General features: G+C 38.0%; 3 protein-coding genes across 15 annotated transcripts in view; 2 read left to right on the top strand and 1 right to left on the bottom strand.

The window, feature by feature from the left end:
* The window catches only part of NFX1 (nuclear transcription factor, X-box binding 1), a 62,103-nt gene extending 22,294 nt beyond the window's left edge, over nt 1-39,809 (top strand). For 2 of the 8 annotated variants that reach the window (XM_082044757.1, XM_082044758.1), the window contains exons 6-24: nt 296-367; nt 2,007-2,146; nt 3,132-3,231; nt 3,344-3,561; nt 4,636-4,733; nt 6,024-6,054; nt 7,159-7,241; nt 7,760-7,868; nt 15,038-15,157; nt 15,820-15,899; nt 16,236-16,466; nt 16,754-16,827; nt 19,391-19,492; nt 22,472-22,513; nt 22,899-22,997; nt 28,441-28,507; nt 32,788-32,933; nt 36,479-36,580; nt 38,079-39,809. In XM_082044757.1, the coding sequence (XP_081900883.1) occupies nt 296-367; nt 2,007-2,146; nt 3,132-3,231; nt 3,344-3,561; nt 4,636-4,733; nt 6,024-6,054; nt 7,159-7,241; nt 7,760-7,868; nt 15,038-15,157; nt 15,820-15,899; nt 16,236-16,466; nt 16,754-16,827; nt 19,391-19,492; nt 22,472-22,513; nt 22,899-22,997; nt 28,441-28,507; nt 32,788-32,933; nt 36,479-36,580; nt 38,079-38,154 (1,990 nt within the window). In that variant the 3' untranslated portion in view covers nt 38,155-39,809. Of the gene's footprint in view, nt 1-295; nt 368-2,006; nt 2,147-3,131; nt 3,232-3,343; nt 3,562-4,635; nt 4,734-6,023; nt 6,055-7,158; nt 7,242-7,759; nt 7,869-15,037; nt 15,158-15,819; nt 15,900-16,235; nt 16,467-16,753; nt 16,828-19,390; nt 19,493-22,471; nt 22,514-22,898; nt 22,998-27,871; nt 27,929-28,424; nt 28,508-32,787; nt 32,934-34,505; nt 35,584-36,478; nt 36,581-38,078 lie in introns of those variants that run through there. The other 6 variants (XR_014183254.1, XR_014183253.1, XM_082044760.1 and 3 more) reach the window with 6 other exon arrangements.
* A 20,561-nt stretch (nt 39,810-60,370) lies between these two features.
* SLC12A7 (solute carrier family 12 member 7) lies at nt 60,371-130,535 on the top strand. Of its 5 annotated transcripts, XM_082046838.1 has the most exons (25): nt 60,371-60,572; nt 77,441-77,535; nt 80,004-80,126; nt 83,217-83,363; nt 84,082-84,136; nt 86,203-86,333; nt 90,098-90,339; nt 92,744-92,955; nt 97,306-97,473; nt 98,843-98,941; nt 99,694-99,751; nt 100,980-101,154; nt 104,470-104,588; nt 105,726-105,824; nt 107,975-108,094; nt 110,160-110,264; nt 112,858-113,026; nt 115,756-115,951; nt 116,270-116,439; nt 116,588-116,719; nt 118,270-118,377; nt 121,879-121,995; nt 123,980-124,161; nt 128,970-129,103; nt 129,566-130,535. In XM_082046838.1, exons 1-25 carry the CDS (start codon nt 60,458-60,460, stop codon nt 129,655-129,657), a joined length of 3,363 nt encoding a protein of 1,120 aa, XP_081902964.1. In that variant the 5' UTR covers nt 60,371-60,457; the 3' UTR covers nt 129,658-130,535. The 5 variants fall into 5 exon arrangements, with proteins under 5 accessions (XP_081902964.1, XP_081902961.1, XP_081902960.1 ...); XM_082046835.1 differs by lacking the exon at nt 121,879-121,995 and having other exon boundaries at nt 86,239-86,333; XM_082046834.1 differs by lacking the exon at nt 121,879-121,995.
* Nucleotides 130,536-135,057: 4,522 nt separating this feature from the next.
* Nucleotides 135,058-138,697, bottom strand: LRRC14B (leucine rich repeat containing 14B). 2 transcript variants are annotated; one of them, XM_082046840.1, is made up of 3 exons: nt 138,341-138,697; nt 137,773-138,163; nt 135,058-136,241 (listed from the first exon to the last, which is right to left on the bottom strand). In XM_082046840.1, the coding sequence occupies exons 1-3, from the start codon at nt 138,675-138,677 to the stop codon at nt 135,596-135,598; spliced, it is 1,374 nt and encodes a 457-aa protein (XP_081902966.1). In that variant the 5' UTR covers nt 138,678-138,697; the 3' UTR covers nt 135,058-135,595. The 2 variants fall into 2 exon arrangements, with proteins under 2 accessions (XP_081902966.1, XP_081902965.1); XM_082046839.1 differs by having other exon boundaries at nt 137,773-138,697.
* Nucleotides 138,698-144,179: the final 5,482 nt, after the last annotated feature.

Here is a 144,179-nt window from a genome sequence, read left to right as displayed (position 1 = left end):
AAACATGAAATGTGTTAGTGTGTGTTGACTGTTAGTTTTAGTGTGTTAGTGTGATTTGACTGACAGCAGCAGGAATACTGAAGTTTTCCTTCAGTATCAATGACAGTTGAAACTGATGCAACTGTAATAACACAATATTGTTTTTCTTATGTTAATAATGCTTTTATGTCCTGCAGGAGCACAGGTGTTTTGATAATGCACTGTGGATTAGATCATGGTGGATTGTTTTTCTGGGAGTGTAGTAAAACTAAAATTAACTTTACAATTTTGTTTGCTTTTTTGACTTACTTTTAAGCCTGTGCCATCCAGGACCTTGCCCTTCATGCCCAGCCTTTGTGACAAAAACATGTGAATGTGGACAAACAAGGTGAGAATGCTTCTATTATACAAACAAAATAGTTTATTAAAAGTTTATATAATATTTTTTTCTTATAGTTTATTAAAAGTTTGAAGAACAAAGTTTATTCTGATCTATAACTTTTATTTGTGCACTAAAATAATGTGGAAAATTTTGTATTTTATAGAAATGCAATTACTTTAAATCTTTTAAGAAAAATAAAAATAATTTTAAAAGAGTTGTCTGTGTTAAAATCAATTTATGGTACATGTAGCTGAGTTGCCCATGTAGTCTGTGAGTTGATTTGATTTTGAAATCCTATTCTAGTATTTATTTTATCTTGTAGAAGACACAGAGAAGAAAGTAGAAAAAGGTTCACACCTTTTCTATATGAATGGAATGTAATCTGGAGTTACTCCATTCCAGAAATAATAATTTCAGAAATACCATGTCAATTTCTGGGAAGCTGTACCACTAGCAAGAGAGAAGTCTGTAGTATATTCTGGACTCAAAGGCTATCTTTTCCCTGCACGTTTCATGCATATAATGTCATTGCCTACAGCAAGACAGCACTGCCTGTACTGTCTGTGATCGCTCATATTCAGTTGGTCCAAGTCTTTAGAGTCACTGCTCTAGCTACCGAGAACTGATTCTGTGTAACAAAATGTTTGCCTGTGCCTTGTTCCAGAACCAAAACAAACAAAAACTGATTTCGTTGTTAGCATTCTTGTTCTAGAAAAAAAGGTTTTCAGACTTTTAAAATTATCTCTGAAAGTCTGAAAGCAATATTAAGTGATCTTAATTTTTCAAAAGAAGGTACAGATACTTCCATGGCAGTATATGTAGTTGAAAGCACTTTGTCTTCAGTAGAAAGATGGATTGTTTGTAGATCACTGAATTTTATTTTACATAGTAAGATCAACTCATTTTTTAAATTCTAGCTATTGCTTGCATTTAAAAGTTTAATAGATGCAACCAACTTTGATTTAATATTTTTTACTAGGTGCCAGCTACCTTCACAAGATTGTTGATTTTTGTAGGATTGCATTTAATACTTACTTCTGAATTGCAGTTTTTCATATGTACTGTATTAGCATCCCAGATGTATGGTATGGCACTTCTGACTTTAAGATGTTTTAAAGCTGCTCTTCCAAATGTACATTTTACAGCCATAATATGAGGCCAGCCAGAATGTAAAAAGGGGAGAAATTATTGTTTTGTCCCTTTTTTAACAATTTAATTAAAAAAAAAATCAACTATCTTTGTAGACTGCTGGCTCACTCTTAAGGCCCGCTTCCCTATTTTCACTGTAATCAGTGGACTTAGGATCATTTAAGTCTTCAGAAAGATGTCTGTAAGAGAGATATCTGCTCTTCTGGCATAATGCATAACCATATGTCAGGTTCAAGTTATAGTGTCACCTCTGTTTTTTTCCCATCTTGTTGACATAAAATTCTGTAGACTCACTACTGTGATAAATGTTCTACTTTAATGGGATGGGAGAGGGGAAGCAGGGGCAAAAATGGTGTTATTTCCTAAAAACACTCTCATTAATAAGTTATGCTCCCTTTTGAAGGCTTTGGATTTTAATGAAAAAGTATTTTCTTTTTTAATTAATGCTCTATAGATATTAAGGTAGCTGACAGACTATGGTGCCATTTCTCTGCAGTCATTCAGTTCGCTGTGGCCAGTCAACAAAAATTCATTGTTCTAATGTATGTGGAAATACTTTGAACTGTGGTAAGCACAGCTGTACTCAAGTGTGCCATGCAGGAAAATGTTCACCTTGCCAATTAACAGTACAGCAAGGTAAGTATTGTAATGCCTTACATATATCCACTGTATACTATGAAAACAAGAGGGTGAATAAAAGCTAGTACCAAGAGGCAAGTGCTTTATTTTTACTTAGCCAAACCAAAATCTATTGCTAGAATATTTAAAAAATTGAAAATGTGTCAGCATCACTATGTATTTAAATAAGAATATAAACATGACTAGAAAGAATCCTGCCAACATGATTAGGCTGCTGGAGCTGCTGGACTTTGTTAACTTGAGAAGGCTGAGTGGTGACCTTTCAGTAGCTAATAGGACCTAATCAAGAAGACAGAAACAGGCTGTGCATGGGGGGGAGGATGAGAGAGAATCATCCAAAGTTGAAATGTTATAACTAGTTATAAGGAAAAACTCTTCTTGGAAACTTGAAGGTTTCAAGACCTAAATGAATAAACACTGAGTAATGTGGCCCCTGAAGGCCCTTCTGACCTGAATTGACCTATGATCCTACTTAATGTTTTACTGTAATTCTGAGACGTGATTAAACACTACATGGAAGAACAATAGAGGTATAGGAAAGCACATTTCAACAAGCTACTCATGGCTTCTGTTAAAATTTTCTAAACTTGGTCTTGAATGGAAATTAGGTTGTCCGGGTATGTTTGCTAGTATACAAATACATTTTTGTTGAATGGTTTATGTAGAAAATTGCAAGTTAATTTTCTTGACTTTTAAGGTAATAATTAACTTATGTATACTACTTTAAGTGAACTTTTTGTGCAGATAGTACTTCCCCTTTAGTCGTTGTCTCCTTATCAAAACAAATAAAACAAGAATCCCTGCTTCTGTAGGACTGAGAAACCTTTGCCCAAATAAATCTAAAGAAGAATAACTTCATTATCCTTCTAAAAACTGACTCTAACAATTTTTCACACTTTACCTGTTTATATTTGCTGTACTGCTGGAGGTGTTTTGTCACTGACAAAACTGTTGTTTTCTGTGGAATATTGTTTTCTTTCAGTGTGTTACTGTGGAAGCAACTTTAAAGAAGTATTGTGTGGGACAATGGAAGAATTCTCTGATGGATTTGGGAATTTCTCATGCCAGAATATATGTGGCAAGTAAGGTCACCATAATTTAGGCTTTTGAAAAGAAAAAGGTAATTTTATTCACAGTGATCATGATACTCTTAAATAATCTTCTACCCACACACACACACTTTTCTTTTTTCAGAAAATTAAACTGTGGGAGGCACAACTGTACACAAGTATGCCATCCTCAGCCTTGCCAGCTCTGTCCACGACTTCCACAAGTAGTACATCGCTGTCCCTGTGGTCAGACTCCTCTCAGCAAGTTACTGGAACTAGGATGTGTTGAACGTAAAGTATGCACAGACCCTATCCCGTCATGTGGAAAAACATGTGGCAAGCCTCTCTCCTGTGGTAGCTACGGTAATTAGAACTTTCTGCATCAGAGTATTCAAATTGTTTATTTATTTTTTAAATGGTTCTTAAATGTTTCATTTCAATAAATATTTGATTAGTGGTTTTGGGTTTTAACCAAACTAAGTGTAAAAGCCACTGCAGATCCTGCAGTCTGGCTGTTTGTTCATAATGATACCTTAAAATCAGGAAATATATGTATCCTGAAAGCACTAACACTAGCTCACCTTTTAAATTTTGTTTACATGCACCTTTCCTATATTGGTAGAGGAACAGAGCTGTAGGAATTTCCAGAGAGTAGTATGTATAGGTGTATTTTAAAAGGCTATCTAGATCTTTGACTTTTTTGTGGAGACTGGTAGAGATAAATGACTTTGTTCACCTGTCTTTAGTAAATACTTATTTCCTGCTACTGTAACAAGGTCATAAAGTAGAAAGTAGCATTGAAAAGTTGGAGAAAGTTACCTGTAGAAGCAATTTGACACTTCAGTGAGTGTATTAGGTAACTCAAGCATATTTAGCTGTGAGATTTTTGTGAAGCTCCACAGGCTACGTATTTAATAGTGATTTTTTTAAATTTTAGAGAGAGACCAATGCTGTCAATATGAGGGCTTCTTATTAATGACTTATCCATTGTGTCAGTCCAAAGACAACAAGTAGAAAGGGAATGAATAATTTAGCTTTTAGTTGAATTTAAGTTAACCTAGTAAGTGAAATATGAAGGTGTGCATGGTAAGTCATTCTTTAGTCTGAAAAGGAAGAAAAAAAATTACTTAAAATTTCTAGAACTTGGGTAAGACAGTCTCACACAAGATTTTTTTTTCATATGTTAATGTAAAAAATGTATGCATTTTCAATGTTAATTGTAGACCCAAAACTCTAATCTATAGATTCAGGATTAAAAAGTTGAAAATAATGGCAAAATTTAAGGCACATTTAACTCAAAATAGTTAGTTTGTTGGGAAACCCAGCAGCACATAAGCTTAATATCTCTGACTGCTGATGATCCTAAGAAATATGAAGTTCCAGGTCATGGATTTTATTTTTCATTAATTATTAATCTTTGTATTTTCATTTTGCTAGAGTTTGTTCATACATGTGAAAGCCTTTGCCATGAAGGAGACTGTAGACCATGTTCTCACACATCAAATATTTATTGTAGGTGTGGCTTCAAAAAAAAGGTGAGTGTATAAAGCTTGACCATGGAAACAGGTAATTTTTGTTGTTTTTTAAAGCTGTGGAGAAAAAGGAGCTGAAGTAGTTGATGGAAGGAAAGCGAAGAAGTATAAAAGGTGCTGTGCTTCTTAGTTGCAAGACCCTCCATTGCATACTAACTGATAGATGCAAACTAGATTATGCTGTGAAGTGGTAATATAGGCTATTTATTGAAGTCAATTTTTTGAAGTATTTTTGCAGTTTACACAGAATTCTGTTTAAGCTGGCTGTTGTATTTTGTAGAAGTTTTTAGAGAGAAAATGGAATTTACTGGTCCCTGTTCTTTGTACATTTATGTAGTGACCCAGCAGATTCTCAGCAAATCTCGTAGTATGTTTTTAAACTATACTCCTTTCTGTAATCATACCTTTGAAATCTTTAGCTGTTATCACATTAGCCTTAATGACTTTTCTGACCTCTTTTATATATATATAATCTATAAGTAGAGGTGGCTTCTGAATATGTAAGTCTCTAAGTACATAGAAATGACTGAGACTGTGCTTGAGGTTGGAAGAGTTTTTCCCTGAAACTTTGTTGAAGGTAGTTATGGGATAGAAGCCTTCAGATTATCTTTCATTTTGAGGCCTGAAACAAAATAATGAGGTTTGGGTTTCAGTTTATGCTGCTTTTTAGACACCAGAAAGCTGCTTCTTGAAAAACTACAAGTGAACTACAGTGATTATTTAAATCAGTCATGAAAAATGTGATGTTCAGAAATGACAATGTTGATTGACTACGTTTAAGCCTTCAGTCATCTAACTTTACAATGTTCTTTTCATTCATCACATTTTATTTTAATGTTAAGGTCTTCAATCTAGGTAAAACGTCTCTGATCATGAGGTTTGACTTCACTCTTCTTATTTTTTTTAATCCAGTCAGAATCACATTTTTTGGATGGTTGGTCGAAGCACAGATTTATGCACTCTGTCAGTATTCTCTGAGAGAGCTCTTTCAGTTTCCTCCATGCAAGTTTATGATTTCTTACAACAAATCTTCTTCTGTCGCTTCACAGCATTATCTGCTGAATCAAATGGGGAATACAAAACTACATTTTTTTAATTAGTATTGAATCTCTAAGGAAAAGATTTGAGATTTTTATTTCCAGCTTTTGTTTAACTTTTGTTTGCAGAAGTGTTACACACATGAAAACTGAGAGTGCTGCTTAGTTCTGTGTCATGTCACTAGGTGTTTTCTAGATAAGTACGTTTCAATTGTTTCATCCCTTTTAACCTAATGGCTCCCTGCTTGTTTCCTAGGAAGTCCCATGCGCTCTCCTCAGAAATAAAGGTACAATGTTATGTTATGTAGATAATGTATTTAATTTTTGAAACAATTTCACAACTCATTAATTTTGGGTTTGATGAACTTGGCAAACATCTGATCATTACTGCTTCTTTTATCCACACTTCTGTGCCAAGTTAGTAATTTTTGAGATGCTGCTTTGTTTGGTAAGAGGTTTAAAATAAACCTCTTTCATTTCTATCCTTCCTATACATAAGGAAAGACTTCGTCAGCATTTGATCTGGAGAATTCCAGACAAGCTATTTCAATTTTAACAGTTTCTTATGCCACCTGCTGTATTCAGTAGGTTGTCCTCTCAGCATCCTGCTTATCTTTGGGTCAGCTTGCACAGCTCAGATATAAAGTAATGCTTTTGCTGTTGTTCTTGTCCAAGTTCCTGGACAAGTTTTGATTCTGTTTTGCAATTGTATGCTGCTTCTCTTTGCATCTGAGCTTGACAGAGACTTCCCATTTGACACTTCTTGGTATTCTGGATGTAGCATCTCAAAATTTACCTCAGTTAACTGTTTAGTTGATGACCCCCTGTCATACTGAGGTACTTATTCTCAAGATGCAAAGGTAGTAATATGTATATTTCCTAATTTGAGCTTTTATCTGTGAAGACTTTGCTCTTCAGAAGTGATTGCTTTTGTTACTTGTGTATGGTGATAAGGATGTTCTTTGTTAGCACTAGTTTCATGAGCATATCGGCAGTAGCTGTTTTTAGCTGACTTTTACCACCTTATCAATTTAAGCAGTCTTTAATTGGATGTTTGTGGTACTCATGGTACCAGGATATCCTGTTTCCTGTGTTCTGTTCTGCAGAGTTTATGATATAAAGACTAATGTGACATAAACCAGTTTCATGTATTCTGTTCTCCAAAATCCTTTTGAACAAGGGTAAGCTTAAAGGAAGCCAAGTGTTCTCATGGGGAATTAATGTAGAGGAGCAAGTAATGTAAAAGTTTACTTGCTGACTTACTCTGTATTAGTCTCTTCTAGACCATGCTCTGTAACAGCCTTAGCATAATATCGTGATCGCAGCTTTTGTTCTCAGCATAAGCAAAGACATAAAAGTTATGACTGTTTTCCTTTGTTTTTTTTTAATAGCTGCTATTACATTTATGTGTGACAAGAGATGCAACAAGAAAAGATCATGTGGACGACACAAGTGTAATGAAGTTTGCTGTGTGGTGAGTTTATGTGTGGTTTTATAAAATTGTTCATTGTGATGTGTGTTTGGCTTTGGTTGTGATGCCAAAAGACTTTTTTTTGCTTTTATATCTTTCAATTTTTTGTGCATCTTCATTCTCTGTTTGTAGTATTGGTCACGCTCAAAACATTTGTGTATGTGATTTTGTTTTGCAGCTTTTGTGTTAAGGGTATCACTGTAAATGCAAAGACACGTTCCAGCCTAAATGCAATTAAATCAGCGTAAAGGTGTTTTTTGTCAATGATTCCAGGGAGAATGAGGAGGGGAAGGATATTACTTAAGAAGCATAAGCTATAATGTAACTATGCCTGCAAGAGAGATCTTAACAGAATCTGCTTTAAAAATTGTGTATCCATACAGTGATGGAAAAACTGTATAGATCAGGCCTGAGCTATTTTTTGCACTCTACAGTTTTGTCAGTTAGTAGACTATGACCTAAAAAAGAAAAATAAAGAGGTTTATATTTTAATTATCCTTTTCTTCTTCGCCTTTCCCTAGGACACAGAACATAAGTGTTCTTTGGTTTGTGGTCGTAAACTCAACTGTGGGCTTCATAGATGTGAAGAACCTTGTCATCGGGGCAGTTGTCAAACATGCTGGCAAACAAGTGAGTTATGTGCAAGAATACATTATTTCTTATACATTATACAAATTTATTCACTTAACTGGTCAGATTTGGACAGAGAATGTGACCCAAATTGACCAGAACCTGAAGAATACACAGTTGATTTCCGTTTTATGTTTTTTCATGAAAGTTAAAGTTATTTCATTTTAGATGACTTTACTAAGTGTTAGATTTTAATAGTTAAAACTGAATTATAGTGAAATATATTCAGTATGTAGTTTGATCCTGCAATCACTTAAAAAATTTGAGGAAACATGCAAGGAAAAAAAAGCAATTTAGAAAGATAATTTCTAAGTTAAGGGAATTCTTGTTTAACAGTGTAATCTCTATCAAAGATATTGGTGTGTGTAGCAGAATTTGTTTAGCTGTGAGCTGATAACAGGCTGGCCACAGGAACAACCACAAACTACGGATGAAATGCAAAAAGTAAATTTATTGTCATTATTTTCCTAAGAGGGGATCTCCAAAAAAACACCAAACCACCAGGGTAGAGGTACGCAAGGGGGAACGTAGGCGCTGCAGAGCTCGGTCCTTGCTTGAAGGTCAACGAGCCTGCTGGTTTCGCCTGTATCTAGGGGATTCATGCAAGCGCAGTTTACCCCACTGCTTTTTGCTTGCAGTAGAGTAGGAATTTCAAGGATATTTGATAGGGTGCCTCTAAGTGTTTCATGAGCCTATGTTATCTAAACACAGAAGTTCTACTTTGTCAAGCACCCAAGGTTAAACAACAATTAGTGTGACATATGTGTGTTTCTGTACCCCAGATGCAGTAACTTGAGCATATTTCCAATTATTTTCCTCATCAATCTTGTGTTATATTCCCACAGCTTCTTAGAATTCAGACTTTCCCAACTTGGTACACTAGTTATTTTTCTCTGGACAGAGACATCTGAAGAAACAAGAGATGCCAGTTGTCTGTGTCTTAGGCTTTCTGGTCATATTCTGGATGGTGAAAATATAGTATCAAATTGCTAGAAATAGATTGACAGCAAGCAGTTATTCGTTTTCTTAGGATTGCTGAATGACTTGAAGATTTAAACTGGTGCAATAGTTTTAGAAAGATATGTACTTTATTAAAAGCTGTGCCAATTTGCTATACTAGTTTTCTACAACTGCTTTTTACTGCTTAATATAGGGCACCATATATTGATTATTTTGCACCATTACAATAGGTAGGGAATACTACATTTTCTGATTTTTGCCTGAAGCAGACAGAAGAATGCTTGTGTGTTTCCTTCTGCTAGCAGAGCCTTTAGTTGATCTGAAACGTCTTCAAATGTGATAGCAGTTTAATTTTTTTTCTCAGTCTTATATTTTAATATAGGTTTCCCCTTTCTTTATATACATGTAGCTTATCACAGCAATTATAAGCTATTTATTAAATGCAGTATTTGAAGGTTGAACAGAAAAAGCCCTTAATGGATGATTCAGCTTGTATCCATCCTTCCACTCAGTGTATACTTAGTTTGAAAGTTTTCTTTAAACCCATCATTGTTAAGTCTTGCAGCTGTGAATTTTAGGTTTATTTTTGCATCTGCTGTAATCTACAATAAAACTGTGAGAGAAGAGTGTTTCTAGAATGGAATATAGATACTCACCTGTAGTTCCTCTTTGGCTTTCATCAAATACTGTCTTTCATCTAGTAGTTCTGCAGTCACTACTGGAGAAAAGTGAGTCTTCTCTCTCAGAAACTGGGTACTGCTTTGGAACTGCTCATTGGAATGTGGGAAAGAGGACAGTGAGACGCTGAAAGTGTGAACCAGACCTCATTACTTTGGTGAAAAGGAGACAGACAGGTGGTGTACATTGTAAGGATACTGTTTACCGCTGGAAGTGTCTTAGCTGCAGTAGTACATGTGTCCCATGGACATAGTCAAAGAACTTAATTTTTATGGAGACCAACTTATCGTGGAAACATCCTGGAAAAGAGAAGGTACTAGAGACTCTAAAGCTCACTGGTTGAAATAGTGTTGTAGTCTGTCTTAGTAGCCTATGAATAATAGGCTATAATATAGCCTATGAATAATAGCCTATAATAATAGTGCATCTTGACTGTACTTCTCTTTAAAAAAATGTTTTTGTGTCCTAACATTTCTCTTGACAAAGCGAAATAGTAATCTAAACATCTCAGAGGTTCTATTAGTAAACTCTGGTCTAGTTCAGTCTGAATGCAGGGATTTTTCTGAGCAGTTGTTTTTCTTCAGTGGATTTCATGGGTTTGATGTTCAAGATCATTGAACTTCTCCACATTGCTGCAATATTTTTGAGGATTGTATTTCACTCTTAGTCCTGAGATTCAGATGCCTGTCTTAGCCTTGAGAAACCTAATTGCTTCCCCTGTAAATTGTTACAATGTTGGATGTGATGCAATTGAGAGGTCAAGCTTCACTGCTGAAATTTTACAGTGATGCCGTTTTCTGAGTGCAGGAAAAGCGGCTGCCTACTCAAGGAACCAGATACTTATGATCATTTGGCTTAAACCTTTGTGTCTCTGAAGTCTCCCATCCTGAATATGTCTAGAAGTAAATCAGCTAAGCAGGATCTTCAAAGATTTCTTACTTGCTTTCCCTGGCTGCTGCTAGTTGAGATTTCAGAGACATACATTGTGTGATTCTGACCCTGTAGGTGACAGGGAGTGCTTCCCAGCACTAAGAAGTCCATTCTTGGCTCTGATGCACCTGTCTAGACACCACTTTGCAGTTGAGCTGCATCAGCCATGTTATCATGTGCCATGGCATGGTCAGCAGCAAACCATTTGCCACTCATTAGATTGGATTTCTTGCCTCTGCCTCCATCTCTACTGCTGGTTTTGTTGAAAATGTTGCGCACTGGCATCAAGATGCAATACTAGAGTGCATCTGCTCCCCTGTGGTTTTGTGTGCTTCCCATGTATTTTACCTTCCAGTGTCATTTCTTCAGTATGGAGAGGTGACGTCCCTTTCTGTGCCAGAGTCTCTTTATACACACCTTATACACACCTTCAAGGCAGCAATACATCTATTGGGGAAAACAAATGTCAGCAATAGAGAGGTGCCCTTTTTCTTTTTTTTTTTTTTAAATATTTGTCAGATGTATTTCTGTTATTTGGACCAGACCTCTCTGCACTCCCTTCCTGTTATCCCGATTAGTGCTAGTTAAGGTGCCTTCATTATAGTTGATTCTTCACCTATCACTTCTTACCAATAGAGAGCAGCTAGTGTAGCTGGGTAATGCATAGGTCTGCCAGAGAGCTTGGTCTTCGGTCTCCCTGGGCCAAGGAAGATTTGTGGCTTTGAAGCTTGGAGCATTATGGGTTGTTTCAAGATCTGTAGTAAGGGACAACAAGCCCTACTCATTCCCATGCTTGCTTTCCACATAATATCCATGAATGTTCTAAAACTTCTCAGCTTTCTCTTCTACTTTTTTCTACTTCTTCCTTAATGTTTTGTTCTCCCAAAATTTATTTTTGCTGGAATTTATTGTAATTGAGTCTCCTTAGACAAAAATTATGATCCTAACTGCTGCACTCCAAGATACATGAACAAATGACTAGCATTTGGCCTGAGATTTAACTGACTGTACAGACCACAAAAAACAACGAGACAATGAGAAATTTCTGAACATAACAAAATACACAGTGAAAAGCTGACAAAAGTTTCAGATACTGCCATGAGGAGTGGATGGATTTCACAGATGTTAAGCGTGAGAGATGACTGAGCTTCACAGGTAATTGGAGGAGGGAGGTATTGGGAACCTTTTTGGGAGTAAAATATTGCAAGGCCAACAGAACTTAGGTAGTTGTGTGATACTGAGATGACCTAGCTAATGATACCAGAAATAGCAGATTTGGATCCAGATTTAGCAAAACTGGTACCAATGGGTAGTAATTTATTTTGGCAGGTTATTTGGGAGAAATGAAGGTTAATGCATGGGAAAATGGAGAGAAAGGGAGATTAAAAGGCACTATTTGTACAAATGAAGCTGCTGGTCAGTGCACTTCTCTGACAGAGCCCTGTGCACCTGATAACAACTGTCTATCCTGTCCTAGTTAAGAGTAAGATTTAATGTATTTCACTGTAATCTTATTCTCTGTTCTGTGTGTGAGAGGTCTAAGTGCCAGCAACTGGAGACTTGGCTGCAGATCATGGGACCACACAGTCTCTATGCTAGCAACTGGAGAGACCAGACCAACTTATACTGTGTGCCAGCAGCTGGAGGATGGGATCACAAGTTATAGGGACCCCTTGGTCTGGGTGCCAGCACCTGGAGAGACCAGAGTGTGCATGTGATTCCCTTGTTAATTTCAGTCCTGTGTGTGCCTGTGTTTGTCTGGGTAATTTGCTAATTAACTTGCTTCAAAGCTGGCTAGTAGGAGGAGATCTGCCTCTGGAAATACCCACGGTTTCAGCCACTGAGGTAAGGGGTCTGTCCACATATGGATATTAGACAGAGCCTACGCTAATATTTGCGATCAATTAATGTGATGCACGTGTGAATCTAGAGTGCATGCGTATGTCTGTCTTCACTAGTGAACTTCAATCCTGATGATCTGAAGAAGAGGACGTGGCTATTGATGTTACTGTTCATGTGAATCTTGGTGTTGTTCAGTTTGGTCTGTGTGTTGGGTCATTTTATTGTCATGTATATATTGTGTGTCTTGTCTTTCTGGAATATGTGTTCAGTCTTGCTACTGGCTGGACCTGCGTATTGATCCAGCAGAGATCATATCCATGGAAGTGGGACAGTAGGAACCTTTGGGGTTTATAGACTAGGAAGGAGGAATCCTGTGATTTCCAAAATCAGAGAACTTGCTGAATTCAGCAGCTCCCTTAACAAACTCCTCTTCAGGTTGGAATTACTGTTTTGTATTTTTATTGTCCTATTATTCTCTTACATCTCCGATCATTCTCATTCTCCCTCATCTACTTTCTTTTTATTAGTTTATAGACCAATCGTATTCTGTTTTTGTCCTGGGATCTCCTTCTGTATGCCTTCTGATGTTAATATTTTCTCTTAGTGTCCTGATTTTCTAAGGATTTATCTGTTTGAATGGTAGTTTGCATTCCAATCAGTCCCTCTCGCGCTTTCTTTATAGTCTGAAAACCAGCAGTGAACCTTACTAATTCTTGTGCAGTGTTAAGTTTTAGTTGGGATGGTGTGTGTAAGTATTTATTTTCCTTTATTTATCACTGGGATTTGGAATCTTATAGTAAGAGTGTGCTGGTTTGACTGAAAATGAGTTAATTTTCTTTGTGCAGTTAGAAACCTTTCTTTTTCATAGCTAGCACAGTCATTATTTGAACTTAGTTTGAGAACAAGAAGATAACAGCCCAGCACAGAGTCAATGTTTTTAATTGCTCTGGTCTGAGAGCCAAGGACATTCTGAACACTCTGCCCACAGGTGTGAGGCATCGAGGAAGGGGGGCATGGATGGGCAGAGCTTGACTGACATCCAGACTGATTAATAAGAGTATTCCATCCCATTAGCATCATGCTTCATATTTAAGGAGAGTTGGGACCTTCTGGTCTCTCTCTCAGACATTCTCGCTCTTCCTCTGGCTTTCAGGTGCTTTCTCTTGTGAACATGTTTTTTTTGTTGTTGTTGTTTTTTTTTTTGTTGTGTGTTGTGTGTGGTGTGTGTGTGGTGTGTGTGTGGTGTGGTGTGTGTGTGGTGTGGTGTGTGTGTGGTGTGGTGTGTGTGTGGTGTGGTGTGTGTGTGGTGTGGTGTGTGTGTGGTGTGGTGTGTGTGTGGTGTGGTGTGTGTGTGGTGTGGTGTGTGTGTGGTGTGGTGTGTGTGTGGTGTGTGTGTGGTGTGGTGTGTGTGTGGTGTGGTGTGTGTGTGGTGTGGTGTGTGTGTGGTGTGTGTGTGGTGTGTGTGTGGTGTGTGTGTGGTGTGTGTGTGGTGTGTGTGTGGTGTGTGTGTGGTGTGTGTGTGGTGTGTGTGTGGTGTGGTGTGTGTGTGGTGTGTGTGTGGTGTGGTGTGTGTGTGGTGTGGTGGTGTGGTGGTGTGGTGGTGTGGTGGTGTGGTGGTGTGGTGGTGTGGTGTGTTGTTTTTGTTTTGTTGTTTTTGTTTTGTTTTTTGTTTTGTTGTTGTTTTTGTTTGTTTGGTTTTTTTTGTTTGTTTTGGTTTTTTTTTCCTTCACTGTTTTTTTGCCAGAGCCGGGAGAGTTTTGGTTCGGGAAGTTTAGTTTGGCCTTTTGCCATTTTGCAGAGGCCTCTGAGCCTTTCCACCTTTTTCCTCTTTTTTCTCTCTGGATCGGGTTTGGGACCAGGTGCTGCTTCCTGGGACTGGCTGCTCAGTGTCAATGGAGTTCATGGCAAATTGCCCTGACTATCTTTTATTTCTATTTTATATATATTTAGTATTAGTGTATTAGTTTAGTATTTTGTTATTTTATTAAACTGTGCTTATCTCAGTTCAAGTTTCTCCCTTCCCTTTTGATTCTCTCCCCTGTAGCGGGGGGAGGGGGTGAGTGAGTGGCTCGTGGTTGTATTGCTAGCTCAGGTTAAACCACAACAAAGATTTTAAAAGCTGTTTCCCAAATGTGGAAGGGGGAAAAAAAATACAGAGGAGGAGAAGAAAATGTATACTTCTTGAGACAGAGAATGTCTAAAACATACAAAGTTGGCTTTTAAGTATTTGGACGGGTTCACAAGTTGCTTATTAGGACCCATGTAAAACTAAATGACCTAAGGAAGTATACAGAAGAAATTACAGAAGGAAGTCTACAGACTGGCAACCCCTTGGTAATTTTCTCTGGAATCTTCCCAGTACCATGTACAGGGCTTGGCAAAAGGACAAAATGTAACCACTGATCTGAAAAAGTGATGGCAGGGGATCATTTGCTTTCTGGAAGGAAACTCAAGAGATATCTCCCCTTTTTTTGAAGTCAAGGATAGAACAGCAACAGCTTTCAACTTGATGCTTGCATTTCTCTTGCTCCAGTTCAAAATGTTGCTGTCGAACCATTCTGTAAAAGCAAGTGTAATTCCTAATGAAGTGATTATAGTTCCATTTTCTTGTAGGAGCCACAAAAGCTAATAAATTTACTATAGTGGTGCTTAACATCAAAAAATGAAGCTGGAGTAGGACATTTGCATGTTAGATTTCTCAGAGTGGAGAAGTGCAGATACATGTAGCCATTGGGATATATTTGACTTGTTTTTTTCAGGTTTTGAGGAGTTAACTTGTTATTGTGGTGAATCCGTGATTTACCCCCCTGTCCCCTGTGGCACTCAGCCACCAGAGTGTAAAAAAACATGCACCAGGCCACATGACTGTGATCATCCAGGTAAGTCAGGCAATTCAGTTTTGCTTGTGTTTGGTGTTGGTTTTTGTTGGTTTTTGTTTTTTTTAATGAAAATGTGGAAAAGTGTGCACAGGTCTGTTTGCAAAAGTATTTGCTTTTTTATTAGATGCATTTTAGTTGTGAATATTTCCAAAAGTCTATGCTTTAAAGCCAACCAACTAAAAACTTGAGATGAATACTAGTAGTGGTAGTTCTGACTGTTCAAAGCATTGTATTTTTTTCTGATCATTATTATTTATCACAACACATTAAATATTATATTCCAAAGATTAAGTGCTGTATTGAAACAGTGGGATAATCTAGTGAACAGTTAGTTTTTGCATTCCTGGAAATTGGCTGATCACAAAAAATGTAGCACAGGTCAAACAGATATGATTTCTGACAAATTCTGTCTGATAGAATAACCATTCTCAGAAGTTAAAAAGTTCTCTGCTATTTAGAAAATATGGAAGAATGTTCATCTAAAAATATGCCATCATAATTTTAATAGAGCAATTATCCTTGCATGAAGTGTTGTACTTCCCATAAAGTGTGTAGTTCTGAAATTCAAACTCATCTTTAATAGTCTTTACTGTCTCCTTTCATGCACTTGACTGAAGTATGCTAATAAAACTGTGCTGGCTTTTATATTTCCGTGACTGCAGTGTACCATTCATGTCACAGTGAGGAGAAATGTCCACCCTGTACCTATCTCACGCAGAAATGGTGTATGGGCAAGCATGAAGTAAGTCTGGACACGTAGTGTTTTTGAATACTACATAATGTTCTAGGACCATAGGTTTAGATTTTTCTGGTCTCTTTGGAATGGAATATGTTACTGGAGTTTGAGTTTAAATGTGATTAAATTAGAAAAGTGTATCTTTTTTGCCATACACATTCAGACCAATTGCTGTATTGGACTATGATATAAAGAAAAACTCAGTCTTTGTCCCAAGATATTTTAGTATTACTGTTCTTGCGTGGACAGTACCAAATGGAGGTGTTGACAGTACAAGTACTTTGAGATATGTGTTTATAATTTTTCATTTTCAGTTGCCATCTTTTTACTCCTCTCTTCCAGCTGCGAAGTAATATTCCTTGTCATCTCACTGACATTTCCTGTGGACTTCGCTGCAATCAAATGTTAAAATGTGGAATGCACAAATGTAAAAGAATATGTCATAAAGGAGAATGTCTTATAGATGAAGAGTGTAAACAACCGTGTACTATTCCAAGGCTATATTGTAATCATCCCTGTATGGCTCCATGTCATCCTTCTTCACCCTGTCCGACAACATCGTGCTCTGCAAAGGTTGGATACGCAAAGAAAATTCACTGCAAGTTCACAGGCAAATTCTATGGTTCAATTGTCAGCCAGTAACAGCTGTAACAAAAAATGACATGTTAGTATATTGATAGCATGACATTTTTTCCATAAGCATATAATATGGAATTAAAAAAAAATATTCATTGCTTTTAATTAGCCATTATTCCACTAAAATGGGACTTTCAGAAGAAATAAATTTACCTCCCTCACACCCCTCCATGGCCACAAAAAGGCAAAGTTTAAAAAAGCTGCTCTCTTGTGTGATACAACAGGTGGATCTTCAGTGTGAGTGTGGAAGAAGAAAGGAGAGTATGATTTGCTCGGAAGCATCTAATACCTATCAAAGGTTTGTACTGTAATAATTCTTTTAATTCCTTATAGGACTTTCTTCTTTCCAGTTAGATTAAATTTCAAGCTTGACTAAATATATTTAATTCATAAGCTTTTTTGCATTTCTTTTGCACTTTATTGTATGGTTTCTTCTTTTGTATTCCCCTCAGCTTTAATACCACCTATGCTGTACTAGAACACATTCCTCTTTTCACCATTGTTAGTCTAACTGTGATGGTGTGTCGAAGCTTGAATCTCCCATCTCTGTAATTCTGCTCCACACAGAGCAATTAGATACAGATTTCTTTGGGCAGGTCCAGATTTAGGTTCCTGATTGTAGATGATTACATATAGCAGTCCACGTGTGAGTTGCTGTCTAAGTTTCCATTAATGTGTGATGGAATCTATTTATAGTCAATACAGATGATGGAAGATAAGAGTGATTTCAAGTCATTCTAAATTAGCTAAACTTAGGCAGGGGAGCTTTGTCATATAAATCTTGAGTCCTACCCAACTCCATTTATTACAATAGATTTGTCTCCAGGTCCTGTTTTGAAACTTCTTTCTCTCTTATGAGAGAGGGCAAGGAGGGGACAAGCAAAAGAAGAAAAGTAGGTCTTTGGAACTTCTGCAATGAAGATAGCAAAACTGTAAATAATAATTAAGAAACATCTTAGTCTGAGGCTGTGATTGACAGGGAGTAAAAAAATTAATCTAGAGAGTTGGTATGCAACCAGAGTTCTGCTCTGCATCTCAGCTGATAGGGGAGCAGTCACAAATTTTATGTGGAACTGCTGTTTGAGAGCCCAGTACTAGGTCAGCTTAAGATATGCTGCTTTGTTCCTGCTGAACACTGCCCGGATTCAAATTGTGACAGAACATGGCTTAGCATCTATGTAATAGATGCTTAATACTAATACATAATAAAAAAGATGAGAAAAATGTGCTAATTGGAAACAGTTAAGAACTGTTGTAGTCAACACTAAGTTGCATGCAAGTTAGACTTAAAGTAGTGGTGATCATTTTGTCTTTTTTAGGAAAAAGAGGGGTTTTTGTTGAGATCTGTGTCACTATTAATACAATCCAGAAGACTGACTCAACTTTGAAATAACAGTTTAAATTGACACATGCCTTTTATTAACTATAAGCTGGGAAGGTAACATAATTACAAGTCCAGAGGTTTGAAGGCCGTTATTTCTCCACCGTTTCTGTAACTCAGGCACTGCAAAAATATTCATAGGAGGAAACGGTTCTTTGAAATCAGTGAGTGTCTTTGCATTCATAAGCTGAACACATGTATTTATTTATCTAATCAGAGCCCAAGTCAAGAGGGAGGGAAAGAAACAATCAGTTTAAAGCAAGTGTTTGTTCAAATATGTTCATATATGCTTACAGATTACTCTTGGCTGATGTGATATTAACAAAATCAGGATTTAATGCTAGCTAAGTTTGTATGATAACTCCAGCTGTTCAGGATGCTGAAAGATTAAATATTCTGATTTTGTGGGAGTTAGGTTTGGCTTTTTTCCAACCACCTACACACTTGTAAAGAAAAAACAAAAAAAACCCCAAACAACCAAAAAAACCCCACCAACCCAAACCACTCCTTCACCATCTCCACCCCAAAAAAAAGAAAAAAAAAAAAAATTATGCCCAATGGAACAGGAAAGGGAGTGTGCTGCTATATGTGTACAAATGATACTAATGATAATGTAATATAATCTAATGGCCCATTACCTTAGACTTTGTCACCACCTAATAAATATGAAGTTGATGGTGCCTCTCAGTGCTTTTTGTCTTCAGGTAATATAATCATCCTCCTTCCTGACAGATATTAGTACTCTGAATATGCTGCAAAACATACAGAGACAAATATATCTTTTTATCTGAATTTGACAGAAAAGATGATTCAGAGGATAGAAGTTCCATTTTTAGGATTTTGTTTGAGAATAGTGTGGGATTTTTCCCTAGAAACTTGCTGAATATTTTAGTTGTAGAAATTTTAGCATAAAAATCATACTGGGGAGGCTTGTTGTTGAAGGGAATGATGAAGAATCTTTATAATCAAGAAAATTTGTAACAGTAGGCTTTTTGCTCTTCATTTACGGATTGTATAATCCATGTTTTCTAAGCAAATTTTTTAAGTACTTTATAAATTCACTCTACACGTTTCAGTTGCACACAGTTAAGGAAGAATCATGTAAAAATTAAAAAAGGCAATTAAAGCTATATGGTAAGCTATGGTTTGAATATTAGCAGGTGAGAAGAAAGTATTCACGTTGCCTCGCTTACACGTGCTTGGAATTGATGCTCTGAAACATTCCTTGAAGAAGCACATCCATTTGTTAGCCTTGCTCCTAGCTGCTTGAGGGAAATGAGAGAGTAATTTCTTAATTTACACAGCTAGATTAGACTCCTAAAACTAGGTGATATGGTGCTAGAGTCCCATTCTGTAATCTGATGAGGCAATGGTCAGTCTGTCTTACTTCTTCCACCTGGATATTTAAATCTCAGCTTTATACACCTTTTCAAAGGTTTATGTGTTGCCTCAAATTAAATATAACGCTCTTCTTTTTCAGAATAGCTGCTATATCTATAGCCACTAAGCTAACAGATCTACAGCTTGGGGATTCAGTGGAAATCAGCAGGCTTATTACAAAAAAGGAAATGAAGCAGGCCAGGTAAGGAGATACCTGTATAAACATATTTGAAACCCTTGTGTGTACCTGAATCACAGGTGACATGGAAAATGCATACTATTATGAGAAAAATCCCAGCTAAAATACAAAGGCTCTACTGTAACAGTACTGCTAAAAGATTATTTTGCAATTCCTTAGTGGTTTACATTTTCGCTTTTATGTAGAATGAGTTAACCATTGTTGGCTGGTTTGTTGTTATAATTATATATGGAACAATATAATTGTGGGTTTAGTGCTTGTTGCTACCCAGCAAACTCCTTAGAGTTCCTCTGGATTTTTTTCAGATTTCTAGACAGTGTAACATTTTGCTATTATCTTCTCTCTCAGCATCTAGCATTCCTCCCTGGATGATTAATAGGGCATATTTTCGTCTTACTGTTGATAATATTTTTCTGTTACCCTTTTTAGATTTCTTACATTTGTATGTCAATTTGATTGGCACTTCTGTGTTCTCATACTGGCTGGCACTGCAGATCTATTTTAAAGTCACAGAAACACTTGTGATTTAAGTTTGGTGATTTTTCTGTTCCTCCTGTTGTTTCTCGAGACTGCAGTAGCTTGTCTTTTTACTTTTGGTATCATTTTTTTAAGGAATTCTCAAGTTTCTCCAACATCCTTCTGTTAGAAACTCGACCTCCTGAAGTCTTTGCCTTTGAAGGTCCTAATTTCTGTTTAGTTTATTTTCTGTTACTGTCTCTCCTCTTAATTGTGACTTTTATTATTTCAGGGTAAGTCTGTTACGTGTCTTAAAATCTACTATTCCTTTATATTGTGTAAAGGTAAAATAGTGAAATTTCCCATACAGATGCTTCACGACTTCCTATATCAAAAGCTAATACCAGGGTACTTCAAGACCTTCACGAAGTCATTCTGTTGTGTTTATTTGTTTAATGTCTATGAAATAGGAGCACATTATTACTGAGTCCTTTTGGATAATTTTCTACAATTAAATAATTTTAACTCTGAATGTATGGGCAAGATGAACTAAGAGCAGAAATGATGTATGGGAGCACCTGCTCATGCCCGTCTCCAGCTTCATTCTGTTTGGGCTGGTGTCATACTTCAGAAGAAAGTGGGGTGAAAAAACAAGGTGGAAGAGGGAGAGTCATGCTGATTCCTGCAAGCAACTTTAAAGAGTGTGGTGGTAGTGCTGTGTGAGCATAGTATAAGGCAGACACAAATAGGAAACAGTCATTGAGCCTTTTTCAGCCTACTCTGTTTATTTCAATTAATTGAATACTCAAAAATGTACAATATAAGCATTATTTTTTGTCTCAAGAATTACTGTGAAATAATCTCTGCTTTACCCAGATTGAGCCTCAACTCTTTTCCTATTTGTGTCACAGTACCAACCAGATACGAATATACTCAACAATGAAGTCAGTTTCAGCTGCTCCAAAAATGAGTCACTGTTTGAAGAAAGCAATCGTTTGGCAGTGCTAGAACTCGGGAGGGAGGATGGGAGCGTGGAGTGGTAAAAGAAAGAGGGATGACTTTTTTAGCTACTGAAGCTGCACGTCTGTCTAAGAGCTGCATACTTTTCAGGAGAGCAAATAAGTCACCAGTGCCTCTGTTGGTGTCCCAGCCTTTGCAATGTGTAATATAAATTGTGTTGTAGTCACTGTCATGCAGCTTTGTCTGTGGGCAGACTTCTACTGCCCTTTCCTTGAATAGCTGAAATTACCGGAGATTACTTTTCTTTGTGCAAATCTTTCCTACTATGATATCTGAACTATGGCAGGTAGCCTTTATTCAAGAACAGCCAGAGGAAGTATTCTCCCTTTCCTCATCTTTTCATCTACCAGATACTGGAGCAGGGGGGAAAACAGATGATGGCACATTAAATCTTTATTCTTAAATTTCTAGTTTATTGACAAACTCCAGTATTTTTAAAGTAACTTAGATATCTGCTTCATTCATTTACAATAGCAGAATATTTTATGCAAACTGTGCAGAGATTTTGTTTCTTTGTTTCTCTCTTTAGTCCGGTCTGTAGACATTTTATACTTTATACTTTAGTTTAGTTTGGTTTGGGACTTCTTTTGTGACAAATTTGGTTGGTCCTAGAGTAGCTTCTGTAAATTGGTCACGTTCTTCTTCTAGAAGATGAAAAAATTATTCTTCAAGCAAATTACTTTAAACAGTAACAGGTTGATCTTACAGTGCAAGTATGATAGCTTTCTTCTGCCTCCTTTGAGAAAACTACTAGGAGTTCTGGAATGTATAGCTATGTGTCTCCAAACATAATACAAATCACTGAATCAAACAGTTTCCCCTGTAGAAATTATTCATTTGAAATCAAGGAACTATAATAAACAGAGTCAGCTTGCTTATTCATTCTAAAGGGCAGAAGTTTCTAACTGTCACTGTGAAATTCTGGAGAACTCTTGATATTTCTCTGACATTTTAATCCTTTAAAATTATAAAATACCTTTCAAGAATGAGACAGAAAACTGAAATTCGTAACTCTACTAACACTAGAAGTTATGGGCTTGGTTGAAATACTGATTTTTATGGTGCATCACAGTCCTCCATACACATAGCTAACTTCCCTGTTTTCCTGGCTGATGACTTTTTTTATGATACATAGGAGTAAATGACCTTGTCACATCTTCCTCTGCTAGTTTCCCATCCTTCCTAGTGTCCCCTCAAAGCTGATATCAACCACATTTTTTTTCTCAAATCATCTAATTTACCAATATAATCCAATTCAGAAGCTGTTTTGCTCAGCTTCTATATGGTTTTGGTAACTGCTGTTTCTGTTCAAGACCTGGTGAAGGGCTTGTGTGTTCAAAGATCTTGTTTGGTTGGTTTTAGCTGTATTATCTGATCTAATACAATAAACTCTTCTCATACACCCTTGTTACTACTTTAGGCTGTGATAATGATGTGACACCAACAAAGTTTGAAAAGTATGAGTAGCAGCAGTGATTCTAATTGTATTTTTCTTTCATAATTCAGGTTACAATGTGATGAAGAATGCTTAGCTCTTCAGAGGAACAGGTGGGCAATGAACTTGTTTGCTATATTTCAGAGCAAGTCCAGGTTCAGAAAGTTAATGCTGTGTGGAAAAATATCCTTTCCTTCATGACCTTGAGAACTGATTCATGTGGAGATGGTTCTAGTAATGATGCTATAGGGATCTATATTGAGTGATCTGAGATATTACTAGAATATTCTAGTGAAAAGTCCTAAATTAGTAGTTTCAAATATACAGACTGTATGTTTTGTGAGCTATTAATCTGTATTAATGACCCATATCTTTACTCTTCAATGACAACATGTTTGGGAGGCTGGGGGAATTTGTGTATTTGTTTTTGTTTGGCTGTGGTTTTGTTATGTTTGTGGTTTGTTTTTTTTTTTTTTTCCCTCCTATCCTCAAATCTAGGCGTCTTGCTGAGGCTCTTGAAATAGATCATAATTCTGATCCTTTTAACATCCGTTCTTCTGGACCAAAGTACAGTGACCTTTTAAAAGAAGATGCAAGGTATGTGTTCAAATGATGACAGGTGCCATAGGTGAAGAGTGTTGAGAGCAAGATGGGAAATGCAGAGTAATTCTATTTACTCTTTTGAAAATGTTTATTCTTCTCTCCAGCCTAGGCAATAGGTGATAATCGATGCAAAGGAGGTGATGTCCACCTCTCAAGACCTCTAAAACGAGAACCTGAAGATCAATAAGTGCCTGATGGCTTGCTTTGTTCTGTAACAGGACCAGATTTAGAACAGGAGCTCCATTTTCCACCATTCTTCTCACTACCAATCAGTACCTGTACTTCTTACATCTCTGCTGCTTTCATACACAACCAGTCCCCATCTCAGTGCTCCTTGTAAGCTTTTCAAGACAAAGACAAAAGGGATAGCTAAGTAATGAAATATGGTCTCATAGCCTGACGTTATTTCCCTCCACCACTCTTATTTTTTTGCCTTACTTACTTTTAAAAATAAAGAAATGGGGTTAATAAAATTATTGATGCAGAGCTAAGCCTATGCCAGTGCGGACTGCAAAGCGAGTTGCTAGACTGAAACATCTGAAGTTGAAAGTCAATAGAAAGTCAAGGTAATATCCAAAGCATCACAGGAATAAACACTTTGAAACCTGGGAGGGATCAGACTTGTTTTTAGAAAAGTGCTTAAATGATAAGTGTCATCTGAGAAGTTTTTACTCTCGTGTGTGTGTTTTTAGGCATGATGTTAGTTTTTACAGCTTTAAGTTTTTAGAACAGCTGAATCTGGTTTGCTCTTGCTTCACTATCCTGATGATACATTCCATATTTTTGTGAGGATGTTTTCTACTTAAAAATCCTTGATTTAATGTGCTGATGTGTTGAGACAAATGAAAATTTTACATAAATAGCCATGCAGAATTTAAATCACCTCTTGCTTTGCTTCCAACTGCAAAGCCTACTGCATGATAAAGAGCTGAATATTTGCATTGTGGAGGTACTGGTTTATTAGTATTTGAACTTAGAAGTGGTATTTTATAAGGACTATTCTCTTAAGTGTGTATAGAATATGTTTTGTTCTACATCTTTCAGAAAACAAAGCACACATTTTCCCTTTCTTTCTGTGTTGAATATCTTGTGTTGTGTGTGCACTCACCTCTTTGGTTTTTTTTGGAGTACAATCTCACCTTCCTATCAGCCATTTTTTATCTATGGTGCATGGTTCATCTTTCATGAACTGAACTGACCAGAATCATGCACTGTATTCCAGATGGTCTTACAGATACCTTGAAAAGTAGCCTTAATCCTTCCACATTTCTCTGAAAATATCTCAGTCATTCTGTGATTTTATTTGCATTTCCTTTGTAGCCACTTCATAATGGTAACTCATGGTAAACTAGTACACTCAGGCTATTCTTACTGATTCACAGGTTGAAGCAAAAGTTTTAGTTAGTCCTGAAGTCAATGACTTTGCACGTTGAATTATTGGATTTTATTTATCTAGTCTTCAAGATAAATTAGTTTCTCCCTATATTAACATCTCTCTCTTTACATGAGCAGCAATCTGCAATTTGTAAAGCTGTGGCTTTATGAACTTCCTTGGCTACTCTTGATGATCTTTCTTCTTGGCAGTCTTGGAAAAGATCTAGGTTTTCCCTCACAATGGCATGATCTACAAAGTGGATCTGTTACAGTGTTTTTTTCAGGTAGCTCAGCATTCTGTATAAGTTTTGACAGATGCATTTATTCTTGCTTGAGCAGATCCCTTCAGTAACGCAAGAGTTCAAGGCTTGTGGTTTTCTGCAGAGCTTAATTTATACATCTATGTATGGGATGTCAGAACTATGAGAAATATGACAGCCACCTTCCTGTGCATTGAGGGTCACTGCCTGAAGAAGAAGGTAGCTGCCAAAACCATTAGTAGAATGCTGTGTTATTATCTTGTTTAGGCAATCCATTGATCTGTGAAGCTAGGGCTGAAAAAAACCCCAGCATATACAGAAATGAGAAAACTTGGGAAAGCTCCTGATTTTGAGCTGTAATCTTTAATTACAAAACCCTAAATCTCCAGGGTGCAGTACAACTCTAGGTAACAGGAATAAGATGAGCAAGTGGAAGCATTCCAGGATAATATGTCTCCTTTGTAGGAGGGTGACAGGAGAAAGGAGGACCAGAAATAGCATTGTAATGCGGCTCCATGCTGATCTTGCTGATACATTTGTCAGAATCTGACAAGAAGTTAGAAGTCTCTGCATGAGATGATGTTAAGGCTGCTCTTTGATGAATTAAGACTACTGGAGAAGGACATCTGGAATATCTGGCCACATGGAGCTACACAGAAGAGAATTTCCTTATTTTGTCACTGGCTGTGCAAGACCCCACAGCAGTTGTATGGACCAGGGAAATGTTGGATCAAATGGTTAAGTCTAGAGACACGGAGAGGGAGATGGGTCCTTCATAGGCATCTTCTTAGCAAGTCTTCCCAAGGATTAACACTCTACATGCTGTTGTAGGCAATGAAGGCAGAGCCAAGCACTCCTGTGTGTGATGTGGCAACAGGAGCAGTGTACAGGGCTAGAGGCAGGACACCTTTGTAGCTTTCTTAAACAACAAATATACAAGCGAATCCCAGCTCAGGACAACCACAAATGAAATTCCTCAAACAGGATATGAGCAAGCTAATGAAATGCCAAAACAAGCAGCCTAAAACTGTGAGACCAGAACTAAGAGACAACTACAGGTGAGAAATAAGCAGTAGCCAGTTCTTACTGTCCTTGCTCACCCAGGTATCTGATCAGGATCATACACAGAAAACTACTGAACCTGCAGAGGTTTATTTTTTTCCATCTTGTGAAATGGTTTACAATAGGCTTCATTTTCTTCCTTAACAGATGGCTTCCATTACTGTTGGCCTTTTGAGACCTTTGCTAATAGTCAAGCTTGCCAGTGTTTCTTGGCAACTGCAGGCTTCTTTTTGCCGTTCAGTGAAGCGTGGGTTAATTCCTCTGTATAGCTAGGAATAAAGAGTATATTTCCTTGCATGTTGACCTGACACTCCCTTCCTCTTATGTCATGGCAGTCTAATGAGGCTTACTCCCAAATTTGGAAAGGAAAGACTTCACCCTGTTAAAAAGAGACTATTTTTTCTTTTCTGTTTCATTTGGTGATCTCAAAGGGAAGTTTGATGCTGTAAAGAAAATCCTGTTTGTGCTTTGTCAGCCTTAGTGGCAGAGGAGTAAACAGCCTGAAGGAATATTCTTCACTCTGAACATGTAGATACAGAAGATGCATCTTCCCATTGGATTGCCTCAGTTGTTTATTGACACAGCCAGAACAGTCTAGGACAATCCAGATATTTGTTGATGACACCTCTTTCAAAGGAAAATTTCAGATTAAGGAATACTAAAGTCTGTAATTTCCTTAAACATTCGTCAATCCAAGTTATGCTCTCTTAGAATCTTTTAGAATCTTTTTGATGATTCCAAAGGAACAGCAATTGTTTTGTCTCTCCCACCATGTACATTGGCCTGCCCTTTGTTCCTGTCTGAATGGTCTGTAGTTCTTCTATATGAAAGATTCGGGAGGTACAAAGTACACATGAAACACTTGCCTCACTTTTGAATGCATGTATCAGTAGCCATAACTCTGCCATTGTGTAGTATGTTACAAGCAACAGGGAGTAAGGTCCTGCCTCTACTCCATAGAGAGTTATTGGAACTAGGGATATTAGGTGTTGCCCATGAAATTAGTTTCTGTACAGTTCATCTACTCCAATCCATCTCACCTTTTCCTATAGGGAAATAATATTATCTTAATATTTTTTTTTTTCTGCTGCCACCAATCAATCCCTGGCCCTGTCTCCAGCATAGTATGCTTTCTGTTTTATCTTCCTATTTGAGTATTTCAGTCTTGACTATCTTGGGTTTTCCTGAAGCTGAGAGCCTAAGTATTTCTGAAAGAACTCCCACCTGGTTGATTTCACTTTTGACTTCCAGTTGATAACTCTGTTTTTATAGGCTCTTGAAGAGTTGATGTTTTTGAACATATCCTCCAGTCAGTGAGCTGGTTCCTCAGTAGGTTTTTAAATATTACACATCAGGTGCTTGTGGACTGTCTCATGGGATTGTTGGTTCAATTTTTTTCTTGCCTCCTGTGATCACTTCACCTTGAAATTTGAGTGTTCATGACTGGCACTCTGTGTAGCATTTGCTTTCTGACTCCATGGAGTTAAGATCATCCTGAAGGTATCAGTGGTTTTGGTTGTTTTTTGGTGGTGGTGATGGTGTTTTTTGGGTTTTGCTTTGTTTTAACCTGAGACTATTGCTGTCGTATTCTTTCCAAAGCCTCATGCTGTACGGGCTGACTCTGTATTTCATAGCCTAGGTGTCTGGAGGCTCCGTTCTTTTTAACTGTACAAGTCCAGGTCCTTTTTGCAATTCTCCCAATGTAATGCTTTTTGCCACTGAAGATCCAGGAGTTCTGACAACTACATGCCATGCCCATCCACTATTGCAAAACCTGGGCGGTTTTCCAGTGATGAGCTGAGTCCATCGTACCAGTGATCAAGTGATGTTGGGAGCTGAGCTACTCAATATTCCCATTTTGCATGCTTTCTTGAATCCACTGGGTCTTTTCAAGGTACACACACTTCAGCATCCAGAACTTTGGTAGGGTATCTACTAAAGATGGTACTGCCTGTTTTGGTAGGCATTTCTTGATGGATGAAATTCTGACATCATTCATAAGGTGGTGTTGTGATATTTTTGGTATTTTGTGGTATTTTTGAAGAAACAAGGTTATTTACTACTAAACAGGTTTGAGATATGAAATCTCCAGGTAGCCTTTTTTCCTCTTGGGGATGATGTCCTAACAAACAACGACCTTACTTTTGGAGTTAGTTTATCTGCTTATTTTAGAACAGAACACAAAGCTCACCCTTATGTGAAACACTTGACCTACTGTGATAAAGCAAGGTAAAAAATTTAAAAATCCTTAGTATCTCATATCAGGAACACTTCGCTTGCAAGTAGCCTTATGCTGCTTCTTTGGCTTTTATTGCTAGAAAAGTTGACGTCTGAAGTCAGTGTACTTTTGCTCTGTCTTGGAAAAGACCTCCACTCTGTTTACCTAATCCTCATTTTTGTGTCTAATCATACATTCTAATTAAGTGAATTGCCTTAATTACAAGTAATTTAAAAACACTGAAATGGCAACTTACGGTGGAGTTGTATCATAGAATTTTATGCTGGGTTCCAAGGATTGAAGGGAAAATAATGCATTATTTTTGTAATAGTGATGACATACTTACACTTTAAAAATGTAAATAGTGTCATATATAAATCAAAATGTGCTCTCACTCCTGCTTCTGCTTCAGTCAATTGAGTTCTTTCATTTTGTTCTTGTTGAAAATAATGTTACAAAACATGAAGATACTATATCTTTGTACACTCTCTTGCCTCATTTACCTAGAATGCTGTTCTTGCAGGAAGGATTTAAAATTTGTCAGTGACATTGAGAAGGAAATGAGAATGCTTGTGGAAGCCGTGAATAAGGTCAGTATTCAGATATTCTGTATGACTTAATTATGAGAAACAGTTAACTTTATTAATACTAATAGTTATTAGGTGACACTACATTTGTTTGAGCTCCAATAGGGTGGACATTTTAATTATAATTAGAAAAAAAATTCAGGAGACAGAGTAGTTCATGATCACTTCAGTGACAGACAGGCTTTATTTAAAGATTCAATCAGTGCTAGGCATCATTGCATCAATGCTTTGCATCAGTGGATTTATTGTTAATTTTTGTATCTCCATTAATAAAGTCAAGGATGGGTGTTTAAAGATTCAGACTTTGAGGAGAAAAGCTTAGGTTCTTCTGATCCCTATAGTGGAACTTTCTTACTGATTTGTGGATACCTTCCTGCATTTGCCAGGATGCAAGGTAGTCCTCCTCTAAGGAGACTGGGATTCAGCTGCAGCTGTTTGGCAGACTCCAGTATATCTAGCCAGGTTTATATCCCAGACACAATCATAGGTTTTTCAGTGAAAGCAGAATTCTGCCTTGAGGCCTGCCAGGTTAGCACAGTCCTGGCTTTCTGCTGCACCATGCCTGACCCAGTATGTGTGAATCACACAAAATCACAGAACATTAGGGATTGGAGGGGACCTCAAAAGATTATCTAGTCCAATCCCCATGCTGGAGCAGGAACATATAGATGAGGTTACATGGGAATGTGCCCAGCCAGGTTTTGAATGTCTCCAGAGAAGGAGACTCCACAACTTCCCTGGGCAGCCTGTTCCAGTGTTCTGTTACCCTCACTGTGAAGAAGTTTCTTCTCATATTTAAGTGGAACCTCCTATGTTCCAGTTTGCACCCATTGCCCCTGTCTTATCATTGGTTGTCACTGAGAAGAGCCTGGCTCCATCCTCCTGACACTCACACTTTTACATATTTATAAAAATTAATGAGGTCATTAATGAGGTATGGTTCAAAGGACAGTATAAACCATACTATACTCAGTTGCCCTTAGCTCAAGAAAGCTTCGGTAGAAAGCATTAATTTCCTTCCCTTTGCCCTCTGAGGACAGTTAGTTAACTTTATTCCTTCTTTTTATGTATGAAGTTTCTTAATCTTTGTGTTTGTCTGCCTGTCTAATGTTCTTGCCTGTTGTTTTCCACATTAGAATGAAATTCTGGAAGTGGGCCATCTATGTCTAATAATGTTCAGGCCTGTATATACATGATAACCGTGCATACCAATGTATATGCCTATACTAATATAAAACCAAGTTATGTGATGTATGGTAAAAACTGGGCAGCCACAGGTCTTGAATTTGCAATATACAATGAATTAGTGACATGAAATTAGTGACAAAACAAGAGAACCAGAGAGCTCAAGAGCATTTCCAATGCTTTAGCTGTCAGCAGTAATGTACTATTTGTTAAATCATGACCCTACATTGCAGAAGAGAATGAAAACATGAAAAACAGGAATGGCCATCTTTTCCCTGTCTGACCTAAAAGGAGAATTACTAAGTTATTAAGCTTTTATCATGATCAGGATGAGTTAGACCCAGTATCTCAAAGATCAGTTCTGTACCATGCTGCCCCTCAGGCTGTGTTGGCAATTGCTATTTCATAAGGTACAAGAAGTCCCCAGAAGTAAAATTATATTTCAAAGGGGAACATATTTCTTTCTGAGCACCAAAGGCAAGTGATAAACCTTGAAGCTTGGTATCCATATATTGTAATGCAAATGCAGATAAATCATTCTTTATTCATGAAGTCTTCAGTAGGCAAGCCCTGTGGTTACCTGAGGAGTTCTGTGACAGTCTGAATGTTCTGTCCCTAAAAATTATCTATTTACTTACATATCAACTTTCACAAGGCTGTTAAATTCCTTCTTGAAATGTTTAGAATCCTGATTTTCTGTTTTCTGTTTAGATGCCCATTCTAGATCGACATTATTCACATTGCTTACAAACTTCCTATGCTTCTGCACATGAGCCCATTTGGTAACAGTAGATTGACTTGTGCCTTTCAACACGATGCTATAGTTGTTTCACAGAATCATGGAATCTTTGAAGTTGGAAGGGTCCTCCAGAGGTCATCTTGTCTAAACCCCCTGCCAGTTGCCCAGGACTATTTCTAGATGGCTTTTGAGTATCTCCAATGATGAAAAGGCCTCCCTGGGCAACCTGTGCCAGTGCTCAGTCATTCTCACAGTAAAAAAAATGTTTCCTGATGGTCAGTATGAACCTCCTGTGTTTCAATTTGTGACTGTGACCTTTTGTACTGACACTAGGCACCATGGAAAAGAGCCAGTCTGTATCTTATTTACACCCTCCCTTCAGATATTTGATGAAGTATCATTGATGAAATCCCCCTGAGTGTTCTCCAGACTAAACAGTCCCAACTCTCTCAGCATTTCACAATGGCGAGACACTCCAATCCCTTAATCATATTTGTGGCCCTCCCTGGACTCTCTCCAGTATGTCCATGTCTCTCCTGTACTGGGGAGCCCAGCACTGGACACAGGACTCTAGGTGTAGTCTTACCAGTGCTGAGCAGAGAGGAAGGAGCACATCCCTCAGCCTGCTGAAATTACTTTGCCTAACACAGCCCAGGATACCAGGTAGCTTTTTTTTGCCACATGGGCATGTTGCTGGCACGTGTTCAACTTGATGTCTACCAGGACCTCCAGGTCCTTTTCTGCCCAGGTGCTTTCCAGCTGGGTGGCCCCCAACATATACTGTTGTGTTGGGTTGTTCCTCACCAGGTGTGGGACTTTGCACTTATTGCTGAACTTGGTGAGGCTCCTGACAGTGCATTTCTCCAGTCTGTCAAGCTCATGTTGGATGATGGCACAACCTTCTGCCCTGTCAGTCACTCCTCCCAACTTTGTGTCACTGGCAAACTTGCTGAGGGTAAGTTCTGCCCTATCATTTAAATCACTAATAAAGAACATCATGAAGATGTTAAAGAGGACTGGACTGAGTACGCAGCCCTCCTCCTCTCCCCCCAGGGTACGTACACTGCTGGTTACTGGCTTCCAACTAGACTTTCTGCTGCTCATCACCATCCTTTAGGACCCAACCATTCGGTCAGTGGTCAGTCCACCTCACTGTCTGGTCATCCAGCCCCTACAGCAACAGCTTAAGTGGCTGTGAGGCTCTTATGGGAGACAAGGAGGCCTTACTGAAGGGCGGGTAGACAGTAGCCACTGCCCTGCCCTCATCTGTGATGAAGTGATGTGCCTGGTAGAAGTTTATCACATCAGTGAAGCCTTGGTGAAGCCATGCCGACTACTGAGGAGTTTCTTCTCCTTCATGTACCTGGAAAAATCTCCCCAAGGAAGTGGTAGATTCTCCAATATTACACACTTTTTAAGATTCAGCTGGATATGGTGCTGGGCCATCTTGTCTAGACTGTGCATTTTGCCTAAGTAAGGCTGGACCATGTGATCCTTGTGGTCCCTTCCAACCTGGTATTCTGTGGTTCTCTAGAAATCCCTGACTCAAACTTGTTCCACTGCTGGTAGTTTGTCTTCCCCTTGAACCCTCTCTATAGATCCAAAGACCTAGAAGACTTTGTTGGTGACAACCAAGGCAAAAGCTGAAGCAATGTCTTGAGTCCCTGAAGCAGAGTGAAGCACTGTGTGTCACATCCTCATCTGCATTTGCTGTTAAAAACTTGCCCATCCCATTAGGACAGGGCTCATAGGACCCTCCTTTTTTGTTTGTTCTTGTACTGTTTACATAGCAATCAGTGCGTAATCAAGCATTATCAGTCTTCGTTAATTGAAATCAAAACTACAATTTTGTTTTTTATTTAATAAAAGTCTATTGATGCCATTACATGGCAGATCTTGCAGATAAATAGCTTCTTTGGGAGAGGGAGGTGATAAATAAATATGAAATCTTTGTAGCTATCTGTAACAAGTGTATTGCAAAGCCAGTCTGAGAAATAAAATCAGATCAGATTCAAAATTGGCAGATCATTCTGAAAACTAAAAATTCAGAAAAAATAATTTTATGCTGCTTCTTGGGGCTGTAAGTAGAATGGATACATTCAGAGCTTGTATTTCAAACTTGTGTGTGTATGCATATTCTGAGGTGATAGGAACAACAAAGAACATGTAATTTAATTTTTTGGGAAATAAATGGACATTTTTAGATAAGTTTTCTGTCAATACTGAGGTATTTGTGGTACTGATTTTGTCATAGTGGCAAAATTTTAGAGGTAGAAGCACTTCCTTTTTTAATTTCCTCTGCCTCCCCTTAAAGGAAAGCTTCACCATTTTTTTCTTTAACCTTTTCTCTTGAATTCAGGGCAAGCATACAAAGAAGAGCCATTGTTACCCACCAATGAACAGAGATCACCGCAGAATCATCCATGAATTAGCTCAGGTTTATGGCATTGAAAGTGTGAGCTATGACAATGAACCAAAGCGTAATGTTGTTATCACTGCAGTGAAGTATGTAATGCATTATTTTTTTTTCAAATCTATTAACTATAGTTTAAATAATTGGATGTTTTTATCACTTGATCAAGTTTTTTTACAGTGCAATTTGCAACACGCAGTAACTTCCAGAAGAATTTTTTTAAAGCAGTTTTTAAATTGATTGTTTCGTAGGTTCCTATTTCCACTGGTCAAGTAAATCTTCAGAGAAGAAAACACAATTAGAAACAAAAAAAGCTAAGAAAATATTTTTGCAAGGCTGTTTTCCACTCATCTTGGCAATAACCTTTTGTCTTATTGCCATCAGCTAGATTTGATAGATGGATCGAAGATAATAAATATCATGAAGTTTTACAAAAATTAATTACTGAGTTGAGAAGCTATACTTAAATTTACACCTTCTTTGAAAATATCTGGTATTGGAACTTATTTCTCCTCTCTCTGTCTGAACCTGCCACAGAGTATACTCCCTCTTTAGTTAATGGACAAAGTGGGAGCTGGAATTACTGCAAATTTAAGGCATTTTTAAGCAAAACTGGTAATATTTGGAGAAGACCCGCAGAAGGCAATTATTAGAGAAGGACGTGAAGGGAATATAGCTGTTGGAAAAGCCAGGTGATTGCACTGGAGACATAGTATGGGAAGGCTTCCCAGATCAGGTATTAAGGCTTCCTTGCTTCTGCTGCACACTGAGCAGCATATTTAATTTAGCACTGTCAAATTGTGATTCTTTGACAACCGGTTGTTTTCAACTGTAGATATTGACTGTAGTTATAAAACAAACAGTAACCTTCTGTGCTACTAGAGTGCCATGATCTGCTCCTGAGCCTGTTCATGGGTTGGTAGCTTAGTGACAATCTTGATTTCTTCCAAGAGAGATGCAACACCACTTTGGTACCCCTTTCTGTTTCCATGAAACAGTTTAAGATACTCATTTCATTTCTAGTAAAGGAAGGTGAGAAAAGATATTATATTGGAAAAGGCTTATTTTAGAAAAAGAAGTAGATGTGGTTGGGGTTTGGAATGAGAAATTAGATGACTATGCTTTAAAGACAAGTATGTATCTTGCGTCTTGAGAATGGGAGGTCTTCCCCTGTGGTTTTAGAAGAGATTGCACACTTTGTCCTTCCCTTGCGTTGGTCAGGCAACAGTGTACTGTGCAGAACACACATGCTGCTATTGGATCTCTGCCACTCTTACAGACACTGAATGGTCTACTAAGAATCATAGAATCATTTTGGTTGGAAGAGATCCTCAGGATCATAGAGTCCGACCATAACCTAACTCTAACACTAAACCACGTCCCTAAGAACCTCATCTATATGCCTTTTAAACATCTCCAGAGATACGTAGCAGTGTTTCTTATTTCAGTGGATTAATCCAAAGCTGCTTTTTATTGGTTTTGTATTTGCCCCTTCTTAAAGGCATAGAAAGCACTGAAGCCACAGACAAGTGATAGCTCAGTTTCAAGGATGATATTTTTTATTATTTCACAGTAGTTTCTTCAAGTCCAGGGGCTAGAAGTCACCAGAAAGTCCAAATGGTTTGATTAATTTTGTTTCATCCTGTTCTCGGTATTCCCTACAGATTTCTATTATGGGCTCCTCCGAGTATGGATAATTCAAAATGATGCTAGGCAAAGAGACCACTCTTCCTTTTTGAAATATCTAGAAGCAAACAAACACCACAAATCTGCTTTGTCCTCAGTCCCTGCCTCCATAATCATTACACCACCTCAGTAAGAGCTGATCATATTAGCTTCATTAGAATCACTGACGTACAGCATTGCCAGTGTCTAACCACATAAAGTGTATTCCCAGTATTGACTGTCAAGGCTGATCTGAATTACAGTTCTGGTATCGTTTGAAGTGTAAGTCTCTGAGTGAATCTTTGCAAGTGCCCTTCTCTGTGCTTCCCTGTTGGTCATCTCTGCAGTCACCGTCTTTCGAGCAGTTGCAATACCAGATTTCTTCTGAAACAGGTTCAAAGGTAATGTCCAGACTGGTATGGTGAAAAGGGGAAGGCTTTCCTCTCCAAGTCAACACATGCACTTGACTGTACCTGTCAGTGTTTTGAGTCTTTTAATCATTTTAATTTCTTCCTCCTATGAATAAATGTGGTGCTTATAACCTGTTAATGGGTGTCTGCTAGTTGTTATGTAGTGACCAGTATTTAAGCAGCTCGTACGGGCTTGAGACATCCTGGAGCTGTTTTTGTGAACAGTCATCCCTGTAAGACCCATCCTTTTCCTCCTCCTTCCAGGAGCATGAATAGGGTATGTCTCTCCTCACAAACAAGAGTGCTTTTCAAGAAGGTTTCAGAGTCTCTGCACATTATTCTCGCTGAGAAAACCACATCCTGCCATAGTCTCATCAAGGTGTTCTCTATTATTCTTCACATAGGATTTTGTTTTCTTTTAATGAGGTCAGTCTAGAGACAGTTGAGGAGTGATTATCTAGTTGAAGGCTACACAAGACCAGTAGGAACGAAGACCTGAAGAAATTAAAACCCCTGTAGTTACATGGAACACCCTTATCAGATCATGGCAGCTGCATCACAGAAGGCAAAAACTGTACAGTCCAGTGGCAGAGTTGCTCTGAGGAAACAGACTTATTCTTTGGCTTCTATAAGTTTTTCTGGACACATTCCAGTACTTGATCTGCAGGTACAAGGTCATTTTACTTAACAAGTTAACTGTCTCTGCAGCCTTTCTGGTATCTGGAATAACTTTCACTTCCAATTTGACAGAAGTTCTGATGACATCCCGAAGGTACTCTATTGCATTAAGCACTTAAAAAAAAAAAGATGAATAAAATAAACAAGGAGGAAACATTATTTAGTGGTTGACACAGAATCATAGAATTGTTTAGGTTGGAAAAGACCCTTAAGACCATTGAGTCCAACTGTTAACCTAACACTGTGAAGTCCACTACTAAACCATGTTCCTAAGCACCATGTCTACACATCTTTTAAACACTTCCAGGGATAGTGACTCAGTTGCTTCCCTGGGCAGCCTCTTCCAGTGCTTTGACAACTCTTTCGGTGAAGACAATTTTTCCAATATCCAATATAAACCATTCAGATAGAAATACAAAAGCAATCCAATTTAGTGTACCAGAAGTAGTTGGGTCTTAAAACGTCAGTAGCTTGGGTTTAGAGGAAAGTGCAAGATGGGTAAGAAATTGACTTTGACAAGGTTTAAGAATTTTAATTTATTCAGCTTATTTGCCCCAGAGGCAAGTATTGCATTTTTGGTATTTTAACAGTTGGTCATGTTGTACACTTCATAGTAGAAATGAGCTGTGCACTTCACATGCAGAAAGGAAGGAGTCTGGGCACCAACATTCAAATCTTGTAAGCTGCTTCTGCATCTTTTATAGACAGCAATCAAGAGACATTTAGAATACTGTATATATTGTTCTTTGTAATGAAAATGGGCTCTTCACACTATTGGTCTCAGTGGTTGGAAAACTGAATATTTTAATAGGTGATTTAAGTATGCAAATATGACACCAGAATTTCCTCTTGAAGGGCAAATAACCTTTCTTTTATTTCTCTAGAGGGAAATCCATTTGTCCAAGCAACACCTTAGCTTCTGTGCTAGATAAAGAGTTGCAGAGCAGGCCTCCACCTCCTATTCCTCATTACAAACAAACAGATAGGTAAGGAATTTGTTTATAAAACAGTATTCTCAATTTTGTGCTCTGTTACCCGGGTGTTCATGAGCTTCAACTTTATATTATCTGTTGCATTGTTTTCACAACCCACACACAGGTTTGGAGCTAGCAGCCTGCACTATTTTTTTTTTTTTTTTTCCACAGAAGTAAACCTGAAATGAAGTGCTAAGAAAATGTAGGATTTGCTATGTGGTATAGGAGTAGTAATGTAACAAATAGCGTGGAGGGGTTTTTTTTCATTTTTTTAATAAAGATTAGGTAGTTGGGAAGAGAACTGTTTTGGAGACTTTGGGATTTTTTTACCTTTAACTGTTCTGTGTAAAAGAGTAATGTCCAAATCATTTTATGCCAGTAAGACAGGTAGTAAATGTATTTTTCTTGTGTAGATACGACTACACAGTTACCTGAAGGTGAACTACCATTTTTCTCAGTGAAAACTACTGCAGATGGGATATATAAGGCTTCTCGGTGAATAGTCTCATAGAACAGCCTTTACTTTGTATGACCTGCCAACTTCAGTTACCTGTTGTCATCTCATAGTTATGAATTATGAATCTCATAGTTATGAATTAAAATAATGGATGGCTTATTCTTTGTTCAAGTTTACTTTTCAGAACTTTTCCACCCAAGTTATTTCCAAATTAGCATTTGAAATTGTGTTCTGTGAAGTATCATTTGCAGAAAGGGAGAGCTTAATTTTGCAGTAGCTTTGGATGTTTAAGGTGCTGCTGGAATACAAAGTAGGCTGTTCTGAGAAGATGTAAATTGTTTCAGAACTAAGCATCTAGAGCAAAACATGACTAAAATGACTGCTCATGATGTAACTGAATGTGAATTTTAAAAAGGTTGTTAGTCCTTATTGCCACTCACTTCTGTGGGATTCCTGTCTTCAGTGACCCTAATAAAAGGTGGTTATGTGGCAACACTAAATTTAAAAAGGGTTTTAGCCATTTATTTGTAATTTCTAGAAGTGCTCAATTCTACAAAATCTTCTGCAAAGTCTAATACTGTCTTATAAAAAAAAAATATTTGCAGTGTTTGAATTTGATATTACCATATTTTTTTTGTTACTCTTGCTTTTAAAAGCGAGCAGATTAGATCAACTCACTTTAGCAGTATTTATTTCACTCTTTCTTTTAAAAAGGCATGCTGAGCATTTAGTCTTCAGCAAAGTATTGTTTTTGTAATAAATGTTACCAGTAAATGGTATTTTCTGGTAAAACCACAAAACAAATTGTTTCAATTCAGCCACATATTGGTGTACATTAATTTAATAAAGTATATGTTTTTTCCAAAAATCAATTAACAAAGGCTTTCAGGAGCGTTAAGGTACTTCCATTAAAACATAAATTAGAAATGCATGCCATTTACCAATGCAGTGTTCATGTGTACACTGAGACATTATGGGAGTTGGTGATTTAAGTTTACTTTGTATCTTGTTTTTCATGCAAGTAAGTGACATCTGATATTCTTATCATTTCAGAGGTAGTGGAAACAGTGGTTTATCCAAGCCATTAAAAGAAGAGCCGGTAATTGACTACTTTGACGTCCAGGATTGAAATAATTGATATAGAATTATGGTATAAAAGCTTAGAGGTGAAGATACTAAGTTATTGTGTGAGGAGGCTTTTTGGTTATCTGTCAAATGATCAGTTGTTGGGCATATTCATGATTTAACATCTAATGTTAGATGGATTGCGATAATTTAAAAAGTTATGCATTTCTACAGTTTGTGTAACTGCATAATACAGTAGCATAGCTTTTTAAACCTGGGTTTGGTGCAATTTTTTTAATAATGTGCTGTCAGAATGATGTAGATTTCCATTGATGCCTTTAAAGTGAGAGAACTGGTAATCAAATATATTTTTGGCGGTAGTAAGAACAATGATAAATCTCAAAGATTTATTTTGAAATATCTCACCAAACTTATAATGGATCAGAAATAATCTGTATCAAAACACTGATGGAAATATTCTTGATGTGTTTTTGTATTTTATTAATTAACTTTTGTGTTAATGTGCTAAATTTGGGGATTTGAGTTACTCTTCTACATGGAAGGAAATATAAAATTTAGTCTAAGCATGAATATTTACACTAAATGCCCATTAAGAGCACAGACTTCCTTTAGTATCTGAAGAACCAGGATTTGGGGAAGGTGGGGAATTAAGACTTACTTTACCTTATCTCAAATATGATGTGGGCAGCGGGGGAAGACAAAAAAAAAAAAAAAGGGAGACCAAAAAAAAAAAAAAAAAAAACCACCCCACAAAAAAACCCAACACCCCACCAAAAAAAACCCCAAACAAACAAAAACCACCCCCCCCAAACACACCACCATAAAATTATTAATACTTTGTTATTCAAGACCTTGAACAAACTTAGACTTTATATATAGTTTTGGTGTTCTATTTGGTTTCATTTGCATTTAGGTACACTAGCTTGATGGTTTTTTTTTTTTTGCATGGTTTTGGTGGGGGTTTATAATCTTTTTCTGTACTATGCAAGCTTAAGGTGAATGTATGAAGTTTGTTTTAAGTATGTTATGAATTTGGAACAACATTTGTAAAACTTATAAGAACATCTGTCTAAACTGTTTGATATTGGAACATCTTTGTTTTATGTGAAGTGCCATAAACAAAATGGGATGATGTTTTTAAACAGTGAAGGACACCAAAGTGGTATCATAGATGGTGAATTGTTTCCAGATGACTTAAGGTAGGTGAGTAGGGAGAGGAGATCAGAAGAGGTGGCACAGCTCTGAATATGGCTAATGTCTGTTCACTTGAGGAGGATGTTTTTTGAATGAATAACTTCAGTAAATCTGATGCACTTTCGTTTCTTGTTCCTTGTGGCTGGCTACGTGTAGTACTAGAGGCAAGTCCCCTGTACAGCATAAGAGGCTGCTGCTAAAGGAGACTTAGGATAATGAAGAAACTGATCTAGCAGAAGACTTGTCATCTGTTGTCGATTTGTTTTTCAGTCAGCTTACTATGGTGTAGTGTAATATTTGTTCCCAAGAAAATGGAAGTCAGTTATCCATGCTTAGGTTCACCGAGAGTTAAATGCGATCCTGAGCCTTAACTGTGAAGCATTCTGTGGCTACATTACATCTTGAACAGCTTGTGAAATATGAAAGAATGAGCAGCAAGCTCACAGAGACTGTATCTGTCCCCCCCAAATGTTTGAAAATAAAAATGCATGCTGTTATTGCCTATTTTTGTAGGAGCTTATTATTTCACATAAAATATTAAGCAGTCTTACATGTTTCTAAACATTTGAAATGCATATGCTTCAGCTAAAACAGTTACCAGAAGGATTCTCAACCCTCAGGAGTGTTCAGGCTTTTAATTTGCATGTAGTGGTTTAAGTTGGTTTTACCTTTTTTGTCTAACATTTTGTGAACAGAAATGAAAAATAAATTTACATGGCTTGTATTGCCCTAATTTCTTAAGCAGATTAATGTTTGATTCTACAAGGTGTACTGCTTTGCTAAGTTCAGCTGAAAAATAAGTTGCTGAGCATCTTTCTAGAAATGTATTTCTTCAATCCCTTCATTGTGAGGAGTGTATCGGTTCCAGTGCTTGCAGACAAGTGCCAGCTCAGTTGTGGCCAGACAAAATCTAATTCTGGTTTTGAAACTCAGAGCTATTTTAATATAGAATTATAGAATGCTAGGGATTGGAAGGGACCTCAAAAGATCAGCTAGTCCAATCCCCCTGCCGGAGCAGGAACACAGGAACTAGCTGTAACATAACAATGTTAACTTTGGTGAGATGCACTTCAGCAGTCAAGTACCAGTTTGCCACTGCTTTTTATAAGAAAACTGAGGTAATCTTCAGCTTCTCAAGATGAGACTAAATTTATTACTGAATCTGTTCATACTGAGAAGTCATAACTCTCATCAGTAAATCTCTTAACTACATGAATGTTAAAATATTCTTCTAGAACTGTGTGTTACATATCTCTAAATTATGGCTTTTGGAGCATATCTGTAGTTATGAAGCAAGTCACATGTACAGAAACATTTATTTTGAAATGCATTTTTACTAGGTTGGTTAAGAACATGATACCATACATTTACCCGGGAAAGTTATACCAAAAATATTGATATCTTTCCTCCCAGAACACAGTTTCATAGCCTTAAGAAGGAACTCAGCAAAATTTAACAGTGGTGCTCTCTGTTCTGGTTTGCTTTTGCTGCAATTTATCTGTAACTTTCATATGGAATAGCACTAAAGGCTGTAGTTTTGATATCTGTGATAACTCATCTTCATATTGCACATGTGGCTCACGGAAATATTTTTCAAATAGCTATTTTGTAAATCTGAGCTGGCCTTTATCATTTATCTAACAGAAAAATGAGTGGATAAAAGAAATCTTTGCATCAGTGAAGTCAGTGGCAAAAATCCTATTGGCATCACTGGAACCAAGACTTAAGCTTTGATATGCTACTCATTTTCTACATCCCTAATAATACTATTGTTTCTTGTAAATTTATTTGAAAAAAGGACTGTGCAATAAGCATCTTTTGAAATTAATTGTGACATCTGTTGAAATTCATGCAACTTCATGAAGTGCTTTTAAAATTGTGTATAAAATAGGCAGTACTTTGGCATTTGGGCTGTGCTATTACCTGTCTATATTGTTTAACATGTTTAAAGTGCTCTGAATATTCAGTGCTTTGGTTTAACCTAAAATTGTGTAAGATGCCTGAGTAGACTTCAATACCAGTGTTTCTGTGGCAGTTCTGTACAGTATCTGCCGCATAATGAATTGAGCAAAGTAAAATTGTTTTAAAACACTTAAATTATTTGTTGAAAGTCTTCTGTTTTTTCAAGTTACTGGTATAAAACTACTTTCTTTAGAAACATGAAACAAATCGAAATTGGAACTTCAGTGCTTTGGAACTGTTTGCAAGCTTTGTCTTGGCATTCCAAAGTCAAAAGATATCACAGAGAAACAATAAAGATTTAAATAGAAGGCTGGGGAGTCCTTTTTGTTGAATTTTGAAATATGGGGTATGATTTCCTGGATTTTAAGTGATTTTTAAATGAATGCTCTATGGAGAATGAAGCAAGTAAAGAGGGACTCCCCAGGACATTGAGATTAAGGATTATCTACTACCTTACCAGGATTCGGACGTACAGGACAGATGACTATCTGAATAGAAATATACATTATCTGAAAAACCCTTTACTATGTCTGCTTAAATGCTACTTGGCAATAAAATGTATTATTTTGACCCATTGTCCCTTCATTGTTGTTTGCCCACTGTTCAGTTGCAACAGTGACTGTAAAGAGGAGTGGTATGGAGCCACGGGGCTTGAGGAACTGAGGACTAATGTCACTTAAAAGTCCTGTTGGCATTAGATTTAACAAATACAGGATTACAGATCGGGGGGATGGGTGAAACTTTGCCAAGACAGTTTGGTAGATGGCAGGGAGACTCAAAAAGCAAACAGTCTGAAAATCGGAAGTTGGAAACGATTTAAACTGCTTCCTCCTGAAACTTTTGTAATACCAAGTGATGCATCTCCAATGGCAAAAGCCACAGAAATGAAGAACAGCAGCAAAAAGTTACCTAACTGACCTAAAATTTCAGGTGGAGTGCAGGATGACTCAAAGAAATTCAAGAAATGATCTGAGATTGAAGAGTTCTTCAAAGACAGCTGAAAACCTTTTGTCATACTACCTCAACTGCCAGTAAGTTTGGACTTTTTTTTTCAGGATATTTTGGAGGATGAAGATGGCATGTTGCAGATGCATAAATATTGCAAAACACATCTTAATTGGAAATCTCCACCTGAAAAAAAAATCTTGCAATTCAAGACTGTCATTGACTAGAAGGTGACCAAACATGTCATCATTACCAGTGTGTACAAATGGCAGCAGAAAAGACAAATCAATTTTGCTTTCTGTTCACTTACCTCATCCATGTTTGGAAATAGTAATTTGAGTTATGACGTGGTCAAAACAGTCCCCTACTAGGTTTAAAAAAAAAAAAATATATATATAAAAATATATATATATTATATATATATAAATATATATAAAATGCTTAGATACTGCTGTTCAAATAATGTTGTTTTCTGAGTGTTTTAGACTTCATAGATGCTGAATTACCAGCAGAAGCCTGTTCTCATCCTTTATTAAGATCCTGGATTCTGAAGATGGTTCATGAGCAAATTTTTTTCTATATACTTGTTATTTAACCATGGACCATTGTGGCAGAGACATTAGAAAAGGTATCTTTAGAAACGCTGTGTTTTGTATGCTCCTGAGCTCTAGACCAGATTTCTTAGTCTTTGCTATGTCAGGATTTCTGGAGGAAGTACTGTAGCTGCTTGAGCAGAGGGAAGGAGACAATGTTGCTGCTATCCTGGGAGAAGCCAGGTCCTACAAGGATCCTGTGGATCCTTTGCTGTTAACAGGACCATGTTGCAGGTAACAGCATGTGGATCCTTTTAGCTTCCAGCCAAGGGATAGGCGAGTGTGCCTTTATGTACACTGGGTGTACACTTTGTGTACAATGGGTGAAATCTGCTGCTGAATATGCAGAATATTCTAGAGTAGGGCTGTGGTACAGTCTAGACTTAGGTCTTGTTCTGCCACCCCATCAGCTACTGTTTTTTTAAGTCAAGGTGTCCAATTTTGCACTTCTATGGAAAATACAGGTCTCCTTCACAATAGAAAATGTGTTTTGCCACTGACAGACTCTTTTTCAGAGCACAGACCAAGACATAGCATCTTCCTAGTGTTTCAGGCAATCCTCTGTAAATTAGTTTAGACTCCCTCATTGTATGGCCTGCTGTTGCCTGCTCTGGAGCTCTTCCCAGTGAGAGGAAGGAGTGGAAAAACATGACTGTTGTGTGGATATCTGCTTTGCTTGCCCCTCCCAACTTTATTTTCTGTGAAATCATGTCCAGGAACTGCCACCTAGTAAATGATTTAGCTTTCTACTGGATCTAATGTGTGCTTATTCCAGTGTCCAGTCTTTTTGCTACATCCATATTTATTCTCTTTAAGTATAGGGAATTTATCCCAGTCAAAGTACTAGAGGGCTTCATTTGTAAGTAGCTGTAAGAAACTAAACTAAAAATCATGATCACTGTAAAGAAAAACTCCTCTTAATATAACACTATATAGTAGGTAGGAACGAAAAGGCTGTCTGTTTCAAAATTGTGTACGTAGTGTAAGCTTACATGTTTTACTAGAGAGCATTTTTTATAAATCTGAGTTCTAGGAAATAAAAGACTGTGGTGAAAACAGTAGTGAGATCTGTTGGACAGTTACCTATCAAACAATACAGTTAGGAAGGTACATTCTGTCCATTCAAGGCACCTAGAGAGCTTAACTTTTTTTCTAACAGGCAATTTAAGGGATTTCAGAATTTACTGCTAAGTTAGATTCATCTTAAGGGATATTAATCAATGCTGTTTCAGGAAGCATTAATTAAAATCTTCAGTCAGTGCAGTAACTCCTGGGGTAAGTACTGATTTAGGTTGGTGTTTAAATTCCGTATGTTGGCATCAAATAAATAGATGTCAAAGTTCCTAATTAAGTATATGTTTGTGTGACTGTTTAGGAAAGCCAGTTCACCTTCAAAGGCTTATGCAATTCTAATTATATTATATTGAAGTTGGCAGTGATTAAACAGGTATTGCATTGATGTCACTGAAATAGCAATGAAATAACTCATTAATGAATTTTTATTTAAGGTGTATTTCTGGTAACTGTATTAGGCATTTAAGGAGTGCTACATCTTACCTGCTAGCTGGTGTCTAAGTACTTACTAAGTAATGTAAGTAATGTTTTACAAAGAAATAGCTGATAAAGTTCCATATGAAATCAATGAAATTTTTTAACCCATGGCTCTCCCATTTTTTCCAGTCCTGACTATGAGAAATTATTTTAGTCTTCAGCCTAAATCTACACAAAGCCATGCACATGGAACAGAAAAACTTCAGTGCAACTGTAGAGGCTGGAGCCCATTGTCTAGACAACAGCTTTGTGTAAAAAGACCTTTGGGGCAGAGGGTCCTGGTGGGCAGCAAGTTGAATGTGTGTTAGTGCACCCTTGTGGCTGAGGCAGTCAGCTGCCTACTGTGCTGTGTCGGTGAGCATGAAGAGAGGAGACAGAAATGAGACAGATCACTGCTCTCAGCATTTGAGGGATGGCTTCTGTAGTACTGGGTCCAGCTGTGGCCTCCCCAGTATGAGAACGGCCTGACTGGACTGAATCAAACTGAGGACTACCAAGCTGGTCAGGAGGCAGGAGTATGTGACCTGCATGGAGAGGCTCAGGTTTTTTTCAGGCTCAAAGAGAGAATAAGAGATCTTATTGCTGTTCACAACTACCTAATGGGAGGGTATAGAGAAGACAGCACCGGAGTGTGCTGTAGAAGGAAGAGAGGAAATAGACATAAATTGAAACATGAGAAACTATGACTTGAAAAATAAAAAATAACTTCTACCATGAGGGTGGTGAAATGCAGGATGAGTTTGCACAGAAATGTTATAGAATCTTTCATGAAGACTTTAAAAACTTAACTAGATGAAGTCCTGAGCAGCCTTCTCTAACTGGACGCGTTTGGAGCAGGCAACTGGACATCAACTCCCTGAGGTCCCTTCCAACCAATATGATCCTACAATTCATGGTCAATTTAAACAAGCTATGCTCTTAATTCAGTTTTGTCCGTGAGCTTTAACAGTTCTTTTTCTACATAGCTGGACTCAGGTAATGACTGGGGCTTTTCATTCCAGAGTTCCTAGAAGATTGTAATAGAGCTGGCAATCTTCTGTCGTAAGGGTGCCAAACACATGGAGAGTGCTAGAAGGGTATGGGGAAGATTTATTTTTTTATTCTTGAAGACATAAAGGTAGCAAAGAAGGTAGCGTATGTAGATGCTAGCACTGTAGATGAAAGACACTGGAAACTGGGCTGGAGCCGTATGCCTTGTGCTGTTGAGCTTGGCTTCCCAAGGACAGGTCTAGGGGCATAAGACAGCCAGGAAGCAGCAGGTTTGGCTAAGATATGGGAGGAAGAAAGGAGAGGGACTAACGTGTGGTGGGGAACAAAGGCTCACCCTAGCAGCCCAGGTGTGGATTCCCCTAGCATGCCTCAGGGTCATGAGGTACTCAGAGAAGGTAGAGGCATGGAATGCAGAAAATGTTGCTCAGGCATTTTCTGCTAAAAGGGCAGAAAATTGGGCTCTGGAATAAGACATGGGTGGAAACAGTCTCACAGTGATGGCAAAAGATAGCAAAGCAGGACAAAATGAGGAAAGGGACATGTACACTCAACAGTATTTCTGAGCATATTGCAACCAGCTATACTCTTCAAAAAGAAATAGAGCTGGCCCAGGCATTTGGTAAGTGTAAGCAGATCATTCCAGTGGCACACTGAGGGACGAAGTTGCTTGAAAATAAGAATAGGAGATTTAGCAAATATGAGCTAATGACTGTAGACTGTGATCAAAGGAGAAACAGGCGGGTTATACCTGGAATTCATGGTTGCATCAAAGCTCACAGGTGAAGAAGTTTTGCATGGTAGGCAATGGGGGGGGTAGGTGTGAGATTTAGAAGGTCTGTTTCTCCAGGCTCTTTACATGATGTTTGTTACACTTTCACAAAGCAATGCTGGTGAAACCTCCCTCCCCTGCCAAATGTGGGGTGGACCTTCAACCCGAATTTGGCCTGCTTCAAAGGGTGAGCAAAGTCACAGAGGAGTGGATGGGAATACCAATACACTGAAGATCTGGGAGATCTGAGAAGTTCACTTTGCAGTGGGCAGTAAGTTCCCTGACAGATTAGCCCAAGAGATAGTGCACAACATGTTTGTTGGGTTAAGTATCAGAAGGCTTCTAGGTCTAAGGCAGAGTGCCAGGTAATAGCATGGAGTTAAAACCAACTGAGGAAAAAAAAGTCACTTGGTTCTATGACGATTTGCTGCTAATAGGGAAAGATAAATCGTCCTTGAGACCAATAAGTTAAATGCACCAGTGAATTCTGGTTGATCACCACTTGTCCTCTAACTAACTGTAGGTATAAATTATGTTGTCTTCTCTTCTGTTCTTGCAGAGCAACCAGAGATGATAGATTGGATTCTTTGTTATGGTCTGTGAAATACTGTTTGTTTGGCTAAGCATCTTCAGTGATTGTTCCTGTGGTTGTAGAACCTGGCTTACAAAATATATAAACATTTTGACTACTACTGATAAACCCCATGTGATTTTAATCTATTGAGATTCAAGTTACAAGATTGGGCACAGTACTTGCTCAACAGCTTGTGCAGTCTTCAATGCAGATGAGTCTGATGCTAGAATGAACAAATTCAAAAGAATTGCTTGTGTCACACATTGTCGTAAGGTTGCTTGCATTTTGCAGAACAGTGCAAAACCTAAATGCTGCCCCAGGAACTGCCATAGTCATCCTGGTAGCTTGGGTACATGGGTCTCTTGGTCAGACTCACAGGATTAGCCTCTTTGCATGGGGCAGGGCTTGCTTGGGGATTTCCTGGTGGCCTGCTAAGACTGGGCATAACCCTCCTGCATGTTCTAACTTGTTCCCCTGTGCGTTTAGGGGTAGGGGGACAACCCTCTTACATTGCTATCATTACTGCTAATATTACATCAACTGAACCATATAAAATCTGTGGACAGTCTATAATACAGTGGTTTTGCAAGAGGGTCACATCACAATCAGTAAGGAAAAATGGGAAAGGTGTACACAGGCCAGTATTTTAGGAAGGAAGAAGACAGCAGTGTACTAACTTGCTCCAGCAGCTAGAATGAGGTCAGACATGAGCCACAGATGTGGATAAAGCCCAGCCAGAGAAGGCAAAACAGAGATAAGATTTTTTCAGTTATGGACAAGAATACATTTGGTGAAGCTGTTATGTTCCAATGAAATTAGCCCGGTATCACCTTGTAGAGGAGTGGGGTTTTGGTTTTGGCTGTGAGAAAGTTAAGTAGAAACAGCAAAGACAGCACAGGGCTGGCCTGGCAGACTACACAGAAAGAGAGAGGGGTATGTCTGAGTTGTTACGGAATAATGGCATGCAGTGGACCGATCTAGGAACAGATATAAATAGAGAATATTCTAGCAGAGAGAAGAAGCAGCAGGTCACACAGGTGGATGTGGGCAGCGAACCCCCTGGCTGCAGTCATACTCTACAGACCACCTCTACTGTTCGGTTTTGATCAAGTTTCAGCCCTGTGAAGAAGTCCTATAAAGAAACAAGTTCAGAGCTTGAGCTGTGACTCAGGGTCAAATGACACTGAGGAGAGCTGAAAAAGCGTTTTTAGCCTTGCAAAAAAGCAGTGGAGTCTGCATATGGCAGGAATACCAGAGGACTGGCATAGGCATAACCCTGCACTGAACTCTGGAGGGATGTTACAGTCACAGCTGCAACTCTTCTTCCTCTCTTCCCTGCCCTCAGATCAAGGCTGCATCTATTCCCTGACTTTTCCAGGTTTCCCATTCTCTGAGCTAGGCAGAAGTCACCCACTTCTGTCCATTCATGCCCAAACAAATCGTATGCAGTTATGACAATTTATTCTACCCAGTCTCTTCCTACATAATTTTTCTCATGGGCAGTTTATTTCACATATGTTCAATTTTTCTCGTTTGGTTGTGCAGACAGGTCTTCTTCACAAAGTCTATGTTCAAAGGGGCATCTTGCAGGAGTTTCTCAGTTAACTGAGCAACTTCTGACTCCTTTTTCTGATATGACTTGCGCTGCCTATTTCCTTGACTTTGACAGGATGAACAATCAGCTCTGGCTAAGGAGGTATATGGTATCCTTGTTCTAATCCTATAAGAATTATCATGAGATTAATAGATCAGGGTGTATATATATATATACACACACATATACATGTATATATACACACTTTATACAGTATACAAATACTTTATATACATATATATCAGGTAATAAATCCTACAGTAACAGTCATTTTATATATCTAAGCCCGTAATATTGAAAGGAAAAATGTATTTTTACAGGCAACAGAATATCTAGAGTGAGAGTGACATAAGACATTTATTCTCTCCAGATAAATGTTTTGTATGTAGCAGAGTGATGAGCTGAAATAGTGGCAAGTGCTCTTTACAAGAACACTGTACATCTCTACAGAATTTTAAGATTTTAACATTAAAGTTTTAACTATATTATCTATACCTTTAAATTTTGACACCATTTGTCATAGATGTGATTCCCCCCACCACATTCCTGGTATAACCAGCTAAAAGTAAGTATATTCTGCAAGTGTGACTTGTTCTCTTTAGGATGCTGTCTTAAGCGATTGCCAGCCAAAGTATTCTTTTGTCAGTACGGACTGTACCTCCACCAGGAAGACCTGACTGTGATAATTCTCTGGACATATACAGGGTGTTTAAAAAAGATGGACCTAATATCAAAGCAGCACATTTCATGATGGCAACATGTTATAATTACACAATTCATTTGTGTCACCTGAGTGCCAGCTGCATTTTCAGAAGTGCCCTTTACGTGCACTGTTGCACTTGTGGCATTACTGGGAATGACAATCTGTGTGGGCAGTTGTAGAGCTTCCCCCACTCTCACTTTATCAGTAATTGTGTAATATAGTGATTGCAAACTGGGTCCATCTTTCTGAAACACCCTGTATATTAGAATAGAAGAAAAAATTTAAAGTCCCTTTCGCTATGCTCCATTTACATAAAATGAATCTTGTTTCAGATATTTTAAAATAACTGGTAAAGAAACTATTCCTCCCAAAAAACAAACAAACCCTAAAAGATCTCTAGGTAGAAGGAAGCATAAATCAAAATAACAGCTGCTTGTTATGTGCAAAAATTGGGATGGCTGTACAGACTTTTAAATCCATGAAGTCTAAGGTTACAGAGGAAGTTACTGGATTTTGTGCAAACTGATGGACTTCAGAAGCCTTTAATTTCCTCCAGGACTGAGTCAATAGTTCTTTATCTGGTTCTGGCATCCAATCAGTGTTTTCCTACTAGATTAATTGCTCTTTAGTGCTCTGTATTATCTGTCTGCAAAACTAGTCTAATACACTTATCTAGTCACCTTATGCCCTTATTAATAGAAAATGGTCTAAGCCATGTTCTTCATTTCCTGGAACAAACACATTTGTGATTCTCCTCTGCACTCAAATACTACTTTGTCTTCTGCCACATACCATTATCACCACATCCAAACCTTATTTTTAAGCCTAACCACACCTTCATGTAACTCTTCCTCTAAATTACTGTTTCTCTCCCGAGAAATTTCACTTGTTACTCATTCTACCCATTGGAACACCTCTACTTTTTAATGACATTTTTTCACAATCCTGGCAAACAAATGTTTGCTTTACTGTGCAACAGGAAGCAGATCACATTTCTGCTGATCAAATTTTTGGATGAAAACAGTGTTGATAATACAGGTATGTTTTAGTTACTGCTGAGCAGTGCTTAACACAGCATCAAGGCCTTTTCTGCTGCTTAGACTGCCCCACCAGTGATTAGGCCAAGGGTGCAGAAAGAGCTGGGAGACGACACAGCTGGGACAGCTGACCCCGACTGAACAAAGGGATATTCCACACTATATGATGTCACACACAGCAATAAAATCTGGCCATAGAAGGAGGAAGGGGGAGGATGTTTGGAGTTACGGAGTTTGCCTTCCCAAGTAACTGTTAGCATGATGGAGCCTGGCTTTACTGTAGATGGCTGAAAATCTGCCTTCTGATGGGAGGAGTGAATGAATCCCAGAACAAACCCCTTTGCCTTGACAAGAGAATGACAGTTTTCATCCATTTTCTGAAAATAGAAGGACAGAGTTGTGTAAGAGGTGGCAGCTTGATCATAAGACCTGCCTTTACTGGAAAAAAAAAGATGTTGGACTGGATGAAGAAAGATACTCAGGGATGGGAGAGAAAAAGCAAGGCTGTCCAGGTAGTGACTGTACGGTCCCAGTCTTAACAGATGTAAAATATATGGGTGTTCACTAATAGCTTTAAAATTGTTACATAGAGTTACTTAATACAATAAAGATAATTTTGTTAGGTGCTGTGGATTCAAAAAAACATTCAGTTGATACAAGTAATTTGTAACCTGTTCTTTCCTAATTCTGGCCAAATATGCCATAGGTGTTTAATTTTGTTAGGCATTAGCAGACTCTTTCATTTCAAATGAAAGAAGTACACAAATACTGAATACTTAATTTTCTGTGCTGACTGTTGGTTGAGCTGCCTTTTACCGCTAGTAGGCTATTTTTTTTTAACTGCTTAAATCCTTTGCTAGCATTGTCCACTTCACACACTGGCCTTAACTGGATTCTGTTTCTAGGAGCAAGTTGGTGGGCAGCATAAATTACTTTCTCGTGATTTTGTTAATTAAATTACAGTCAATTTCAGTTAAATCAGCTTTGGTCAATTTATGTCCAAGTCCATATTCCTTACAACTCTGAAGTGATATTTTAAACAAAAAATGCATTAATTTTATTCTTTCTTCACCCTCTTCTCTATATTCCATCTACTAACATTAATTGATTTATTCTGTTGGAACATTTAATAAGGTGCCCCAAAGTGTCACTGCTGAAATCAATGATAGTATACCTTGGCAGCTCAGACGTATCCATACAGTAGTATCATCTGTCTTTTCTATGCATTGGGGTCAGTTCTGAAAAGCTCTTCTGGGAATCCAAATTCACTAAAACTTGAAGACTCAAACCTATAAGCTACAGAACACTACACATTTTTCCTTTCAAAGTCAATTATTTTTAATAGATCACCACCTAGTAAAGACACAGAAATAATTTCTTTTATTAGTTTCATTGTAGCACACTCTTAGGAATAGTGGAGAGGGTGGTTTCAACTTAGCTACATTAAAAAAAAAAAAGATAAAAACATAAAAACATGCACATTTTAGCTACCAGTTGAGAACTAATGACCTGGAACTCTTCTGGCTGTTTGCGCTGAGGCACCAGACTCTCTATATCCTTGACTTAATTTGACTTCAGAAAACCACTGCCACATGAGCTGCCTAGCTAGAGAAAACAATGCCCTTCTGTTTATGCTGTAAAAGTTCAAAACTTAAAAAAGGTGAAAAACTTGAAAGTTCAAAATTAAGCATCATTCCCTTTGCTGAGGCCATCTTCTTGGCTGCAAACCAGGTGACATTTCACGAAGAGTTACAAGGCTTTGCTCAGCCCCCAGCACTTTCACACAGTTTCCTGACCTTTCATGTAGAAAACAGTTCAAGGCGTAATGTCCTAAATGAAGGTGAAGCTCAAATCAGGACTTGCTTTTGCATTACAGCATAGGCATTTATTCCTGCAAGGCAAAACTGGCTGATGTTGGGAGCTTATCTCTAAAGAAAATCTGTGAGAACAGGTTGTTGTAGAGACACACAGCTTTTCTAAAACCATCTCCTAGTCAGTTAGCTTGCAGCACGTAGTCTCTAGATAAGCGTGATCAAAGTCCATGTAGCAGGCACAATCTAGCTTGTTTTCCTGGATTCTACCACAGCTGTGTTTGTCACTGAATTAGTTAGATTATGAAAAAAAAAATCTTCTAAAGCCTGACTCTCTTTCCCATGCTCTTTGGTCACCAACAGATGCTATTGCAGCCCCAGTTGCCTCACTGCTTCAAATGTGGGTGAAAAATTCCATTTGGTTCTTGGTTGGAAAGATACTGTTTAATCATGTTTTACTTCCTCAGCCTATGCTGATAACCACTGCCCAACTGTATGTATACTATATATATATATATATATATATACTATATATACTATATATATATATACTATATATACTATATATATATATACTATATGATAGTATACAACAATACAGGGACATATGATAAATAAAAAAAAAATTCCACAGAGACTATGTATTCTCAACTATTGTGAAAACTGTGACTTTTAAAAAACAGAAAATCTAATATAGATATGAGGTTTTGCATTTATTTAGTTGAACACAATTATAGTTGAACACAATTATACAAAGGGAAAAAAATTATGTTAAATAGTACTTCAGCATCACAAGCCTTATTATAATTTTAGTCAATGATCAAATTTGAACCTGTCATTGTAGCCATTGCAACAGGTTATAGAAAGGCCTCATTGAGATTAGCAGTTTTCTATCAGTTTGCAAGCTCATTAAGTTGGCTAGCTTTCCCCATACATAAAAGAAATTTGCTCTCTTTATTGAGAATTAATTGGACAGTTTGCTACTACAGTTCATACACTTTCTGTTTACATCTTTATCTTACAGTCCTCCAATAACTGAAAGACAGCACCTGAGAAAAAACACTGGAAAACTCTGCCTCTAATTGGAATACAAAAACATGAACCTAGCACAATCACCTTATAAGCAAACAGGGAGATATATTTACAGTTATAGAATTATAGAATCATTTTGGCTGGAAGAGACCCTCAGGGTCATCGAGTCCATCCATAACCTAACCTAACCTAGCTCTAGCACTAAACCACGTCCCTAAGAACCTCATCTAAATGCCTTTTAAACACCTCCAGGGATGGCGACTCCACCACTTCCCTGGGCAGCCTGTTCCATGCCTGACAATCCTCTACATGAAGAATTCTTTCCTAATATCCAATCTAAACCTCCCGTGGCACAACTTGAGGCCATTTCCTCTTGCCCTATCACTTGCTACTTGGGAGAAGCAGCATGCTACAACCTCCTTTCAGGTAGTTGTAGACAGCATGTCTACAATAAGTTCTGTCCTCAGCCTCCTTTCCTCCAGGTTAAAAAGCCCCAATTCCCTCAGCTGGTCCTCATCAGACTTGTGCTCCAGGCCCCTAATCAGCTTTGTCACACTCCTTTGAACTCTCTCTAGTATTTCAATGTCCTTCTTATGATGAGGGGCCCAAACTGAACACAGTATTCAAAGTGTGGCCTCACCAGCAATGAGTACAGGGGCACAATCACTTCTCTAGTCCTGCTGGCCACACTATTCCTGATACAAGCCATGATGCTGTTGGCCTTTTTGGCCACCTGGCTCATATTCAGCCAGCTGTCAATAAACACCCCCAGGGCCTTTTCTGCCAGGCAGCTTTCCAGCCACTCTTCCCCAGGCCTGTAGCACTGCCTGGGGTTGTTGTGATCCAAGTGCAGGACCCAGCACTTGGCCTTGTTAAACCTCATACAACTGGTCTTAGCTCAATGATCCAGCCAGTCTAGATCCCTCTGTATGGCCATCTGACCCTCTAGCAGGTCAACACTCCCACCCAATTTGGTGGCATCTGCAAGTTTACTAAGGATGCACTCAATCCCTTCATACAGATCATTAATAAAGAGAATAAGCAGAACTGAGCCCTGGGGAACACCACTCATGACTGGCCGCCAACTGGATTTGACTCCTTTCACCACAACTCTTTGGGCCCAGCCACCCAGTCAGTTCTTTATCCATAGCAGAGTACACTCATCCAGGCCATGAGCTGCCAGTTTCTCCAGGAGAATGCTGTGGGATACAGTGTCAAAGGCTTTACTGAAGTCTAAGTACCCAATATCCACCTGCCTTTCATAAACCCATATTGACTGGGCCTGATTGCATGGTTCTCTTGTAAGTGCCATGTGTGTGTATTTTCAACTTAATTTTATCACAGATGTTAGCAGAGAAGCATAGGAAAATCAAAAGGAAGAAAGATAAACTATAACCAACATCTGGGGGGGTAATTTCAGTATTTTAAAGCAATTTATTTATTTTTTTAATGCTCTAGTCATTATCACCTGCAGAATATGTAAAATGGATAATATACTGTATCACTCCTAACCACACCTGTGAAGTCTCTATGTAGGTGAAATATTTTCAGCTGATAGTGATGAACAAGTTAGAAGATACAGTAATGTTCAAATAAGATGAATCCTTGATATTATTTAAAAGGCAAAAAAAAGGTCAATTGGCATAATATATGGAGGGAGAGGGAGGAGTGCCATCAGCTGATTCTGACAAATGCTTCAGTCTTTTAAAGAGCCAATTTGTCCTGGTTTTGTTAAAAACAAGACCGGTTCTCTTTTAGTGATTTTTCTTTCAGCTAAGTTCTTCTAGGTGGCTGTACTTCTCTGAGTTTTAGCCTGCATATTTTTCCGAGAATGCTGTACTTGGTGCTGATAAGAGACCAACGGAATGTTGAAGAAGCTCGTGTTTAGATTTATTACTATGGTAGCTAAGAAAGACTGATAAGTTTCCCCACATTCCGTTGAGAGAGGGGCGTGTTTGAGGAGGGGTGGATGGAACAGGTGACTAGAACTGACCAACGGAAGTATTCCATCCCATAATCGTCATACCCCCTATATAAGAGGGTGATCACGAGGGTCAAGCTCTCTTCGACCATGGCCAGCATCTAGAGAGGACCCTGTCTGTCTGCCTGTGATCTACATGCCCCAGGCCCTGCACCCCTGCAACGAGGTTCCAGTTTGCTGTGAAGTCCCACCCATGACTTCCAGGGGCCTGAGCTGCAACTGCCGGAGCCACCAGCTCTGCACACCCAGCTCCTGCTGCTGGAGTGACACCAACTCCACATCGAGCACTTGAGATTGGTTTTGTGTATTTTGTATATATTCTCTATTTATTAGTAGTATTAGTAAAACCCTTTAAAACTCTCCAACTTGAAGTCTCTCTTCCTTTCCCATTACCTTTCTTATCATCTTTCCGATCAAAAGTAAGGGGTGATGGGAGGTAAAGGGGATAACAGAGAGCGTCTGCCATGGTTTATTGCCACCTTGCCTTAAACCTTGACACAATTACAAATAATCATGAACTACATTAAGATTATGTTCCTTGGCATTTAATAAAACACATAAGGAATTCAGGTGCCTTTGTCCAGGATGGAAATAGAGAAGACATACTTGTCTGCTAACACTATATGTGCCTTGATTGATTCAATCAAGATCCGATGTTCAATTTGCAAAATTTCATTAATGCTGGTATTTGAGTACCTTCACAGATGAAGAATCAGCCTGTTTCCATAGATTCACTGCAATCCAGACAGAGCAGAGAAACAGCTAATTTTGCTCATGTCCTCTGAGGGGCCTCATCCAGCAGACATATTGAAGAACATAACATATAACAGTCAAAAGTTAATGAACAACAGAAGAAGTGTCCACTTTTAGCATAATAACCTGTTATTTAGAGTACTCCTCCGGGTGGATTATAAACATTTCTTGCCTGAGGGGATTCAACTATGCTATTTCTGTATCGCAAAATAATATCTTTAATGAGTATGCAAGAAGCTACTCCTTACCCTTTCTACTGAAACTATAGCACTGTCCAGCAGAGAACTCACTCTGGGGAGTGCATATATGAAACCAGACAGTGCTGCTGCTCAGTGATGAGGGGTCCTCACTGGGTAGAAGGGACTCCCAGCATTGAGTTAAGCATAGTTTCCCTTCAGAAGAAAAGCAACATAATTGGCTTTTTTCTGCCAAATAGTCCATGTCAGCAGAATAATAAACCACAATTAAAGCAAAGTAGTATTAAAGCAAAAGTAGTACTAACTGCTGTTGTGTTATCTTAATATTTTTTTCTGACATACATTTGATAACGTAAAGAACTCTTTACATTTTTATAACATGCTTCTATGTTCTCCTCACTTCTTGGGTGTTATGAAACTCGTTTCACAATTCATTTAAACTGTGGCATTGATTAACCTGCAGTGCTAATGTTGTAAGTCAGTATCACTGTGTCTGCCTGCGGATGACATTGAGAGGCACAGGCTATTCATGAGGCATAACTGCTTTAAATATTTCCATGATGAGTGAAGTTTCCCCTCCCCAGTGCATTGGTTTAGCAATGGCACAGAGGAACAGGTGCATGTGAAAAGTATGCTAGTGTACTAAGCAAACATGTTGGTGTTCCTACCTTCATCCTGCAGAGAGGTTTGCACTGCAGTTGTTTTTAGTCAATAACAGTAGTTTATTTAATCACTTCTGTAACTATAAAACTAGCTCCAGCTTGCACTGTGGGGGACTATGGTGGGTCCGTGGATTCCCTGACAGAGGGCATGGGAACAGAAATTAGCCTTGAAGATATGAAGGCCTACCCGTGAGAAAGATGGGAGTAAAGGAGTATCCAGAGATGTTAAGGATGTATCCGTGAGAGAGAAGGGAGTAGAAGAGTAACATTGATGATAGCAAAAATAGCCAATGAGATGTTACTGCTGTAACTTGTAACCAATAGTGAAGAGACATGAATTGGTAAAACTGTATAAAAATGCACTTGTGGCAATAAATGGCATCTACTACTTTCATCCTGGAAGAACTTGGTCTATGTCGTTTGTCCGTCTCAACCACAACATTGCACATACTATGCAGCCAGAAAAATCTACTATGCATACTCTACCAGTGCATCTCTGCAGTTGTGGCATCTTTTTCACACCACAGTCTCTGAGCTCAAGGTATACATGAAACGCTACGTCAAGTGGACAAGGAACACTGTGTTTGTTCTGTGACATATTGTTAAAGAAAGCACAGAAGTAATGGGAAAGTTAATTCTGCAAGTGATAATAAGCGATGGAACAAGGATGAACAGGAATTAGAGCTTGTAGAGCTCTAAGACAGCAGTGCCACAGCAGTATGTACCACAACAGAGACTTGGCTGATCTTTTTCAGAGGTGGAGATGGCTCTCAGTATGTAAACTAGCTTCATTATACTTTCACATCTCTTGATGTGTTCTGTTGTATTTGTTGTGTGTTTTTTGTTTATTTGGGATTTTTTGGAGGGGGGAGCTTGGGGATGGAGCAATTAGTAGAATATTCACCCTCAAATCCTTTCTTGCTAAAGGTCCATCTGGATATACCTGGTTGAATTGGTGGTGTAATTGCTGCATTTCTATCTTGCCAAACAGAAAGATGATGACGGTCTAGAGCTCTGTGTTTTCAGTGAACGTCACAGACTGAAAGCTTTCCTTTTTTTTTTTTTTAACAAAACAGTCATGTAATAGTATGATTCCAGCATTGCACTTTTTTTGACACAGATCTATAGAATGTCCTCATCTTATTCTACTTCTGTTCTTTTTCTTTCTTATTCCTAGAAAGGTACCACCAGAGTAGCCTGTCATTAAACCTGGCATGTATCACAACACTTCTTATCTCATGTTATTTGAAGTGAGTTACTTTTCCCAGTCCCAGGTCCTCGTCATGCAAAAACTTTTAAGAGGCTCACAAATGGCAGCTCTCTGATTACAGTGTGTCCTTGTAATGGGTGACAATGCAGAACCCTGTATGAACTTACCATCCTTGCTCCTTGGAACTGCACCTCATTTTCATCAAATGGCTCTCCATGGTTATGACAGAGGAAACAGAAGTGAGTTGGAAGAGGAAGCGCTGCCTCTGTTCATTCAGAAGTTGTTTGGGCCAAACCTTCTCTTTCTTTTGCTCTTAGCTATTTTAGACAAAAAGAAAATGTATCAGGTTGAACTGAATGCTGCAATTCTAATTTCTCCCCACTAAACCTTTGTGCATGCAGTATGACACTGTATGTCAGTTTTCATCTTTATCTTACATGAGTTTCTTTCAATAGATTTCTCAAGACACCAGATGGATGGTACTTAAAAAATGATCAGCTAATTACAATTTTCTTATCAATGCTCATATATGATATCATGCCTCATACACTGCATGCTGTTCAGTCCTTGAAAAAGGAATTGCTATTTTTTGTATATGTCATAAAATTACATTTACTATTCTAATTTATCATTGTATCTAGTTCCTTAGTACCATTAATTTTGATAATAGTCTGTACCATAACAAAAGGAGCTTTAACATTAAAAGTGCACCAAAATATCCTTGCTTCTGCAGTTAACATAATTAACATATAGGAAATCCGCTATCACTAGCAAAGACATGATCCCAGTTGCTTTTTTGAGCCGGGAAAAGAGCACAGTGAGGATGAAGAGACACATCCCCAACACAGAAACTCCTTTTTCATTCAGTTACTGTTCTCTTTACTGCAGTTACACCATGGTTTGAATGGAGGTGGAACTGGAAGCCTATACCGGGTATCAAAATGTTACCAAGCCTCTCTCTCTCTGCTTTCCTTGCTGCCCTACCACCTCCACATCTGTCACTTTTGATGGCCGGAACCACTTTCCCCACCCCCTTCTTTGAAGTCCTCTAAGCTGTGGGACAGACTGTACTGTTAGGTAGACATCTTCCATCCCACTGAGGTATGTGACCCACAAACCCATCAGTTCCCTTCCAAAAGCGACAACATGAATATAGACCAACATGAACAGTGTCTTTCTGGTCCAGCACTTTGCTGGGAAGATAGCAGAATAGCAGGAGACAAGAAAAAGACCCTCAGCTTCCAAGTCTGTTTTATCTACTTTTGGAGCAGAAATGCCTCCTCTGGTAAGGAAGTTTAAGGTAACCAAGAGCTATAGCTCACCACTAGTGCTACATCATTAATATTAAATTTGATACACTGCTCATCTACTGATTCATAGAATCTGCTTCACTTCAGGTCAGAGCTTACATGCTGACTCCAACCTGAATCATGGGGCCCTCAGCTGTCCCCTGAAACTCATGGCAGATTTCTGGGAACTAGCTTCATCTCCTGGTAGTCCCAAGGCAAACAGTGGCCTTTCTTCTCCACTTGTCCAAAATGTGACCCGCAAAGCTCCTGCTTGGGCCTTCTGGATACTGCCATACTTTTTACAGACATGGAGGATCAGAGCCCTACAGTCTTACTCTGGTTTCCTTTGGAAGATAGTTTCTGTCTGCTGAGGTCTGAAGAGCAGCAGCCAGGTGGTCCCAGTGCTGTAAGGATAAATGCAAGGCAAAGTTTAAAAAAGAGAGGAAGAATTTTCTGTGCCCAAACCCCATAGTTGAAGAAGCCCAGTGAAGTAATCCAACGTATCTCCCACACATTCAGACACATGTGCACACCCTCTGGGGCTTTTTCCCCAATGGCACTATGTCAACTCACAGGAGACACTTCATAGAATCTTAAATGTCCTGAGTTGGAAGGGACCCATAAGGATTGAGTCCAGCTCCTGTCCCTGCATATGACAACCCCAAACTTCACACCATGGTCTGAGGGTGTTGTCCAGTCTCTTCTTGAACACTGTGAGGCTTGGGGCTGTGACACCTCTCTGGGGAGCTGGTTCCAGTGCTCCACCACCTGAAGAACCTTTTCCTAATGTCCAACCTAAACCTCCCCCTGGCACATCTTCCTGCCATTCCCTCTCACTGATCGCCAGAGAGAAGAGTTCGATGCCTGCCCCTCCTCCTGCTGTGAGGAAGCTGTAGCCACGAAGAGGTTACCCCTGAGTCTCCTCCAGGCTGAACAAACCAAATGACTTTAGCCGCTCTTCACACGGCTTCCCCTCCAAACCCTTCACCAACTTTGTAGCCCTCTTCTGGACACTCTCCAGTAGCTTTACATCCTTTTTATCCTGTGGTGCCCAGAACTGCAGACAGTGCTCCAGGTGAGGCTGCACCAGAGCAGAGCAGGCCAATCACCTCCCTCGCCTGGCTGGCTGGACCGACTTACCCCGCCAACGCCTCAGCGCTCCGCGGGAGAACAAAACCTCCCACCCACCTGCCTCAGTTCTCAGCTGAGAAGTTGCGTGTCTGTAAATCAGAGCTAGTCAGAGCACCCACCCCTTTCCTCTTCCTCCTCGCCCCAGGGGTGGCCGCTGCCCGCGCCCTCACGCCCCCGCCTCCCTCTCCGGAGCCGCGGCCGCAGCGCCGTCAGTCAGGCGGCGAAGGGGCGGGAGGGGGCGGGGGCTCGATCCCGGCCCCCGCCCCTCGCTGAGTGAGGAAATGGTTCTCACGTGAGGGAGGCGGCAGCGCTGCTTTATCCTGCTCGCTGGGGGAAAGGTGCGGGTACGTCCTGGGGTCGGCTGCGCTATGCCGACCAGCTTCACGGTGGTGCCGGTGGAGGCGCAGGGCGAGGAGCGGGGACCGGCGGAGCGGGATGGGCAGTGGCAGAAGGTGGAAGACGACGAGAGGGACCGAGGCCCCGGTGAGAGTGGGGAGTTGCCGGAGGGTAGCGCTTGAGGACACCGCCGGCGCTTTGTGTGCGGGGGAGCGGGGCTGCCGCCTGGGGCAGACCGGCTTGCGGCCGGGGGACCCCTGTGGCCTGTGGAGGAGCCGCATCGCGTCTCGACAGTGGGCAGTGCTGGGTCTACCTGTCCAGGTGGAGAAGAGCACCTCGGGAGAGGACGAAAGTGCGGCGCCTGGGGCGTCTGAGAGCTTGTTTCTCTTTGTTTCTATAAGCCACCGCCGCCAGCCGAGAGGAGGAAGTGCTGCCGGCCGCCTCCGGCCGCGGGAGCGGAGGAGCCTGGAGGCGGGCGCGGCGCGGTCAGTACCTCCCGCTGGCGTGTAGAGCGGGAGTAGCCGGTGCCACTAGCGGTTCAACAGGCGGGCTTGGAAGCTCTGGCTGAACGCTAAGTCCTGCTGGAGCTCACTAGAGGGAGAGGTAGCACGGGAGATTGAGGCTGTGGAGAAGAGCGCAGTGTTTCCGGGCTTGCTCCAGGTGTTTGTCCAGCCGTGTGCTTTTGCACCAGCGACCGTTTCTTGGGGTGAAGTAGGTGTTCGCTACCTGACGGTGCAGTGTCAGGACCTTGCCTCTTGCTAGGCCTCGCCCCTGAAGCTGCTTGGGGGAGCAGAATCAAGCCTGAGGTGGAGCTCGGACTTCGCGAGCGAGGGTCTGGTCTGGGCGGCCTCTTGTGCAGCAGTATGCCTGTTTGTCTGCAGGTGGTGGTGGGGAAATGAGTGCTTTTCTCACCCGGGTGATAGGGCACTGCTAGGGAAGCAATAACTCTTCGTTTGTCGCAGGAGCCCTTAGCACTTCCTCTTTCTGAAGCTTGTTGCGGCGGCAATACGAAATATGGTGCTCGAATCGCGGCTAGCACTGTGATTGCTGGTTGCATCTTCCACATTATTTTGGACGTTAGGTTACAGTCAGCACTCATTCTTAACGGTTTGTTGTGCATGGTCTATTTATTTATTGTTAGATGATCACAGGTGGAAAGATAGGTTTTTGTAAAAGGCAGCTTCTGCTTTTTGTCGTATAGATCACAGATAAGTAAGGCTAATACTGTGGGATGTGAATGTAGAGATATGAAAACAGATATTTGGCAAACTTAATATGTGTACATTATTTTCATTTCTTTTTGCACAAGTTTGTGTTTGTGTGGGTTTTTTTGGGTTTTTTTTTTTTTTTTTAGGAAGATCATCCAGTAAAACACCCAACTGATAAAGCTGGGTTGTTAACTACCCTCAAGCCCCTAGTGACCTGTGAAAGATACACCAAAGGAAATGCAACGACATGTAGTATATATTAAAGCAATGAGCAAGTGTTCTAATAACTACCACAATTTTCTAATTAAAAAAAAAAAAACAAAATAGCATAAACCGTGGCCACAGTTAGTTTCCTGTACTGATGGATGACAGCAGTACAACATTAATTTGTTTGTGCACTTTTTGTTTTCCTTATGGTAGAAGAGCTATTTATAGTTAGTGTTCACTCAGATGGTATGCCAATGTACTGAACATGCATAGTTAGACAGAATTTGTTAGACCATACGTATATATGAAGCACCTGCAAGGCTTAGAATGTTTGGACATCTTGGGAGGGTGAGGGGAAGAGTGGAACTGTCACTCTTGTAGTGGCTTATTTCTAACCTTTAGGGTTGTGATTAAAAAAGAATAATTCTTCATGCAATTAAGTCGAATTTGTGTGGACTAGCAGTACTTGGAATATGTGTTTAAAAAAAACTTGAGCAGATGAATTTATGTATGATTTCTCACATTAATGTGCCTGTAAAAGAGGGAGAGGAAAATACTGAAAAGTGAGGGTGTTGACTTGTAAACGAATTATAGTCAGAGTTCTGACTTCATTAAGGGGTCAAATGCTATACTTGGATACAGAGGTTTGAGACATGAACAGCATACTTTATGTTGCCTCAGGTATTATATTGATGTTTGTGGTATGTTAACCTGTCATGTATAAAGTTTAGTTAATGCTGTGTAATCAAATAATTCTCCTTGACTCATTCGTCTGAAAACTTTAAAGAATTCTAAACTATTAGTACAGCTAAAAGCTGTTGTAGTTAAGCCTATCTAAAAGCCTACTCTGCAGAGGAGGAGTGCTTTCCTTTTTGTCAGCTACAGCCTTGAGAAAAAGCCTAGGGAGTAAAACATTTCCTTCTCTGCCCTCCTCTTTGCCCCTGGGTCCCCTTCCTTTTTCCTGTGCTTGACCTTGGTGCTCATGAGACACTTCACTGGGCTGGTTCAGTGTGCTAAACTGGCAGAAAACTAAACTCCCGCAGAGGGAAAAACATGCCTCCTATGTTTTGGAGCTGAGTGAGGGCTGCAAAAGTCTGATAATGGCTAGAATTGTGTCAAGGTGGGAAGGGGGGTAACGATGAGCAGTGATAGGGGAAAAAAAATAAAATGTGGGAATGGGAACTTTGCCTTCAGCTCACCCTTAGCCTATATAGCTCAGCATATAATATTGTTCCACTAGTTCAGGAATCTAGAATTTTATCAGTTTTGATTGAATTTTCTGGTTTAAAAACAAAGTAGTTGTTCTGGGATTTCCTTGACTGCACTAGTATCTTGTTTAAATCCCCCCTCTTCCCCCCAAATAAAACCCCCACAAAACCAAAAAAACAACCACCACCAACAACAAAAACCCACAAAAAAACCCCAAAACAACAAAACCCACCCCCACCAAACCCACAACACTGTTTTTTGGAGGGAAGCAGGCTGTATGCTCTTCAGCTATTAGATAATGTGTAAGGTAGTTCTGGTATCTTATTAGCAAGGCACTTACCAATTCTGTGCATTTATCTCCTTCCACACATTCTTATCTGATACTTGTCTATGTGATAATGAAGTAAGATGGGATGTTCTTACTCTGTACTCTTCACTCCATAATTGTATGAAAGTCTATAGCATTGCATTTTCTGGTTATGTGATACCCTCACCTGTGTGAAGGAGAAAAGACTTGGGTGAGTGGCTATTTGAGTGGCTGGATTATAGCACTGGCCAAAGTGGTACTTGGGAAGAGTAGGGGGACAGAGTGGAAATTAGTGCTTGGACTGAACAATGTAGTTGAGGGTTGGAGGCTGCTGACTCAAATATTCACCAAGTAGCAGAAGGCATATGTGCCTGTGCAGAAGCATATGTCTTTGAATGTGTTCATAATACACTGCAAGGGAAGGGTGGTCAGGAAATAGTAACAGGTAGAAGACAAGAAGGAAACAGGAATCTATTATAGGCAGTTATGGGTGTAGTTTTAAACCAGAATTTCTCACTTGATTTGTGTTGGGTTTTTTATCTGTTTTCTTTACACATGTCAGTAGTGACTGTCTATTAGATAGAGCTGTCAAAACTTTGTAAAATTGATAAAATCTCTTTTTCATTAGCAGCTCTGCATGTCAGGTGTTTCAAAGCATGGCTCATATTTTTCCCCTCCCATGGTATTTATTTACTTGACCACATGGGCGTCTTATTTAGAAACCATTATGAAAACTCTTACAAAATCCTCTTAAATTGAAGGCCCTCAAGTACAAGGAATATCAATGGCAAACCTGGTCATCTACTGAGAAGTCATCATATGACTAATGAAGCATAAATTCTGTGAATTTCTGTGAAATGCTGATTCCTGAAAATCCAGGGATTAGTTGAAGCAGGTATACATACGTGCAGTGGAGGGAAGACAGGCTAATCTTGCTGAGATGTCTAGTATATTTTCCATCAGCTTGTGCTCAAACACAGAACCATTCTGTAGTTCAGAACTTGCTTTACAGGAAAATACAGTATTACGTGTTCCTCTTCATCCCATTGTAGTATGTCCAGTTTTCTGTACCCTGAAATAATGCAAACTGATGTCTTCACTCCTTTCTTTAGCCTCCACAGGTTAGTTATCCCTCTCTGCCCCATTCATGTGCTTAGGCAGTAGTGTGCACAGTGTTTCCAGTACTGGCTAAAGGCTCAGCTCTAGGAATATGCATGGGAGCATGGGTTGGCGAATACGATACTGTTTTCCACATGTTCTTCCAGGCTCCAGCAACTTGTGGGTCAGAAAAAGATGAAACTTCTATGAAACTGGATTGGTTTCGATTAAGTTCTAAATTTGCTTGTATTCCAAATATACTCTGTGAATTTCTCTTCCGCTGTCTTGTGCAGTCAGGAATTAATGTATATTTTTGGCACTTGGAAACTAGCAGTAAGATCTGCTGCTCAAAGGCAAATTACCTCTTGTTTGTTTTTCTGATCCAGTCATCAGATTAAAGGTATCAAATCACACTAATACTTGTCAGGTCCCTCTCTAGATCACTCAAGATTTTTGTAGACCTTGTCCCATCTTAACCCTATCACATTTTTTCCAAACTGAAGACTCTAATTTATTCTTCTTTACATGGAACTGTTCCATACTTATTGTTCTTTCTTTCTCTAAACTTTTTCCACTTCTGTTCATTTTGAAGTGTTGTGCATGATAATCAAGTTGTGAACAAATGGTGTTGTGGTTTTTTTTCATACCTTTGTCTCACATGGACTTTTCCCTTTTCCTTTCTGATGTTCAGGTTGTGGTTTGAAAAGTGATTATTGAACTGGTGTTTTCATGAAACAATCATAACGCGAGTGTCTAATTCATGAGAAGTAACAATCAGTTGGAGTCCAACTGGTTTAGGATTGTTTTCCTTCATATATGTGTATATCTACTCTTTAAATTTCTGCATCCAGTTTTGCATGTTGTTTTAACATTCATTTAGTCTTGGAGATCTGCAGCTCTTTGCAATTGACCTGTACCTTTAGTATTCTAAATCACTTGAAATAGTTTAGAACTGTAACATCTCTCCTCATCTCATGTTTATTTTTCTTGCTGTTTTTAATTATGTGTGGAGCATCATGTGTCCCAGCAGAACTTCAATTGCTATTTCCATCTCCGAGAGTAGGCCATATATGTCTTTTCTTACAAAACTATTTACCTATGGCTTATGCAATATCTTGTCTTTTATTCTGTGGTTGCTTCATTTCCTGAAGTATGTTCAGAGAAGGACTTATTCAAAAGTCTTTTGGAGATCTTGGCAGACTGTATAAATTGGGTTCCCGCTGTTGATTCTTTCAAAGAACTCTTGTAGGCATGTGAGAATCTCGCTTTGCAAAAACCATGTTGGTTGTCCTACCCAGCCACCCCAATGTCTTATTGTATAATACAATGTTGGAATGCAAAATACTATTCCTGTTGCAGGTAGATGCATATCTGATATGTGATCACAGGTGTGGGAGTTACACATAGATATTTTCTTTGCTCTGAGGGGCCTTGACTGTCTGGGTTGATCCCTGATGCATGTCTAGCTCTGCCGAGGTGCTCCAATTGATCCTTTCACTCTTTGATACAGCTACATGTATCATTGTGAATAGAAGTGTTTCTGCTGGGTATTGATAGCCCCAAGGGAAATGGGGGCAAATAAAGGAGGCAGAGTTAAGGATGATAAACTAACTTCACTGTGGAGTAAGTGGTCACTTAGCATTTTTTAACTGTTTAAACATTTCTTTTGGAGTGTTGTAGTTTTAGTGAAGGAGAGGATTTTAATGCTTGATATGGACAGGGAATTATTATTTTGACCATGTCTTCATGCGAATGAAATGCTAACATTCTTTTACTGTGTTCTTGCTGGAGAGCTAAAGGTAAATAATTCTAGTCATAAAGCAACTTTGAAGTAGAATATTCCAGCAGAAAGTAACATCAGATACAGTGGTATCAGTTAGCATAATTTTAACTTCTCTGGTCCTGTGATGAAAATATTATTACTGAGTTTTTTTCTTTCTTCTCTGATTGCTGATTCCTCTTTTGGTGAGACTACTTTTGAAGCGATCAGAATATGGTGAGTAAGTTTTCTGATGGAACTGGGTTTAAAATTCTTTTTCCTAAAAGAACTTTGCTTGTAATGTTTTTTATGGTGCGTGTTTAAGATGACTTATGTTAAAAACTCATAGGTAGGCATTGTAAGGGCTGCCTTTCATAAGGGATATAGTTTGTTACTGCATAGCAGATCTTATTATTCTCCAATGGGGGGGGGGGGGAAGTATTTTGATTAGCTCCATTGCTACTGCCTGTGAACTGTTTTAGGGAGCCAAATCAGCAAGAAAACAGCTATGAGAGAAAAACAGCTGCTTTTAAAAAGTTGTTTTAAGAGTCTTTATTTCCTTGAATCAGTTTATTGCAGAAAAGCAGTATTGTTCTACCCCCACCTCAACACAGAAAACCACCCATTTTGGAAGCACTGCCCTGATTAATTTTTCCTGCATCTTTGAACTATGTTGTTGCTTTACTTAAAAATAGATACTGAAGTATGGGAAATGAAACAATTGGTGCTATTTTTATTTGCTCTCCAGACTAGTGAACTATAGAATGTTATAACAGGGCACTTATTCTCTGAATCTGAGTAAAAATATTGATGCTTGAGGGTTTTCCCCCCTTAACAAAATTTGTTTTAAATTATTTATCCTAGAAATTTAAATGGATTCTCCTACATTTTTTTTCTATGTAATCCTTTCGTGGCCTATGTGGTATTTTTTTCTGGAATCAGATAGTGTTTTCCTACTTGATTCAATGTACCAGTCAAACAAGGAGCATTTCTGCTACACAGTATAATTTGTAGAACTGCAATTATTTGTGTGCTATGGCTTTGTGAACTGTCCGGACAGTAGCTAGCAGAATTTTAATTCTGCTAATAGTGTAACTTACCCTGTCAGGCTTCTATTTACCTTCCTTTACCGCAAGATAATAAGAGTACTTTAGGTTTGCAATGTGTTTTGCATGTGACACAGTGGTGACAACAAAGACAAATTCAGTGACGTCATCACTCTTGGCAGTGGCTGTGAGCATTTTTTCCTTCCATGCTGAAAGAAAAATACATGAAGTGTATTGGGTTTATGTGGCAAGGTTTCGATAGCAAGAAGGCTGCAGGAGTGGCTTCTGTGAGAAGATGCCAGAAGCTGCCCCCATGTCAGACAGAGCCAATTCTAGCCAGCTCCATGATGGACCTGCCACTGACCAAAGCCCATTGGTGATCTTAGTAAGAAAGGGTAAAAAACCACTGCACAACAGGAGTGAAGAGAGCAGAGAGGGAATATGTGGGAGAGACAACTATTCAGACACCAAGGTCAGTGAAGAAGGAGGGGGAGGATGTGCTCCAGGCACTGGAGCAGAGATTCCACTGCAGCTTGTGGTGAAGACTATAGGATGCAAGTTGTCACCCTGCAGCTCATGGAGATAATCACGCTGCAACTTTTGGAGGGCCTCATGCCAGAGCAGGTGGATGTGCCCTGAAGGAAGCTGTGACCTGTGGAGAGCACACGCTGGAGCAGGCTCCTGGCAAGAACTGTTGCATGTGGAGAGGAGGCCATGCTGGAGCAGGTTGCTGTTCCTGAAGGGCTATACCCCATGGAAAGGACCCATACTGGAGCAGTACTTGAAGAACTGCAGCCCGTAGGAAGTACCCTATATTGGATAAGGTCATGAAGGACTGTTTCCCCTGAGTGGAACCCTGCACTGAAGAGGAGGGAGGAGTGGCACATAATCACAACCCCCCATTTTCTGACCCCCTGGGCTGCTCAGGGTGAAGATGTAGAGAAGCTGGGAATGAAGTCAAGCCTGGGAAGAAAGGGAGGGATGGAGGGAAGGTTCTTAGATCTCTCATTATCCTACTCTATAATTGACATTAAGTTATTTTCCATAAGTCAAGTCTGTTTTGCCCATGATGGTAACTGCTGAGTGATCTTCCAGTCCTTTTCTCAGCTCACAAGCTTCTTAATCTTATTTTCTCCTCTTGTCCTGTTCAGGACGAGTGAGAGTTTGGTGGGCACCTGGTGGCTAGCCAAAGTCAATGCACCACATGAAGTCAATGAAAACTGCAGTCTCTCTGATTTCATATGCAAATTTTAAAGTATTTGCAAAATTGGATGCACTTTGCTCTTAAATCACAGCAATATGAAAGCATGCCTTAATATCTGTGTCAATTGACAATATTTATTATCTGCATCCTGATTTCAATAGCTGACATTCTTAATTAAGTACCTTAATTAGCTATGTCCTTTAGCTAACTTATGGCAACCAGAAATAAGCAGCATTCCACCTATTTAAGAAATAATTCTGGGAGCCTTTGGGAAGTGAGAGGTTGAGTGATAACCGCTTTGCAAAAAAAAATTTTTTTTTTAAATCCTGTGTATCTTCTGGAAAAAAAATAATCTGTTTCTGGAAGAAATTAAACTTGTTCTGTTTCTTTCCTTCTGACAAGGGGCACACAAGTTTGAAACTTTTTAAAATGAAAAGCATCTTCCTAGAAGCTTACTTTTTGAAGAGAATAAAATCTTTCAGCAGATTTCCTCAGTCTTGAAGAATGGGAAGCTTATGTGTTTATCTTCTAGCTTCAGAAACCAAAGTTTAGAACATCCTTGAAAGTATGTCAGAACTTTGCTTTGTTACCAGTAGAGCTGTCCTAACAGAAACTTAACAGGACATTAAAGATGAGCAACCTAATAGATTGCTGTGATTCATTAGTGACCAGTCCTATCTCTGTCCCCCTTTACTGACTTTCTTGCTTTGTGGAATGTGTGCTGAGGACTTGTACAAACTGATTTATTTTGCCTGTGAAGAATGAGAAGCAGTCCATGGGGAAAAACAGTTAAAAGAATCAAAAGGGGGAAGTACAGGAGGCAGGCTATTTCTGCAGCATCAGTGAGTTAAGTGGCTCTTTTAGGGGCCTAGCAAGCAGCAAAGCTGGTTCTAGGAAGCAGGAACTTTGGGAAATGGGCATGTAAGGAGCCTTCAGCCCTTTCAGCATTTCCACAGTTGACTGTGCTTGTGGCACAGGTGTTATGATCGCAGGGAAAAGTAGATTTCAGATGTGATTCAAAGACTGAACCACAGGAGCCTAGTCTCTTCTAAGCAATAACATCCATTTCGTAGAGTTGAAACAGTTTATATTAAGTTGTTTAAGGCTGGTATAGAAGGTGTGAGAGAGGTTAATGCATAAACTAAAAAGTGTTATATCTAATTTGAAAGAGAAGCAACAAATTATGTAGCCAGTCTTAAAGAGGACCCCTTTATAATTTCAAAATATCTGTTTTGAAAAAGAGTGTAAAGTTACTAGAATTTAAACTTTTTATTTGCTACATCCTAGGTACAATTACTGCAAGCTCTTTTTTTACGTGAAGTCAATCTTTAGCGACTATGCTTATGGTTAACTTGATTAAGATCTAATACGTGCTTGATGCACAAAATTGGCTTTCTTAATAGTAGATCTTTGGAGTAGGTTAATACTACTTGTTACTAATGTATACTGATCTGCTTAATGGAAGTATTTTAAAGTGAATTGATTTGATGGAAAGAAAACTTTGCATGCATTTGTTATTAGGCAGACATGGGATGTTTTAGTAATTTAATCCTCACCATTTCACTATGCATGCTGTTTGTTGCTGACGGAAATCCTCCAGCTTAATTCTCTTTAGGAAGTTCTGTGACTGTTGAGTAGTTTGGCTGTGTCATGTGCATCCTTCACACTGCATGAAGCCTTAATGACTTATTTCAAGACTAATCCGATACTGGCAAGAAACAGGATTTGAGGTCTTACACAAAGCAGTGAGGAAGCAACTGTCAGTTTCCTGTTGCAATTCTTGATAGGTGAAGAATCAACGAAGGGGAATAACTTGATATTGCTTAACCATGAGTGAACAAGATTATGAAGAAAGTGGGACAACTCCAAGTGAGTCTCTTTAAAAGACAATACCGTGGTTCTAATGAGTCTTTTACTGAAATAGCAGATTCTGTACTTCCAGGAATATTTTAAAGAATTATAAAGAGCTTTTGCAGTGTATTTTCATTTGAAGTAGCCTTTGCTTGATTGTAATAGTAGCCTAAGTAAAGGAACTCTAAAGTTTAGTAATGTTGATGAGGTAATTGATGGATATAGCATTAGAATTCTCAATTATGTTAAGGACTTTATAAGGAACTTAAGTACACTGCATTCTGCTTTTCAAGATTACTTCCATAAATTGTGCTGAAGAAATTGGTGATATAGTAAATATACTTAGATATTTCTTTACTAAAAAAAAAAAACCCTCAGTGACCTGCAACTTTGAAGTAGATTACACTGAGTTCTTAAACCCATCTGATGCAAAAATTCAGAGGCAAGATGTTTTCAAACAAGGTTATTGATGCCTTTTCATGATTTGAATTAAAGCAAGGTAGTTACTTTTGAAAATGTGAGTTTATGTTGGAGATCCAAACAATACTTCTATATATTTTTGGATTAGGACTGGTAAGAAATTAAATTAAGATTATCTGAGTTTTCTTTAGTTGCCTGACAATTGAAAATTTGGACATCTAGGAAGTAAATATGCATGATAGAGACAACAGTTACAGTTTTTTGCCACAGGCAGCTTTACTGGACGTGGCACTTGTATACATCAGTTTTAGTGACTCTTAAACTTTCTGTATTTTTACCTTTTGTTTATATTAACAGTAAATGCTTGTTTACCCTTGTCTAAACAGGTTCTTCATATTCTCTGTGTGCAGTGGTTTGTTCTTATATGTGACCAAATAATAACTTAATGAAAATGTTAATGTAGTTTTTATTAAAAACTGTTGTTTTTCACCTGCATCCGGCTAACAGGAAGCTGCTTCAAGGTATATGGACTATGATTAAGAATTGCCCTTTGGAAACTATGAAAGGTTAGGACTTCTTTATGAAGTATTATTCTTCAACTGCATTCTACTTTAGACTTGTTAAAACAACACCTGTATTCTTTTGCCATATAAAAAGAATCTGGTTTTATTTTTCTGATAGATATTAAGCCCTTACAGCATGATAGAAGGCACAGATGCTTGCTTTTTTGGACAAAATGTGTTTGAATACAAAGGCAAATAGAACACTTCTTGAATGTGAACAATAATAACAGATGTAGTGTGGGACAGTGAGGAAGCAGTGAATCTTGAAAGGATTTAGGGGTCAGACTGGAATAGAATATCATGAGGTTGGTTTAATGCCGTGGTAAAGAAGGCTAGCCTGATCTTTGGAGTAGAGAGGTGATGTATAATCTTCTGTAAATAGCATGATTGAGACTGGTGTTTGAAGGCTGTATTTGATTTTTAAAGCTTGAAATTTTTTAAGTTATCTAAACTTAAACTGGAGAGAATGTTGCCACAAAATAAAGGTTAGGAAAATGTTTTATGAACTTAACTGTTTCAGTTTTTTGGAAGGATACTTGAGATTTGATAAGTATAGTTACTTTCACAGATAGAAAATGCTAAGTGTGAGTGGTGAAATTTAGAAGGTGTACTAAAATGTTACAGCTAGAAGTCTGAAAGAGCCCGATTTAAATAGAAATAAGGAACAATTTCTTTGATATTTTCCCAGTAATTAACAAACCCCCTTAATCTTTATAAAGATAAATTGGTAGGCTTTTTTCTTATTTCAGTTCTGAAAACATCAAGAGAAATACTGGTCAAATCTCAGTATGTTTTTTCAGTTATAGAGTGCAACACAGAAACAATTCTGCAACATGTGGAACAACAATATTAGACCATCTAATCTGATTTCGTTTTATCCTTAATCTCTTGAATAGGCATCCTAGTACAAATTTAGGATCACTTAAACAATCATTTCCTCCTCTACACCAAGCCCTGCTCTGCCAGTTTCTCTAAGACAAGATGCCTGTAACATTTTTTTTTTTTTTCCCCCCTCATACTCTACCTGTTTTGATTTGAGATGGGGAAGGGGTGGGAAAAGAGGAAAATGAACCACTCTAGTTTTATGATTTAGTAATGTTGGCATCAATGCTAAGAGAGTGGTTTTGCTTACAGTGATTGCTCATTCCTGCACTGGTGGATTCTCTAGTGAAAGCACAAGCATTTGTGTAGGGAACACACAAACTCATCTGGATTAAAAGTAGCAGCAAGAATAAAAACAAAAGCAAAACTATCTTCCAACTCAGCATTAAGCATATATTACTGTTGCATTTAGAATGAATAGTTCTGTTTGTGTGAGGAACAGTGTGATACAGGGACACAAATGGATGAGTGTTAAGTGTGAGAGGGAAATGAGAGGCCACCCTGTTGGTGGCAAAGATGGCTTCTGCCTGTTTAAGCTACACTGTTGTGTTCTTTCTTACACTGTATAAAATAGACCAGTTTGTATCACCTTAGAAACTTTTAACCAGTAGTATACCTTAAAGTATTCTACCTGTCAATCTTTGGGAAAATCACTGCTCTGAAACTTTTGAGGAGTACAAATTTGAACAAAGCACTGTCTTTTGGTTCTATGACCAACACTTTGAATTGTGATATGCAGGCATTTCTGATGTAAGTTTTGTTTGGTGTGTGGAAATGTTAATGAGAAGTCATCTGATGTCAGTGGCAGCTCTAAACTCAAGGCTACCACAACTCTAGGATGGTTTGTGATAACTTGTATTGGTTACACTGTGTTGGCAACTGGGAGGCTGGGGTGTCTGGGTGTGGATGTTGTGATCATCTGCCTGCATGAATGCTCTGAATATTACCTCCCAAACTTGAGATGTTTCTCCTACCTTGTCTGCATGCAGCTGTATAGCTCATGTAGAAAAGAAAATGTAGTTTGTTGCAGGTAACTTCCATGTAGATATAGCTATACCCATCACAGTGTTTGACTATCTGTAGAAATCAAGAGTTGGAATTTTTGCGTGTCCCATCAACACAGAAAATAGCAGGTAGGCTTCTAGGAAAGGTACATTAGTTATGACCTTAGTTTGTGTACTGGTCCCTCAATAAGTACAGAGTTGAGCTATAGTATATGAACATTCCACAGCGGATTAAAACCAGTAATAATATTTTTTTAAATTATATATTTGGATGGGGAAACAGATTTATTTCTAGAGTTTAGGCTTTTATCACATTATGTTAAGTTGAAAGGAATGTCACATCAGGGTTTTTTGGTTTTGTGTGTGTGTCATAAGACAGAGGAAACATACTTTAATCAAGCCCATAGAAGAAGTTTTTGTGGATTTATTTTGCCTTTCTTATGGATCTTTTAACACCAGTGGTGGTCTAAGATGAAATACTTGCTCAAATGGATGACTAATGTAATCCAGGTTTAAGTTTTTTTGTTTTGGTGTGGTGTTTGTTATGTTGTTGTTACTGTTCCTGTTGTGCTTGGGTTTTTTTTGGTGGTTTGTTTTTTTTTTTGGGGGGGGGGGCTTTTTTGTTTGTTAGGCTTTTTGCCTGTAAGCCCTCATAACTTGAATTACTTTCAGAAATCAAGGAACAGTAAGTAGAGATACTTGAGTGCTTTAGTTGCAGGAGTTTTAATTGGATTCCATAAGATGTGCGGTTTAGGGGAATGTCTAGAACTACATTGAAAGTTAGCATTTTTACTGTATATTTAACTTGCCTCCACACCTGAGAAGAGTTAGAGTTGATGCAGTTTTACGGAAGCCTGAGAGAAAGGTACTTAGCTTGTCAGGCACTGGAACAGGCTGCCCAGGAAAGTGGTTGAGTCACCATCCCTAGAGGTGTTTAAAAGATGCATAAATGTGGTGCTTAGGGACATGGTTTAGTGGTGGAATTGATAGTGTTCGGTTAATGATTGGACTCTAACCTCAAGGGTCTCTTCCAACCTAAATGATTTTGTGATTTGATTATCTTTAAGCTTGCTCATAGAATTCAAGGGAATAGGGTTAAAATACAAAGCTGTAAATGGCTTGAGACTTACTAGTGGAATTAAATACCTATTTCTATATTCCATGCTACCTCAGTGGAAGCAACTAAAAGAATTTTTTCTATTTGCTCCATTCCACTTGACGTACCGGAGGTGACATTTGTGAAAAGTGTAAATCCTATATTTTTCTTTCAGTTCTGGTTTCCTCATGAATCCTTTGTTTTGAAGAAAGGATGAGCTATAGATTGCGATAGTAGCTTGTTTCATTAATCAGCAACTATTGTGAGATTATGTTGAGGTCCTAAACCTAGTTCTTTCTACTGGAATTCAAGTTACATGTTTGTAAGGCTCAATGTATTTCTAAGCATAATAAATAAGCATGCCTCCAGAGGTTGTGGTTTTTAATTTACAGGCAATATGACTTTTGCTGACAGCGATGCTGAAAACCCAAAGGAGCTTGTTCGAAGGTGTTCATAGTTTGTAGGATTAGTCAGTGAACTGCAGATGAGAGAGCACTTGTCAGTACGTTTTTGTGGTCACTTTTTCAGCATTGACTCCCTTTTAAATAGAGCTAAAATAGATAATCCTGTTCATGTCAAATACTATTAAAATGCTGTACCAAACATTCACTAAATATGAAAAGAGACAACTGTATTAAGGAAATGAGTTACAGAGTCTGGTACTGATAGGTTATTTTGAAGACCAGCATTAGAAAGCTTAAAAATAGACAGAATACTGATTGAAAACACTGGAAAATAATTTGAAGAATAGGAAACTTCAGTTCTTCTTTTTTTCCATTTGAAGTTTTAGATGTATTTGACAAGACTTGTTTGTTAGACATTGTGGTCTGAGTTTTTTCCTATTGGAGCAAAGCCAACTAACAGTTTGGTTAGAAATACAAGCATATAAAGGAAGACTTCACTATTTTCCTATCTACAGTTCAAAATATCTAATGTACAGTGCTGACATGCTGATTTTTTTTTGTAGTGGTGGTGGTTTTTGTGTTTTTTCCAACCTCCAGAGCTGGTAAGACAAAACTATATTCAACCTCAGAATTATGCATACTGATTCACATTATTTGTTTGGCTACCCGTTTGATATTTTGGTTAGTTTAATGATATCCACTGAAGTAGTGACTGCAGTGACACTACAGTCTGTATGAGAACAAAAAAAAATACTGGAAATGTCCTAGCTCACTGTTTGAAGAGTAATCCTTTCTGAGGGGATTGGAAGTGCCCTGAAGGGAGAATTAATGTTTAGTTAGTAAGTACAGGGGCCAGCTGTCAATAGGCAAGAAAGTCAATAGAAGTGTAGTCTTAGCAAGACAAATATAATAGAATCATTTCAGTTGGAAGAGACCATCAGGATCATTGAGCCCAGCAATAACCTAACCGAACTAAACCATGTCCCTAAGAACCTTGTGTAAACGCCTTTTGAACCCCAAACGTTTTAACATGGGCATGATCCTTGCAATGAATGCTTTGCATAAACTTTAGCAAAAATAGCTCAATTCCTTGAAATGACCATGTTAAAAAAAAAAAAAAAAAAAACAAAAACAAAAACACACCACACCAAAAAAACAAAACAACAACAATGTTCAAAAAATATTGGGAAGAAAGTGCAATGTCTTAACTAAGAAGCCCTAGTGGTCGTACACTTCAGCATGATGATGAGAGGAATTGGCATGTATTTGGTTACGGACAGAGTTCGTCTATGGAAAAGGTAACTCAACCTTCTTCTAAATACAATGGAGCTGATAAAAGGATAAATGCCAATTTCTCAGACAATTTTGTGTGAACCCAGCATGTTCCATGCACTGTGAAACAACTTGAGGTGCTGGTCCATGAGGAGGATTCCTTTGTGTTTGCAGTATTCCTTCTGCTGGCCTTGCATTAAGCTCTATTGGAGCAGGGAGAGCTAGCCAGGCTGTAGGACTTGAAGTAATGAGGGATGAATTATAAACTGTAAAGAAACAAAAATGAAAGCTGGAGGATACGGATAGAAGGAGGTACATTGGATAAAAACTGTAGTTGTGGATGAATTCATCAACAGTTCTCTGGATTGTGGAATTAATTCTAGAGGCCCGATGGACAATAGCTATCTTTTTGTATTTCTTATGAGAGTATGTGACTTCTGCATCATAATACCAGTTAGTATAGTGATACTACAGAGAATTTGTTGAAGAAGGGAGCTATGGACAGTGGTCGGAAATTTCTCAGGGATGTAGCCACGCATCTGCTTGAGGGACTGTGATCTATTTCAGTCTTTATTACAACCAAGATAATACTTTGTGCTGAGACTGGTGTCCATGTTTACAAGAGATTTGTTCTGGAACTTCATGTGGGAGTCATCTGCTGTAGGGGCAGAGTGGAGGACATAGGGAGAAGAGTACAACTTGTTCTCCAGCTGTTTCTTAATTCTGTAGTAAAGAGACTGTGTAGGTGCTACTGCTGTAACTTGTGAATAGAAGGGCAAAAGTGTAGACAGGCAAAGTGGAATAGGCAAGGATTTAAGACTATTTGGAAATGCCGGTGTTGTGACAGTAATAGGTAACATGTAATAGGTTTTGTGTTTGTGTGGACTAGTGGGCAGTGAAAGGGATTCTGCTTTTTTTTGAGAGATGTTCCAGAGCACATCGGGGGAACTACAGCTTAATGAGATTGAGATTTCAATAAGGAATAGAGTAAATATAGGCTGTCATGAAAATGTCTCCATAAGCTTTACAAAATAATTCCCCTTTATGTTGTTTTTTTCATAAATTCCTGACTCAGCTACTGGAGTTCTTTTGAGGGAGTGGATAATGTAATGAAAAGGTAGTATGTGTTTGCTTGGTGTTGGTTGGTTTGTTGTTGGCCAGAAGATGTATGTGAAATTATATTATCAAGTGCTTTAAGTAAACTAGAAATGTGAGGCAGGGGAAAAGGGAGAGATCAGTGTATGTATTAAAGAATAATAAGTATTAAGAGGTGGAATAGTATATAAAGATTAGACTGTTAAACTTAATTTCCTTAAATGTGGACATTGAGTCCCCATGTCTGGGACAAAGACAGTGTGTTTGGCAGCCACCTCCAGTGTTACCTAGAACCGTTTCTTAAACCAGCATCTTCTGAATATGCCTTTTATGGTATACCTTGGTTTTTTAATTTTCCTTTTGTTTCCAATTGTTGTACTTTTCCACCAGGAGATGGAATTGCCAAGGAAAGTAGTCCATTTATTAACAGTGCTGAGATGGACAGAGGAAACATGTATGAAGGAAAGAATATGGCTCTCTTTGAGGTAAGTGAAATACCCCCAAATTGTATTCCACCTTTGACTGAGGCTCTGGTAGCAAGACGAAAACAAGCAAACCCTTTTATTTCTCTCTTGAAATGTAATGAGGGAAAAATAATAACTTTTCAGTGGTTTGGTTCCTCCTAACATACCATTTCAGTGAATTTTAATGATATAATAAGAAAAAGCATGTTATTAAAAAGATGTTTTGTTCCTTCTATATTTTAGTTTATCTGTATAGGCAAGAACAGTAAATTTTGGTAGGCACTGATGTGAAGATATGAAATAAGCTGTCTTGCATGAAAAATTTTGTCTCAGATCTAGAAATTGTTACAGAAAGGTGCCAAAAGTTCAATCTAGTGGCTTTAACAAAGCAACTGTGAGGGCGATTTATCATGGACTCCACACAATCCAGTGTGAATTCAAGCAAAGGCAATTTATTGCAGAAACAAGCCTCCTTATATATGTGGTTATTTCCTGATCACACATCCACACTCCAAGCATGCATTAATTGATTGGATATTGTCTATGTTCACGAGCTGTCCACGTGCTTGAGTCTCACTGCTGATAGGTCTGTTGATATACATCGTGTTGCTGCCCTGTTGCAGCTGAACTATTTTACTCCCACAGCAGATCCTGTTTTCAGCTTGACGAGGTGGCCTTGAAATTCCTGTGGGCCTGGCTAGTTCAATAACAAATCTCCATCTAATAGAAACCCATCCACAAGTGAACTTCAAGAAAATCCCTCAAATCTCCCACAAGCAATATCCAGTTTTAAAAGGATTAGCAAATATGTTGAACAGGGGAACACAGATGTCTCTTAAAGCAGCAAAACTATAAAACAAACTGTGATAGGCCATGACTTAGTTACAGTATCTAATTACAGTGTAGAGCATACCATAGCTACTTTCTAATAGAAACATCTACTTTATAATGCAACTTTAATACCTGTTTAATTTATTTACAAAAAAAAATATTGATATGGTACATTAAAGTGCCACTTTTGCAATGAAATAGTACTTTTAGTAAAGTTTGACCCAAGTTCTTCTACTTTAGTAGCATCAGCTGGTCTTGCTTTGATGCTTCTGTTAACAATAAACAATGTCCTTCCAACATTGTTTGCTTAGCCATCTTGCTGTTATGTTCTACCTACTTTTTTCTTGTTTTTCCCATACAATCCTGTCTCCTTTCAAGTATCTTTCCACAGAGGACATGATCTTTCAGCTCCTCCTTTCTGCATGACCTAAACTTACAATTTTTGGAGGGAAACCATGGCAGTGGAGTTTTGTCACTGAATTTCTCTCCTTCAAGCTCTATTTCATAAAGCAATGTCCAAAACTTCCTGTTGTTTAAATTAACTGTTGTATTCCTCAGTGTTGATAAATGGGCTGTAGCTGCTTTTTTGTCCGTAATCTCCTTTGAACATATACTTGCATCAGTTATTTTGAATAGTTGCTGACATTAAATCCTCAGATGATGGTATAATGATGACTGTCTTTTACATATCTGAGATTATAGACTGTGCTGTTACAGTGTTGCGTTTAAGTCTTCCAGTGCTGTTGTGATGAATCTTTTTGGTAGTATATATATCTCATAGTATGTTTCTAACGATCTTATTCTTCTACTGTTTTCAGCTGACTTGTGTTTTGAATTTTTGTGTAAACTGTTACAAAGAAGTTCGGCTATTATAACTGTGGTTATCATGACCTAATGCCTTGGGCAGAGATGCCTTAGTTCTTGTCTTTGTTTGAAATCCTGATCTCTTGCCTACCTTCCAATATTTGATCTTGTATACTTGATTAAGTTCTCTGGTTCTGCATTTCTTGATATCCTTTCATTAAATGTGCTTCTCATGGTTTTGTTTTGTTTTTTTTTTTAGCATATTCTTGTTTTGTAGCAGATATTTGGCTAAAGAAAGATGGCCTGACTTCTGTGTCAAGTAATATTACATATGTGCAATTCCATATGATATGCATATGTGCCTGTATTTTCAACAAATACTTTAGAAGTAATATGCATGGTTAAAGATAAAATATGTAAGTCTGCTGCAGTATTCTTGAGAGTGGTCCTTAAGTATCTTGGTGCTTGAATAATTTGAAGCCATTCTCTAGACACAAGCAAGATGTTGGAAAAACACCATAATGACTTGACCCTGAAAACCATACTGTGATAGGAATATATAATCCCCTGAAAACCATACTGTGATAGGAATAGAGTTCTATAGTAATGTCCCTTCTTGATATTTCCCTTATGTTCCAGCTGTAAAAAAGTGAAATATTGCAAAATAGCCATGTAGTGTTAAACTTCTAGAAAGATTTAGAATTCTTGTGGAAAACTGTCTGGTATTTTGTCATATTAACTTTTGGATTTGGGTGGATCAGGGCTGACCTGTTGAGTATGTGTTTGAAGTAGTACCATAAAATAATTCCTTAAAAGCCTATTTAATAAATGGAGTATTCTTAAAATCCCAACAGGAGGAAATGGATAGTAATCCCATGGTGTCATCTCTCCTTAATAAACTAGCAAACTACACTAATCTGACTCAAGGTGTGGTGGAACATGAAGCAGATGAAGACAGCAAGCGAAAGGAAGTCAAGGTACTTAAACTTTTAAGTTGAAACAAAGCTAACTACAAAGAGGAGCATATTTCAACCTAAAAAGAAAATACGCAGATGCCTAAAAAGAGGAGTGAGGTTTGCATTTGCAGTAGGACTTGTGTTAACTCTGTTCTTGTCAGCATGTTTTAGCAAGATATTACTGTAAAAGCCCTAGATAAAATGCTTGCAAAGCCAGGACTGGAAACATACAGTGTACCCAGTTTCCTCTTCCTTTTTTTTTTTTTTTTTTTTTCCTCTTACTTCTGTCCTTGTATGAGCATCAATCCTTTTGTCTACATCCAGTGAGGATACAATGACTTTTTTTTTCAGGATGGTTCATTAATACGTGTTAATTGTCTGAGTTTTTACCTCAAGTTGAAATTTAAGGATAACTTGAGATTAAACAGGTCCCTCTCTTAAATCCACAAGCATATTTATTCTTGTTTACATGGCAGCAGTTTTCCTGAGTATCTCGTTTCTGTGTGTTGTAGTATTTTTAAAGCTTAGTGGACACATTCCAAGGAAACATTTTATTGCATGCCTCAAATATGATATTTACCGGGGCAGGGGGTGAAGGAAAGGCAGAGGCACATCCCTTAAGACACTTGCTAGAAGACAGCAAGTGAACTCTTTGACAGTTGTCTGCTGGATACCCACAGTGCCCATCTAGGCCTCTGTAGAAATGGAACATACGAAATAGTTGGACTCTGCAATGAGATGTTAGATTGATTCCTCTGTGAGCAGGGAGATGTTTCAGAAAGAGGAAGTTTAGATCAAAAACATGCGACCTGACAGGGTACAAAAATTCCCAGGCAAGGAGGAATGATGACCTGGAACTGGCTGGGCCTGGTGACTGAAACTTAGAAATTTACAATAGATACTGAGTAGAGTACTGGGAATCAGTTGTCTTTGTGTAAGAGAAGTGTGCTGCTGCTAAGTTTGTGTGCTGAGGTATGGAGGAAGGAGAAGTACATAAGAATGACTAAAAGGAAATGAGCACATAGCAGGAAAGACAGATACGAAAAGGTTCTTGAAAGTAAAGTTAGAACTGGATCTCATTTGACTGGAAGAGAGATTTATGGTATGGTACATGAATATTTGCAATAAAACTGTTTGGATTAGGACTTGACTAGTATAGGAAGTTGGTACCAGGACAATGGGCAAGGGCAATAAATGAAATCTAGCTGTTTGTTTTAGCTTCTGGTTTATTCTGCATTTGTTTGTGTGTGGGGTTTATTTTTCTTTGTCTCATTGTACTTTTCCTGTATTTTTCTTCTCATCTGAAGATACAGCTTGACATAGGAGAAAACCAACACTAATCAATTTGTGCTTTTCATAGTGTGATCCCTGTCCTGTGTCCAGCTGCTGTGGAGGTTTTTGTTAAAGCAACGCAGTGTTGGACCCCTGGAACTGATTAGCCGAATAAACACTGTTTCCTCACTGGTGTTTAATTTCGTTTGAGCACCATCTGGTGGCCTGAAAACTCGAGTTCTATCCATGTCTTTTTTTCAGTTCCATGTCTGAAAATGAAAACTTGGGAACTTAGTGTTTTCTTAATAATTTTGTTAACTTACAATGCACCGATGCTTGCTTATATATTTAAATTGATTGCCTTTTTTCACAGCCCAAGTTGTGATTTAAAAAGAGCTTTTGTATGTGGAAATCTACTGTGTATAATTATTGCTTCTAAGTTCAGTATTTCAAGGCCTTTTTTCTTCATAAGTGTAGAAGGCTGGAACTTTAATGATAAAGTCTGAAGTCTGTGTGTGTCTTGACCCATGATGATCAACAGCAAAAGTACAAACTAATAAACTCTGTTGTAGCAGGTTTTACAACTTTTGCAAAACCAAATTGTAGTCAGCTCTGCATTTCTTCTGTCCTTGTCGTAATACCTTGTCTGTTTGTCGTGGTTTAACCCAAGCTAGCAATACTGCCATGATAACTGCTCGCTCACCCCACTTCCCACCTCTCCAAATAGGGGAGAGAATTGAAAGGGAAGGGAGAAACTTGGATTGAGATAAACACAGGTTAATGAAATAACAAAAAAACTAATACACTACTAGTAAATACATATATAAAATAGAAATAAAGTATAAAAGATACTCAATGCAATTCCTCACTAACTCCATCTGCACTGAGCAGCCAGTCCCAGGAAACACCACCTAGTCCCAAACAGCTGATCCTGGTGAGAGGAGACAGAAAAAGGCAGAAAGGCCTAAAGGCCTCTGCAAAATGGCAGGATGGCAAAAAAGGCCATACTATATGTCTTGAACAGAACTACCCCAGCTCTGACAAAAAGAGCAAAGAAAGCGAAGAAGATGTGAAAGAGATACTGGAAGATCCTGACTCTCTTTGAATATGAAGCATGATGCTAATGTGATGGAATACTCTTATTAATCAGTCTGGATGTCAGTCAAGCTCTGCCCATCCATGCCCCTCTTCCTCAATACCTCACACTTGTGGGCAGAGTGTTCAGAATGTCCTTGGCTCTCAGACCAGAGCAATTAAAAACATTGACTCTGTGCTGGGGTGTTATCTTCTTGTTCTCAAACTAAGTCCAAATAATGACTGTGCTAGCTATGAAAAAGAAAGGTTTCTAACTACACAAAGAAAATTAATTCCTTTTCAGTCAAACCAGCACACTGTTTTTAGTTAAAAATTGAAAACACTTGCTGAATATTATTTTGTGGGCCAGCTGCAGGGCAATGGTGATCAACTTTTTTGTGGAATGTACTTTGTATTTTGATTATGGCCATAATGTCTCTTCAATGGTAGTCTGTAGCTGGTGTTTTGGAAGAAAGTTTGTAAAGCTTTGTAATTAACAGAGAAAAGACCATCCTACCCCTGTCAAGATTTCATCCTAGTTCCTAGGGAATGAGGTGGTTTTCTATCACAAATTATTTTTTCTTTTTGGGAATCTTTCTGCATAAATGACCTATGAGTATTTGCAGAGCTGGTCACTCTGAAGCTACCATTCATTTTTACTTGGCATTTATTCATGGGGCATTTGTGATAAGTGTTTGTTGAAGGAAGTGCTTATGTACTTAATTGTTCAGTGCCAAGGAATTAGTGTTCTGACTTTGTTCCCAGGTTCCACGTATGGGCACTTTTATTGGTGTGTACCTGCCCTGCTTGCAGAACATCTTGGGAGTTATCCTTTTCCTACGTTTAACATGGATTGTGGGTACAGCTGGAGTTCTTGAGTCTTTCATCATTGTGTTCATGTGTTGTGCTTGTGTAAGTTAACCTTTTTATTTACTATTGGCCAAATCTTCTATTACAAGAGTACTGCTGCCTTCTAATTTATAGGCAGCAAAGAAAGATTGCTCCATAATGGTTAAGTATCAGTGTATTTGAGAGACATTAGATAGATAGATAGATATGCACTGAGTGTCATGTATTATTCTAGCCTGTAGGGAGTTTGAGTTGATCACAGTAAACTTTTGTTTGAAGCATTATATGGATTTTATTAAAGCAGCTTTTAGCAAATGTTTCCTTATTTACATTGAGGCCTGAACTGTTGTGCTTTTCACAACTTGAGAACAAACTGAAATATAAACTACAAATGAATCCACAGTATTTTGCCTATAAACTAATATATTGGAATGTGAGACCACTAGTAGATGATATTGTCATAACAATGACACTTGATCAGTTTGTCACTACTATTTAATTGCAATAGTGAACATCTTATTTTAAGTATATTCAGTGGTGGTCTGTATTCCTCCAGTTCTTTTTGAAGACTGTGTCAAACATTTAAATTAACTGAATCCTCTCGTGAAAAAGTTAGTACTTCATTTATATGGATATCCCAAACCAAAGATATGATCAATTTTGGTTGCTGTAACATCTTATTTAAAAAAAATAAAAAGTGTTACGTTTGATCACTTGGTCTTACCCCATCTTTCAAAAAACTTTTAGTATTCTGATCTTCCTCTATTTAATCTTTCCACAGACTATGCTGACTGCAATCTCAATGAGTGCAATAGCAACAAATGGTGTAGTTCCAGGTAATGAAGAATTTTATTTTAAATGGTAAACAGTCAACTTCTGGAAGCTTAAAGCTGGGATAAGAAATTACTGTAGTCTGAGATATCAGAAGTAGTGCATTTGTGTCAAGTGCCTATTTTCTTTTAACTGATCTGTAAATGACTTTTTAGGGTGAGATGCAATATTTTAACTGAACTTTCTGGGAGTTACAAACTGTAGCACATTTTTGTCATCAATCATTTGGTTCTGGTTGAATGAAATATATGATGTTATAACTTGAACTAATGGAGACGCATCTTCATGCAAAGCAGATGTCTTTACAAATGGACTTCTTTTTTTACCTGAATTTTCCTGGACTCCATTTCTAAACACTAGAGCTAGTTATGTTGTTTTCTACAAGAGTAACAACCAGTCTGCTGGTAGAAATCTCTTTGGATATAAGCGTTCTAGTTAATGCTTATCTCCTTAAATTTTCAGGATAAATAGATCGACTTGTTTCTTTTCAATTATGAAGCTGAAATTTTTTTTAGATGCAAAATCAGTTAGCCCTTGAAGCTCTTCTCCTTTTCAGTTTCTCAACACACTAAATAATATTGGTCTTCAGGCATTGTCATGAACAGAAGTTAAAATGATTCCTTGCTTGCAGAGCTTCTCCAGCTCAGTAAGGGGTTCCAGGACTGATGCCTAAGTTGTTGGGTAAAAGTAAATGCTGTTGCTTGCACAGGTGTAGAATAGTTGTTTCATGGATACAGTGCCATATATGAAATATAAATACAATAGAAATTTTTGCTACAAATGCTTTATAATGAAATGTAGTTATACTAATCAGATAACTAAAATATTCTGCTCTTTTATCCCTCATATTTTTAGAGTTTTTTGTAAAGGTTTTGCTTAACATTTGAGTGTCACAGAAATATTTGAAGTTTGCAGTTTTTACACTAGACAGGTCTTCATTCTCACTTTTTTTTTGTTGATACCATTTTTTAGATAAATGCTGCTTCTGCTGGAATGTATGGAGGAGGCAGAAAGCATGGATAGGAACCTAGGATTGAAAGAGACCTTCTAAACAGCAGGATCTTGTCTCTTAGCATTATGTGCAACAGCATTGTATTTAGTAGAAGGATTGGTGCTAAATCATAAATTTTTAATTTCTCATTTGTTCATATTGAAAAGCTGTTTCAGAATCTGCCCTTTGATTAGAAGTGTGTTTCTTATTTGCAGACTAATTTTACATAAGGCTGGTGTATGTTTATTTAAAATACAGCTCTTCCTTTCTCTGTCTCCTCTTTCTTTCTCAGTTTTCACGAGTGGGACAAACATAATGAAACTAAGAGAAGATGGAGAGGGAGTTCCTAGAGAGAAGCATGCCTTGAGGGGGTTGGGTGGAAAGTCTAGATACTAAAGAGAGGAAAAGCTTGAAAGTTAAAGCCTTATTGAAAGGAATGGTACAGGTGAAATGGGAGGGGGGGGCGTGTAGCTTACAACTTAAAGGCGATGCATGTATATGGGAAGTATGAGTGAGAATTGAAAAAATCAGGGGCAAAATGAATAGTATGAGCAGATAGGAAAAAACAGTCCCTACCTAACACTTTTAAATGGTACTGAAAAAAAATAACTGTAGTGAAAGTGGTAGTGGTTTCATGTCCAGAAAAGAAAAAGAATGCATTAGTGAATCAAATTCTGTTTTGTCCCCATCTCATAAAGAAATTGCTCTGGAAGTTTATTGTATGATTGAAGCTTGAGGTTAGAAACTGAAGATTGATTCACGTATATTTGTACCTGTATATGCTTTTCTTAATTTACTTTTATATTGTTTAGCTTGTCGATTTTTCCTCTTTGGCATTTATTTTCTGTTCCGCATTCCTCTTCAAAGTGTATGTTCTAACAGCCTAGTTCATATATAGACATTAAATACAGATTTTGGTGTGAACGTTTCAATGGAGGCGCATGCAGTATTTATCTTGATTATGTTGACTGAGTGATTCAAATTTTTATTCTCTACTGCTGTCCTTAATCTAAAGGTCTTGAGTTGGTTTTTTTTTGTTGTTGTTTGTGGGGTGTGTTTTTTTTTTTGTCAAATTCACAGCTGGAGGCTCTTACTACATGATTTCAAGGTCTTTAGGACCAGAGTTTGGTGGAGCAGTGGGACTTTGTTTCTACTTGGGTACAACCTTTGCAGGAGCAATGTACATTCTTGGTACCATTGAAATTTTATTGGTAAGTATTATTTTCTCTTCAGATTAAATCTATTCAGTCTGTTTTGGGAGATTGCTGAGGAACACACTTAGCCTAAAATGCATACAAGTTTGGTGATTTTTTCTTTAATGTTTTGATACTGTATTTCTAGTATGTCAATATTTATTCTTTCTCTCCTTGTGAATATTTGAAAAAGTTCGAAAAATTGTGGTCAGCAATACGAGAACAAAGGCTGCTTGATATAAATTTATTCTAAAGTAGGAAACAGAATTTGTTAACTGACACACTTACTAATTTGTACTAAATACAATATATGTCACCTTTTCATAACATGTTCTGAATACTGGATGTTCCCATGAATTATGCCTGCACTACTATACACCTACAGAGTTGCAAGGAAAACTGTATTAATTTTAGTAAGACATACCTAGAATTCCAGAACAGAAGGTGTAAGATCAAACTGGAGATATAAACTGGAAATAAGAAATAGATAGGACGTATTTCAGTAAAATTTTGCAGAAATAACATCAGATCAATAGGCAGACTTTGGAGGCATGTTAAGATTTAATTCAGTGACTTTTTTTTTTTGGTGCCTAATTAAAACTACAACTTTTGTATCAAAAATGAAAATAAAATGCCATAAGAGAGAGTGCAGTCCTTAGTGAAGTATCACATTAGATTGCAGATTAAATTATAGTTGTCAATACCTATTTTCAGCTCCTCTGAAATGTCATTTGGATTTAGTGATGTTAAGTCAGTTTTAAAAAATAGTTAATTTACAAATGTGAAGGAAATAATTTCTTCTTTGAATGTTTGTCTGCATATGTTCATGGTGAACTGCAGTGAACTTTAAAAAAGTTTTATTCATAATATTATGCTGCTTTTGTGTTGTATGTTCTCCTTTCCTTTTCCAAACAAAAATGCACAGATGCACATAGCACTTCCTTTAGGTCACCTTAGACTTGGAATTGAAAAGCTAAAGATTCCATCTTGAGAGTCAGTTTATTTATTTTTATTTTTTTTTTTTTTCCCCTCTGGAGTCTCTCTTCAACTTTGAATGAAATGTTACTCATTTTTTTTCTTCTAACAGAAGGTGGTTTTGGTTACTTTCCTTGTGATTCTCACAGGTTTTAAGAAAGATATGGATTTTGTGGTATTACCCATCCTTTTTCTCTTCAACTTTTTTTTTTTTTCTTGCTTGTAAGTTCTCAGTATATATCTTGTTTGACTTTTCCCAGGCTGTATGCCTTTGAGCTCTGAATCCTTTAGTGAGCTCTTCAGGGCATTTTCCAGTTACGTTCTATCTACTGGAATTAATTTTCCATTTTACTGTTCTGGTTTTGAGATCATGACTATAAAATTTAAAATCTGGCAACTACTTCATAATAAGCAGTCAACATACACAGGTGGCTCTACGTTTCTGTTGGAAGAACTGCTTACTTGAGGTATGCATGGCAAAAGTCCTTCTAAGCCATGTTTTCTTAAGATCTAGGACAGGAGTGTCAAATGCATTTTCACCAGGGGCCACATCAGCCTCACAGTTGCCTTCAAAGGATCAAATGTAATGTTAGGACTGTATAACTACTCCTACACTCACGCAGTCCTAACATTACATTTGGCCCTTTGAAGGCAACCGTGAGGCTGATGTGACCCCTGGTGAAAATGAGTTTGACACCCCTGGTCTAGGAGGACTCCTCTCCTTCTTCCAAATGAAAATCTGTGGGCTTGGCAGTAGACAAGCATTCCCAGGATAACTCTCAGAAATTTTCAGCTTCCACATTACTTGACACTGTGGCACATGCACTGGGCAAATCTGCTACCCGATTAAAGGTTATGGAGAATGTGACTGGCATACCTCCTATGAGGTAGGAATTAGGAATCTATCCCACTTCCTTCTTTTCAGATTACTGACTTTGAGATTTCATACTCCTGCAAAGACACTGTGTCAGACTGCCTTTATGGCAGTGACCCAGCTACATTGGCTTTGCCTCATCCAGGAGGGGTCAGACAGTTGTTGGTCATCATATCAGAGACAGTGCTGGTATGCACAGGAGGTACTTCAGAAATCCTCCTTCTTGTTACTTGCTGTGAACTATGTCATAAATTCAAAGCAGCTTGGATTTGAAGTTAGATAGTCCTCCCTCACTACTGCTGGCTTGTGAGATATGATCTATGTTAACAACACTAGCACCATGTCATGCTGTGTACAGGATTTGGTGCTGTGTTCCCTCTAAGAGTCATGCTGGCTTTAACTTGTATGGGGTTCACTGTGGAATTCAAAGTAAAAAGCATCCAAGGATGCCATATGTAGCAGAAGACTTCAGAACAGCCTAACCACAAGGCACAAGTATTTTATTGTTTTCTTCCCCTGCACTGGGATGTGGATCATTTAGAGGGACAGAAATCAGTCATGTGCCGTGGCTCTCCACAGCAAAGGCTGTGAGAAGCGGAGCAATGATGTGCACAAGAAAACCTTCTGGAGTGCTTCTATACAGAGGCTCATACTTCTGCAGCATCACAATGTTGGACTTCTCTAATAAGTATATGTAAATACTCTGTAATCAGGTTTTTGTTTTGCTCTGTTTTTGTTCATGGTGATGTTACAATTATAATATCTTCTAGCATTCCAGTAAATATTAATTTACTAGATTTAAATTTGGTCTAAAATTAATTAAATCTAAAGAAAATTCTAGTAAAGAATTGCCTATGTTGCATTTTGGATTTTTGTTCTGAACATATCGGGATAGCTTCCTGCTCAAAGTTTCTTCCTGCCTTTAGAAGTTAAATTGTTTAAGGATATTTAAGGTTTAACAGTTGTTTTGAAGGAGTGGAGTTGCTTCAATAGGTGAGCAGAGATTTTTTTTTTAATTATTTTTTTTTTTTTGGTAAAGGTGTTAGAAGGAATAAAGATATCTCCATCATGAAGTGTAGTACACAAATGTTTCAGAACTATAGGTCAGAATCTGCCTTTTCATTTGCACTTATCAGTGCGAGTCCTATAAACTGTGCTTCCAATGTCTTTTCAGGTAGAACCCAGAAAAGTTATAGGAAATTGAAATCTGTAATAACAGAATCCTGTTTGAAATTACAGTAGTTTGTCTGGTTTAGCACAGAACTAAGATTAGTCATACTAATCTTAAATTGTGCTGTTTTAACTTCAGATTAAAAATTAAGATAATCTCACCATTAAATGTTATTCAAGGGACAATATCTAAGGTATATTTGTTCAAATTTTATGAAATGTAGTGCATGGGCTACAGTACTGAAAACATTTATTTATTATGCTTTTCTTTGGCTCTTCATATTTTGTTTCAATCAATGATATTATTAATCTGCAAATGCTTCAAATGGATAAATAAATCTAAAGATATATCTGGTTTGAGCTAGTGTGTGTGTGTGTGTGTGTGGTGTGTGGTTTTTTGTTTGTTTGTTTTTTTTTCTTCCTCTCTCCTCCTCCTGCTTGTCAATAGCCTCTTTCAACCCAACCCACCTATCCCTTACCAGCTCAGGTACAGACATGAATTTAAGGAGTGGAAACTTAAAGGGGGGAGAAGATGCTGGACTGAAAACAGTATCTCATTCTCAAAACTAATTTTTCTTCATCTCTGCCTCCCCCTTTCTTTTACCTCTACAATTTCTAAATGTCGATGTCATCTGGTTGAACTGGTTTGTGAAAGAATAAAACTGATATTGTATTACAAGTTTAAACTTTGAGGTTCAAGTAAATTGTTTTTTAATAAAATGTTTGTTTTTACATGAATGATAGTTTGCCATATCTCTTGCAGACCTACATTTCTCCAAGTGCTGCTATATTTAAAGCAGAAGAGGTTGGTGAAGAAACAAAGGCTATGCTGAACAACATGCGAGTTTATGGAACATGCATTATCCTTCTGATGGCCATAGTAGTTTTTGTGGGAGTGAAGTATGTCAACAAACTTGCATTGGTCTTCCTTGCCTGTGTGATTCTTTCCATCATTGCCATATATGCTGGAGTAATTAAGACTGCTTTTGACCCACCTGACTTTCCGTAAGTGCAATAGCTTTAAGTAGTATGGGTTATTAAATAAAAAGCGTATGGGGCAAATAGCTACTGTAACAATTTTACATTTTGAGCTAAACTGCAAAATACAAGCACAGTGGCTTCAATGGTAGGTTTTATGTGTTTTGGGCAATTACGTGCTCATTTGTTATTTTGAGCCTACCAGTCTGAATCTTTCTCATTTTTCATAAGACATGATAATCTGGAAAACTTTCTTCGGTAGTTAAAGTTACTGGCTGTTATCCCATCTGCACATGAAGAACAGGGAGGTGGTTTTGCTGACAGCAAATATAGCTGCTTTAGATAAAGATTTGAAGTTATTCTGTAGGTTTTTAGTTTAAGACAATGTTGTAGCTATGAACTGTAGTTCTGAAAGAAAGATACTTTCGGACTTTCTTTGTCATGAGGAAATCTTTGAAACTTGCATTTCTCCCTACTTAAAATGGAGACATTGCAGTGTTTATGAAGGCTTTCTGTCTTCTTGTTAATAAAAATCAAATTTTATTGGCATAGTGTTTCTAAACAGTGCTATCTTCTACCTCTCTTACCTCCCTAAGAATTATTTCTTTTGTCCAGTTATCAGTATGCAAGTTGTATTTTTGTGCATCTTTTGCTGTCAGGAGAGAAAACAAGATGATGCTGCTTAACATGTTAGCAGAATAGCCTCGTAACTTTTGTTATGAAGTGCCATTTGTTATGCAGGACTGAAGTTATCCTTTGTGTGATTGTTACAGATTTCATAGTACTTTGAAGTGTTGATGGTTGTGTTATGCATTGAGTGTTAAACCAGTATTTGTGGACTGTCCTGTAAAATGATATCAAGTATTCTATTGAAAAAAAATAAGTGCATTCAAAACTGATATTTTTTCTGAAGAAAACTTGAATTTCTAAAACTGTAACTTCCAATAGGGATATACTTATATATTTTAGTCACCTTTATAGGAAAAAGTGGGTTTATCTGGATATGTAGCATAGGTAAGGCTTATTATCAAGTTCCTGGAAACCTTATCTGTGGCTGCTGCTGTGAAATATTGTTTGAGGAAAACAAAAATAAAGGTTATATTCCAATATATGTAGTTGTTCCACACTTCGGCCAGTCTGCCTGAAAATGAGTGTGGTTTTATATTATGGTAAAGGTGATCTGGTGGTGAGCTGATCACCAAAAAGACCAGCTTCCATCTAGTTTGTTAGTTAGGTTGGCATCACTAACCTCCGTTAGGGTTGGCCATTGTATAGATGGTAAAATAGTTTACCTCATGATCTCCCAGTTGAATCAAACTGGAAGAAGTTTCCATGGGCAGTCAACTCACCCGGCTGCTATATGGTCACCAAATCAATAGCATTTAAAATTAAAAACTAGCAAGGCAAGTGGCAAGATGATATCTTGCAGAAAGCAGCAGCTTTCTGTTAAATCTGCTCAACTTAAATGTAATGCCCTGAAGTTATACTGGTGTCCTGTATTCTTCTTGAGGTATCTATTCTTAATTGGCATTAAAAATAGGATATTGCAGTAGGTCAGTATTCTGCTTGGTTTGGTATACTTGTTGTAATGCCAAATGGTATGCTTTTACTGTTTATCAGCTTCTTAACTGAACTCCTCCAGAAGCGTTAGATGTGTAGTATGTGTTCTTCTACTTACCTGCCCAACACAGATATTTTCTTTGATGTTCCTTCTTTTGTTTTCTTAGATATTATATATAACTTCATTATTAAGCAACCCTGGAGTATATAGCTCCTAAACATCTTTGTGTAGCTCAGCAAATAAATGTTCCTAGATCTGTAATATTATTTGCTGTTAGGAAATTGCTTTTTGCGAACTGTTCTGTTTCTTTAATTTCTGAGTGTTTTAATTTCTTCCTGCTATGTGATTCTTTGATTTGTACTCCTATCAATGCTTTTTGATTTTGCTGTTTAATCCTGCTGGCTTATTTCCTACCTTTTGGAGTTTAGTATTTTTGAGGGTCATCTAAAATTATTATTTGCTAGGAAAGGATATGAGATAATTGCCTAATATTACTTTTGTATTTTCTTGGTCAGGCTCATTGTTATATAAAGTATTACTCGATTTCACTTCTTATTTGTAGGACTGGATAAATCATGATCTTCGTTATTTAATGGCCAAGCTGCTTCAGTTGATTTTTATTTTCCAAAAAAACCATCAGAAGGCGAGATAACTATTAATACCTTAAAGTGGAAATGTTTGATCAGTGTTTTAAAGATTATACTATCTGTATATAAAACAACTATCAATATACGGTTTCAGCCGATGTACTATAGGTTGTAAGATAGCTACTGTATAAAACAAGCTTATAAAGAAATCTAATGGACAAAAAAAAATGGTTTAATGCACAGCACTATATTGAAATATCACTGTTTTATTTTTTGTTTATAGTATCTGTCTCCTTGGAAACCGTACATTATCTAAACGCAGCTTTGATGTCTGTGCCAAATTTACTGAAAGCAATAATGAAACAAAGACTACAACTTTGTGGCGCCTATTCTGTGACAGTCCTCTGTTTAATGCAACATGTGATGACTACTTTAGTCTCAATAACGTAACAGAAATTCAAGGGATTCCAGGAATAATGAGTGGAGTTCTAACTGGTAAGTTGGAAAGCACAGTAATTTGAAAGTTTGTGGACATCATTAATTTGGCCTGTAGCTGTTCTCTAATGTAGTGGTCTAGCCTGTTACTACTACTTTAGCTCTCATCTTTTTTGTGCGAAAGATTGCTACCTGGAGCATGCTTACTCTTATAAAGTTTCCATCTGTTTTTAGACGCTTTATATCAAATGCTTTAATTTAGGGGTCATTTCAGTTTTATAGGCACTCTCTCAAAAGCCATGACTCTATTAAAAAAAAAAATAATTAAAGTGTTTATTACACCTATTTTTTTAAAGTGTTTAGCTCTTTTGTATGCCAGATACACGTATTTCAATAAGCTGTGCATTAATACATTGTCAAACTCTCCTGAGGGAGAACTTGTTTCTAATTTTCAGGTGATACATTGAGGAATAAAGTCCTGTGGCTTGTCCAATGTGATACAGCAAGTTAATGATGGGTTTGGAGAAAAAGTGGTCTTTCTAGCTTCTAGTCTAGCATTTGGACAGAGGTGTTCTACAAAAATGTATAAATTTTCTTCTGTTTACATTCCTGTATGGTTGTGGCAGCTTGGGATTCCAGTTGGTCTGGGACATAAGATTAATTTTGAACATGTACTGGATTCTATTGTATACAAACATTGTTCTGGGGGATGAAATGGATGTTCTGATACATCTCCCCTGCTTCCCCTTAAAATAAGATTTGGCTTAAATAAATATGCAACTCTACATAGGGATACTAGGCAGTCACTACTGCCATAGTAATTAATTCAGTTTATATTATCAAATATAAAGGGTACAAATACACAGTAAAATACTAAAAAAGCATCAAAATTTTTGTTTTAAAGAAGTCACTCATTTTCCTCATTGAAAAATGAAATTACTTTTGATTGGAATATTTGTTACAAGAAATGTGACTTGGGGTTTGTTCTATGCATTTTTTTAATTTACCACATGCATATCTACATTTTTTCCTGAATATCTCTGTTTTCTGCCGCAACTCGGAGCATAACTCTGTTCTGCATTTTGCTACTGTGTCAGCTTTAAGCTGTTTTGCTTTTGAAGGTTTCAGGCTAAGTACTAATTTGTCTTGGAAAATTGTGCTTTGATTCTCTTCACTGATTAACATTTCTTTGAACTAGCGCTACTGTATAAAAGTGCATTTCGCTATTCTATTGTCATGTAATGCTAAGCTTTCTAACAACTGGGGGAGTCTGCTGAAAGCTCAGTGTCAGGGATGTGTCTTCCAGTGTTCAATGCTTGATGCTTACCTATAGCGAATTTCATCAATTGCATTATCTGCAGTCACTGAGTCTGATGTGTTTTTTCTGTAGTTTTTTGCAGTTGGTTTTACTTCCACAACATTGAATAACTGAGTATTACCAGTAAACTTTCTCACCTTGCCATTAGCTCCTTTTTCCAGGCCATTCAAGTGTACTGGAAAGCACTGGCTACATCCTGCTACTTATCCTTGTGGAAGCTTACTCATGGCTTTCCTGTATTATAAAATTGTATTTACATTTACTCTTACCTGTTTTCTATCTTTGAACCATTTTTTTTTTAATCCATGTGAGGAATTTTCCTCTTATCCCATGGCTACTATAGATTCATTGGGTGAAGACTCTTTCAAAAATATGGGAAATCTGGGTAGGACTGAATTAAGTAGATCGCCATTGTTTGTTTCCTGCAAGAAATCTGAATACTTCTGACAACTTTCTTTTACAAAAGCTAAGCTGAGACTTTCCCAGTTCCTCAAACTCAAGAAAAAAATCCCCCTGTGAATAGTTGCTGTTTATTTTCAGAACTCAAAGATAACACTTGTGTGTTTCCTGCTTCTATCCATTGTTATTGTTGCTATCAACTGTTCACCTGCAGATGCTTTTTGTGAACCTTTAGTTTTCTGGTATCTCTGAAACTCTCTTAAAGTTGGCCTTGTATTTGTTGTGTTTCAGTCCTTAGCAATACCATTTCAGGTAGACTCATAGTTAGCGCCTCAGGTCTTTCGGTATTTTGGGAGATTCCAGGCTAAGTACAAATTTTTCTAATTTTGGAAAAATGTGCTCTGGTTCTCTTCACTGATTAACACTTCTTTAAACTAGCACCACTGAATAAAAGCGCATTTCACTACCCTAGTGTCATGTAATGCTAAGCGGATCGCCTTGTCCTGCTTGTGGAATGTGAGCACACATTCTGATACCTAATATAAGCTTGAACATGACTGGCAAAGATTTCTCAAGGAGGATTTTCTTCCACTGGTGGTGTATGTTCTGCTTTGTGTGAAGACTTTGCAACTGCAGAGTCTGCACATTTAAGCTTCTGGAGCAGTGGCTGGGAAGACTCAGATATGCCTGTGTGTCTCAGGAAGTTTTTTTTTTTTTAAGTCCTCACACCATTTACTAGGCATTTGTGTAGAGTAAGTATGCATCTCTTATACACCTTCTGTCAGTGTTGTCCTAACAATAATAAATAATTCTACAAATAGCTGACCAAACATGCCCATGCATATGGCCCCAACAATAATGAAATAGTTCTGAAAACAGCTTCCATCAACATTGTTCTACTTTATGGTAGCATGTTGTTGGTTTAGATATGTTGTAGTAGATCTTGTTTGTGTCCCTAAATGTTGCTAGAGAACCCTTCACAACCCATAAATTGTCCTAGAAGGGAAACCTACCTCCACACAAATGTGTGGACTCTTCTGAAAAGTGGCTGTTTTTCCTCACAATAACTTTCAAGTCCACTTAGATTTTATTGCTTTGGGAAAATGAACATAGGAAATTTAGTCTAACAAAGTTCTGTGTGATGTCTTATGAAAGGGGAAGTAACTTCTATTTTACAAAATTTCTAAGCTGAGTTTACACACTCGTGCTGGCATGTGTACTTCAACAGTTAGAGTTGTATGCATTAGAGTGCTCAGGCTATTGTCACTTCTGTGTCATGCTGAATAAAGAACAGAGACTGTTGAATCCTCATTAAGTATTTAGTGCTTTTGATTGGCAATGACAAACTGATTTTTTTGGACTGACTTTTTATGCTTCATAGGGAATATTAGGTGTTAGTTTGGATATCTTGTTTTATGTCACTCCTCAATTCTTTAGTAAAATTTTGTTGTTTCCTTAACTCTTCTTTTTATGACTTTGGTCTTATCTCCAGATAAGTTTGTTATTCCTCTTCATTTGAATGAGCTAACATACATAACATTCTGTAGCAATCTTTGTTCTGCTCTCTTTTATGTTTCTCATGCATGCTTCCATATATGCTTACCGATTGCAAGATTTCTATTACAAATCTGGATATGAGCACCCTATATTTGGCCACTTAAGGAGATCCAGAGTAATCTCCTGTTGTGCTCAAGGTAAACTTTTGCTATTACAAAGGCTTAGAATACTGTACTTAATTCCCTTAAGTTGTACTGGATGGCTGATAAATCGGCTATCAGATCCGTCGTCTTCGCAATCCATGGGAATTGTTTACTTCTGTGGTGCAAAATCCTTTGGCTCTTTGACAGGAAAGGAGAGTAATTACTCTTTCTTCACATGTGGTAGGACAACTAGTCTTATGTTAAAGTAAAATCAGGGCTGTAGGTTCTCACTGTCTTGTCAAGGGACACAATCTGTATTTCCACAAATGAAAAGCTCTCAAAAGCTACTGGTACTTTGACCTGTTAATCTTAATCAAACAAGCATCCTTTGTTTGTGGAATCTGAGCTATGTTCTGCTGGGTTTTGATTGCTTTATGGTTTGGTTTTGTGGTTTGGTTTTTTGTTTGTTTCTTTTTGGTTTTTGTTTTGTTTTTTTGTGCTTATCAGTTCTTTTCTGGAGTCTGGTTACTCTGTGTTTGTAACTGTGTGGAATACCAGCTGAGTCCTGAACTATTGTCCAGGGTTCTTCTGTACAGCAGGTCACAAAGAGCTTAAGCTACTGATAAATACCATTTCATTTTTGACCTGCTCCTCAAAATGCAGTAAGAAATATGAATATATGCTAAGATTCCCTGAACTTCGAGATAGTTTCCTTATTTGTTCACAATACATCCTAAGAATTGCCTGTGCAATGTAAATGGGTATTCTACAAATATATTAGAATTTAATTCCATAAGTAAATCTGTCTTTAATGGAGGAGGAAATCTTTATGTTGCATCCTATACCCTACTGCAATTCTACTGGCATACGGTAAGATTGTCCACCATTTACAATTGTTATTGATCATATTGCTGCTGCATTCTTGGCTTTATAAGGAAATGTTTGGAATCAAATGATTTTTGTGTAAGAAAAGCCATCTGATTAATGAGATTACATTCTTACTACTTAATATCCTGAAACAGAGAGATGACACTGTCTTTTCTGCCCTTGTAGATAATCTGTGGAGCGCCTACTCAGAAAAAGGATCAATACTTGAGAAAAAAAATCAGGCATCAGTTGCTGGATCAGAAGAGACAAAAATGGGTGGACTCCCTTATGTTTTTACAGACATCATGACCTACTTCACAATGCTTGTAGGGATTTATTTCCCATCTGTGACAGGTAGATACAACTATTTTTCTTGTTTGAGGAGATGTGTACCTATACCTGAAAAAAAGACTTTGTATGTGTATTTTTATTGATGAAAAATGATATTGCTAGTCTGTGTGTCCCAAACTTTATGTACCTAAAACTTTCAGATGCTAGAGGGACATAGCTGCTGGCTGGTTATTTTAAGAGATTATAGGACTTAAACAATGAGCTAAGTGCTATTTTTCTATTCTGGAAAGAAAACAAATGCTTCATGTGTTACTAAATGCTTATTCAAAAGAAGACACATACCTTTATAATATTTTAATATTCAAATGCATGAGAGAACAGTTGAGTATTAAGATGATTGCTTCAGGTTTTCAAGATGTGAACCACCTGTGGTTTGCGTTCCATTTATTTATTTATTTTATTTATTTTTCAGTTGTAACCAGTAAAGACTTTTTTGTCAAGCTTAAAGGTTAGATTAGTTGTATATAATTTTCTTCAGGTCACATTTGACTGAAATAACCAGAGAAATTTTTCTTCAGAAGTTCCAGCTCAGGCGATTGTACTATGAAGAAGCAACACAGAATTCCAATATGAAGTTGCTACTAGAATACCAGGCAGAGGTGTTCCTTTATATTCTTGTCCCCTACTGTTCCTTTTTTTCTACTTCAGGCTCTTTTATCAATATCTCATAGTATCTGAGCCTGTGGTTAGCATTTCATTGCATGGAGTAGGTAATGCTTTTGCACTGGAACATCTTGACATCAGCTCCCCTGGATTTCCCTCCAATAGTGGTCAGGGAAATTCTAGGAAAGATGGCAGAATTACTCAGTTATTGTATGATTTATCACTTCTCTCATGGTACATGTATATGTTCCTATTTGAACAAAAATATTTTCTAATATGTGGCTTCCTCACCATTCTTCTTGTACTTCCTGCCTGCTCATTTCTTTTTTGTTTCTATATTTTTATTATTGAGTTTACTGATTTGCTTGCATATCTTACTAAGTATGGTCCGTTTAGTAGAAAGTTAGTACATTTGGTCACACTGGCTAAAATAGCTAAATCCCCATTAATTTATAACATCCATCCCTGACAATTAATATTTCCATATTTTAAAAACAATGGTGAAGTTATATTTGATTTTTTCATTTTTTTTAAATGATTTTCCTGAGCTTTCTGGAATTTGTTCAGTCAACAATGGGTGGTAACACATTTCTGATTAAAATATAAATAAATTCAACATTTGTGAAGGGTTATAATAAATTTCCATAACCTGCTCCATTGGTAATAATATGTTATGTCACGCTTAAAGTTAAATGTTCCTATTCTATTTTTTATTTAAATTGAATGAGTATTAACTCTTTTTGACATCTAAATTTGGTTTCTTTTTAAGGTATTATGGCAGGTTCAAACAGATCTGGAGATCTTAAGGATGCTCAGAAATCTATTCCTACTGGAACAATTTTGGCTATTTCAACTACATCTCTTATTTGTATCCTTTATGCTGTGAACTGTTTTTTTTTCCCAGTGCACAATCTGTAGGTATAACAGTATAATTTTTATTGAAAAGTCATTAGAGTTGCCCAAGTATAAAATGAATGAAATATAAACTGAAAAGAAATATTTTATTTGTCTAAAGTATATTATTTATATTATTAAAATATATCAAATTTTACTTAGCTAAATATTTATATATTCTAGTGCTTCAAATTCCAAGATATAATTGATGTTTTTATTTAAGTGATATAGAGACTTTTAGCACCATGCTTCAGTTGGCAGATGGCTTTGTTATACCCAGTATAACCAGTAGAAGTGTTAAAGCAAACTGCCAGCAATAGAAATTGCTAGTACTTCAATACCTGGAAAGAACAAATACTTACTTGTATAAAAAAAATCTGTTCTGTTGCATGATATATGAATTGGCCTCTTCCAATACTTCCAATACAAATCAATTGTGCATTGAATGCAGTTGTAGATAACATAAACTAATAAGTTGAATCAGGCAAGAATTTAAAAAGCAACCAAAAAAAAAAAAAAAAAAAACCAAAAAAAAAAACACCACACACACACACAAAAAAAAACCCAAACAACAACAACAAAAAAACCCAGAACAAACAAAACAACAAATAAACCCCCACTTCATTATCATGGACACTTCAATTTCATTCCTAGGTGAAAAATATTTTTTCTTGCTCTATAGATATGATTACTTATACTATAATCTTCCTTCAGTCTCAGTAATAGATCTCTCCTGTATAGTGTTGTTTGGTGCCTGTATAGAAGGTGTGGTATTAAGAGATAAGTAAGTCATATTCAACTTTTAATTTTACAGTGAGTATGTATGATTGTGGGTTATGGTAATAGGGCTCTTCTGGGAAATATGTGATATATTTTTGCTTAGGTTAAAACTGGAGAGGAAGTCTATCTGTTAAACTGAGATAGCTGAACAAACTGGTCAGGTTATCAGGCTGTATCTCTTTAAGAAGTAGAAGGAGAATCTAAAATGTTTGAATTGGAACTGTCCCTAATAAAATGTTGTTTGAAAGAAAATCATTATTAGTATTTGCAGACCTGATGTGTGGGGGTGAAGGGAGGGGGAATACTTTGGAAGAAGTAGTATGTTCCTGAGAAACAAAGACAGAAAAAGACTTTTGACAGTTAAATGTCATCACAGAAGCATATTTTTTTTTTCTCCTGTATTTTTAAAGGCTGTGTTTTCCCATTTTACCATATGCTGAAAACAGTATGTAGCTATGCATCAAACTTGGGCATATACAAGAATTTGAACACTGGCTTATTATATTAACCTGGTTACTATGTTTCTTGACCCTATTTAAGAGCAGGTCCGAAAAGAGAGAAAGCATTTCATTTTTCTTAGTCTGTAGCTGTTTCTTTTCTCTGGTGTTTATTTTGAAGAACCTGAAAACATGGAGAAAAATAAACTGTTATCACAGTGTAGCACCTCTTACTAACTTCTACCTGCTTGCTTACTGTAGTAATTTAAAAATTACATCAGGTAGGATGACAGTCAGAATGTATGTGGATAACTTGAAATGGTTGTCTAGCAGTCTCTCTATTTATTTATCCATATATCAGTTTCACACTATTGAAAGGAAAGGTTAATACTTTGTTTTGCAAACCCCCTGCTTATGCCCCAGGATATACCTGTATTGCTTGTAGAACAGACTTCTGCAGTCTAGTTCCTAGTAGTCACAAGGCTCTAAAAATGCATATGTAAATACTTTTGCTGTTGCTATTGATTCTGTAAAGTTTGCCAGGATACCTAATAATTGCTGCATGTCCGCTTAGAGGCAGCGCTTGTAATACATCAATTAAATGTTTTCTTTAAAACAGCAGAGTAAAGATAAATTGGTTGGGAAATCGTATAGCCCATACTGTGATGTGGTGTTTATTGTTGAAAAGTGTTGTTCAAAAAGCTTGAAATGTGGGGAGTGAAGCTATAGTAAAACTTATTTTAATGCTTACTGTTTTTATTTTTCTCTTCCCCCTTCCCTCCCTCCTTCCCTAAGGTTTGGAGAAGCAGTAAATGGAAATCTAGTGGTTGCTACACTGGCCTGGCCTTCACCATGGGTTATTGTGATTGGTTCATTCTTTTCAACATGTGGTGCTGGTCTCCAGAGTCTCACTGGTGCACCCCGCCTGTTGCAGGCCATTGCAAGAGATGGCATTGTACCGTTCATTCAAGTGAGATTTTTCTTTTCTTTATAGTTCAAGTATAGTCAAGTATGGCTTGCATTATGACAAAAAAAACCCCAATGTATTAATTCTGAAATTCCTGTAGAACTGTGAGGAAAAGATTTGGAGCTTGGTTCTCATTGTGTATAATAATAAATCAAGCTATTGTAGGACAAAGTTTGAACTTAGATTTCTGTGCAGTGCAATTTAATTATTTTTGTTCTTGCACATAAAAGTTAGTGGTTCAAAAATGAGTTTTCTATAAATGGCAATAAATGAACTAAGAAGCAACTAACAACTGAATTTCTTGACACCAGGCCATGTTTACAACTTGTATGTGTGAACAGAATTGGTTTAACTGGTTTAATCTCACTATGGAACTGCATGTTACTGCTTGTATCGTAGAGATACAATTGTAATTTTTATTCATTTTTGTAAGCTAAATGAAGTCAAAGATGTAACACTAGAATTCTATCTCATTACTCCAGACATTAAGATTGTTCTGGCATCCTTGTGCATGTTTTAAAAACAAGTAGATCAGATTTTTCTCAAAGGAAATGAGTAAGGGAGCTGGCAAACAAAATAAGAGAAATCTTCCTGGGACAAATTTAACACAATTGCTGGGCTGCAGCTGTAAAAATTAGACAGCTGGACTTGTTAAAAATAAATTTTAAATTCTAAATGTCTAGAGAGCAAATCTGTGATTTCTGTTGTTTTTGGAGTTTGACAGCTTACCTCACAAATCGAGTAGCCTACAGTTGCACAGCACAATGAAAAACTATCAAGAACAGTTCCAAGCGTAAAAAGAAAGATTGTCTGAGTAACTATGAATATTTTGGAAACAGAGTTAGGGGACAGCTGTCAAATTTAGCACACAGAAATTGCAGATAGCACAGATACTGAAGGTAGCTAGGACTGAATTTCAGACAATAGGCTCTTCTGTATGGAGAGAGTCCTGGACATTATTTGGAATACTTGTTTGTTTGTATATAACTCTTTGGCAGGTTAATATAATTATTTTGATACCTAAGTTATGTGACCAAACTTAAGTTTGAGTATTTCCTACTATAACCACACTTACCTCTGGAGTCTTGATGAGACCTGTGTTCTAGGTCATTTTCTCACATCTGTGGTCAGTGTAGTATGTTGTGTTAAAAATGAGCTATTACTCTTAGTGAATAACTCAAGACTCTATTCAGAAATATCTATAATCTATCTTCAGTGGGGGCTGGGTATAGAATAGCAGCAGCTTTGTTTGGTTCCTGAGTTTGGGGAAGTCAACACTCTGTGTGACTTGAGGAGAAAATTCCTCAGCTAGGATGTGCCTAGGACTATTATGAATGACAGGGTAGCCAAAGAATTTGAGTGAGGTTGTGGGGGAAACATCTGGGAGGCAAGAAGATGTGCAGAATATGTGGGAATAGGAAAATAAGAAAGGAGAGGACTTGCGTGAAGAGAGGGAAGGAGTACACAGGGAATGGGTTAGAGGAGATGGTTGGACAAGCTAAGAAGCAAAATAAAATGGAAGAGGTAATGCTAGTGGCTTTGGGTCGGTTGGCTTTTGTGTGTGTTGAGGTTTGCTTGTGTGTGGTGTTGTTTTGTTGTTGTTTCTTCCCCTCCCTTCCTGCCCTGAAAGCAGATCATACTGCTATTGTCGATTTGTTTCTCAGTCTTTAATCACTTGGTCTGTTCCACTGCTGCTGCTTCCCTGGTCTGTCTGACAGTGCTTAGTCTCAGTGGGGCTATATCCCTGGTATTTTCTCTCAGGTCCTTCTCTTGTGCTGGAGGGGGAGATGGTCACTGGAAGTGGATGCTAGTATTGGGACTGGGAGCAAGAGCCAGAAGGGTTAATGAATTGAGAAGTAAGACTAAGAAGGACAGCAGCTGATGCTTCTGCAGCCCCTTTACTGCCTGAATGTTCTACCAGCAGTGCTTGGAGCAGTGTTACTGCTGGTGGGAAATGCAGCTGCTGTGTCTCTGATTCTACTGGCTTGAGCTGCTCTGTGTCTAAAGTATTGGTAACTTGTTTATTAGGAAAGTTACATCAACATTCCCTTAGTTTAGGAGTATCTTTTCTACCATGGTGGAGAAAGATAAGGATGTGCAAGGATATAAAACATGCTGCTGCTTTATTCCACAGTTGAGAGTAGTGGCATGTTTCCTGATTTGCAAGACCTATATCTGTAAGTGGAAGTAAATACACTAGGTATGCTGGGTGGGGGGCGGGGGGGACAGAATCATGATGGAGTTTGACTTGTGAGTGGGAAGAAGTTATAATACAGTGAATTGTCTTGAGAGGGGCAAATGAAAAACATCACTTTTGTCTGAAGTAAAAATTGGTACTTGGTAAAAGGGTGACAGTATGACTCCATCTTATCAGGATTAGATATGCAAGGAGTGAAGAATTGGAAGGAAAAAATTTATATGGTTTGGGAAGTGGGAGAAAGGGAATCCGGGAGAAGCAGGACGTTTCAGAAAGGACCTGAGAATTGAAAAACGCTTGCAGTTTTAGTGTGATATAGCTTCTGTGTGGACAATCAAGGAAATGATTGCAAGGAGATCAATATAGGGAAAATAATATGACATTTTTAAGGAAAGAGAAACAACAAAAAAGACTTGAAGCATGAGCAGGAAAAATGGCATTTAAATATAAGAGAAGGAACATTGATGGATGACAGGCAGCTAAGGGAAGGAGGTGGTATGGAGAATGAGTGAGGTAAAGGAACTAGACATTTGGAAAGGAAGCCATTATGGAAAATGACAGTGAGGGTTTAGCCTTTATGGAGGAGAATAAATATGGCTGGAACTTAAGGTGAGGCATTTTGCAATCTATCACTGGTATAGTTAGACAGAATTATCCCCAAGGGAAATTACCACATGCAGAATAATTTTTGGTAGGGCTCTGTGAAGGATTATGGGCTTACGTAAGTCCTCTTTAAAGATCAGTATTTATGCTCCTAACTACTGAGTTGATGCCTATTTTGTGTGTTACAAAAAAATACTGCACTCAACTATATTGGCTTTTTATAGACTAAGCATAAATATCTGCGTGTGGATTTTAAGTTACTTAGGTTTATTTCAACAGTAACTGCAGTAGTACATTTATGTAGTCATTACTTATTTTAGTAAACATTTTTCATATTGGAAATGGGTGGTTTTTGCAGTTTGGTTGTGGCTTTTTGTAGTATAGATGTCTTCATTTTCCTTTTAACTAATGACTATTTTTGGCTCCAGGTAGATTTAGCTCATTATCTGCACTGTATTTTTTAACTGTGCAATGAACAGCTTTCCCTAATCTTACTGTTTACTTGAATTGAAATCTAGGTATTTGGTCATGGAAAAGCAAATGGAGAACCAACTTGGGCTCTGCTCCTCACTGCTGGTATTTGTGAAATAGGAATTTTGATAGCCTCATTGGACAGTGTAGCACCAATTCTTTCAATGTAAGTATGAGTGTGATGTTTTGTGTTCTTAATTTAAATAGTATTTTATTTTTAAATTAACTAGGTAATGGTTTTTTATTTTAAAATAATATGTGCTAGACTTTGTCTTCTAATAAGTTATATTCCTATTTGATCATGGAGGTAATATGAAACAACAACATATTTTGATGGGAACTGATTTCTAGACACAAAAAACTTTTTCCATGACAGAGTTGTTGAATACTAGTAGAAGTATGTTAAGCTTTTAAAAACCTCAATTTTAAAATTCCTACTGTTTTAGCTCAAGTGCATCTAATAGAGACAGACAAAACAATTTAATGTTTTAGGTTATAAACTGTATCTTACTGACTTTGTCTTGGAGGTTTGTCCCATGTGTCATGGGTTGACCCTGGTGGGCAGCTCAGCCTGACACAGCTGCTCGCTCAGTCTTCCATAGTGCAATGGGAGAGAGAATAAGGAGAGTAAAACTGAGAAAATGTATGGGTTGAGATAAAGACAGTTTAATAGGTAAGGCAGAAGCTCTGCATACAAGCAAAGCAAAATAAGGAATGAATTCACTGCAAATAGGTAGATGTTTAGCTGTTTTTAGGAAAGCTTCACCCTGTGTAACTGTTACTTGGGAGAACAAACACCATTAAGTCTAGATGTCCCCCCTTCTTTCTTTTTTGCTTGAGCTCTTACTGCTCAGCATGATGTGATATAGTATTGAATATCCCGTTGGTCAGCTGTGCCAGATGTGTCTCCTCCCCAAGACTATTTGCTGGTGGGGCAGCGAAGAAAAAAAAAAAGCTTTGCCATGTGAGCACTGCTCAGCATCAGGTAAAACATCCCTGTGTTGTCAACAGCGTTTTGGTTACAAACCTGGAACTATGAAGAAAATTAACCCAAAACCAGTACACCATAGTTGTCAGTTATTTGCTACTTTTCCTCTGAAGACATTGCTTGATGCTCTGTATTATGCTAGTACCATGTTTTGAGGCCTAATACTCTACAAGTATTTAGTCTGTGTCTTGTGTTCTATTGACCACTATGAATATGGTGTACAAGTTCCTACCCTTTTTTGTATTGTCTTCAGCCTTTTGATTCAAATCTGTCTAGTTAATTTCCTATTGGAAAATTCTCTTTTTTTCTTCACAGGTTTTTCCTTATGTGCTATATGTTTGTAAATCTGGCTTGTGCAGTTCAGACACTTTTACGGACTCCCAACTGGAGACCTCGTTTCAAATATTACCATTGGTAGGGAATATTCTTTCATTCAAAAGAGTTAAAACAAATTACACAGCCCCAAATTGTTGTTTTTCTTGCAATAATAAGAAGTCTCCTGACTTAAATGAGGTACAAGATTATTCCTGCTGTGAACATTCTAATAGCGACATTTGTTTTCATGTGTTTGGGATGGGGCTAATAATAGCTGTGATTGTGAAAACATGTGGCTGATGTGCAGGGTTTGGGAGGGGGATACAAGATGATATTTAATGTTACTTATAAGCCAAGAGATCTTCTGAATATGTGAGAAAGAAGATGAAAAAAAAATGATCTGTCTTGTGTGTATATATAGATAAGGAAAACAGGTAAAAATGTTCAGCAAGGTTGATATTATTTAACTGTAGTTATGAAAACAAAAACAAAAACAAAACTTGTACATAAAAATATCTCACTAAATATCAGTTGGTTCTTTAATTACATAATCCTTTTTGTAAAATGTTATACTTCTGACATTGCATTTGATAATTGAAGTAGACAAGTGGGCACTTGACCAAGTCAGTAAAGGTCAATTATATGAAAGTGTGGGTGTGTTCTTTTGTTTAGGTGGTTTTTTTAATTGACTTCAAATATTTCAAACTAAGATTGGGACTATTTTATTGAATGTTAAAAATACATGTATTTATTTAACAGTAATTATATTGAAAATTTAGTGCTGAAATACCTTGAAGATTGGAGCCTTTAGGAAATAAGCTGGTCTGATTCTAGGATGTAAGAGTTGTTTATTCTTTTTCCTTATAAAAAACAGAATGAAAATGAAATATCACAGTTTTAGCCCCCAGAATTCTTTTTGAATATGTTCAGTAGGCACTTAATAGTTTGGCACCCAAATTTCCAGTTACATCAGTGCCCGTCTCCTAGTCAGTTACTGCAAGCACCTAAAGGTGTTTGCAACATCAAGAAGTAAAATGGGGGATTGCTGGCTTTGTGAGTCTTTTTTGTTCCACCTCCCCAAATAATCTGATTGTGGAACAAGTGTAGTAGGAGAGCTACGAAGTAGCTTAAAAGCCAAGGCAGGTGGATAAGATGGAGGGTAGCAAGAAGAACAGGATGGACCATGGTGAGAAAGAAAAAGCAAAGAGTTGTGACATGGCACCATCAGAGTTTGTAACCATTTGGCAACAATTCTGTTTTTATAATTTTTCCCAGAGAGATCAGTAAGCCAACTGCCTCATTGTGTGACTACATAATCACTTCTAGCCAAAGCAGGTGTTAGAATGCTTGGCTAGAATCAGAATGGGAGTTTCTGAGTAAAAGTAGGGTCTTAGGTTGGCTAAGTCAAGTGTGAAAGAGGGGCTGTTCTTTTAAACAAACTGCATATCTATAATGTCCTCAGAACAGGTAGAAAGCTCTTCTTTGGTTTAAAAGTGGATGCATTTGGACTTGATATTTATATGGTGCTAAAGCAGCAAAGTAAAGGAAGGTACCAAACATAAGTTGGGTCAGCCAGCAGTCTTTGTTAATACAGTGAAAGCTAAATCTAATTTGGAAATTGGGTTGAAAGACATCTTAGGTGCTACAAATGGCTAAAAGTATTCACAAAACTGTCCAGTTCTGAGTTGGCTTACGTCTATCTTGAGTAAAAGTGTGGGCAAACGAAGCATATATATACTTTAATCTGGAAATGCTATATAACTTTTTGAGCTCTCACACAATCTTTCATTGTAGCCTTTGAGTGTTTTCTTGCCTAAGAGACAGGCCACGACAGGAGTAGACAATATAATTGTTTCACATTTAATTTAAACTAATCAACTATTTTTTCAGGAAGTAATATAATGTTTTTTAGTATTGTTTGAGAATTTTTTAGCTTAGTTTCAAATCAACAGTGAGTGATAGGAATGTGTTTTGAAACTGACCTTACTTGGTGGTACTGATAGTTTCAGAACTGACAAATGTAGTAAATCTATTGTTATATCTAGTTCAGTTGTATTATTTATTTCACACAAAGGTTCAGAATGTAATTTAAAAAAAAAAAGGGGGCAATGTAGTTTTATTTATGTAGTAGCTGCGAAATGGCCTTTGAAGGAGGAGGACCTTTCTGGAAGTTAACTTAGATAAGAAATTGAATTTGTAGAACGTTTGCATGCCTATTTAAAAAAATGGAAAAAAATGGTTTTTTTTAGGACTCTATCATTCCTGGGGATGAGTTTATGTCTTGCCTTGATGTTCATTTGCTCTTGGTACTATGCTTTGATTGCCATGCTAATCGCAGGATGTATATACAAATACATAGAATATAGAGGGTAAGACCATATATCTTATTTGTTCTATATTTAATTTCTTTAAGCGAAAACTACTTCTGTATAAAAGAGATAAAACTGAAGTAATAGAATTAAGAGTATTCTTTGAAAGAAGATAAGATCCTGTCTCTCTTCAGGATTTTAAGTTTTCAGGTTCTAATTTCTCAGGAAGCTCTGTTTGGAACTTCTTGACAGCCAGAGTCAAAATAAGAACCAATAAGGCTGGGAAATTTTCATTTGAGCAGAGATCATGGTGTAAAGTTTTGGTACTTCAGGAATATCACCTTTAAATATCAAGCAGCAACTGTTACAAAACTGCTGCCTTATTGTTAACTTGTGCTAAACACTCGTTTTTGTGGACTTTAGCACTTTTTAGAATGCATTGTACTGAACAGTCCAGAGCATCCATTGAAAACTGGCTGTTTTCTGAAGGTTTAAATAGTCTTTAAATAGTCTTTAAATTGCAACATACTTTGTGTTGTATGTATTTGACAAGGGACACATAAAGAGCCACACCTGTAAGAAATGCTGTGCAAGTAGGAGACATAAAGAGCATGCTGAGTTCATTAAAAAAAAAAAAACCAAAAAAACAAACAAAAAAAAACCCAAAAAACAACAAGCAAACAAACAAACAAAAAAAACAAACTAACCAAAAACCCCCCAACTAAACATACCCAAACACTAGATGTAATTATGATCAGTAAGGTATGTGATTTCCCTTTCTAAGGAAAGATACCCAATTCTGAAATAATGTATTCAAGAAAATAGTAATATCTTGGAAAAGGAAACCGAAGTGAGGCCAGTTGTGTTGATAAATAATGAAGCACAGATCTTAAGTGGATCACCTGGTATAAACTGCTCCACCTTGTGGGTTCTCCATCTTTTAATATCTCCATTTCCAGATTAGATGTTTTCCTGGATTGTAAGAGCTCCATTTACTGCGTTAATTATAAGGAAATTAATTTGCCTATTTTAGCCAAGAAGTCAGATTGGAGGATAGCAGTTCTGTTTGTGTGTATGTAGGTATGCAGACACATAAAATTACATGTACATCCAAATTCATATACAGACTCTATGTATGTTGGCACATAGCCAGCACATCAACCCTGTAGAAAGAGGGGGATTTTTTTTTTTTTTTTTTTTTTTTTCCGCCAGAAACTGAACTTCTCCCTACCTTTACAAATGCAGGGGCTGATTTGGCAGTGGGTAGAAACTCACCCGAAAACGTACAAACTACTGTCTGGAGAAAACCTCAGTTTTTGTTTTAATTTTTGTATAACTAAATGAAAGGAACTTACATGAATGTTCTGTCTGTTGGGGTGTTGCCATGTTCTGTAACAGCTTTTGAATTCAGTTTGGCTTATGTAATCAAATTTCAAAAGAATGCTAGAGGTAGCAAAGTTCAGTGAGAATTCATGAATGGAAGTAAGAGGGAGGGGAGCGCAAGGGATATGGACTGCTTGCTGTAGTAGAATCCCACAAAGCAAAATAATGTTTGAACTTCTTTCTTGATTGGCTACTCAGCATATAGCACAGTTTTATATTGGGAGAAAGAGGAGGGGAAAATATAGGGAAATTGAAAGTGATCAAGAGAGCAGATAAAGCTTTATACTCAACCAGTAGAGAAACTGGGAAGGAAAGGAAGTGGAGAAAGCTGTAGTGGTGGTGTTGGAGGGAAGATACAACACACTAATTCATCCAAAGTCATTTCACTTACTCTGCTGCTCTAAAGCAGTTCCTTTTGAGTTGCCCTCGTTTATTCATTCTAGCGCTTGAAAACAACTTAAGTAGCCCTCATGATTACAAAAAGCTTTTGAAGTATGAATAAAATAGGCCATAATAAATATTTATAAATACTTAAAATATAGTTTTCTTGAAGCAGTCTTGGATCCCTTTACCTTGGTTAGTCTTCATTCTTGATTTAAATGTTCAAGATGATGTTTTCTCATGCATTCATGTTAAAACAGTGTTCAATTTTATGCCCATTATCCTTCACATGAGAAAACACACTTCATTTGTATAAATAAATGAGATCCTGTTAATTGAATTTCTCTTTTGCACCTTGAAGAGCAGAGAAAGAATGGGGTGATGGCATCCGAGGACTGTCTCTAAATGCAGCTCGTTATGCTTTGCTTCGTGTTGAAGATGGTCCTCCTCACACCAAGAACTGGAGGTAAGTCCAAGGTCACATAATTCTTGAAATATGTAAATCTGGGAATACTGGCGGGAGTGGCAATGATGTCATTGCAATAGTTTTAATTACCACAATAGGTGCTCAGCACATAATCAACTTTGCTAGAAACTTGAGCAAATTAAATCAAACTTAAATCCATGTGGTGTTAACATGGTTTTCCAAAGTGCAGAAGAATTTTAATGTTTGATTACTTAGAGTTTTTAGATTCCAAAGAACAGTTATCATTGAGTCTCACTGTCTCTATTAGAAGAAACGTGGCAATTTCATAAGTAGTCTTTTTGCTATATATGTATAAATATACAGAGGATACATTATTTGTTTACTTTTTTGTGGCAACTTTTTTTACAGAGCTTCATTTAATAGTAATGCTTTCTAAGCTGCTTGGATATCATTAAAACAGTCTCACTTTTGCTGTCCATTTGTATGTAATGGGGTTAGATGTCTACCACTTTTTTTTTTTGCAATATATTCTTTTTTACTTGATAAACAATCAGTCTTTCTCAAAGCTAAAACAAAAAGAAAATAAAATGAAAAGGACACTTGTACATTGTCACTTGTGATGAAAGTAATGCAAATCAGAGCTCTAATCAGCAGAACATACAAGAAATTGTCACTAAGCATGATACTTTAGAGTCACTGCTCTGTGATAGTATCCTTCGGTGTGTGTGTGTGCAATGTTCTGTTGCCCTTCATAGTAATGGCTTTATTTTACCATTTGTCATGGTGAGCCTATGATCCTGCACATAACTACTTATGCACATAAGTAGTTACTATGGAGTACATGAGCTGCTGCCTTTGTCTGTGTCTGAACTTGTCACCTCAGAGGCACCAATGTAATGTAGTGATGACTAAGAATATTCCTGTTAAATGTCTGACATCGCTTAAGTTCTGTATGGGTTCTCTTTCTGTTGTGTCAATGTAATTGATGGAACTGGGTCTTCTTGTTTCATCTTAAAATTGTGTTGGTTCTGAGACAGGAACTATGCTCAAATTCTATCTCCTTCCTTTTAATTAGTAGTAATGACAGGAAAATTATTAAAAGTTGGTTTGGGAAAAGTAATCAGGTTGGATATTGATTAAAGGAAACAATGTGTCTTCATCAAGTATGTGGTTTGAACTGAACTTGCATGATATCAGTAGAGTTAAGGGTATGAATGTTCTTTTGGAAGGACCTATGCAGGTAAAGGGTCAACAAGAACATAGGACAAGTACAAAGTCCAGTACCTGGGACAGACTAGTCCAGTACCTGGGACAGACTAGTCCAGTACCTGGGACAGACTAGTCCAGTACCTGGGACAGACTAGTCCAGTACCTGGGACAGACTAGTCCAGTACCTGGGACAGACTAGTCCAGTACCTGGGACAGACTAGTCCAGTACCTGGGACAGACTAGTCCAGTACCTGGGACAGACTAGTCCAGTACCTGGGACAGACTAGTCCAGTACCTGGGACAGACTAGTCCAGTACCTGGGACAGACTAGTCCAGTACCTGGGACAGACTAGTCCAGTACCTGGGACAGACTAGTCCAGTACCTGGGACAGACTAGTCCAGTACCTGGGACAGACTAGTCCAGTACCTGGGACAGACTAGTCCAGTACCTGGGACAGACTAGTCCAGTACCTGGGACAGACTAGTCCAGTACCTGGGACAGACTAGTCCAGTACCTGGGACAGACTAGTCCAGTACCTGGGACAGACTAGTCCAGTACCTGGGACAGACTAGTCCAGTGCAATGGCACAAAGCTGGGAACATGCTCTGCTGAAAAGGACCTGGGGTTCCCAGTAGATAGAAAGCCATGAATATGCCTTGGCAGTGACATGCTGGAGTGCATCAACAGGATCATAGCTAGTATATTGAGAAGTGAATATATTGGGAAATATTCCTCTTTGCTTAGCACTCATTAGAATACATCTAGAATGTTTCATCTGGCACCATGATGTACAAAAGACTGGAGTGAGTTCAGCAAAGGATCACCAACATGACGGTTGGGGCACAGGAGCCTGTCTTCTGTGGGGAGAAGCTGAGGGAGCTGTTCTTATTCAGCTTCGAGGAGGCTTCAGGGGAGCCTAAAGGTGATATAACTAATGAGTAAACATACAGTGCCTTAAAGGAGCTTACTGAGAAGATGGAGTCAGACTCCTTACAACAGTATATTGTAGGAGCATTAGGGAACACAATTGAATGGAGAGAAAGGAAAAAAAAAAACTGAGGAGGATAACCAAGCATTGAAGAGGTTACCCAGAGTGATATCTCTGTCTCTGGAGTTTTTCAAAATCGATCTGAATGGAGCTGTAAACAATCTGGTCCACATTCAGTGTTTAACCATTTCAAGTAGCAGGAAAGGTGATAATTTTTATTTAATAATTTTCTTGTTGAAACTTCAATGTAGCTTTTCAGAATGATTGTATGGTGGCTCACTTAGGTGTTCTGTACCTGAACTGTTGTTGCTATTGCAAATCATTATTTTGCTTGGTAGTTGAATGTTTTCCATTGAATTAAGCACTTAATCTGCAATTTTCCAATTATTTCTTGCTTTTCTGTCTGTATATATGTGTTTAACTTTTTTTTGCAGACCCCAGCTTTTGGTCTTATTAAACTTGGATAATGAGCAATTGGTGAAACATCCTAGATTACTTTCTTTCACCTCTCAGCTGAAGGCTGGTAAAGGACTGACTATTGTGGGCTCTGTGCTTCAGGGAGTCTACTTGGATAAATGTACAGAAACTCAGAAAGCTGAAGAGGTATGGAAAAGTCATCTTAAAAACACCTGTAACTTCCATTAGTATTTACCTGTTGAGTCTGGATAACTCATATCTTGAATTAGAATAGTCTGTTGTAAACTATTGAATAAACCATTGATTTTTACTATCGACACAAGTAATGATGATATTTAAAGAACAGGTTGACTTGTGTAGCAGAATCTTTTATAGAATTTCCCAATAGCATCAGACAATTCTGATACTTCTTAGATTTTTATTTTCTTTAATATTGGGAGCCCTGGGCTTATAATCAAATTACATTCTTGAAAAAGCCAAGTGATTAACTTCTAACAAATTACCTTATAAACAGTTTTATTTAACACCGATCTAACAAATGCAGATGTGTTTGGCATAGTTTCATCCTCTGGAGATGTATACATGGTATTATTTTCTGCCTTGTCCTAGAAATACATAGCAGAGCTAGGATTAGGAGCAGTTTTTTTCCAGAATCCCTTCTTGAGATCCTTTACTTTTCTTTCTTCTTTCCTATTGGAAAGAAGACATGGTAGGAAAAAACAGTAGGTTGTCATGTAATTTAAAATTACATCTAACTGTGCTTACAAAAAGTGAATTTAGTTTGAATGTTTCTTTTTTTTCCCCTGACAACTTATCAGTATTTAACTGTGCTACCTGATTGGAAATAAATAAGCACTTTTGTGCAAAGCCCTTAAATACCTGAACCTAAACTTAAATTGTCCCCTGGAGGAAAAGGGGAGGTTAATAGACTGATCTTCTGAAGATCCACTGTTCATACAGCTTGGACTCAATGCAAAGCAAGTTTCCCTTTTTGTTCAGTCTTAAACAACTTGTGTACTACTTTGTTTAATCCAGTATTGGGTAACTCGGTATAGATAATTTTGTTTGCTTACCTACGCAAACTCTCCTACGGAAACATTTTTAGAGCATAAAATGTTTCATGTATTTATTGAATACTGTTGAAAAACCTCTTGCCTTTAGAAAACTGCTATAAAGTCTACTCCAAAAGTAGGCTTTGCCCTTTTATCTTCCAAATATGGTTAATATCTTCAGTGTTGTTGAAAAAAAGTATCAGTTGAAACATCTCTTGTTTTGATCCAAGTTGTCTTCAAAGCTGTGTAAAAACACCTGTGATTTATTCAAACATGGCATCTCTAAAATAAGTATTTCAGATGTGGAAATAGACTTAACAAAGCTAACAGCCCTTTTTCTCCCAGTTTTTTATTTTCTTCCTCTTGGTATTCAGACTTACCCCTAGTGGTTTTTAATGTAACGAAGTATGAAGCCAGATAGCCTAGCTGATATCATGTAAAAAGGCTCCAGGAGAGCAATTAGCTTGAAAGCATGATGGAAAATGTCTAGCAGTGATATGTTGTGAAAGTAATGGTTGTTAAGGTTTTATTATCAACATGTTTGAGTAGAAAACAACATTAAGAACACAATCACACCTCTGAAATAAAACAAAGAAAACCTTTTAAACAGTAACTGGTTACCTATGAGGATTTGAAATCTTACCTATACTTGGTTTAACTTGAAGTCAATTACATTTTTGAGAGATGGAACAAGAATGAATTTAAGGGAAACTTGACTTGCTGGAGAATTCCAAGATTAGACCTGGTATTTAAGGAAACTATTGCAATTAACATCAAAATGAAGATGAATTTTAAATGTTTGAGTGTCTGGAGGCCTCATTGGTTTTGGAAGATTTCAACTAGAAGACATTTCTTGAAGACTTGTAAGAAAACAAGATTTCTTCTGTCTTTTTAAAAGAAAAATCTGTTTCAATTGATAGGCCTTTGCAGATATTGCTTGCACAGACATATTTGCTAGCTTTGCTACCAAATTCTCTGAACTTTTTTTTCCTCTGCTAAACAGAATTTCTGATGTGAAGCCACACTGAGCCAGTGTGATCAAATCTGTTCCTGATGTTTTTTGATAGGAATTTTGGTGCTTCCAAAATTCTAGATTTTCATGTGCTGTCTCTTTTTCTGAAAATGTGCTGATCTCCCACACAAGTCATTGATATTGACAGGATTTTTAAAGTCATGCCATCAAAACATAAAAAATGCCTAGGCTGATCTTCCCTAGCCAACCTTGATACCATTTTGAATGCTACTTTAAAATTACTTGGTTACGAGTCTGGATGTTTGTCAGGGTTTAAATGAAGGCGAGCCATTTTGAAATTAAAGGGTTGTGGGTGATTTAATCTAATCAGTTTATCTTCTTGTTATTCAACCAGTGATTCCAGTGGTCTCCTGCTATTTTTACTTGTCAGGAGCTGATAAATAAACAATCAGCTTCTCAGTGTCAAAGTTGTTTAAGCAGCTTTGGAAGCCTCTTCTTTTAAAGACCTTGGCATCACGTTTTTCCAGACTCTCCCAATACTAAAATAAAGAACTTGTCATTCCAAACATATAATGCTTTGTCAGTCAGCAGTTTTGACTTTACCTGAAGCGGTGTTACTTATCTTTGTCAATATGGTTTTACTCATGTCTTGTTCATCCTTCTTTGGAAATAAAAGGCTGAATAATGAAAGTAATGAAAAACCTGTGTGTGCCTTTTGGGGAGGTGGGTGTTTTGGGTTTTTGTTGTCATAAAATCACGTTGCCTCTTTTGGAATTAGCAGTTTCTTGACATTGGTTGTATATTGTAGCTAACATTTTGCACTTACCTAGTGCTGTTACTCCTTATGGTGTTTATTACCAGTGTTGATGACTGTAATCTTCATTTTGCAGAATGTTAAGGCCTTAATGGGAGTGGAAAAGACTAAAGGATTTTGCCAGATTGTGGTGTCTCCCAGTTTCAGAGATGGAATATCCTATTTAATTCAGTCAGCTGGTCTAGGAGGGATGAAGCACAACACAGTCCTGATGGCATGGCCACAGTCATGGAAGCAGACAGAAAATCGTTTCTCGTGGAAAAATTTTGTTGGTATGTTTTTTACTTTCTCCTGTGCATTTGTAATACAACTATGTAACTGATGTATTTGCTGTGTGGAGTAAATGTGACACTGAATGTCTGCTGGACAACTGAATATTTCCCCACATCTGATTTCACATGGAGTGGGTTTTCTCAGCCCTCAGTCACCTCAACCATAGCTTCTTTTATTCTTCTCTCAAGCAGGTTAGTCCCTAAAACCAGGATGTTCTTCTTTTGCCTCAGCAGAATCTGTGAGGATATTAGTTTTTGAATGTAAAACAAAAGCTGTGACTGAGAGCTAGAAGTTCTTGATCTTGTTTTCCTTTGCAGACACTGTACGAGAAACAACAGCAGCTCAGCAAGCACTGCTGGTGGCTAAAAACATAGACTTATTTCCAACAAATCAAGAACGTTTTACTGAAGGAAACATAGATGTATGGTGGATTGTTCATGATGGTGGCATGCTGATGTTACTGCCTTTTCTTCTTCGACAGCACAAGGCAAGGACAACAGAAAATGGCTGGGATTTTGTTTTCTAGCAATTAATAGTTCTAAGGGTTTCTAATGAAATACTCTTTCACCTTGGTAGAGTTATGCATAGTGATAGCAACCCCTGTTACAAACTGTTATAATGTATCTTTTTGACAGGTTTGGAGAAAATGTAAAATGCGTATCTTCACTGTCGCTCAAATGGATGATAATAGCATTCAAATGAAGAAGGATCTTCAGATGTTCTTGTATCATCTTAGACTGAATGCTGAAGTGGAAGTTGTTGAAATGGTATGTTACTGCTTATTTTAGGTGCAATTGAGACTAAGCTTGGGAAAATGGATTTAGCGTTTTTGAAAGTAAGAGATGTTAGCCCAAATATGAGAAAGGAAAGATTGCAGGCTTGCTAAGAACAAAAAGTTTCTTAAAGCAACATTATCATACCATGTCACAATGCTACTTTATGAGGTACTGAGTTCAATGGTTTTGGCAAGTAGAGTTTTGGTATGTTAGTGCCTACTTTTTTTATGAGGACTACTCCATAGAGAGAGTTCATTCAGGAAGGAGATGCTTGATTTATTAGTAGGCACTGAAATGGAAGGCAGAATGTGCTTAATCTAATAGTCCATGGCATCCAGCATGAGAGAGGATGGACATATTTGTTTTTCCAGCTGCTGTATGAATATCTCCCTGGAATAAGGAATCCCTAGATCCCCATGGGAGTATTTTGGTTGTTTTGGGCATTGCCAGCCTCTTTAGCAGTGAACAACAATATGATATAGCTACTGATTCACAAGTCAAGTAGGGATAAAATGAATTCTAACTTTTTTCCCTTTTTAAATACTGGTCATAGACTGCTAAGGACTGAAGCTGTAGTCTATCAACTGGTTCAATACTTAAACTACCACCAGCTCGTGAAATGAACAAAACCTGTCAAAAAGACTTATTGTGCTAGTTAGCCATAAAGTGAAATTTAAGGATTGTTTAAAGTACAAAAAAAAAGACTTATGAAAAATTTGGTTAGTATTTTGATCTAGAAAGTAAGATAAATCTATTTATTTATTTTAGTTTTGGTGTGGGTTGTTTTTTTTTGGTTGTTTGTTTTTTGTGGGTTTTTTTTTTTTAGAGTACTGAATATAAAAGACTAAAACGCTGTGGCATGTTCTGATGAAAAGATGAACAAACACCATAAATTGGCTCAGTCTTGGCTGGATTTTTAGTGGAAAGATACTATAGGAAGCACAATTTATTCTTATGTGAGTCATATTTAAACCTGAGAATTTTCCAGAAGATAAGAGACATTGATTCAGTGACAATATACATGACCCCCATAGGTTTTTATGTTGTATTTTAGCTTTGCACTGATGTGAGAATGTATGCTGGAGTTTCTTCATAGATGCTTCTATTAATGAACGTTTCTCACTGGTGAAAGGATGACGTGTTATTTTGTGGCTCTAAACAGTTTTTAAGAAACCAAGTGTGCACACATGTTCAGGAGGGCCGCAATGCAGACCCAGCTTAAATAAGCACTTTCAACCCTTTCTCATTTCTGCAACCTGGTTGGAAGAAAAAAATGGAAAGTCTGTCCCAAGTATCTCAAATTTAGATAAAAATCACACAGATGTTGCTATAGTAGGATAGTTCATTGTGTGAGATTGCTGTTTGAAGAAGTTCTAAGAATGAGGACAGAAATGATTATATCAATTATATGCTTGGGAATACTATGATGTGATAAATACATCCAGGACTGAATGAATGTGGGAACAAATGTGGTATAGTCTAAATGTGGTTCTTTTGAGTAGTACTTCTCTTCTGATGCTTCTAATGCCAATCTCTTGCAGTTTGAAAATGATATTTCTGCATTCACATATGAGAAGACTCTTATGATGGAACAACGATCTCAGATGCTAAAACAGATGCAGCTATCAAAGAACGAAAGGGAAAGAGAGGTAGGGACTTTGGCAAGATGTTCTGTGAAAAATCTGAAAGTAGTATTTCTTGGCTGTGGCTTTTAATCAGTTTCTAACTAGTCAAAAGCTTTTATAGCTGTTTTCCATGTTAGTTTCTCTACAGCAGGTTTCACTTACAAGGTTGTGTGGAAAAAAAAAATAAATCCTTTTTTATTTGAACAGATGTTTACAGTTTTTCTGTCCTTAAGATTAGTACAAGTATTTACTAGCAAAACACTTGTGTCAGCATGAAATATATCTAGAACATTTCCAGACTTGGCATGTATCAGTATCTAAGGCTCATGACTATTCAGATTTGTTTGTGCTTTGGTCTTGTTAATTCACACTTTTTTAGTTTCTGCATGACTTTGAATGTTTTATGTGTCAACTAATTGTTTCTGGAGCCAAAATTAGGCTGGCTGACTTATAATCCTATGATATCCAGATGAGAATGCTACATTTGCTGCTCCCCTATACTTACTAGTCCCTAGTGTGTTTTGCATGTTGTAGTGACAGGCTTTGTGCAACTGTACTTTTGTAAGTATTTGTAACTTCTAACTATTTTTCTTTTCTCTTGGCTTGTGCTCCTACGCCTTCATTTACTGTGTTAGCTATCCCATTATAATAATCAATTTTTAGTGATGTATTAAATGCTTTGGCTCTGTCACTGTGATTACCCTCCTAGCCAAATAAGAGATCTCCACTATGTTTAACTGCTCATTCATAAAATAACTGGATTTTTTTCTTGTGACTTTTTTGCCTACTGATAATTAACTCATTTTATGCCTAAGCCATTTTGGTGTTAATCTTACAAATCCATGCAGTTGGTGTGGTATGTGTGTGTTTTTTCATTTGGCAGGATGGTTTTGTTTTTTTTTTTTTTAAGGTTCCTAAAGTTGCTTTGTATTGCCACAATAATGTGCTGCTGGAAATCTTCTTTCTTCTCATCTGTGTCAAAGTAGATTTTTTTTTTTTTAATCTGAGCCTGCCTAACATATTTTCAGTAAAAAAACTAGTTATCCTCTACTCCTTACTCAGTATCTTTAAATTTTTCTCATTTCATTATTGAACGCTAGTATTTTTCTAGTGGAATTGAAGCGATTAATCAATCTACGGTAGGTTTTCAATGATTTAACTTCCTCATGTATTCTTTACAAGTAGCCCAAGGACATAAGGCTCTATAGTCTATAGCATATAAATTGCAGTGGAGACAAAATTTCTTCTCAGCTCTGTGAGCTTGTTGGAGTCTGTACTACTTGAGTGTTGGTTACTTGGAAGTTTTCATACTTTCGCCCTCCTGTGCGTGTTTTTATTACTCACTTTTATCTAAATGTAACCATCATGGTTATAGCTCCACTGTGTTTCTTCATATCAAGGCAGGGTAAAATCTGAGATATTAAAAATACCATTGAGTTTATTTCGTTATCTGAAGTAAAATCCTTGATAAATCCAAGAACATCTAGTTCTTATTTCCTGCCTTGTCCAAGAATAAAAGCCATATCTGTCTATTTCTGATTGGCATATCTTAATCTACCTTGTTCTTTTGTATTGTTAGGGAAGCTTCTTCACTCTGGGTATCCCAAAGCAGAAACTCAGCATGAATTCCAGAAATTCCTCTAAATTAAATAATTTATAAGGTATAGCATAAAGCAGATTGAGCTGGGTGCCTCTGGAAGTCATACCCCTAGTAAAGACCCTGGCCAAATTATATGCTTACAGTCTAAGCTTTTGACCTCTTGTGTGTCAGTTTGGACCAATTGTAAAATTAATGTCTCCTCCTGCTTCATTGGATCCTCTTGATTTTTGTCAGGTGGGCTGTTTATCTCTGTGGGTGGTTGTCTTTTACTGATCAGACAAGATATCAGTCTAAGTCCTGACCTTCATTTGTTATTTTGCACCTGTAGCTGGAAAGAAAAAATAAGTCCTTGGCATAGCCAAAACCTCTGTTTCTCATCTTCTTTTAGACCCTCCTTCTGTTCCTTTGCTTACCTCTAGGGATGTAGCGCTTTTATCCTCTCTTAAACAGTCTCTGGGGCCTTTTTGGATTAACAAGGCAGAAAGTTCCAAAGTTCACAGCTTGCAACCAGAGAGAACTAAGTTACTTATGCTAAGCAAGCTCTATATAAGCAGTTTCTAAACAAGCTCTGTAAGAAGCAGTATACCAAATAATTCTGTTAGCTAAGGCAGTCTATTCCCTAATTGTATTTTCATCAGAAAATGTTTAGTTATGCTTTCACTTCCTCTGGAGCTAGAAGTTGAGAATATGCACTCAGTGTACCTTTCTTAATCTCATCATCTTGTCTTAAATGAGCTGAGCCATCCCCTTCAGTTTCATGATGACCTCCAAAACATTTTTCTCATTAATATCACTAGTTCAAATTACCATTGCCTTTATTTTAATTATCTGTCTCCAGATATTAAAATATAATGCTGATATTCCAACTTTGAATGATATTTATAGTTTTGTTTCCTGTTACCACCAAGATTAGTATTTTAACCTCACTTCTATGCTAGTATCTCCTCAAACAAGGTTCAGACCTTTGCAAAGAGGAGAACTTGGTTTTGTATAGCGTTCTTTTACTGTTTCCCTCTAGGCATACTCTTATCCCTGAAGAATCACCCTCCCCTCTTCTGTCACTCTTTAAAATGGAACTTTATTTGATCTTCCCCCTGGATTTTCTTGTGGAATTGGGGCACAGGGACCCATTGGATTTTTGTTTCCTTTTTTTGAAAAACTTGGTTGATTTGCTTCTATTTGGGTGTAAATGTAACACATACCTGCGAAGAGTGAGATCTGAAGACTTGAGTGAAGCTGCCAAACACTTGATTCTGACAGTGATGCTGCAAAGACTAAAGAAAATGTAGAACCTCCCTCACTTCCTTGCTGCCCTTCCTGGTGGTTGTTGGCTTCCTTCTCTGACTGCTGAGGCAGGCAGTGGTATCATTTGAGCTGTGAAAAGGCAGTCATCCATCTCACCGCTGTTTTGTGTTGGATTGTGCAGCAGATTGCTGCTGCTTGGTAAGATAGGCAGAAATGTGGGTGCATGTAGGCAAGGAGCCTAATTATAGTTTGTGAATTGCTAGGAAGCAAGTCAGAGTTTAGAATCAGAAAGCAGCTTTTTCATTTGCTTAATTTTTTTAATACTTTTTATGTAACTGAATAAAATCAGTTTATCTGAAGCATCACATGTATGAAGGGCTGTGAACCTCACAATTGAGTGAGTATTTGAGGTTCCTATGTAGACTAAAGGATTCAATTCACTTCCTCTTTTCATAAATCTCTGTAAAGAGACTTGATAACTAACTGCTTAACATCCCAAAATAGTATATATAAACATATGGCATGTTTGTGAAAAGAAACCAAGATTATAACAAGCTATGATACCAATTCTCATCTATTTAAACAAAGGCAATTCTTATTTTGAATGAGATGATCATCTGCTTTTGTCTGTAGACTGGTGGTGGTGGGTTTTTTTGTCATTGGTAACCTTTTTGTCCCAGATTCAGAGCATCACTGATGAGTCTCGAGGCTCAGTCAGAAGAAAAAGCTACTCCAGTCCACAGTCCATTGGTCAAGATGTGCAGGCACTGCTGACTAATGATTGTCAAGAGGAGGAGGTAGTTGGACATAGTACTGGCTAGATATATTTTCCTATTGCAACACTTGAAGTGCCGCTATTTCAGACCAAACTACAAAGGAATAACTTGGTTATTCATTGTTATGGAACAGTTCTTAATAAATTTTAAATTCAATATTTTTCTAACTTCATTATCTTACCCTGTATTTTTTCTCTAGATGATGCTTCTGTGACATGAACTAAATACTATTTTTCTCATACTTATTTTCCATAAAAGAAGCCCTTATGTTTCTGAGTGCCTGTTTTTCACGAGAGCCAGAAGCAAAGAAATTTCCCTGCCTTCTATCTCTTAAAGTCTTAATAGTTTCCTTAATAAGCATATTTCTTGCTTTCATAACACACTGCCTTCCTGTATAGTTCTGACATTGCAGTACTCAAGCCTCTCAGAGACTGTATAGATACACTAAAGCTGTTTAAAGACATTTCTATGCTTATTGACAAGCCATCATTAACCCATAAATGTTATTAATACTTTCTGCATGGTGAGTTTGAAAGGAAACGGAATGATGTAATCAATTGTTTTAGTGTGCACTTGAACTGTTGCTCGTAGCCTAGTTTGTGGAAATGCTGTATACCTTTGTGTTTCCATTTCTTCATGAAGTATGACAAGAACATGTTAGTTAATTAATTAACGTGTAGTTAATTTGGTATCAAAATAGCCCTAATGAAAATGTGCATCTTTACAGGTGTGTGCTACAGATCCATAATTTCTCTTGGCCTTGCTGTCTTTCTAAAAATGGCAAACTTTCATCCATTGAAGCATAGTTGCTCTGAACTCACAGTTGTTAGTTTGAAATTTTTAGTTTATTTGATACTGCTGTATGGCACACATAGTATCTGCCTGTATTGGTTACCTTTTTGCATTCTCATGATAGAACTGTATCCACAGTAACTTTAGATTTGTAGTCTTGACTTGTGATTTAATCTTCTGGGGAGATCTGAAGACTGTCAAATAGATATTATGCAAGCCCCAAAAGAGAATTCTAGGATTCAGGAATCCTCAAGGAAAGGGACTAGGGAAATAACTTAAGAAAAATATAGAATCTCTTAGACCTTTAAAAGCAGCTGCAGTTACAGTTTGTGAACCACTGAGAGAATTGGTGTTCAGAAATAGAAAGTAGTTTTCTTATCTGTCCTTATTTTATACATGTTTTTGATTGTGACCTGAAAGAAATTGATTCTTCTTAATTGCAACATAAATGGACATGACCATCACTAACATGTGATTAATTGATGTTCGCAAATGGAACAGGTGCTTCAACTCATGATTTATCAAGTCTCTGAAGAGACTTTGTAGCTACTAAAAATGTAAAAAAAAAAAAAAAAAGTGGGGGGGAGGGGACAAACCACAAAAAAGCAACCACATCTCCACACCTGCAACCCCTCACTCAAAAACAATTCTCCCTCATACTTGTGATTTTAAGTCTAAGGTACTGTATTTGTGTTGCGTTCAATGGAAATACAGAAGCCTATGGAAAAAATATTATGAGGGAAAGTGAATAAATAACGTGAAATATTTCTTCATTCTTAAGAGGAGCAAGGAAAATGGAGAACATACAAGTGCGTATGAATGTGGAAACAACAATGTTGTGTTCTTAAAGTTGTGATTTGAATTTCTGCTATTACAAGGGAGGAGGAGGCCTCATTATGATTAGGTTGATTGGCTTTTGTTCTGTAATATGCACTTGCATGCATAAATAATCTAATGGAATGTAGCTAGTCTTCAATTCAGCCAGTCAAATGTTGTGTTACTGAGATCATGGGTCATGTTGGTAGTTCACCTACATAAAGGTATGTGAAATGGACAGCGTTTATGACAGTATCTGACAAAATAATAAGGTGCATTTTTCTCTATATTCTTTTGTTGAGCTGCTGTGAAATTCCTTTTCAAAATTTTAATACTGCATAATCTACAAATGCTCTTTTTGACTGAATCTTGAGGTAATTGATTGTTCTGTGGCCAGGCTCAGCTGATCCATGACAGAAACACTGCTTCGCACTCAACTCCAGCAGTCAAATCAAGCGTGGCTGCTGCTATGCCGGAAAAAGTGCAAATGACTTGGACTAAAGAAAAGTTTGTAGCTGAAAAGCATAAAAACAAAGATTTGAATGTGTCTGGCTTTAAAGATATTTTTAACATGAAGCCGTAAGTATATGTGTAGCCATGTAGTGTTTAGAGTTTATTATTTGACTCTGCATTTTAGAGTGTGTGTGCAGGGGTGGTGGTGGTTGTTCTGTTGTGGGTTTATTATATATTTAATTTTTATTTTTATGTAGAGTTCATTACAAAGGTGATCTTTCCATGCACTTAAATGCCATCCTTATGAAACTAGCATGGACTTGGGTGGAGCAACAATGACTGTGAAGAATCATAGAATGTCCTGGGCTGGAAGGGAGCCACGAGGATCATAAAGTCCAACTCCTGTCCCTGCATATGACAACCCCAAAATTCACACCATGTGTCTGAGGGCATTGTCAAGTTGCTTCTTGAACACTGTCAGGCTTGGGGCCATGACTACCTCCCTGAGGAGCCTGTTGCAGTGTTCCACCACCCTCTGAGTGAAGAACCTTTTCCTAATGTCCAGCCTAAACCTCCCCTGGCATATCTTCCTGCCATTCCCTTGGGTCCTATCATTCGTCACCAGAGAGGAGTCATTCACAAGATCTTTTTTTTTCTTCTTTTAAATGGACATTCAGCCATCATCCTGTAAACAAAGCAACATGTGCTTACATGTATGTCTTGTTATATTAAGTATTTTCTGTGACATATTTTTGTCTTTTTATTAATTTGAAGTCTTAAGCTCTTAAATAGTTAAGAGCTACTACCTTTGTCAAGCCTGATGTCGTAGACAGAATGGCATGGACTTCCTTGCTTCCTCATGTTATGATTCAAGCATACACATGCATATCTTTTGAGTTCTGGAAGAATGCTGTCATAACCATGGCCTAGACTATTTTTTTCCACGTGCCTAAAGCAAAACTGTGGATGTCAAGGGGAATTTAAATATCTAAAGGAAATCTGAAATCTAGGTCTCATAGACAATGGAGTTAGAAGATGCAGTTAGAATTAGCACCTTAAAGTCTGATGTTGTTTTGTGGATTTGCTCTGAGCTTTTCAGAAACAGTTTGGCTTCTGCAAATTCCAAACATCACCTTGCTCACACTCTAAAGCACAGTTTTTGGTTTGGCCTGCATTATACTGTAATTCTTAGGGGCTTTTTTGTTAATATCTTGGGTGAGAGTGTTGATCTGTTGAACAGTAGGAAGGCTCTACAGAGGGATCTGGATGGGCTGGGGCCATTTGTATGAGGTTTAACAAAGCCAAGTGCTGTGTCCTGCACTTGGATCACAACAACCCCAGGCAGCACTACAGGCTTGGGGAAGAGTGGCTGGAAAGCTGCCTGGATGAGAAGGACCTGGGGCTGTTGGTCAGCAGGTGGCTGAACATGACCCAGCAGTGTGCCCAGGTGGCCAAGACGGCCAACAGCATTCTGGCTTGTATCTGCAATAATGTGGCCAGCAGGACTAAGTAAGTGATTGTGTCCCTGAACTTGTCACTGGTGAGGCCCCACCCTGAATACTGTGTTCAGTTTTGGGCCCCTCACTACAGGAAAGACATTGAGGTACTAGAGTGAGTTTGTAGAAGGGCAAAGAAAATGATGAGTGGTCTGGAGACTAGTCTGATGAGGAGCAGCCCAGGGAACTGGGGCTGTTTAACTTGGAGAAAAGGAGTCTGCGGGGAGACCTTATCACTCTCTACAACTATGTAGATGGAGGTTGTAGCATGGAGGGTGTTGGTCTCTTCTCCCAAGTAACAAGTGATAGTACAAGAGGAAATGGCCTGAAGTTGCACTAGGGGAGATTTAGCTTGGATATTAGGAAAAAATTATTCACAGAAAGGGTTGTCAGGTTGAACAGGCTGCCCAGGGAAGTGGTGGAGTCACCATCCTTGGAGGTGTTTAAAAGGCATTTAGACGAGGCTCTTAGTGACATGTTTCAGTGCTAGAGTGAGGTTGTGGTTGGACTTTATGATCCTGAGGGTCTCTCCCAACTGAAATTATTCTATTATTGTATTTTGGAAATATTTCCTATTACTTGAGAATTGTACAAGAGACAGACTTCAGATATTATTTTAAAACTATTGTATGTGGTTGGGAGTGGAAATTACAGTTCAAACTTGCTATGCCTCTACAATATATTAATACTGTTGATTTTAAAAATGTACCTAATGGCATGCACTTTTTTCTGTGCATTTGCTTCCCTTCCATGTAGAGAATGGGGAAATCTGTAAGTTGAAATTTCATTTCACTTAAGCAACCTAGGTTGTGTTCCCTGGCTCTTGTGGTCTTGTGCATTGTATGCATGTTGCCTAAATAATGATTTGCAATATGTGTATTTTTGTGTGTTGTTTTATATACTGTGATTTAGCATTTTTCACTGAAAAATATTCTTCATTTTGACTTATGCTTTCTTCTAAATATTATCAACTTTTCCTTCAAGGTAAGTCACAGAATGCGAATTTTATTTTCTGTAAGAATGTGAAACTTAACTAAATATTACACTAGTGTAGTCTTCTAATTAACTACATTAAAGTGAATGTATTTTTGTTCTGGAAAAACAGCCCACATTGTTCTATCCTTATTGTCCAAGTAGTTATATCACAAAGGGAACTTTCATTTTTTTTATCAAATGCCAGTTCTTGCCTCCATTCTACCAACTCATGTATGTGTAGAAATAGCATAAGTACAGATATGCATTGGGTATGACAGCTTACAAAAATGGGACACTGCATCTCTGTTCATGGGTGGAACTGACTTGTGACTGCTCTGCTTTTTTCAGAGCGCAGTGTTGCCTTTGTTTTGTCTGTTTAACAAATTGAGCTTCTTACAAAAACTTAGAAAACTTACTTTGTGTACCATGCATGGTTTCAGTTCTACCAGAACTTGAAGGCTAAATGAAGTTAATCAGCCTTGGTTCACATTGTACACAATGTACCTTTAGTTAATTTCGGCCTTTCAGTGCCTAATTCTTGCCCACTCTGTCAAAAATATACACCCTCCATATTTCCCTTGCATTTTATCTTTAGCTTGGCAATGTTTCTACTTCAGTATTTATACACCTCTTTAATGATACACTCTTTCTTCAGTTATTCTTCGGTATTTTTGAGCTGCTGTTCTGCTTCTGAAAATCTGAGCTTCAAGTATTCTTCCTTATATGATTGTTACACAGTTGGGTCTTAGGATAGATGGTAGATGTGACAGAAAATTTCCTGGGGGGACTGATAAATTCAGTTTTGGAAATGTCATTGTCTTGAGGGAAAATGTGAAGAGAATGTGAAGCGAAGAGAATCATTTGAAATTATGAAGTTGGTCTCCACTGGTCACTAAATTTCAGGCCAAATGCCTTTGTTTTTTTAATTGCCCTTGCAAAATCAAGGATGAAAATACTACATGAGACATGCTATTTCTAATAGTGTTCTGTTAATGCATTTTTTCCTTCATAGTAAAAATAGGACTTAATAGAATACAAGTACATATGATCCCAGCATTTTTCACCTTTCTTGGTCTCCTGTGTTTGAATGATCCTGTATCTGGTGGTTGTTCTCAACTCCATAGTTATTTATATAATCTGAGGCTGTTGCTAGAAGATTCCAGGATTGTGTGTTGGTGTAGTCCACTGAAATGACTTCTGGTAGTAGAACAAAGTTGAGTTTCCTTTTGTAAATTCTGGCCTCCTAAACATTTGTCTTTTGGGAAAAGACATCTCATTCATTTCTATTGTTTAATTGAGCTGAAACAGTGCTGGAGTTTGTGCTGTAATTTTGATTGCTTAGTGAAATTTGAAAGATGCCGACTGCCTGTCTCATGACCTGCTGCTGGTAATCTGTTCCTCTCTCTGCCACAGGACAGCGTGTGAGCCCAGCTCGGCAGGGGGCAGTTGTGCTTTTACTGGGAGACCACTAGTTACAGTGCTACGAAAATTGCACAGGATAGAGCAACATATGTCTTATGTCAGCATAGCAGCTCTTGAGATGTGTTTCTGATGTTCCCTTTGAAGTGACTCAATTCACTTGTAAAGAATCTACTTTTGGGCAGTGGATCTTCTTGATAAATGGCCTTAAGTTAGAGTCTGGATGTTTCTGTTGCACTGTAGCATATGAATCGTTTCCAGTCTTTGTTAGTTTTACACAGATGGCAGTTTCTCAGGAACTGTAAGGAAACTCCTATTTTGTTCAGAAGAGCAACTAATCATCCATGGTAGATCCTAAAATAAGGAAATCTCTGAAGTCCTAGCAATTTCTTCCTTTTGCACTCAAACTTAGTGATTATAGTTGTGGGTACACAAGTGAAGCATTAGTTACTATTGATAATGTAAGGGGAGATGCTCAATTTCAGTTTATTGCTTACTGTCTTACTCTTGTGACATGAGAAGCTAGTAATTTTTTCAGAAGTTCTATATTGTTTCTGAATTTTCTTTACCAGGCTTACAGTAATCTTGTATTCTTTCTAAAGGAGCATGAGGGCAATCTTATACTGTAATCTTTCCATCACATTCCTGTAATTCCTTTGTTTGGAATTTCTTGTACAAATCCAGTTACTTTTTTATATAATTCAACAAATTAGATTCTCAGTGTGTTTGCACTAAACAATTTCTACTGAAATTCAGTTTTTACTTCATCTTTGTAAAAGTTAACTGGCAATCAGAAGATTTGTGCATTTTGGTAATCTACTTAGTATTGTTTGAATTTCAGAGTTACATGTTCTGTTCGAAGGAAAAATCTTATAAACCTAGGGAATGTATTTTATCAAATTTATTTTGAATGTGTACAAATGCTAGTGTCCATGAAAACAGCTCATTCTACATGCGTATGGGTTAAATATATAAATTTAAAGACATGTAATTCAAATACGTAAGTATTGTGACAGTACTTAAAAATATTTATTTGCATGTTAGGAATCAGACAAATGTGAGAAGAATGCACACCGCTGTGAAGCTCAATGGAGTAGTGCTTGATAAATCACAGCATGCTCAGCTAGTTCTCTTGAATATGCCTGGACCTCCTAAAAACAGAAAAGGAGATGAAAACTGTATCCTCTACTATATTGCTTCCATATTTCTTGAAACTGGGAACTTGATTTTTGTGATTGTGTTGTTGTTTGTTGGGATAACCATTAGTAATTGTAGTAAGCATGAGTTTACCTTTAAGAAAATTACTTTTGATTCCACAGAGTTTTAAGAAGTGTTAACGGTGGTTTTTTGATGGAATTGATGTAAAGCATTTCTAAATTTTAAACCTATTTTAAAATAATATGTGCTTTAGTATTTTCTGTAGGTGAGTAGGGCAGAATTAGAATTTTCCCCCCAATTGGCCCTTGCTTCCACTTAAACAAGCAAGTAGATTACATAATGGGACAGTAAAGGATGACACAGGAAAACTCCTTGATGAAATTGTTGAACTTAATTTTTGCATTATACGTTAGACTTTTTGAGAGATTAGTGGTTATTTTGTTTCTTTTCTGAATAGATTCCTTGACTTAATGATATCTCAGACATGGAGTTTTTGGAAGTTCTGACAGAAGGTCTGGATAGAGTTCTCTTGGTCCGAGGCAGTGGACGTGAAGTGATCACCATTTATTCTTAACTTGATTGCACATTTTGTTCAAACTCCCCTCCCAAATGAGAAAACAAACTTATTTGCCATAATTTGAGCAGCTTCATAAGAGTTCCAGTGCATTAAAAATGACCCATAAGCTGAATCTTCTGATAATGTGTTCTGGTTTTTCTGTTTAAAAATTATATTTAAATTATATTTTAAGAGGATAAATTGATGTAGAAAATATTTCTGTAGTTAATTGGTAAATGGTGAATGGGTTAGGATGTTTATATGTAGCATATTCTGACAGTTGTTAAACTGGTGAAACACAGAAAATAAATGGTAAGGCAGTGGTATTTTTAAATATCTAGAAATGTAAGCAACTTTTGATTATTTTAATTTTTGTTCTGCATCTAAATAAAAGGGAAAGGTTTTAGGAAAAGTTGGCTTCCTCCCTTACCAAAATGCTGCTATGTTGGTTGTGTTGGGATTAGTCCTGGTTCAGGAAACTTCAGAAATATGTATGCCCACTCAAATTTGTCTATTACATGCATAAAGTGTTTCCTTGAAGTTCATAATTTGCTACGCTTTTTTAAAAATCACATTTCTCTATTTAAAATACTTTGTTAGCTGAAGCCTCCAGGTGACAGTAACAGTAAATTGACAAGTTATGTGTGTTGTGTGTGTGTGTGTGGTTTTTTTTTATGAGCTACTAGCAGTTATAGTATATTGCAGTTATACCAGTGAAACCTGAGAGCACCCAACTCATACAAAGGCTATGATGCAGTCACTCCACCTGGTTGCAAATATAACTGTAACAATTGGTAAACCACAAGTTAGTTGATGAAATGCAGTCTATTTTCAAATATGTATGTTTTGAAAGTGTTTGTGCTGCTGTTAAGTAAAATCTGCTTTTCTGAACTGAATGACCTCTTCAGTGTGTTTCATTTTGAAATTTTTGAAAAATGTAGATGCTCAATAAAAACTTCCTGCTTCATTCAATTCTTCCTCTTTTTGGACACATTGTTTAGTGTTGTTAATGTTTAGGACCTAATGTTTTTGTTGGGTATTGGAAGATTGTTCTACTCTCATAGTTTATATATGATTAAATAAAACCATACTTTTGTATTACAATCAACATATCTGCTCTGAGTGGGATAGCAGTGATGCAGGGCTCAAATTCCTCACTAAGTTCAAGGCCAGTGCTTTTTATCTTGGTGCTCTTGGGCAAAGCAGAATGAAGTTATAAACAACCAAAGCTGAAAGTAGCTATTACCTGTCTCTGTAGCTTGATGTGCAGCAACAGAGGGAACACAGAAAGGTGATCAGATGACCTAGTAAACTGTAGGCGACTGTCAAAAGGCACTTGGAAAGGCATGCTGTACACCACAAGGCACCTGCATACCACTGTGTGTAGGTGTAGGTGTAGGTTTAGGCTTTAGTTAAGGATTAGGTGTATGTAGGTGTGGCAGAATGCAAACCCCCCTCTCTCCCCCTCCCTCCTTCAGTATGGAAGGAGTAGGCACATCTCCCTCTCTCTCTGCTACTTGAGGCTAACAGCTGCTTTTGTTTGGCCCCAGAGCACCCTGACCAGGGCCATTAGGAGAAGGGAGTGCTGAGGCGCCAGTGAGCTGCTGGGCACCTGTGGCCAGTGTGGGGGATGTTTGGAGGCTTCAGGGGCACCCACAGCCAGTGTGGGGGTGCAGAGAAACTTCTAGAATGCCTACAGTCAGATCTGATCAGCCAGTATAAAAACGGGATTCTCGTCGAGACTCCACCCATTGTCACGGGTCTCTCGGAGCACGAGCAAGAGGCTGCCGCCAAGAGCCCCCCTCCCCGGGATGGAGACTCCACTTGCCTTGCCGCCACGACTGTGAGTAAAACTTCTTGCAGGATTGCGAGTATATTTTTCCTTCCGTGCACATTTGCATGTGTAACTTTCCGTGCTCAATATGAGCACGTGTATAAATTATTTTCTTGCACAATCGCGAGTATATTTTCCTCCCGTGCTTCCACATAAGCATGTGTAATATTCCGTGCACATTTGCACGTGTAAGTAAATTAACCCTCACAGAATCGCGAGTGTACACTTCCCGTACTCACTACGAGTACGTGTATCTCTTTAAAAATAATCCCACACCGTGTTTAGGCAAGCGTGTACTTCTCAGGGACGGCCCTGGCATTGTTTTAAGTGAAGCCACGTGCATGCACACTGTGGACCGCCTGTTGTATTAGTTGCTGCCCCTTAATAATTTTCCTCAACTGATATCCGAACCTTTATTTAAGTCACTTTGGAGTGCTAAAACCCTGTTTCTCACCGGTTTAAAAGTTGTTTTGGACCCTGTTGTCCCTTAAACTAACCTTGGAGTACCTCCATGACAGTAGGCATTCAGAGATACCCTTGGGGGCACATCAAAGGCAACCCAGGGGCCCATAGGTACAATGAAAGACAAAGCCCTGTGGGCTACCAGAAGGCATCTGAAGGTGCTAGGTTTGCACAGCATATCAAGTAATACATGAAAAGGCATTCTTGGACCACTGGGGAGGAGAGAAATGTAATTGGATGCCCTTGGTGCACTCTAAATATCTTTTGGCTTCTCTTAGGACATAATAAAAGGCTCTCAGAGGGCCATGGTGCAAAGCAAGGCTAATGGAGGTTCCTGTGGCCATACTGTAAGATACTTAGAGCCTGGTATGTGCAAAATGTCACTTGAAACCCTGGTTCACCTCAGAAACACTCTTGAGAGCAGTGGGGAGCACAGAAAACCCCTGATATGATTCTGGTACACTTGACACAGCTCCCAGATGTGCCTGAAGCATACTGAAAGGCATTCAGAAGGTCATGATGCACAGTAACACTTAATGGTACACCACTATGGGTGTCTTAGTCTTAGAGTCAGCAGTAGGTTTGGGCAAGGATGCTTTGCCTGGGGTGCTTCCAGTGCTTTATGTATAGCCAGGGCGCTCTGTTTGTCTTTCACTGAAATGTGAGTGCCTCCACATGCCTCTTGGTGTGTTTTGGAGACCAGCAGAGTGCATGTCAGGTCTCTACTTGCTTTTAGTTCCTTTTTAGTTGCCTTTTCCCTCACCAGCAGGATTGGCAAGAACACCAGCTGGGCTTTTCCCCATGCCCTTTGCTACTGCCCCCACCACCCCTGCCATGAGGTCTGTAGCCAGTTTTGATACTGTCCAGTTTTTCCCTGGTAGTATCATTTGTGCCCTCACAGAATAAGAGTTTAAGAGTTCAAATATTTCAAACTAAGATTGGGAGGGTTTTTTTTTATTTTGGTACTGAATGCTTACAAATACATATATATTTAATAATAATTCTACTGAGAAATTATAGTCCTGAAATGCCTTGAAGACTAGAGTCTTTAGGAAATAAGCTGGTCTGATTCTAGGATGTAAGAGTTGCATTCCTTTTAAAGAACTGAGTGAAAATGAAATGTCATCGTTTTAGCCTCTAAAATTCTTTTTGAGTATGTTCAGTAAGCACTTACTAGTTTAGCACCTAAACCTCCAAGTCTGTCACTGCAAGAACCTCGTGGCGTTTGAAACATCAGGAAATAAAATGAGGATCGCTGTCTTTTTTGTTCCACCTCCCCACATAACCTGTGTAAGAAGCGGAGTAGAAAAAGGTACAAAGTAGCTTAAAAGCCAAGGCAGGTGGATAAGATGGAGGGTAGCAAGAGGTACAGGATGGACCATGGTGAGAAAGAAAAAGCGAAGAGTTGTGACATAGCACCATCAGAGTTTGTAACCATTTGGCAACAATTCTTTTTTATATTTTTTTCCCAGAGAGATCAGTAAGCCAACTGCCTCGTGACTACACAATCACTTCTAGCCAAAGCAGGTGTCAGAATGCTTGGCTGGAATTGGGATGAGGCTTTACTCTTTGAGTGAAAGTAGATGTTAACTCTAACATTAAACCTAATTGCCCTAGTGCTAACCCTAGTCTTAATGGTGCTAACTCTAATGGACATAAATCTAACCTTAGCACTAACCCTATACCTAATCCTAAACCTTCTCCTCTGTGCGCACTATGGCCAGAGCCCAAAGTAGAGCCTTGGCCTAGCAAAATTCAAACCACTCATGTCTGGCTGAGAAGTCATGGGTCAAGTCTAGGATGAAAAAATGCAAGGTCAGAAGGAGGGAAAGGTAAAGAGCAGAGGTGAGGACAAGGGACCATGTGGAAGTCTGTCCAAATATAAGCAAGACCATATTGGAACCTAATTTCTGGCATTTTCTAAATCATAGCTGCTTGGATCAGCGAGTTAGCTTACTTATATATTTTTTAGTGCTCTAAACATAAACAGGCCACATCTGTTCACTTTTAATTTAACCATTGTATGTTTAATCAATAAAACATGTTAGAAGGAAGAACATAAGCTAAGAAGACATCAAAAAATCATTTAAATGCATGCTGTGCAACCTGTAAGCTATGCCTGGCATTCAGTCTTTTTTTTTTTTTTTTTTTTATCTGGAAACTAGCTTAGTTTACAATGATACCTCAACTACTACTACAACATTCACTTTCAGTGCTGTAAAATCAAGTTCTCATGAGCTGTTAAGGTATATCTAGTGGCAGAGTGCTGGGCATTAACTTGAGCATCCTATTTTTTTTTTGGTTGGTTGGTTGTTTTTGTTTTGTTTGTTTTATTTTTTGTTTGTTTTGTATCACCTAGAAGCTAACCAAGTCTCTAGTTTTACATCAGAGCACTTTTAACCCTCTTGAGTTGACAGAGGCTGTCAGCAGAGATCTAAAATTGGCTGATACTAGGTAAGATTTTCTAATATCTTCCTCTCTGGTCTGTCTACAGCATTACAGGTGAGAAGCTGGGAAGACTCTGACACTTGCCTACTCCCCCATTATAGTACCCTTCCCAGATTTGTTCTGTGCTCCTTTACCCACGTTCCAACACAAGTGTGTGTGGTTGTCTGGGATTTTCTTTACTTTGTCATGCAAACACATTTCTTGCATTGTAGCTTGCCAAATAAATGTCATTCCTCCAGGTGCCGGTTTTACTTATGAAGCAGAACAATACACAGTCCCTGCAGAAGAAGGCAGTATTTTATGTAGATGAACTTCTAGTTACTCAGGAACCCCCCTTCTCCCTTTTTGAAATTGGCATTGGATTAATTTTTCTATGTTTGTTTTTGACACTAGTCCTAGACTTTCTTTAAAACAGCTGAAAGCAGCAAGATACATTCTACCAGCCAATAAGGTGATACAACAAAGGGGGTAACTGAGGCACTTACCTGCTGGCATCACACTCGTAGCTGTACAGCACTGTGCTGGTACGGCTTTGTGACATAAACTTGGCAAGAGCTTCAGCAGAGTCCTCATAGGCTGCTTTGTATTGCTGGGGGAAGGCAACCAACAATTTGGTTTGCTGCCTCCTCAGTACAGGACTTCACTCCTCACCAACACAATGTATTAGACAAAACCCTGTGCAAAAGGAGGTTTATTGTGCTTGTCTCTGTAGAAGAAAGAGAAGCATAAGGGAATGGAGGCTGTTATACATCCCTCACCTTTGGGAATGTACTGGATAAAACACAGAATGGTGAACTTGGAAGGCCAAGGCCAAAAACTGTTTTAGGGAGCCATAGGTGAGGATATGCGCAAAATCTTTGGGACATCCTGCTGGAATTTTGAAAGGTCTTGTCTTTTCTGTATGGCTACAATCCTCATTGCCAAACCCAGAGGAAACTGTATAAGAAATCAGCCAAGCTTAGACACCTATTGTTTTACTGAGAAACGAAGTGCTTTTGATCTCTTATGAGATCAAGTAGTGCTTATGTAAAGTATATGCAATAGATATGGCATAGCTAAAATACCTCAGATGATCACAGGTTATTGAAACAGAAGTAAATTCAGCCAAGAAATTAAAAGAAACTCAAGACTTTTCAATGAAGGTACAGTTCTAGAAAAGACTAAATTAACTTCTGATTTGACAGAGCTTTTCATCACCACTGTATTATGCCTTTAACTCATTTTGTTAAGAGAAATAGTGAACTTTTCCACAGCCTCTTTGAAGGACTTGATCAAGTAAGCTCCCAGTTCATTGTTCGTCTCCTGAACAGCTGCATCATAACTGCCGAAGACTGGAGTTGAAGCCTTCACATCCTCCCTATTTGCTTGGAGTAAAATGAACTTAAGCTCCTCTGCTACACTTTCATATTTTTGGTGATCAAATCTGCAGAGACTGACGTCATCAATCGGGTACGTGATGCCAATAGGGTAGCAGTCCATTGGAACTGGAAACTCCACATTTTTCAGCATTGGCAACTCACAGAGAAATGTAAAAAGTTTTTTAAGTGCATGGGATGACAGTGGGTTTCCAAGAAACTTAAACTCCTCTAGTTTCTGACAAGGACTTAAACCTAAAATCAACATGTTGACATGAGTGTCTTGGATGTTGCAGTCCTCCAAGGTAAGACTCCTGAGCACCGAAGAGGAATGGCTGAGAAGCTTAAAGAATGTTGATGGGTAAAGGTCAGGTATATTGTGACCGCTCAGGTCCAGGGCTTCTAAGTGATTAACATGGAAGCTATTGGCTAAATAGGCCATATCAGCATGGTTCAATGAGCAGTTAGAAACATTCAGTTTCTTCAGCGGAGTTTTTAGTGGGCTGCCGAATTGAAGAGAAAAAAAAGTTTTAAGGCATAAACCAATGAAAAACTACATTTACAAACTTTCATACAACTATCCCCATTCTGAATGCAGCTATCTGACATATTATTTTTATAACCTCTTTTGAGAAACAGAAGCATGTGCCAACAATGACGAATATATTTTCCTCCTGAAATCAGTTCCATGAATTAGCTCCTACTGGGCATGACTCCAACTGTGTGGTTTTAATGGGGATTAATTTGGTAAAATTCCATGTGTCTATTCTGTTATCAGTTGTATGTTGTCAGGTGTCTATTACTTGCTGAATTAATAGTAGCAGATCATTAATACTGTAAAAGCATTGGTGGCTGCTCCTTATAGAAGGCTGTTATAGCTCCAGAAATTTAGATCATTTTCATTAAGGAAGGATTCACTCCAAAGTGAAAGCCAATTAGTATTCTGACAAGACTTCTGCTTTTGTTTCTAGTTTTGTTTCTACTATATTTTTAAATGTCCAAGAAGATTATACATTGTATTTTTCTGAAGTTGTAAGAAGACCTTCTGATGATGAAGGTTGGAAAAACTGTACCTTAGATTATGTGCAAGTATTCTAGCTGAATATAAAAGAGTTTTGACAGATAAAAATTAAGAGATCCCTTTCATACATATTAAATCTTAGTGAAACTTCTGCCATAGACCTCAGCTGGATCAAGGTTAGAAACTTGTACTTAATATCTATCAATATAAGCAGTGCGCCATTCACAACTTATACATGAAACTACATATTTTTTGTATAGGAGGAAATTTAGACCAAGGTGATTTTGTCGCAGTGAAACTTTTATCTGATTTTTTTTTTTTAATGCTCTGAAAAGCATACAGTTAACTTATTTTCTATTCAAATATGAACTGTTTGCTGGCACCTTGTTATCTTTTTGAGAATTTCCAATTTTTCCCAGGAATTAATAATGAATATTCATGTATTAGCTTAATGTGCAGTACAGAAAAGCATCAGATCTTTCTTGCCTTGAGATCGAAAGCCACAACAAACAATTGAAATCAAAGTCTTAAATCAAAGTCTACTATTCCCCTGCCCACCTAAAAATACAGTATCTGCAAATGTTAGTATATTTACTGCCTGTTTTTTAGAGGACAAAAATTCAGTAGAGACCTTGAAAAACACTCAGAATATGACTCAAGTGTTGCACCAAAGGTCAACCCAAGCTGATTGAGATATAAGCTCAAGAATGAGGCAAATAAAAAAATGTCTGGGTGCACCCATCTCTTATGTGGTAGCCAAAAGTATATTCTCATCATACTTATCAGACATACTCTGGAATGCTAATAAGAACAGGCAGTTCTTCTAAGTGTATTAAATATATATATTGGCTTCCAGTTCTCCACAACAAATACTCTTTCCTAGCTTTCTACTTCCCTTTCTCACACATATCCTGAGATATGCTCACTTCCCTTATTCTCAGATATTCTTAGCTTACCGATGGCACAAAGGCCTGTTCTTTACAGTTTGACTGAAAGCAGGATGATCACATTACCTGAGGAGTCCCTGTATTCTTCCTGTGAGTATAGAAAATGGCATACTCAGCTCAGTCAGCTGCGTCATTTCACCTAACTTTTCTCCAATGTTAGTGAGCATCTGTTCATCTGTAGCTGTGAACCTTCGCACATTAAATGTTCGTGCTGGCAAGGTCAAGGACATCAATAGAGGGAAGTGGATACTGTTGAAGAGTATTTCCAAGTGTTCCATTTCCAAGCGAACATTGTGAACAATTTCCAGTTTGCGCAATAAAGAGGGTTCAGTGAGCTTTATGATATAGAAGAATTTCTGCAAAGCCAGGTTGTCAGATCTGAATGACACACAGCAGATCTTCAGTGGACAATAGCATTTCTTCAACAGGGCCTGCACTACCAGCTCATAGTTTCGCTCTGTAACAAACAAGTCAATCAGCACATCAATACTGATTTCAAAGGTACCTGGATTGCACTGCATCTGTTGCAGGTAAACAAGCAGTTCTAAACAAAGCTTAGAGAGCAGCTGTGTCCTGGCCCACCTGCCCATTGTCTTCTTACATTCACAAAACTGAACTTCAACATCTTTTATACCTGTCAGGTCGACCACTTTCAACCTTTTCACGTACGGTGAAGGATGATTCAGCACATAGTCTCTCAGCCCTGTCAGACAGCTTTCCAAGCACACTGCGCATGTTCTATGGCTCAGGTCTTCCTGGTAGTCCACAGTAGTTCCCAAAAGTTTTCCCATGTTAAAGTCAACAAGTGGCCAGTTCTTTACCAAGTCATGAATCACTTCCCCTTGCTCCAATAAATAGCTGGCTTTAAAAAGAAGAGGAAAAAGATTATGAGCAATACTGCTGAGACTCTTCCTGGCAAACTCTGCATTTGACACGAATGCTTCAGCACTAATGAATCGGAGAGACTTCATTGTTGCTCTGGACTCCTTGCTGTCACAGAGAGTGACTTCTGTGTTTAACTAGAGATTCTAGTTGCTTATCACCTTCTATTTTTATCTGCAGCTGCTGTGTGCTGCTAAAAGAAGCCTTACTGGGAAGGCAGAATGAACAGTCACATGCTGATCCTCTGCTTTCTATTTTGGAGCTATACTGTGGTTCTGCAGTAATTAACTGTGAGATCTCTAGTGAGACAGCATTTATTTATTTAAACCCTCATATACAACATTATAACAAAGTTAACTCAACTAAGTACAGACTACTGCCCAGCAGGAATAGTAAGAGCAGTGCAGTGCACATACATGACAATATTTCTGCATCTTTATTATGCCATACAAAAAGTCACTCAGGATTCCAACTTATAACATGGTTTGTATTCCGCTTTCTTCCATGAAAGATGACATGCTGGGGATTCACATTCTGATTTCAATAGGGAAGATTTCTCAAAGTTAGCATAGACCTTCTCCTAAAAACTGTAGAGAAGGAGAACGACTGAGGTGCCACAGTAATTGAGCTACACAGTGTCCCTCCATTTTGCCCTATCAGCAAAGGAATAGTTAAATGCAGTGGCTCCACTGGAAAAGACAAAAGACTGTAGAAGAGCTCAGAGATTGAGAGTTAAGGACAAGACAAGCTGAACAAGAAGGAGTTAAAACTTTCTCTTAACTTCCCAGGCAAGCATTCTACTGCTGTTGCTTTGAGAGACAAATCGTCTTTTTTTTTTTTTTTTTTCTCCTGTTGTTTGAGAAATTGTGGTTTCATTGTGATACACAGTGGGAAAATATTTGAAATCTCTTATCTTTTCAGGCCAGGAGAAAAATCTCTCTCACCTATCTGTCACAAAAGCAGACACAATGTTTCTCTCCTTCTTTCAACCTGGCACTTGCCTGCCAGGAAAGTAATGTCGAATACCTCCCTTATGGTGTCCTCTCATGTCTTTTTGCTGTGCAACCAGGGGGATAGAGAATGAGCGTAGCCTGAAGTTTCTAAGTTACTTGGACCACTTTTATATTTATTTATATTTATATTATTTATATTTATATCTATATCATCTATCTATATATCTATATCTATATCATCTATATCTATATGTGGATTCTTGTTGGGTTTTTTTTGTTGGGGGGGGGGGGGAGGGATGTGTTTTACACTTGAGTTAAGTAGCTTCTTGCTGTACAATTGGGATTTCAGTGTATCACAGAATAACAGAATCACAGAATGTTAGGGATTGGAAAGGACATCACCCTCTTGGATTTTCATATTTTGGATGAGTGGTGTTATGCTGAAGATTTGCAGATGCCAATGCCATCTTTTTCTAAATGAGAGGCAAAACAAAATGAAGTCCTGACCTCTTGAGCTGGTTAAAAGTTACTGGATATGTTTCATCAGAAGAGGGATTTTAACCCTATTAATGAAAATCCTGGACAAATTCCAATTAATTAATTGCAGTTTATTCCTTGTGTCTTTCTGATTAATGAAATACTGGATTGTATTCTTCATTTCCATTGTCATGATGTTCTTTTACTAGGTAATTCCCTGAGATACTCCCAGCATATGCTTCACCTAAAGCAGAAAAATAGTTGCAAATGGCAAAGTTTGGTCAAAAAACAGATAGAGTTTATTTCTGGGTAAAATAGGGACTGTGAGGGATATAGGGGTTTGCTACATGTTGATCTGTGTTGAAAAGGATACTAGTAACAGATGGTATGTAAATGGTTGTGTTAGTGGTGTATTTTGTTGTGAATAACTGATTTCTCCTTGTGTTAAAAGCCTGGGATAAAATTTAATTTTATGTTTAATTAATTGAAGTCAGAGTCACATCCTAACTGTTGGTAGTATCACGTTTCCTAGGAACAGGGACCCTCAAATATTTCTATGACTTCGAAAGTTTCATAATGTATCCTGCCTAAACTGAATATTTTAAATGTTAGAAAACAGACTTGCACTGGCTCCCTTTTTAGTTAAACACGTTTCTGGTGAATGCTGGGTTTCTTTGTAAGAGTTTTATCAACTGAACCCTTCGGCCTGATGGATGTAGGAGATCTGCAGGAGTGACTATAAATAGCTGTTTGTAAAGTGTGATTTCCCACTCAGATTTTGCACTGTACACTGCTTTAGCAATATCTTCTCCACTAAATTTAGTAGTAATTTACTAGTGTGGCAATGTGGGCTTCTTATTAGTGAAAACAACAGCAAGTCTTCAGGTCTGAATTTCTGGGAGTTTATGTGCTGTCTTGTGTTTTCTGTGAACCTTTGAATGTTTATGAAGGTGATGATCTAAGAAGAAAAACATACTGAATTTAAATGCATCACTTTAAAAATTGTCAGTTGTTAATAGAGGAGGAATTTCAAGTTTTTAAATGCTTTTCAATAGTTTGCTTTACACAATAGTGTTATTCTTCATTTACCTGTAAATACATGAATAGTCACCTATGATTAATACTTTAGAACCAGTTATTCGAAGAGGAATAAAAAATATTAAATAACAAAACTCCCTGAAGATGCTTCAGTTTTTGTCTTTTATGCATGCGGGCTTTACAAGTGATCAGCTCAAAGGAGACAGTGTTTGATTTGATGACCTGCAAGCATTCTCACAGCAGGCCAGGTCCCTTTATTTCCTCTTTATTTCTGAATGTTCCTCAAGTGAAGTTTCTGAAGCACTGCCCTGCTGATGTACATAACAAAGAAAGTGATGTTCGTGGGATATGTTTTATTTGACACCTTAAGTGGGCTGCATGGGTCTTCCTGTCCTGTTGCAGTTTTCTGTTGTTCACTGTAGTAAACTGAAACAATTCCGCTCTTCTTAGAATTCTTGTTGTGCTCTCTGGAAAATTCTTTCAATTTTTGTGCATTTTAACAGAGGAAAGTCTTTCAGAACTATCACTTTTGAGCAGTTTAAGGAAGATCTTCAAGAACTCTCCAAGAAGCGATTTAAAGAAATGAGTGATGAGGAAGCAGTTCAAGAAATATATAAACTAATTGAAGGAAAAGCACTGATTATATCGGGCACTTGGGATTCTTAAACCTCATACACTTGACCCGAACCCTAACCCTAAATCCTAACGCTAACCCTAATGACCCTAATCCTAACCCTAACCCCTAACCCTAAACCCTAACCCTAACCCTAATGACCCTAACCCTATTCCTAACCTTAACCCCTAACCCTAACCCCTAACCCTAACCCCTAACCCTAACCCCTAACCCTAACCCCTAACCCTAACCCCTAACCCTAACCCCTAACCCCTAACCCTAACCCCTAACCCTAACCCCTAACCCTAACCCCTAACCCTAACCCCTAACCCTAACCCCTAACCCTAACCCCTAACCCTAACCCCTAACCCTAACCCCTAACCCTAACCCCTAACCCTAACCCCTAACCCTAACCCCTAACCCTAACCCCTAACCCTAACCCTAACCCCTAACCCCTAACCCCTAACCCCTAACCCCTAACCCCTAACCCCTAACCCCTAACCCCTAACCCCTAACCCCTAACCCCTAACCCCTAACCCCTAACCCTAACCCCTAACCCTAACCCCTAACCCTAACCCCTAACCCTAACCCCTAACCCTAACCCCTAACCCTAACCCCTAACCCTAACCCCTAACCCTAACCCCTAACCCTAACCCCTAACCCTAACCCCTAACCCTAACCCCTAACCCTAACCCCTAACCCTAACCCCTAACCCTAACCCCTAACCCTAACCCCTAACCCTAACCCCTAACCCTAACCCCTAACCCTAACCCCTAACCCTAACCCCTAACCCTAACCCCTAACCCTAACCCCTAACCCCTAACCCTAACCCCTAACCCTAACCCCTAACCCTAACCCTAACCCCAACCCTAACCCTAACCCCAACCCTAACCCTAACCCCAACCCTAACCCCAACCCTAACCCTAACGACCCTAACCCTAACGACCCTAACCCTAACGACCCTAACCCTAATGACCCTAAGCCTAACCCCTAACCGTAACCCTAACCCTAATGACCCTAACTCTAACCCTAATGACCCTAACCCTAACCCCTAACCCTAACCCTAATGACCCTAACCCTAAATCCTAAGCCTAACCCTAACCCTAAACCCTAACCCTAACCCTAATAACCCTAACCCTAATGACCCTAACCCTGACCCTAACCGTAACCCTAACGACCCTAATCCTAACCCTAACCCTAATGACCCTAACCCTAACCCTAATGACCCTAACTCTAACCCTAACACTAACCCTAACCCTAATGACCCTAAACCCTAACCCTAACCCTAATGACCCCAAAACCTAACCCTAATGACCCTAACCCTAACCCTAATGACCCTAACCCTAACCCTAATGACCTTAACCCTAACCCTAAACCCTAACCCTAAACCCTAACCCTAACCCTAACGACCCTAACCCTAACGTAATGACCCTAACCCTAATGACCCTAACCCTAACCCCAACCCTAAACCCTAACCCTAACCTTAATGACCCTAACCCTAACCCTAACGCTAACCATAATGACCATAAATCTAACGCTAATAACCCCAACCCTAACCCTAACCGTAATGGCCCTAACCGTAATGACCCTAACCCTAACCCTAACAACCCTAACCCTAAATCCTAACCCTAACCCTAATGACCCTAACCCTAACCCTAATGACCCTAGCCCTTACCCTAACCCCTAACCCTAACCCTAATACCCCCTAACGACCCTAACCCTAAATCCTAACCCTAACCCTAACGACCCTAACCCCTAACCCTAACCCTAATGACCCTAACCCCTAACCATAACCCCTAACCCTAACACTAAACCCTAACCCTAAACCTAATAAACCTAACCCTAAACCTAATGACCCTAACCCTGACCCTAACCCTAACCCTAATGACCCTAATCCTTACCCTAACCCTAACAGTAATGACCCTAACCCTAATGACCCTAACTCTAACACCTAACCTAACCCTAATGACCCTAAACCCTAACCCTAATGACCCTAAACCCTAACCCCTAACCGTAATGACCCTAAACCCTAACCCTAACACTAATGACCCTAACGACCCTAACCCTAACGACCCTAACCCTAACGACCCTAACCCTAACGACCCTAACCCTAACGACCCTAACCCTAACCCTAATGACCCTAACCCTAATCCAAAACCCTAATCCTAACCCTAACCCTAACGACCCTAACCCTATCCCTAACCCTAATGACCCTAACCTCTAACCCCTAACCTCTAACCCCTAACCCCTAACCCTAACCCCTAACCCTAACCCCTAACCCTAACCCCTAACCCTAACCCCTAACCCTAACCCCTAACCCTAACCCCTAACCCTAACCCCTAACCCCTAACCCTAACCCCTAACCCCTAACCCTAACCCCTAACCCTAACCCCTAACCCTAACCCCTAACCCTAACCCCTAACCCTAACCCCTAACCCCTAACCCCTAACCCTACCCCTAACCCTAAACCCTAACCCTAACCCTAAACCCTAACCCTAAACCCTAAACCT

This window comes from Streptopelia decaocto (genome assembly GCF_964273445.1).
Source record: "Streptopelia decaocto genome assembly, chromosome: 2".
In the NCBI taxonomy this organism is placed as follows: domain Eukaryota; kingdom Metazoa; phylum Chordata; class Aves; order Columbiformes; family Columbidae; genus Streptopelia; species Streptopelia decaocto.
Note: the sequence above shows the minus strand (reverse complement) of the source record. Positions and strands in the feature narration are given on the sequence as shown.

What these genes read in the sequence shown, in the direction of transcription:
- SLC12A7 (XM_082046838.1), top strand. Translation starts at nt 60,458, where the DNA reads ATGCCGACCAGCTTCACGGTGGTGCCGGTGGAGGCGCAGGGCGAGGAG. An exon ending in TGTTCATGTGTTGTGCTTGT is followed by an intron (nt 83,364 to 84,081) that starts GTAAGTTAACCT and finishes ATCTTTCCACAG; the next exon opens with ACTATGCTGACTGCAATCTC. An exon ending in AACAAATGGTGTAGTTCCAG is followed by an intron (nt 84,137 to 86,202) that starts GTAATGAAGAAT and finishes TCAAATTCACAG; the next exon opens with CTGGAGGCTCTTACTACATG.
- LRRC14B (XM_082046839.1), bottom strand. Translation starts at nt 138,677, where the DNA reads ATGAAGTCTCTCCGATTCATTAGTGCTGAAGCATTCGTGTCAAATGCA. An exon ending in AGAATACAGGGACTCCTCAG is followed by an intron (nt 136,242 to 137,772) that starts GTAATGTGATCA and finishes TCAATTCGGCAG; the next exon opens with CCCACTAAAAACTCCGCTGA.